Here is a 143,230-nt window from a genome sequence, read left to right as displayed (position 1 = left end):
GCCCATAGGGAAATCTTCTGGGATCCTGATGAGTATGACCACTGCGGGTTCCAGGTAAAATATGTTTCCAGGAGTTGGGAGCTGACACTTAGGAATGGGGTGCGCTAGGAGGAGAGCAGCCTGAGGGAGTCCACAGGAGGGAGGAAAGCGGGCGGATCCTCTAGGATCCACTAGGCCCCTGGGAATGGGAATGAAAGTGAAGAGAGCCACAACTGTCTGCCACAGAGCTCATGGCGTTGGGACACTGGATGTGGAGAAGGTAGGGAGAAGACATGAAGCTCTTAGCTAACCTGTTATGCTGGCCTATTTGCTTCTCTGGCAGGCTTGGCTGGCGGGTTCCCAGGGAATGCCTGCTGAAGTTGGGGGCTGGGATGAAGCAAAGATCTATTATAAAGGCATGTGCTTTCCCGTTTCAAGGATCCAGAGTAGAAGTGAATCAGCCTACTTCAAATTAAGCAAAACTCCTTCACAGGTGTGTCCTCCCTTTTTGGATTTCAGTTAATTCCAGATATTAGTCAGGTTGACAAGATTAGCCATCACACAGTCCTTCAGTTTCAAAATCTCAGATAGGTTTATTGCCCTTTTACAATTGTGCCCTTTGGGGCTCTGCAGTCAAGAGCACTGGCTGCTCTTCCAGGGGACTCTGGTTTGATTCCCATCCCCCACATGGCTGCTAACAGCCATCTATAACTCCAGTTCCAGGGCATTAGGCACTGCATGCACAGGGCACACAGACACACATGTCAAAACACATGAATACATAAAAAAATAAACCTCAAATTTATAAAATAAAATTGTGTTGGTAGTAGTAGTAGTAGTTTACTGCTGAGGTTTTGGAGATCTGTGTATATTTTAGATGCTTCCCCTGTTTAATGTGTGGTTTGTGATTATATTCTCCTGTTTTGTAGGCTGTCTCTTCTCTCTGTTGACTGTTTTCTTTGATTTCCTGCAGCAGTTTAGCTTTGTTATTGTAATGATTGTTCTGTCTCTTTAAGATGTAAGCCACGCCCACTCCCTCCCTCATCCACTGAGGCAGGCAGGTCTTCCTTCCTGCTTGCTCCCTTAGTCTCTCTTCTCCAGCCCCCTCTTGGAGAGGCAGCTTTGGTCTCTTCTCTCTCTCTCTCTCTCTCTCTCTCTCTCTCTCTCTCTCTCTGCCTCTGTGTTCTTCTCCCCTTCTCCCTTCCCTTTTATAACCACTAAATAAATATCGAACCTCACTCTGCATGGCTTGTCTATCAGTCTGTCTCTCGCCCACTGCCGCCACATGGCTTGCCACTGGGGACCAGCCACCTTCAGAGACCTGCTGTATTGTCTTATGTGCATTCCCTGCATGGGACTGGCTGCTCTCGGGGCCTTGCTGCCTGCCACCAGCCTGTAGTGTTTCTGCCTCCACCAGGGATCCTCAGCGATTTTTGATAATCCATTACAGTTATCCCTTTGCCTCTCTGTTACCATATTTCCTGGAGAGGAGGCTTTTTGCCTTCTCATCATTCTTAGGTGTTATCCATTTAATTAACATTTATGATGTTCAATAAGTATTGATGGGAATAAATTCTTCAGTGAATGAGCAAACAGAGCTTAGTTCTTATGAGCATAAATGTTTACTTGAGCTCACATGAATCTGTTAGGAAAATTTTTAAGAGGGCCTCCCAGCCAACACAAAATAATTCCAATTAGACCAAATCAGTGATGCCCACGTTTAATGAATGCAGCACTCCCGGGTGGTTGGGAATATGGCAGGGGGAAGACAAAGAGGGAGAGACCCTGCAAAACTGGTGTTCCTTTGCAAGCCTAAATAGCCTGTGGGAGTGGTCCTGACCCTCTCTGGGGAAGGGTCAGCGCTTGGTGGGCTTTCCTGGAGGTGGAGTTCAGACCAAGGCAACTCCCAGGGGGAGGGGCCTAAGATAGAGCTTTCTGCTCCATTGGTGCTCCATTGGCACCCCAAGGACGAATGCCAGGGGCTGGGGTGATGCCCCCAACTTAATATTACATTTCAGACTCTTTGGATATAAAGGTGTTAGAGAGCTTTCAATTGAACAGAATCTTTTGATCAAAACATATCTTTGTGAGCTAGGCTTGGTACACACCTGTAGCCATAGCACTTGTGAGAATAAGGCAAAGAGGATTGTGAGGTAGAGGCAGAATTTGGCTATATAATTATAGCGAGTTCCTGTTTATAAAAAAGAAACAAACATCTACTCAGAGTCCCCTGAACTATGTAGTTACTTTGCCATCTCTGTGACTTTGCTCATACAAATTCTGCAGTCTATAGAATACTTCACACTTCTTCCTCTTGATAATCCAGAAATAACACTTTAAGGATAAGACCCACCTCCAGTTTGAGCATTCTCCTAGTGACCAACACTCTCATCCTCTGTGACTTTTAGAGTCTGTACCTAAGCATTTACCTAAAACATGTCTACTGCATGTTTTTTTTGTTTGTTTGTTTTTTCAAGACAGAGTTTCTCTGTGGCTTTGGAGTCTGTCCTGAAACTAGCTCTTGTAGACCAGGCTGGCCTCAAACTCACAGAGATCTGCCTGCCTCTGTCTCCCGAGTGCTGGGATTAAAGGTGTTAAATGTGTGTGCCACCACCGCCCGGCTACTGCATATTTTAATAATAAAACAAGTACTTATTTTTTGTTTTGAGAAAAGGTTCCGAGATGAGGTCCATTTGGCCTTGAGTTCATAGGCTGGGAAGATCTTCCTGTTTCCTGTGCTGGTCTCCTGAAAGGGGGACTACAGACTCAAACCACTGTATCACAGAGAAATCATGTTTCATGTGTCCTTTTCTATCAATTCCTCATTTTATACTACTAGAAGATCTCAATAATAGTAATTTCTACCATTGATTAGATTTTTAACTTTAAAACCATCATTATCACCAGGCAGTGGTGGTGCATGCCTTTAATCCCAGCACTCACTTGGTAGGCAGAGACAGACGGATCTCTGTGAGTTCTAGGCCAGCCTGGTCTAGTTCCAAGACAGGCTCCAAAGCTACTGTCTCAAAAAACCAAAAACCAAACAAACAAAACCCCCCACATAATTATCATCATAAAAAATATAAGGCGGGAAAAGCAAAAAACCCAGGATAGCCAAAACAATCCTGTACAATAAAAGAATTTCTGGAGGCATCACAATCCCTGACTTCAAACTCTGCTGCAGAGCTACAGTACTGAAAACAGCCTGATATTGGCATAAGAACAGACAGGAGGACCAATAAAACAGAATAGAAGACCTGGATATCAATCCACACATCTTTGAACACCTGATCTTTGATAAAGAAGCAAAAAGTATCAAATGGAAAAAAGAAAGCATATTTAACAAGTGGTGCTGGCATAACTGGATAACAACATGTAGAAAAATGAAAATAGACCCATATCAATTACCATGCACAAAACTCAAGTCCAAATGGATCAAAGACCTCAACATAAAGCCAGCCACACTGAACCTTATAGAAGAGAAAGTGGGAAGTACACTTGAACACATTGGCACAGGGATTCACTTCCTAAATATAACCCCAGCAGCACAGATACTGAGAGAAATAATTAATAAATGGGACCTTCTGAAACTGAAAAGCTTCTGTAAAGCAAAAGACATGATCAACAAGACAAAACGACAGCCTATAGAATGGGAAAAGATCTTCACTAACCCCACATCAGACAGAGGTCTGATCTCCAAAATATACAAAGAACTCAAAAAATTGGACACCAAAAGATCACATAATCCAATAAAAGAAAATGGAATACAGACCTAAACAGAGAACTCTCAACAGAGGAATCTAAAATGGCAGAAAGACACTTAAGGAAATGTTCAACATCCTTAGTCATCAGAGAAATGCAAATCAAAACAACTTTGAGATTCCATCTTACACCTATAAGATGGCCAAGATCAAAAACACTGGTGACAACTTGTGCTGGAAAGGTTGTTGGAAAGGGGAACACTTCTGCATTGCTGGTGGGAATGCAAGCGGGTACAACCCCTTTGGATGTCAGTGTGGCAATTTCTCAGAAAATTAGGAAACAACCTTCCTCAAGACCCAGTAATACCACTTTTGGGTATATATCCAAAGGATGCTCAATTATGCCACAAAGACATGTGCTCAACTATGTTCATAGCAGCTTTGTTTGTCATAGCCAGAACCTGGAAACAACCTAAATGCCCCTCGATCAAAGAATGGATAAGAAAAATGTGATACATTTACACAATGGAGTACTTACTACACAGCAGAAAAAAATAAGTGGTGCAGGAGAATTGTCTGTATTCTGTCAATCATGTTTTAAATAAATGCTGATTGACCAGACAGGAAGTATAGGTGGGAAAACCAGACAGGAAGTAGAGGTGGAGAAAAGAGAACAGGAGTATTCTGGGAAGCAGGAAGCTCCCTCCGCCAGTCCTCCCTAGACCACGGAAGAAGCAGGATGTGACTGTCCTACCCCTCTGAGAAAGGTACTGAGCCCTGTGGCTAACAGAGATAAGAACAATGGGTTAATATAAGTTACAAGAGCTAATAAGAAACCTAAGCTAATCGGCCAATCAGTTTATATTCTTATGGAGACCTTTGTGTGATTTTCTTTGGGGCTTGCCAGCTGTGGGGTGTTGGGTGGGACAGAAATCCCAACAAGCAGGCCCTCATGTTACAAATAACAACAGCTTGAATTTTGCTGGAAAATGGATAGGGCTAGAAAGCATTATTTTGAGTGAGGTAACCCAGACACAGAAAGACAATTATCACATGTACTCACTCATAGGTGGTTTTTAAACATAAAGCAAAGAAAGCCAGCCTACAAACCACAATATCAGAGAACTTAGACAACAATGCAGACACTAAGAGAGACTTACATAGATATAAATACATGGGAAATAGAAAGTAGATAGAAAAAGACAAGATCTCCTGAGTAAATTGGGAGCATGGGGACCTTAGGAGAGGATTGAAGGGGGAAGGGAGAGGCAGGGAGGGGAACAGAGAAAAATGTAGAGCTCAATAAATATCAATAAAAAAAAGAAAAAAAGTAAGGCATTCTTTAAAAACTTGTATTGATTATAATTTGATAAAAAGCTATTAAAATATGAAACCTGAGCCTGGAGAGATGGCTCACAGTTAATTAAGCTCTTGTTAGCTAGGCATAGTGGCACACATCTTTAATCTCTGTACTTGGGAGCTGAATTAGGCAGATCTCTGTGAGTTCCAGGATAGCCTGGTCTACATAGAAATTCCAGTATAGCCAGGACTACTTAGAGAGACCCTGTCAGAAAAAACAACAACAACAACAACAAAGCTATTGTTGCTCTTTCATAGGGCCTAGGTTGGATCCCCAGCACCTACGGGAGAGCTCACAACTGTCGGTAACTAGTTCCAGGGGACCTGCTGCCCTCTTCTGGCACGTGGTGCACAGATTCATGTATACACAAAATACTCGTGTACAGCAAATAAACATTTTTAAAATGAAAGTAGCATCTCCATCAAATTTAATTGTAGACTAATGTTTGTATGTCCCTATATAAGTTTCCCAGTTTAAACAAAGTTGTGTTTGCTGTGGCTGCTTGTTGTTCTATAACGGCTTGCTCTGTTGTCAAAGGCAAATGTCATAGTGCACTCCAGGACACCTGTGTTCACACCATTGGTTCTTTGAAACTATATTTGGATGTTCAAGCTATTAAAAGCTTCATGTACTTAGTGACCTTCCAGGCAGAATTTAGATTGCATATTCCCATTGCTGCTGCCTGTTGCTGAGTGGGAACAGCAGAAAATCCAGGATCCCAACCTCTCTAGGGCTTTTCATCTTGCTTCCTTTCCTTTTCCTAAAGAAGATGAGCCATGAAACCACAGCCCTGATATCCTTGAAGGAGGCAATGAAAAGGTGGCTCTGGGTTCCAGGGAGGGACTAAGCCAGGGGCTGCTCTTGTCAGAAGGGAGTGAAGAATGGATATAGAGATGAGCAAAGAAGACAGACACGCTCATTAGAACTGTGTTTGCCAAAGTGGTCTGACTGATAATGCAGAAAACTCTGGGGGTTGGAGTTTAGTCCGGTAGTAGGATGTTTGTGTGGTTGAAAGGTCCTGGTTTTTAAATCCCCTGCATCTGCATGTGCACGCGCACACGCACGCGCACGCGCGCGCACACACACACACATACACACACACACACACACACACACACGGAATCAAGAAAAAAATCTTTAACATGCTAAAACTCCATTCAGTTCGTGCTAGATTTACAGAAATAAGTGAAATGTGGCTGTTACCCTCAAGGAGCTCATAGCCTATAGGAAGAGTAGAATTGGTTTTTTTTTTGTTTTGTTTTTTGTTGTTGTTTTTAAATACAGTTTCATATAAGTGACCTTATACTGGTGATGTTCCAAAAAGACTAATGGAGGGATCAACCCATTTTGCCTAAGAAAGTGGCTCTTCTCAGAGGGCACTTTAGCTGGGTCAAGGCATCTGAGTGAGTTTATGAGGAAATAAAATAGGGAAGGGATTTTATAGTGAGGAAACTACATTTTGGCCTTATGACAGATTGGAATTACAGATTAGCAACTAGGATGTGTGAGGAGATTCACAGAGGCATTATGCTTGTGGCTGAGGAGATCCATTTGTCCCTAAAGTCAGGCGGTAGAAAATCTACATTTTTAACTGAGTTAATTATCACAATAGGGCTGGAGAGATGGCTCACCAGTTAACTGAGCCAGCAACTCTGGCTGCTCTTCCCAGCAACAACATGATGGCTCACTACACCTAGAGTGGGATCTGATGCCCTCTTCTGGCATAAAGGTGTACATGCAGATAGAGCCCTCATATACAGAAAATAAATCTAAATCACTACAGTATTTTAGAGAAGTGTGTGAAGGATGAATTGGAGACTGGAGCAAGGACCCAGGAAGACTTCCTGTAGTCCTAGGACCTGTGAAAGGTGATGGACTGACTTACTGGGCATAACAAGCAGGAGATGGGTTAGATAGCAGTTGTCTGGGGAGGGGTTGACAATCATTCTTAGATTTCTTTTTTTTTTCTTATTTTTTTTTTTTTTTTTTTGTTTTTCGAGACAGGGTTTCTCTGTGGCTTTGGAGCCTGTCCTGGAACTTGCTCTGTAGACCAAGCTGGTCTCGAACTCACAGAGATCCGCCTGCCTCTGCCTCCCGAGTGCTGGGATTAAAGGCGTGCGCCACCATCGCCCGGCCATTCTGAGATTTCTAGTTGGAACAACTGAGTAAACTGTGAGGCTGTGAGCTGAGCTAGGGAGTTGTCATAGGAAAGATTACACTCAGATTTACATTTTTTATTTAAAAATTATTTTCAGATTTATTTATTTTATGTGTACCCATTTGTGCCTGGTGCCCTCAGAAGTCAGAAGAGGGCATTGGATCCCCTACAACTGGAGGTATGGAGAGCTATCAGCTGTCCACCAGGTGGGGCTGGGAGTTGAATCCAGGTCTTTTATAAGAACAAGCATACTTATTCACTAAGCCATTTCTCCAACCCTTTGTTTTTGTTTTGTTTTTTGAGACAGGGTTTTTTTTTGGTTGTTTATTTGTTTTTGTGTAGCCCTAACTGTTCTGGAACTAGTTCTGTATACCAGGCTGGCCTCAAACTCAGAGATCTACTTGCCTCTGCTTCCCAAGAGCTGTTATTAAAGACATGCGCCACCACCATCTGGCTCTAATATATAATAAATATATTTCTTTTTTATGTGATAGGGCAGGGTTGTACATGTCACAGGCATCCATGCAGAAGTCAGCAAGACTTGAAGGAGTTGGTTCTCTTCTTCCACCATGTGGGGCTAATTAAAGTTAGATCACCAGGCCAGCAGCAAGCACCTTTACCTGCTCAGACATCTGTACATTAGACATTTAGCAGAGTGGTCTGTGTGTCTTTTGGCAGGATATTCCAAAGGATTCCTGCAATTATAAACTGTTCTTGACACGCTAGAGTTCATCTCTAGAGTTCAGGCTAGAAATGCTCTACAGCAGTATAGATTGAAGTCTAAAAGTTAAAGACAGTCAAGTGGCATAGTTGACTTGAAAGCAGAGGCTGCTGCAGAGAAGCCACACTGGCTTCATGCTCCTATTAATACACACATTCCATGCCAACTTTTTTTTTTCGAGGCAGGGTTTCTCTAGCCTTGGTGCCTGTCCTGGAACTAGCTTTTGTAGACCAGACTGGCCTCGAACTCACAGAGATCCACCTACCTCTGCCCCCCGAGTGCTGGGAATAAAGGCGTGTGCCACCACCACCCGGCTCCGTGCCAACTTTTATTTAACTAGGTGTAAATTGGAACCAAAACTGAGAGAAAATTCCTCCATCGTAATTTCTGAAGATGGAGGGGAGAGTTCATAAAGTTAAGCTCAGGACAGTTGACTGTGATGATTCTGTCGAGGGAGAAATGCACATAACAGATAAAAGTGTACATCTGAGAGAAAGTGGCACCTGAAACTCAGTTACTGTTGGGAGAAACTGAGGACCAAGGGAAGATGTTCAAGGACATAATCTGGGGCAGCCACAAAGTGTTGAGGTCACTGGAGAGGCAACTGTCTCCTATCGCTTCCTTCATCAAAGATGATGTGGTGCTTTAGGCCAGCGGGCTGTCCCTCCAGCCCTTCGTGGTTCATCTAGGTACAGTGGCAGTGCTGCCCCTGGTGGTCAGTGCTGCTCCCAACTGCTTCAGTCCCCCTGCGACGGCTCAGCAGCTCATGGTCATCACAGGTGCCAGTGTATGACCTGGACATAAGTTACTCCTTCTCTGGAAGGCCTCTGCTGGCTATTAGGGGGCAGGAATCATATCTCTAAGAAATGGCCACTGATCTCTATGTAGAATTTATACTTTATGCAGTGTAAACTAAAACAAATGTTACGAGATACTGGGAAGGATTTCCCAGAGAGTGGATCTAAGAAGACAGTGGAGGGCTGGACATAGGTCAGTGGTAGAGCTCTTGCCTAGAAAGTGTGAGGCCCTAAGCTCAATCCTCAGAATCACCGTCAACACACACACACACACACACACACACACACACACAGAATTTGAGCTGATCCTTGAGGTAGAAATGGATCTGCAAAGTCAACAGGGTAAGCTACTTTATCATGTTCGTTGATTCTAGCACTATTCATTTAAGTGATAGTCTTTTTCAAATTCAATCTATCTATAAAATGGCAAGACCAGGACTTGTACAGCTCTAACCAAAAAAGGAAAAAAGGGGGTTGGTGACATCGTGGAGCTGGTAAAGGCTCTTGCTGCCCAGGTCTTACCACCCGAGTTCAAGCCCCAAGACCCACATAGTGGAAGGAGAAAATAACTCCTACAGGTTATCCTTTGGCTTCCACCATGCACCCCAACCCCTCCCTCCACACAGAAAATAAAGCCGTCTTTAAAAAGTAACAACTGATAGCTTCACTTACAGTCACGAGAATAATGCTTGTTGATACTGTGTGAAGCATAAAGTATTGCACAAGACATGGAAACAGCTAGATGATCCAGAAGTCAGACAATATGAAGAGCAAGATCAGAGGAGGCCTGGCCAGTGGGAACCCTGTTCACATTTCACTCTGAGTCCCCATCTACATTTGGTAGGGCTGTAAGTAATCTATTAGAGTCTCAGGTTTACCCTGGCCCAGACTTAACTTTGATTCTTTATTCCTGTAGAGTAGACAACAAGCTCCAAGCTCTAGACGCACAGTTCAAAGAACTAGACATTACCAAGGATAAACTGACACAGCAATTTGAACACCATAGCAAGACTTTGGCAAGCCAGGCAGCCCAGGATGAGATATGGACTGCAGTTCTGGCCCTCGGGTGAGCAATAATTGAATCCTGGCTTTTGTGGTTTTGCGAGAGCTCTCAGTGGCCATTCCAAACTGAAGTTCGTGTATTACTCATGCCTGGGTTCCTTCATTCACAAAAGGTTGATCTGAGCACTGTTTTTATGCCCAGCAACACAGTGCCCACCTTGTGAGTCTGTTACCTGCCGGTCTTATTGACAGGAATGAGTGACAGAATTCCCTCACCATGGGAAGCCTGAGAGCCCAGCTCTGCAGTTTGGTGCAGGCTGTATTTCTGAAAGAGATAGCTGGTTTCTTAGTGGGTTTACATTGAGCCAACCTAATCAAATATAACCTACATTTATACACTAAATATTCCATTTAAGGAGCTTTCCACATTTTTCATAGGTTCACCTCAATGGAACTGAATATTTTATACAGCTACATCATTGAAGTCCTTATTTGCTTACACACTCGAGTGCTTCAGAAGCTTCCAGACCTGGTGAGAAGTCTCCCGACCTTAGCCTCTGTCCTTAGAAGAACAGTCAAGAACAAGCGTGTTAGAACCGTGTGGGAGTCAGTCCTGGAGGAGTACGGGCTGCAAGAGAGAGATGTCACAGCGCTCTGTACCTTCTTCATTGCGCACGGCGACAAAGCAGAACACTATGCTGCTAATGTACGACAGATGTACATCAAAGATGTTACATTCATGATCACCAACATGGTAAAGAACCAGGCTCTGCAGGATGGTTTGCTGCGGGCTGTTCAGGTCATTGAGAAGGGGAAAGCAGTGAGGACCCCTGAAAACCAAAGGGCATCCCTGAAAGAGTTGATACCATCAGCCAAAGATTAACCTGTCACCCCTACGGCCCAGCAATTTCACTTTCAGTCATTTGTATCGCAAAAACAAAAACATGAATAATTTAGTGTAGGCTTATTTTATTTATAGCAAAAGTGGGAGGAGCACTAAAGAAATTGTGACAAATTGATACAATGAATATTTTGTGTGTAGTCATATTAAAAAATAAGCAAACTTTTTATAGTGAAATAGAGTCTGGGGCAACAATGTGGACACTAAGAGAGACTTACATAGATATAATCTACATGGGAAGCAGAAAGTATAAAAAGAGAGCTGGAGAGATGGCTCAGCAGTTAACAGCACTGACTGTTCTTCCAGAGGTCCTGAGTTCAATTCCCAGCAACCACATGGTGGCTCACAACCACCTCTAATGAGATCTGGTGTCCTCTTCTGGCCTACAAATAGGATACTATATAAATAAATAAATAAATAAATAAATGTAAAATAAATAAATCCATGTTTGCTCTTTGTTTAAAAATTTAAAAAAAGAAAGTATAAAAAGACAAGATCTTCTGAGTAAATTGGGAGCATGGGGACCTTGAGGAAGGATTGAAGGGGGGGAGAGGCAGGGAGGAGAGAAAAATGTAGAGCTCAATAAATATCAATAAAAAATATTCAATAAAAAAAGAAAAGAAATAGAGTCTGGGGATGTAGCCCAGAGGATATGCCTCATATATAGAGGTCCTGGGCCCAATCCCTGATACCGCAAACATAAATATAAATTTATATGAAATCATCACTCAGATTTGGTGGTGTTTTGTTTAAATATTTAATGTTAAGTATAAAAGGAGCAAAACCAACTATATATAATACATATATATTACCTATAATTTTTAAAAGATACTGTATATTAGTTTAGATATCTACACTTCTGCAGTGATAAGCAAAAAAAAATTTTTTTTGCGGGGGTGAGGGGACTAAAAGGCCAAGAGCCAAAGGGAAATAAATACTTTTCACTGGATAGTGGAACTTGTCCTCCAGACACAGCATGGCATCACTGAAATTGTGATCAGCCACAGAACATGGCCATGAGATCAGGAAAGGAAAGGGCGATGTTGCTGTCCCCTGAGATTCCAGCCCCAGCCACAAGCCCTACACAGTCTTGCTCCGCCTGGTCTTAGGGATGCTGGAGTATCCAGGAGGTGGACAGTTGACTGTTGTCCTTTGATTTTATTCTTTGGTCTTTTCTTCTTGTCTTTGAATCTTTTTTTACTCTTTTGGGGAGCCTGCCATTCAGCTCCCAAATAAATCACACACAGAGGTTTATTGTTACTTCTAAATGCCTGGTCTTAGCTTGGCTGGTTGCTAGCCAGCTTTCCTTAACTTAAATTATTTCATTCACCTTTGCCTCTGGCCCTTTTCCTTTCCTTCTGTAATCTTACTCGGTGGCTGACTGGGTGGCTGGCCCCTAGCATCCTCTTCTCCTGTTCTTTTGTTCCTTCTTCCTCTTCCAGATTCTCCTTCTATTTATCCTCTCTGCCTGCCAACTCCGCCTATCCTTGCTCCTGCCTTACTATTGGCCATTCAGCGCTTTATAAGACCACCAGGTGTTTTAGACAGGCAAAGAATCACAGCCTCACAAAGTTAGACACATGCAGCATAAACAAGAGGAACACATCTTTACACTGTTAAGCAAATGTTCCAGAGCATACACAAATGTTACACGCCTTAAAATAATATTCCCCAACAGTGGACCGTGGTTGGGAGTCTAGAAATGAAGCTTTTGTGGGTCATCCCATGCTGAGGTGGGAGCTGCAGGTGGTATGGCTTGCCTTTGAGTCATCCACGCCACAGTAAGAAATCCCACACTCATGTTCCTGTAAGACTAAAGAACTCACTGGTTCAGCAAATTGAACTTGAATGCAATCTCTTCTTTGGTTTGTCTTTGGTGTCTGGATGAGGTAGATATGTTTCTCTAGCAAGAGTCAGACTGTTCATTTTGAACATTTTGAATTTTGAATACCTAGTAAAATGCAATTAGTCAATCATAAACGTAGCATGACTCAGTGGAGAGATGACTCAGCAGCTAAGAGTTCCATTCCCAGCACCTGTATCAGGTGTCTGACAGCCACTGCTCCAGGACAGACTATAAGTGGTTTTTCTTTGGACTGGTAGCTACCAAATAATAACATGGAGATTTTTTTTATTAATTACGAAAGCTTGGCCTTAACTTACTCTTGTTTCCAATGGGCTCTTAAAATTTATTTTTTTTATTTTTTTATTTTTGGCTCTTAAAATTTAAATGAGCTCATTTATATTCATCTTTCACATTAAATTAACCATGTGGTTCCTTACCTGTTCCTCAGTGCCATAAGTCTCCTACTTCCTCCAGTTCTCACTGGAGAATCGCCCACACCTCAGATTCTTTCCCAGAGTTCCTATCTCTCCCTGGAAATCCCGCCTATCCTCTCCTGCCTAGCTACCCGTCATTCAGCTCTGTGTTAAACCAATGAGAAGGTGCCTTAGGCAGGAAAAGAAGGGCAGAGACACATCTCCACACAGTGTACAAAAAGCTTGTGGGCCTTAAGTCTTTAGAAAGGAAGGCCGCAGATATCAGGGATCCGTGCCATAGAAGAAAGTGTAAATGTCAGCTTGTCACAGCGCTAAGGATTCTCTGGCCCAAACGTTCAACTTTCTGGTGAGAGCAGCCTTCTTAGAGATTCTCAGGGAAGTTGAACCAGAGTCTGTTAGACCTGGAACTCTCTATGTTGCCCAAATTGGACTCCAACTCTAGATTCCCTTGCTTCTGTCTCTGCCTTTTCTACTTAAATGCTGGGATTACATGACATGTGTGACCATGCCTATCATTGAATACTTTTTTTTTAAAGGGTCTCGCTGGGGCGGTGGTGGTGCACGCCTTTAATCCCAGCACTCGGGAGGCAGAGACAGGTGGATCTTTGTGAGTTCGAGGCTAACCTGGTCTGCAAGAGCTAGTTCCAGGACAGGCTCCAAAGCTAGAGAGAAACAAAACTGGCAAAAAAAAAAAAAGAGTTATAAGAGGATAACTAATAAAAAAAAAATACCGTTTGGAGCTTGTTTAGAGTTTACCTTTCAGCCAGTGACTAACAAAACTTGAACCACCAAAGCCGGGAGGAGCAGCATCTGGCAGGTGGAACGCGACGGCACGCGCAGCCCCGAAAGTCCCGCCCAATTGGGCGGATCCTTGGGCAAGAATTGCTATTTTGGCGGGCAGTTGTGACGTCTGTTGGTCGCGTGTCCCCGCTCCTGCTGCCAGTAAACAGTTTGGCTGGCAGGCCAGCGGGTCTGAGCGGCTGCGTCTCGGGACCGTGGGGCGGCCAGAAGCTGGAGCGCGGGCCCTGGAGGGCTGCCTCCACCGCAACGGCGAGACGGAAGTCCAGCGGCGGCCCGCGCCCGGCTTCCGGGCTGTCCGGGGCGCTCCCGGAGCGGCGGTCTCCCGGCTTCCGGCCCTGGCGGGCCCGGCGGCCTCGCGCAAAAAGGCGGGTCCTCACCTGGTGAGAAGGGGAGCTGGAGCCGACCGGCGGCGGCGCGGGGGGCCGGAACCACGCTCCGGCCCGAGGCCGCCGCGCTCCCCAAGGAACGTTCGTCCATTCCTTTGCTGGACGCAGGGCATAACTGTTCGCGGGGCATCACAGCGCCTGTTTGTTTGCCTCCGGCCCGGGGAAGTTCAGCCCGTCTGGGTTCCAACACACCGCTGTGTGAAAGATTAAAGACCAAACCGCTCTCTGACTTTCTCCATCCGGTGGTGAGCCGAAAGACGCCTCTGATTTCTTTCAGGTGTTGACGTTAAGTAGGCCTCGTTAGCAAAGGAAGATGGCTGCAACCAAAGACGCCATCCCTTCCTTAGCCGAATGTCAATGCGGAATCTGTATGGAAATCCTACTGGAGCCGGTAACCCTTCCATGCAACCACACGCTCTGTAACCCGTGCTTTCAATCGACTGTTGAAAAGGCCAACCTGTGCTGTCCCTTCTGTCGCCGCCGAGTCTCTTCGTGGACTCGGTATCATACCCGAAGAAATTCTCTTGTTAATACAGACCTATGGGAGATTATCCAAAAACACTATGCAAAGGAATGCAAGCTTAGAGTCTCTGGGCAAGAATCAAAGGAAATCGGTGAGTAAGGTCAACAAAGTTATTTTGTTTCTTTCTTTTTTTAATCCCAAAATCGTTTAGAGAGGGAACCGTCATTTCTCTATTTTAAGAAAAGAAGGAAAAGCTGGGCGGTGGTGGTACACGCCTTTAATCCCAGAACTCGGGAGGCAGAGGCAGGTGGATCTCAGAGTTCGAGGCCAGCCTGGTCTACTAGAGCTAGTTCCAGGACAGCTAGGGCTGTGACATAGAGAAACCCTGTCTCGGAAAAGAAAAAGAGGACTATTCAGTCATTTTTCGTTGGCCTCTTCCATTCTTGGGGTGCAAAAGGCTACAAACTGGTCCCTAGTCTTTAAGCACTTTGCCTGTGTTACAAAGCCATTCATATTTTCTTCTGGGCCTTGAATGTGGTCTGTGGTGTACTCGTCTATTGTGTGTTTTTTTAAAAAAAAAAACTAATTACAAAATGTGGCCGAGAATGGCGCACGCCAATAATCCCAGCACTCGGGAGGCAGGGCCAGGCGGATCTCTGAGTCCAAAGCATGCCTGGTTTCCACAGGGAATTCCAGGACAGTGAGGGTTACACAGAGAAACGGTGTCTCAACAACAAAAAAACAAAATTTGCCATGGTATCCATTTTAAGCAACAAATCTTAAAATATAACATATGAGAAAACCCATTTCGTAGAGATGTAGATGCTAATAGTCACCCATTTGAAGTACCTCTTAGAACAGGGTGTGGTCCTGCATTTTCTGTTCCCAGCACTTGGGGAGGCAGAGGCTGGAAGGCACCTCTGAGTTAAAGGTCAGCCTGCTGTGCCTTGTGTGCTCTGGGACTACAAGAGCTTTCTACCTCGACTTAAAAGGAAAAGGTGCTGGTCTTTAACCCCAGCGCTTGGGAGGCAAAGGCTGGTGGGCCTGGAGTTTGAGGTCAGCCTGGTCAACAAGAGCTAGTTCCAGGACAGGCACCAAAGCTACAGAGAAACCCTGTCTCGAAAAATCCAAAACAAACACCGCCACCCCCTCCCCCCCAAATATTCTTCTGTAGCCCAAGCTTCCCTGGAATAGGCTGTGCAGCTGGGGCTGACCTTGTCCTCAGTTTGGGATTACACGTTTCCTGAGTTAGAACTACTTGTTAATGTCTATTGAAAGCGTTTGGAATTTTGATTGGATTGCATTTAAACTTAGCGCTTGGGGACATTGGGATTTTACCAATTATTATAAAGTCCTGTATCCATGAAAGTTATCTTTCCATTTATTTAGATCTTCAGTTTCTTTTGTGGAGACAATCTTAGTAAAACTTTGAGATAAAGGTCTTAGGGAGTTCCAGGCCAGCCGGGACTACATAGAAATATCCTCTTTCTAAACAACAAAGGCAAAAGTCACAGTATACAGTGGAGAAACTATAGAGCTGGCAGTATACCACGAGCTGAGATGAAGTATGCTAAGTTCTCATTTCTTTAGTCACTGAGATGATCCATTTGAGATATTATAGTGGGATAGACAGGAGAGGAGTAGTCGCCTTCAGAGATGGGAGGGGTAGGGTATATATATTTTGATACTTTGGTCATACACACGCGCGCGCACACACACGATTGCTCGAGGGGAACAGCAGTACGTGTTCTTTACTGAGTTATCTCTCCAACTCTCAGAAATCTCTTCTTAGTCTTAAAAAAAAAGTTTACTTGATCAATAAATAGCCAAGATATCAAGAGAACAAACGACAACCCACAAAATAGAAGCATATATTTGCAAATCATAGATGGTAAGAAATAAAGCAAGAGGGTCACTGTAAATTCTAGGCCAGATCGACCTGTGTTGTGAGACCCTGTTAAAAAATAACTCATCCGGAAAATAACCCACTTGGAAAAAAAACTCATCAGGGAGTCTACATCAGCAGTCCCAGTCTAGCCAGGACTAGTGAGATCTGTCTCAAAAAGCTTAAGGAATCCAATGAAAAGCGGCAAAGTGGTCGGGTAAGGTGGCTCATTTCTTTATACATTCCAGGACAGCCTGAGTTATAGTGAGATTGTCTCAAAGAAAAGAAAGGAGGTGGACAAAGAATTTAGATATTACTCCATTAATGATATTCATGTTACCAGCTTACTAGTCAGACACCTGAATATTGTTAATAGAGTAATTAATGTTCCATAACATTAGTCGTTAGGGAAGTACAAATCAAAACCACAAGAGATAAAGGTGATACTACAATTTCATGCTCATTTGGATGACTTGTGGAAAAGAAATCATAGAGGGTCAGCAAGAATCCCTAGATAAAAAGATGTCTGAAGGGAAGGAGACCTGCCTATCCTGGAGCACCCAAAGGAAGAGAACAGTCCAGGGAAGGGAAGCAAGATGATGGGTAAGGTACAGGACCCATAAAAAGAGCAAGAGATGGAAGAACTGAATCAAAACATAAGAGGATATTGCCAGAAACAGCTAACTTATTAAACTGCAACGTTTTATTGTAATTAGATTTTAAGCTGCCCTTTTTTTCTTTTGGTTTTTCAAGACAGAGTTTCTATGTGTAGCCCTGGCTGTCGTGGAACTTACTCTGTAGTCTAGGCTGGCCTCAAACTCAGAGATATGCCTGCCTCTGCCTTCCAAGTGCTGAATTTATCCTTTTGTTATCCAAATGAAAGTTTTTTTTATAGAAAGTTCTGTTTTCAGATATTTTCAAATTTCAGATGGTTTCAAATATGAAAAGGAAGGTTCATCTTAATTGTATTTGTAATATGAGAATGTATTAGTACAAACTTGTAAAACATATAGCATATAAGAATTAGAAAAAAGTAGAAGTGCCCAAGTGTCATCGAGGGACGTATAAACTAAATGTGTGTATGTATATGTACATACATACAACAGAATATACATACTGTTCACGCATTAGAAGGAATTGTTAAAGTTTTAACGTAGTATGAAGACTGTTCCCAGTTGTCCTTATTGAGGTGATTGTATCAAGAGAGTACTAACTTCATCAATGGGCCAGTCCACTGATAATTCATACCAAATGGGAGGAGGTGAGGCCTGTCTGGAGGAAATACACTATTCCCTGGGGAATGGCTTTGAAAGGTGTATATTGTTCCTGGTTCCTTCTGTTTCTTTGCTTCTTAGCAGCTGTCTCGGTAAGCAGCTCTCCCTTACCAAGCCTTTTCACCATGTTTCTAGCTTTTACAGGGCATAAAACCATGGGTGCAAACCTTTGTATGAGCCAAGATCAACTTCCTCTCTGATTGTTTATGAGGCATTTTGTCATAGCAGTAGTGGCTACAGGAACAAAATTAGTGGGTTTTAGATTGGAGTTAGAGACATGGTTTTTTCTTTTTTTTCTGCACAGTTTATCAGTAAGTACACGATGCTAGTTTTTTTTCATATATCATTCTGATTCCCTAATAGTGGCAGACTTCTCAACTGTATCTCTTGAAATTAATGTAACTATGAAATGACAACTTATGACTGATTGTCCAACAAATTTTCAAGCAAAGCAAGCAAAGGATTCCTATTTATCACTCTGTGTAGCATGAATTCTAATTGTTCTTAATAATAAAAACCCGGAGTGAGATATAGAGGTTAATGTTGACGATCAGAGAAACAGCAGCCAACCACTAGAGAGTTCTTTTACTTCTACCAATGCTTAGATCAAAGGGACTATCCTGTCTCTACGAATCTTCAGACTGACTACTGTCTCTATGAAACCTCAGATTGCATGCTCAGACTGAATCCCTCAGACTGCTATCTCCCTAGTGCTAGTCTTAAAAGTGTGAGCCTTCACCACTTGACTGTTTCTCTTTTAGACTGATTTAATCTCTCAGCTGGCCTTGAACTCAGATTGACCTGCCTCTGCCTCCCAAGTGCTGAGATCAAAGGTGTGTGCTACCACAGCCTGGCTTCTTCTATGACTGACTAGTGTGGCTTGCTAGGCACTCTGATCTTCAGGCAAGCTTTATTTGTTAAAGCACAAACAAAATATCACCACACTGTTGCCTGCATTGGTTTCTACAAAATGGAAATTCGGATATTCTAAGGATGGGTTTTCTCTTCTGTAGCATTCTTTGTTCTAAGAAGTCTGTGTGACTTCTGACTCTTCGTTAATGCCCCTCCAAACACTTTATCTTTTTTAATTTACATGTGTTAAGTTACGTGAGAAGGCTCAGCTGGGCCTGGTGGTTTGTGGCTCATGCTTCTAATTAAAACAGGAATCTGAGGCACAAGGATCACAAGTTGGAAGCTTGAAATTGTCTCAGTTTTTAAAGATTATTTTCCCTCTTCCTTAATCTCTTAATATAATATTAGAGTACTATTAGGATTTTTTTCCTCCTGCTACTCTGTTACTGGTTTTTTATGACTCAGGGCCTGGTACATGCCAGATGTGGACTCTGCTATTGAACCACATCTCTAGCTCTCTGCCTTTTACAGGTATTTTGGTTTGGTTTCAAGACAGGATTTCTTTGTGTACCAGCTCTAGCTGTCCTGGAACTCATTTTATAGGACAGACTGGCCTTGAACTCAGAAATCTGCCTGCCTCTGTCTCCCCTGAGTGCTGGAATTAAAGGTGTGCACCACCACCCTCCCCCTGGCTTTTTAGAGTTATTTTTATGGAGTGTGTGTGTGTGTGTGTGTGTGTGTGTGTGTGTGTGTGTAAGCGCGTGCACGCTAGCATGCACACGCCTCACAAAGTTGGTCATAAAGTTCTGTTGCCCTAATACTGTTTTCCTCCCCATGTGAAACAGTTGATGACTGCCAGCCAGTTCGTCTGTTGAGTAAACCTGGGGAGCTGAGACGAGAGTATGAAGAGGAGATAAGCAAGGTGGGTATGAAATAGCTTAGTTTTTGATTTTTTATTTTGTTGAAAATGTCTTTGTTATACTTTCAATCTCAGAAATCTCAAGATTTATATATAGTATGTTTATATAACTATCATATACTAAAATACTAGTGCTTTTTGTTTTTAGATAGGATCTTGCTGTGTAGATATTAGGTACTTACTATATATGTAGTTAGTGATGCCTAAGCATTTAAGTATAAAAATTTCCTTGATTTCCTTGGAGTTTTTACCTTTTAAAGGATGGTAAAGTGGTAGATTGTGGTTTAGTGAGGGACGCAAGTTTGTATACAGGGGTGACTGAAGCACACGGTGGGTAAAGGTTCAGCTTCCAGTGCAGCATGTGAGCTTCGCTAGTGTGATACTAGGAGGGCGCTTATGTTTTTGAGAGAAGGTCTTGCTCTGTATCTCTGTCTGTCCTACAGACTGTCTGTCTCTGTGGAACCTAGGCTGCCCTCTAACTGGTGATCCACTTGCCGTAAGCCTCCTCAGTGCTGATAGTATAGGTGACTAGCTACATTGGAGTTAGTAATTGGCTTTCTCCACAAAGAAAATAACTGATTCCTGTGTCCTGGTATTTCCTTTAGGAGCTTGAATTATTACTAACTCAGAAATAAGACTTGACAGGCCACGTGCTGGAAATAAAATACACCAGTTCAAATTTGTACTTGTGGGACGGCCTGCTGTTGTGGAAGCAAGCCTAGTGCTTCTTTTTGTTAAAGGCCAATTTCCTGATTTTCAAGATAGAGTGTCACTGAGGGCTGCTTTTCTAACCTAAAGTCTGTGTTGGTAACACAGCTAAATATGAAATTGGGCTGTGTGTTTAGCTCAGCACCAATGTACTACAGAGGGGCACACTGTGAGCATCCTAAAAGGGGTCTCTCTTTTTTTTTTTTTTGGCCAGTGATGGGGAGGGAATGAAACTTCAGAAGCAAACAAGCTCTAATGTGGTATCAGCTTTATTATGAAATAAGGCTGATCTAACAAGTAAAGAGCTATTGGCTTACAGGAAGCTCAGTTCTGTGCAGATGACAAGTTTGTTATTCATGGAGGCAGCGTCTAAAACATGGATGAATGGGAAGAGGATTCACAGTGAGTTTAGTTGGGGTCAAAAGCTGTTGTGGTAAGCATTCATTTTGAACTAGCTGCAGCAGCTGCTTCTAACTGTTAATAGAATTGGAACATTTTACTCACCCAATATGACTTCCAGAAAGACTTTTTGTTTAATTAGGAGAAGGAAGGAATTGCAGAGGGGATCTCACCATCTAACCCAGCTAGCTGGCCTTGAATTTCCAGCAGTTCACCTGCCTCAGCCTCTCAAGTGCTAAGATTATAGGTGTGTATTACCACACCCAGCTAAAGTCAAATGTTTGGGGTTTTTCTTTTTCCTTTTTTTTTGTTTTTTTGTTTTTTGAGACAGGGTTTCTTGGTATAACAGTCCTGACTGTTCAGGAACTCACTTTGTAGACTAGGCTGGCCTCGAACTCACTGAGATCCACTTTCCTCTGCCTCCCAGTGCTGGAACTAAAGGCGTACACCCCCACCACCTGGCGAGTCTTGACTTTTTTATTATACATGTGTGCCCATGCATGTAGAGTCCAGAAATTGACTTCTGGTATCTTTTCTGACGGTTCTCAACTTAGTTTTTTGAACTGGAGTCTCACGTGGAACCTCAGCTTATCTGGCTAACCTATGAATGAACACCTGGGATTCAGATGGATGCTGACACACTTGCCTTTTATGTGCTGCTGGGACTCCAAACTCAGTTCTTTATGCTTGAATAGCGTGCACTCTAGCACACTGAGCCAGCCATCTCCCCACCACAAAGTCAAGGTTCTGTTAGAAAGATAGTGGGTATGCACAGAGGAGGTGGATGTCCTCTGTCGTTTCTCTGCCCACTCCTTTTAGACAAAATGTATCCTGAACCTGAGATTTGCCTTTCTCCACCTCTCCCTCTGCCCAACTAATCAGCTTGTTTGGAAGTCAACAAGCCCCAGTGATCCTCCTGTTTCCACACACAAATAATATTGATAAATAAATAATAAATGCCAAACATGGTAGTGAATGTCTTTAGTCCAGCACTCAGGAGGAGGCAGAGGCAGATGGATCTCTGTGAGTTTGAGGCCAGCCTGGTCTACAGAGTGAGTTCCAGAACAGCAAGGACTACACAGAGAAACCCTTTGTTTAAAAAAAAAAGCATTTATTCCTACTGCATGTACTAGCTTTTTGGATGGAAACCTTGTTCAGCCTAGATGTAGTAGGAAGGGCCTTGGACCCTCTGCAAAGCAATGTGCCTTACTTACCCTGAGGATTGGATGGGCCGGGGATGGGAGGGAATAGGAGGGGAGGGAGTGGGAACTTGGATTGTTACGTATAATGAAAAAGATAGTCTGCTTTCTTTTTTAAAAAATAAATAAATAACAAAAAAAGGCAATAACAGCAGCTAGGTCTAGGGTATTCCTCTCTTGGCTCTCCTTCTGTTTTCAGAAATTCTCTCTCTTTAGTAAATCTGTCTGCTGTGCTAAAGAGAGCAGCAGTTAGGTCTGCCTTAGCATGTTACTTTCCATGAGCTGAGGAAACATTGAGTGTCTGTGTGGTACTGTGGGGGAAACTTGTGAGAACTGAGGGCAAGAGATTTGAGTCTTTGGCCAAACCTTTATTGGACTGGCTGGGGTGGGCTTCCTGAGGTAGGACCTTGAACTGCTGTTTGCCTGTGGAGATTTGAAATTTTTGCTTTCGTTTTTTTACATTTGTTGTGAAATGAGTGTGTTAAAAAATTTCAGAAAGAGCCGGGCAGTGGTGGCGCACGCCTTTAATCCCAGCACTCGGGAGGCAGAGGCAGGCGAATCTCTGTGAGTTCGAGACCAGCCTGGTCTACAAGAGCTAGTTCCAGGACAGGCTCCAAAACCACAGAGAAACCCTGTCTCGAAAAACCACAAAAAAAAAAATTCAGAAAGAATGTCTTTTATTATTATTTTTAATCTTTTTATTTTATGCATGTGGGTGTTTTGTCTGCATGTATGTCTCTGCAGGGTATATATGCAGTACCTGTGGAGACCAGAAGGGGGTATCGGATCCCTCTGGGACTGGAGTTATAGCCAGTTTTGAGCTGTTGTGTGGGTGCTGGGGATTGAACTCAGATCCTTTGGAAAGGCAGCCAGTGCTCTTAACCACTGAGCCATTTCTCCAATGTTCAAGAATGTCCTATTATTTTTAAGGTGGAGGCTGAACGACAAGCCAGCAAGGAAGAAGAAAACAAAGCCAGTGAGGAATACATACAGAAATTGTTGGCGGAAGAAGAGGAGGAAGAAAAAAGACAGACAGAAAGAAGGAGGAGTGAGATGGAAGAACAGCTGAAAGGGGATGAAGAGCTGGCAAGGAGGCTCAGCATCAGTATTGTAAGTTTTGACAGATGCCCACATTGCTTTGAAGCCTCACAACAATTTAAGTTTTTTTTTTTTTAAATAATATCTTTGTTCTATTTAAGGAGAAAAAATGTATTTTATTTTTAAAGATTGGAGGGGAGTTATATGTCATATGTGTTTGGATGTCCCCAGAGGCCAGAAGAGGACATCATCTCCTCTAGAGCTGGGGATTCTGGGCAGTGCGTGCTGACATGGGTGCTAGGAAGTGACGGGGTCCTCTAGAAGAGCAGTGAGTGGCTTTAACTTCTGAGTCAGCTCCCTAACCCCAAGACAAAACAAAAAAATTAATAGCAAACAAACTTTTATGACTAATACATTTTTGTGTATTGTTACTTAATTACTTCAGTTGGGGACATATTTATTAGTGGTACAGATCAAATCCCATACCTTGGGTATGCTAAACAAGTAAGCTATACCCTCAGCCTGATTTTATTTTGACATTTAATTTATTTAATGTATGGGCACTACCTGAGTGGCGGTCAAAGGACAACTTACAAGAGTTAGTCCTCTCCTTCCTCTGTGTGAGTTCTGGGGGTCAATCTCAGGTATCCAGACATTGTAGCAAGTACATTTACTTCTGATCCATCGCACTGGTCCTCCTAGCCTAATTCTTAAATAATATATTGAACCTGGATTTCCTTATCTTACTGTGACACTGTTTATAAAAAATAATGAAAGACAAGGTGGTAAAACATACATACACTAAAACCTAAGGGTTCCTGAACCTAGTGGCGTAGGTTGAAGCCAATCTATAGCACTGAGTTATATATACCTTGAGCCCACCTAGGCTTCTTTTAAAATATAAACTCTTAGGGGCTAGACTGATGTTTCAGCATTAACAGTACTGACTGCTCTTTCAGAGGACTTTGGTTTGATCCCCAGTACCTTACATACATGTACACAGACAAAACACCATACATGAAGAAATCAATAATAAAGTATTTTAAAAATAAGGTACAAGTTCTCATACCTACTCTAAGCCAAACTGACTTGGATTCTCTGGGATTGAGCCATGTTGAGTACTGTCTCCAGTGAGACCTAGGGTATCTGAAATACTGAGGTTACAAAACCCCTGAGTTAACTCCCCTACTTTTGAAAAATATCTGAGAATACATTTCACCAAAATGAAGTATACCTAGAATTTTTCTTTTTTTTTAAAATATTTATTTATTTATTATGTATACAATATTCTGTCTGTGTGTATGCCTGCAGGCCAGAAGAGGGCACCAGACCTCATTACAGATGGTTGTGAGCCACCATGTGGTTGCTGGGAATTGAACTCAGGACCTTTGGAAGAGCAGGCAATGCTCTTAACCTCTGAGCCATCTCTCCAGCCCCCTCTTTTCTTTTTTTTTTTCATTAATCTTACCATTAAGGTAAAATGGCACAGCTTTGTATATAACCCAAACGTATCCTCCTGTGTACTTATGTGTATTACGTCTATGTATTTGATGAGCGTGTGTGTGTGTGTGTGTGTGTATGTGTGTATGTGTGTATGTATATAAATATAAATATATAAATATATATACACACACACACATGTACCACAGCATCTTATGCGGAGGTCAGTGGACAGCTTGTGGAGTTGGTTCTGTTTCTGTCATAAGGGTCCTCAGATGGAACTCAGGTTGTCAGGCTTAGCATGAACACCTTAGCCACTAAACCATCTTGCCTCCTCCCATGGACTTTAAATCATGTCTTTTCATCTGTAATACGATGTAAATGCTATGTGAATTCCTATTGCAAAATAAAGTCTAGGTAAGGAGAGTGAAGTATGTACATGCTCAGTATTCTTCAAAGAACTTAAAAAATTCGGTTTTTGAAAAATGTTAAGAATTTTGAGTTTGTAGAATTCAAAGCTTTTTTTCATAAAGTTCTCCTTAATAATGCCTTTGTATGTTTTTCTTATGACTGAAGAACAATAACTACAAGAAAGATATTTTGACTTCTCCTTCGAGTTCCAGAAAATCAGATGCAGTCACAAACAAGTCACAAAAGAAAAATACAAACAAGCAAAAAAATTTTGGAGATATTCAAAAGTAAGTAAATATGATTGCCATTTATCCCTTGATAGCTACTGTATGCCTTTGGGTTTTGTTCATAGTGACCACCAATTCATCAAGTTTTGTTAATGAGCTTTTGTTTTTTTAAAGATTTTTTTTTTATGTGTCTGAGTGTTTTGCCTGCATGTATGTAAATGCATTGAATGTGTACCTGATGTCCTAGGATGCCAGAAGAGGGCATTGGATCCAAGGATCTGGAACTGGAGTTGTGGATGGGTATGAGCCACAGTTACGGGCCACATTGGGAACTGATCTAAGATTGTAGGTGGAGTTTTCCTGTCCCCACAGCCGTCGGAGACTTAATATTAATTGCAAATGTTTAGCTAGTAGCTCAGGCTTATTACTAACTAGCTCTCACAATTTAAATTAAGGTATTTCTATTAATCTATGTGCCGCCCTGAAGCTCGTGGTTTTATCTGTCCTCCAGCATGTCTTGCTTCCTCTCCGTCTCTTGTGACTCCTCTGACTCCAGTATTTTCTCTGCCTATCAGTCAATCAGCTCTTTATCAATAATGAAAACAACACATTTTCACAATGTACAGGATTATTCCACAGCACTGGGTCTCCATCAGGCATGTAGTAAGTTCAAGGTCAGCCTGGTCTACAAAGCTAGTTTCAGGACAGCTAGGGCTGTTACACAGAGAAACCCTGTTTCGATGTCCATTGTGTGCCATGAGGAAGGAGAGACACTTATGAGTTCAAAATTCTTTAATAAATCACCATATAAGCGGGACACTGATGGATCAGGACTACAAGACAAGGACTCGGCCTTGTTTCTCCTGGCAGCCCCACGCAGAAGCGGTGGTGGGGTCTATAAGTGCTAAACCATAAACACACCTGTGCCAAGTTACAGATACAGTTTTACCAGTCAGGAGCCAAAGATTGGAATCTGTCCTTGTATGCTCCATCACTGGCAACCAACACAGAATAGAAGCCTTTCCTTTGTTCTTTTTGTTGTTAAAAACAGCCATAATATCGTGCCACAAGGATGTGTGCTCAACTATGTTCATAGCAGCTTTTTTTTTTGTCATAGCCAGAACCTGGAATCAACCTAAATGCCCCTCAACCAAAGAATGAATAAGGAAATGTGGTACATTTACGCAATGGAGTACTACACAGCAGAAAAAAATAACAACAGCTTGAATTTTGCAGGAAAATGGATGGAGCTAGAAAACATTATTTTGAATGAGGTAACCCAGACACAGAAAGACAATTATCACATGTACTCACTCATAGGTGGTTTTTAAACATAAAGCAAAGAAAACCAGCCTACAAACCACAATCCCAGAGAACTTAGACAACAATGCAGATACTAAGAGAGACTTACATAGATATAATCTACATGGGAAGTAGAAAGTAGAAAAAGACAAGATCTCCTGAGTAAATTAGGAGCATGGGGACCTTGGGGGAGGGTTGAAGAGGGCAGGGGAGCAGGGAAAAACGTGGAGCTTGATAAAAATCAATTAAAAAAAAGAGAGAGAAATTAGGGGCATAGCAGATTGTTCCTGTTCCCTTTGAGGAGATTTTTTTTTTTTTTTGAGACAGGGTTTTTTGTGTAGCTCCAGCTGATCTGGAACTCACTCTGTAGATCAAGCTGGGCTCAGATTGAGAGATCTGCCTGCCTCTCCCTCCTGAGTGCTGAGATTAAAGCTGTGTACCACCACACCTGGCAAGAAATCTTCTTTTAATGTAAAAGATGAGGACTGGCAAGACAGCTCAATGGATAAAAGTACTTGGAGAATGAGCCTGGCGATCTGTAGATCCCTGGAAGCCATGTAAAGATGGAGAGAGAACCGACTGCACACAGTTGTCCTTGGTGCACACACACAGTGGCAAGCATGTGCTAACAGAAACTTCAAACCCATCGTACACACACAGTATGTAAGAGATAAGAAACTGAAGTCTAGTTTAAGGAGATATGAAGAAGAGGCTCCATAGGGAGGGAACTTTATAAAACCAGACACCACCACCCCCTTCCGCCAAACAGTATGTATATGTGTTTTAAGCTTTTTTGGAGGAATTGCATGTATTTCACACACACCCTTTTTTTTTTTTCTTTTTTGAGACAAGTTCCTCTTGTATAGCCCTGGAACTTGCTCTGTCAGGCTCAGGCTGGCCTTGAGCTCACAGAGATCTGCCTGCCACTGCTTCCCAAATGTTGGGATTGAAGACCTGTACCACCATGTATATTTATATACACATGTATATTTTAAATTGCACCAATCTTCAGTATTTCCTATGGAATTTCTGCATGTCAGAATAACCCTCTGAATTACGATATAAAATATTTACACAAATTCCAGGCATGTTGGCACATGCCCTTATTTCCCACATTTTAAAGACAGAGACAGGTGGAGTTCTGAATTCAAGGCTGGTCTATATAAGGATCTCCAGGATAACCAAGGTTGTATGTATATTATGTGACCCAGTCTCAATAAAAAAGAAGACCTCCCTCCAAACATTCTCATGTATTTCTCCTTGCTTCCTTTGAATTCATGGCCTCTTTTTTCATTAATTGTATTAATTAATTAAATGTTTCATTAATATGTATTTATTTATATACATATACCTAAATCTAACCTGCTCAGTCTGTATGTTACTTGTATGCATGTTTTCAGGGCTGACCAGTTGGTACTAGGTAACCAGTTATTGGTCTCTTCCCTGGTAAAAACTATTTTTCCCATTCTTGGCATTCCTTGGTTGCTTGTATAGTTCTTCGTTTAGATTGAGGTCTTGTGTGCTTTCCCCCACCTACTTTGGCATGTCAAAATTATGAAATTATAATCTGAAAAATAAAAGAAAAAATAGTGGACATACACACAGAAAAAAAATTTGTGATCACTCTAGGTCTTTCCAGTGATAATCCTTTCCTGTTGCTATGATTCATATGGTTCTTACATGTTTATGTTTCTATTCGTCCATAAACCCCCCCTACCCCCAGAAAGGGTTTCTCTGTGTAGCCCTGGCTATCTCTAGAACAGACTGCCCTTGAATTCAGAGGTCTGCCTGCTTCTGCTTCCTGAACACTGGGATTAAAAGAATGCGCCACCACTGCCCAGCTGTAAGCTGTTTCTTTTTTTGTTTTTGTTTTTAGAAACAGGGTTTCTCTGTAGCGTTGGAATCTGTCCTGGAACTCTCTGTGTAGACCAGGCTGACCTCGAACTCACTGAGATCTGCCTGTCTCTGCCTCCCAAGTGCTGGAATTAAAAGCATGTATCACCACTCCCAGCCTAAAATGATACTTTCATTAATTTTGAGAAACTTTGTGGTCTCTATTATTTGATCCTGTCAGCCTTTTAAGTTCTATCCAAGAATGATGAGATAAATAATATGACCTTTTCTTCCTATTCTATTTTTACACTAAAATACTGTACTGAACTCCCCACCCACACCCCCACACCCCATGTTCACCCTCTGCATTGCTAGGCAGGAAGCAGGAACCTCCAGTTGCTCGCCAGGCACTCTGACTGTCCTGGAGTACTCACGGTTTCAGGTTGTGTCTTAAAGTTGACCTGAGACCTGGAGATGTAATCTGCTCCAGTAAATTAAATATCCAGCAAACATGCCACCTTTAGGCATAAGTGGTTCAGTGTACCTTTAGCATTGAATTTTTTCAAAGCATTCAAGTTTTAGTAAACTTAACTTTTTTTTTTTTTAAAGATATTTGTCACCTAAATTGAAGTCTGGGTCTGCAGCTGTACATGAGGAGGATAAAAGCTGCATGTCTAAGGTATGTTGGTGACCGTTGATTCCTGCTGTGGGTTACTAGAACCTGTGCTGTCTTCAGCTCACTTTTTCTTCAATGAGCCAGGAACAGATACTTTTGCCTTTGTTATCAGAGAGGCTCTGCCATTGCTGTCAGTGGATGCCTTCAAGACAGAGATTTTTTTGTGTGCCCCTGGCTGTCCTGGAATGTGCTCTGTAGATCAGGCTGGCCTCAAACTCACAAGGGATCCACGTGCCTCTGCGTCTTGAGAGCTGGGATTAAATGTATACACCACCATACCCAACTCATATTATTTATTATTTTTTTTATGTGCGTTGTGTTTCATCTGTGTGAGGGTATAGGATCTCCTGGAATTATGTATACAATATTCTGTCTGTATGCCTGAAGGCCGGAAGAGGGCTCCAGACCTCTTTACAGATGGTTGTGAGCTGCCATGTGGGGACTGGAAATTGAACCCAGGTCCTCTGAAAAATAATTCAGTGCTCTTAATTACTAAGCCTCATATAAATGTTTTGCTTGTATGTGTGTGTGTACAACATGTGAATGTCTAGTGCCCAAGAAGGTCATAAGAGAGCATTGCTCTGGAACTGGAATTACAGGTGATTGAAAGCTGCCACATAGGTGCTAGGAATCAAATCTGAGTCCTCTGCAAGAGCAACAAGTGCTCTGACCAACTCTCCAGCTGAGCTCTGTTTCTAAATATAGGCAGCGGCTGGAATTGGCTCTGGGCAAGGGTTTCTAATCTCTGGTAACGTGACAGCATTTACACAGCTGAAAAGAGCACCTCTGCACCCGTTTAGCTAGAAGACTTTAAGGTGGACAGCAGTACGCTTTAGAAGGGCTGTGTTGAAGGAGATCCTAAGCACTGGTCTAAAAAGTAACACCAGGGGGCTCAGTGGTTAAGAGCATTGCCTGCTCTTCCAAAGGTCCTGAGTTCAATTCCCAGCAACCACATGGTGGCTCACAACCATCTGTAAAGAGGTCTGGTGCCCTCTTCCGGCCTTCAGGCACACAGACAGAATATTGTATACATAATAAATAATAAATAAATAAATAGTAACACCAAACAAGAATGTGGCATGCAAACGCCACGTCAAAGTGCCTTGTGGGCAGGATGGTGGGACCTGTAATCCTTTCACATAGGATGCTGGAGGCTGTGGCCGAATGACTGCGAATTTAACCACATAGCAAGTTTCATGCCACTCTGGACTATATAGTATATAGTAAGACTCTGTTTCCAGAAAAGTCAGTTATTCCTGGGAACATCCCTAGTGTACAGCTCTCAGGGGTCTTGGAAGGAATAAACCTAGTCAGAGTTATAAATCACTTCAGGCTTTGGCTTTTTTTTTTAATGTGTGTATTTTGTCGGGTGGTGGTGGTGCACACCTTTCATCCACTCAGGAGGCAGAGGCAGGCGGATCTGAGTCCGAGGCCAGCCTGGTCTACAGGGCAAGTTCCAGGACAGCTAGGGATACACAGTAAAAAAAACTCAGCCTCAAAAAACCAAAATAAATAATTTTTAAAGGAATTGATGGTATGTTTTGCCTCCAAGTATGTCTGTGTCCGTGGTGCCTATGGAGGCCAGAAGAGGGCGACAGATCCCCTGAAACTGGAGTTAAAGATGGCTGTGAATTCTCATGTGGATATTGGAAGTTGAATTTGTCCTCTGGCTGTGCAGCCAATGTTCTTAACCACTGAATCATCTCTCCAGCATTGCAAATTAAGTTCTTTACCTAAGGGCTAAGTAAAAAGAAAGTGTATATTGTGAATCTCAAATTTAGTGTTTCTTTTCATGTTTAACGTAGACAACAAACCTCAGTGCTAGTAATAGTACTTACCTTGAACTACTGATCTTTTTGCTTGCACCTCGTATGTGTTGGAGTTTTGAGTGTGTACCATATCTTGGTGTTATGTGGTACTAGGGCTTGAATCCAGAACTTCTAAGCAAGCATTTTGCCAATTGAACTACACCCCCAACTCTTGCACATTTGTTTTTTGCTTTGGGTTGGTTTGTTTGTTTTTAGGCAAGGTCTTAATTCTGGCTGTCCTAGAACTCACTATGTAGATCTGGCTGGCCTTGAACTCACAGAGATAGATAAACCTGTTTGTGTCTCCCGCTTGCTGAGATTAAAGGTGTTCAACACTACTCCCAGCTCACACTTTTGTTTTTGTTTTTTTGGTGGTTTGGTTTGATTTGGTTTGGTTTGGTTTGGTTTTTCGAGACAGGCTTTCTCTGTAGCTTTGGAGCTTGCCCTGGAACTAGCTCTTATAGACCAGGCTGGCCTCAAACTCACAGAGATCCGCTGCCTCTGCCTCCTGAGTACTGAGATTAAAGGCGTACGCCACCACCGCCCCCGCCCCCTCACACTTTTGTTTTTTAAGTATTGTAATAATCTTGTTACAGTTCCCCTTGTAAGGCCATGTACCTCAAGTTTTGCATTTAAAGGTACTCTTTGGCCAGGTGGTGGTGGCACATGTCTTTAATCCCAGTACTTGGGATGCAGAAGCAGGCAGGTTTCTTTGAGTTTGAGGCCAGCCTGGTCTACATAGTGAGTTCTGGGACAGCCAGAGCTGTTACATGGAGAAACCCTGCCTCGAAAAACAAACAAAAAAGCCACAAACAACTTTCTGGCTGTCAGTAGAAGAGCACTAGCCCAGAATGTGGCAAGGTCTTAGGTTTGGTCCCCAGCAACACCAAAAACAAAAATCCTTTGCAGTACAATGCCATATACCTGTAGTCCTAGCATTTGGAAGGCTAAAGTGGCAGAATCTCTTTTCCACAGTTTCAGATCAGATCAGTAAGTTGTCAGACCCTATCTCAAAAAGATTTCCTCAGAAGAGATCCACATAGTCACTTCGTTAAAATACCGAAGAAGGACTGGAGCGATGGCTCAGTTAAGTTTCCTCAGTGTTCTTCCAGAGGACCCAAATTTGGTTCCTAACATTTACTTTAACTGACTAACTCCAGCTCCAGGGGATTCAGTGCCTTCTCTGGACATTTGCACTCATGTTCATATAGCCCCTGACACACACGTGAACACTTAAGAAAGATAGAAAGATGAAAGAGGCCGAGTCCCTATGCCAGCTATTGGTCATATGCTGAGTATAGTTGTGGAGCTTATTGTAGGTTTTCATGGGAGTGAAATGAATTGTCCTAGCTGGGCGATGGTGGTGCACCCCTTTAATCCCAGCACTCAGAGCTCTGCGAGTTTGGGGCCAGCCTGGTCTACAATAGCTAGTTCCAGGACAGGCTGCAAAGCTACGTATTGAAACCCTGTCTCGAAAAACCAAAAAAGGAATGAAAAGAACAAGAGAAGAAATGGGGAAGGAAAGGTGGGAGGAGGGGGAGCAAAGGTGACAAGAACATACCTTATTAGTAACATGTGATAGTGTTCACCTATGGTATCAATGTAGGAGGTTTATATAGTACGGTCTCCCTTTATGTAATCAGTAATTTTATTTTCTGCAGGAAATTGACAGTAGTGACATGAAGAGCCCTGGGCGGCAAGACACAGAAATTGAAAAAGATGATATGCCAACACTTTCTCCGCAGGTTTACCTAGAAACTCAAGAACAAGGTTTGGGGTCTTTAGTAGAGTCACCTGTGCCATGGATGTGTGCCAGGGATGTCGAACAGTGCCTTGAAGGAGCAGCTGAAACACTATCAACCAATCCTGATGATATATGTGTTGTAAATCATGAGGAAACTAAAGCCAAAGTGTCCTGCTCTAACGAAGCTACAGTTAAGCCTTGTGGTAAAGTAGAAAATGAGGAGTGCTCTGTGTCAGGTATGACCCAGTTAGCTGATGGTAACGGAGTTCCAGAAAGTAGAGTGTGTCATCTAGTGGTTGGAAAAGAGATTTCCGAAGGAGAAAACCAGGAATCTGTGTTTGAAGCAGTCATAGATCCATGCTTTTCTGCAAAAAGAAGGAAAGTATTCCTCAAATCCTCAGATCAAGAAGAAACAGAAGTGAATTTTACACAAAAACTGCTAGATTTGGAGCGTATGCTTTTTGAGAGACACAAGCAAGAAGAAGAGGACCGATTGTTAGCATTGCAGCTTCAGAAGGAGGTGGATAAAGAGCAAGTGGTGCTCAACCGGCAGAAAGGCTCCCCCAATCAGTACCAGCTGCGCACATCTTCACCCCCAGACCGGCTGCTGCACAGACAGAGGAAGAACTCCAAAGATAGGAACTCCGTCAAGCAGACTGATGCAGAGCATTCAAAATCTCAGAGGAGCACAAAAGATGAGTATAGGCAACCCTTCAAAAGCACATGGAAGGATTCAGTTAATGGAAGAAAGATGCCACATTCAGCTAAAGATGATTGTAGTAATGTATCTAAACGCACTTATTCCCAACAGCCTAGTAATTCACAGAGAAGTATTCTTCAGATGTTTCAGAGATGAACCAAGCAAAGCATGGGTAAAGAGAGTATTCTGTAATCTAGTAAAGCTGTATTGTAAAACTAGCACTTTTCCATCATAAGATCTTGAGAGGTGTGTCATCAATTTCTGCTAAGCAAGCACACTTACTCTTGTTTTAAGGTGTGGTTACAAGGAAGAATTTACAAATACGTTTCTGCAAAAATCAGTGATAAGGAAAGGTCCTTACGAATTGTTTCTGTTATTAATATGTTATTAATAACTGCTATGCTCTGACTGCAACAGTCTTTACAGGTATAAGAATGCCTAGGCTAGGACATCTTCAGGTGCCATTTCCTTTCCAAAACTCTTTCGGCCTTTCTTTTGTTATGAAGGGGTGAGGAGCCTAACACTAAAGTAGTTCATTCCCGTACCTGCTTTAATCTGAGCGTTCTAGCGTTTCCTGTGATTTAGGGTGGATCAGGATCTACACCAACTCGTTGACAAAAAGTCTGCTCGGTTGCTAACACAAAAGGGTTGCAGAGTGGGATGGGGCCGAGTGGTGGGTTGGCAGTTAGGGTCACTGGAACTGTAGCGGGACCTGGGTCCAGAATGGGCAGAACATTCTCCTTCATCCCTGTGACAGAAATACTTTGGGTCTACAGCTTTTCACACCATGGTATCTTGGCAAATATTGGGATATTTTTACTGATCTAGAGAAAGGAATTTACTACAGGAAAAGTGTACCATAGGCTTCTGTTGGATACCCTGCGTTACCACCCTCAATGCTTACTGGCTCAGACTTTGTGTTTGTGTGCAAGGTAAATCCAAAGGGAACTGTCTTTATCTTGTGAAATTTGAACTTTTACTGTTACCTTTCCTTTCGTTAAGACAAATAACTTTTCAGCAGACCATAGTTCCACTAGCATTTCTTCTGGGTCCTGGCGTCCACTGTTAACACAGTGAACTCACTGTCCTGCCGCAGTGTTTGACTTGATCCACATTTTTGTCATTTGAGTTTTTCTTCCAAGTTTTAAGATTGTTTTTATGTTTATCTTGGTATTTTTTTTTTAACTTAATGCTTTACGTGTTGGAACTCTAAATTTAAAGTTATCACATGGAATCTTTGTGGAATAGTTCATGACCAAAGGGACGAAGAAAAACAGGTCACAGAGTGCTATGGTTAGAATTTATACATTCCCCACCTGCTGCTCTGTGGGGAAGTTGTCTTGACTGAAGTTGGTTTTTAGATTTGTAGTTTTTCCTTTAACCTTTCTGTTGTTCCTGTTTATGCCTTTGTGTTAGAAAGTATTACATTTTTTATTGGTCATTAGTAAACTGTTTTTTCCTCATGTGGAAAACATTCAGTTTTATCAGAGTATTAACACTGTGCGGATGCTGAAAATCAAAAAATTAAAAAGAGGCCAGGCGTGGTGGTATATGCCTAACTAATCCCAGTACTTGGGAGGCAGAGGCAGGGACATCTCTGTGAGTTCTAAAAATAAATATAATTAATTAAAAGAATGATTAATGAAAAATTGACTCATGTTTATTTTACTACACTGTAGTAAAAAAAAGAATGGCTACAAACCAGGTGGTACATGCCAGCCCTATTGAGGCTAAGGTATGAGGATTTTTATTTGGTGGCTGAGCTGGGCTGCATATAAGACCCTGTTTGTGGTGCTAGAGGGGAAACCCACAGCCTCACGCATGCTAGGTAAGCATTCTCTCACTGAGCTACATTCCTAGCCCAAGTGAAACTCTGTATCAAAAGCCAAAACAAAAGTTGGCTACATAAAAATTAGAAGTTACACATTATAGCAAAACTACCATAAAACTTCAGAACATAGTTGCTGGGCATTGTGGTGCATGCCTTTAATCTGAGCACTTGAGACAGGCAGGCAGATCTCAGTTCGAGGCCAAGCTGGCCTGCATTGTTTCAGGACATCCAGAGCTACATACAAAAACAAAATTTTACATCCATTTATTGGGCAGGTAGGAAGCTGTGTGCTGCAGCATGCTTGTGGAAAGGAAGAGGGCAGCTTGGTTCTTAACATGTAGTTCTTAACATTGGACTACCAAGCCATCTTGTCCTACAAGGCATTTTTAATAAAGATTAATTTATGCAGGAGAATTAAGAGAAAAGGCACAAGCCAGGTGGCGGCGCACACCTTTAATCCTGGCACTGGAGGTCTAGGCAGGCAGATCTCTGAGTTCAAGGCCAGCCTGGTCTACAAGAGCTAGTTCCAGGACAGCTAGGACTGTAACAGAAACCCAAAAGAGAGAGAGAGGAAAGGCACAACAGAGAGTTTCTCAAAAATGCTTCTTTTGAATACTTTGGAATTCTGAATCATGTTGAAAATAACTAGTCAAAGTAACATTAAATGTTTTTAAAATACTCCATATTATTTAGAAAGCTCAGCTTGTACTACTCCATCTGGCCACTTTTTGCTATGTTTAGCTTTTTAATTTTTTATTAGAACATGCATAATGGGTATAAAATGTATGCCATTCTCATACATGAAGGGGGTGTACATTGATCCTGTTCATAGACCCTGCTACCCTCTTAACCATGAAGAATAATCTGGCCTTCCTTGAGCTTTTGGGATCCTCATGTTTCTGCCTTTTTAGCATTTATGTAGCACCACAAACTACCACAAACCACTAGTTATAAAAATTTTAAATTAGGAATTATTTTCAGCAAGGAAGAATGGAACATTGAAGTTTTTGGATTCTTTTGTTTTGATATGTCTTTAAATCATTTGAAACAAAGTTTTGACTTTCCAGATCTGATAGTGACAGACCTGCTGCCCTGGTGTGAACAAAGAACTGGATCAAAGGTGCGCACACCTTTAATCCCAGCACTCAGGAGGCAGGTGGATCCCTGTGTGTTCCAGGCCAGCCTCACTTACAAGAGCTAGTTCCAGGACAGCTAGGACTGTTACAAGGGAAACCCTGTCTCGAAAAACAAAATAAAACAAAACAAAAAAGCAGAGGCTGGAGAGATGGCTTTGCAGTTGGGAGCACTGGTTGCTCTTCCAGAGGTCCCAGGTTCAATTCCCAGTACCCACATGTTGGCATACAACTATCTGTAATTCTTCTGGTTTTCTTGGGCACCACCCACATGTGATGCACAGAGACACATGCAGGCAAAATACCTACATATGCAAAAGAGGTAAAAGAAAGTGAGCCCACAAGGACTGTTTCAACAGTGGGTTTTCAATTTGGAGATTGGCTGGCTGGGTAATCTTGGAGTGACAGTGTGTTACAGCTCTTAGGGGAAAGGTATCTTGGCATTCTGGAGCCAAGGACTATCATAAAGTCACACTGCACAACTGAAGAACGTCCCCCTCTGCCTCCCCAGAGCAGAGGTTCCCTCCCGGACCCCCGGAGTAGGCACAAACCACAAACACCTGTTTTTACAGAGAGATGCTTTATTAAGCGGGGGTGAGGGTGGGGGATTGGCTGCTTTCTGATTCAGAAAACAACAAATGACCTTACAGGCCTAAATTTTAAGAAAGAAGGGGGGGGGGTGTCTGTGTTAGAATGGGCTAGGACAGCCCGGCAGTGGTGGCGCACGCCTTTAATCCCAGCACTCGGGAGGCAAAGGCAGGCGGATCTCTGGGAGTTCGAGGCCAGCCTGGTCTACAAGAACTAGTTCCGGGACGAGCACCAAAGCTACAGAGAAACCCTGTCTGGGGGGGGGGGGAGGAGAATGGGCTAGGACACTGGTATATTTTGATTGGGTATGTTAATTAGGGGAACCAAAGGGGATAGCTGGAGCTCAGGAGGAAGTGGCCATATAAGGGAATAGACCTGATGGCTGGCTTTTAACAATGCGGAGGAATTGGGGGAGAAGGGCGAGAAAGACCTGCTAGAGCCACGTGCTCAAGTGGGCCAAGTGGGCCGGTGTCCCTTCAATAACAAACCTTACACAAAAGAACTATCGGGAGAGACACAAGAGGGTGGCTGCCTCTGCTAAGGCGAGGAGCAGCAGGAGACTGAGCAGGAGACAGGCTTGGGGGGTGGGGTTCGGTTTTGTGGGGCTTGGGTAAGGATTGATGTGATTTCAAGTCCTGGACTTGTGGTGAGCCCAGGGATTGGTGAGTTTGAGGGGTTGATGGATTTTTTTTTCGTTCAGGAATTGGTGGGTTTCAAACCCTGGAAGTGAGCTCAGACTTTTAACCATACAGGAGAACACTGAAGCAATCCAAGCAGAGGAGCCCAGGGTGTGGGAGAGAATGCACCTTGCAGATCTCTGAGAAGGAAGAACGTCCCAACAGTTGCTTGTATCTTCGAAATAGTTCCATCAGTTTACTCCTAGAAGAGCTGGAGGGCTTGGGAGGCTGCAGTCAGGCTGGCGCTACGGTGACAATGAGAGCGCAAACAAACCGCAAGGAGCTGGAGCCGGCCCTGCTCAGCCACAGCTGTAACTCCAACGCCAGTTCTGGGGAATCCACCGCCCTCTGCTGGTCTCCACAGACACTGCATACATAGTGCGCATCCAGGCAAAACACCCATACACATAAACATTAATAAAATATAAATAACACCCTTTTCTTTGGGTGGGAGGCAAAACAGGGTCTCATCTAGGCTGGTTCGGAACTTGTTATGTAGCTGAAGACGATCTTAAACTAATTTTCCTCAATATCTCCAATTCTGGGATTACAGCTGTGTGCCACCACACCTGGATTCTGTTTTGTTTTTTTACTCTTTTGGCTTTTGAGGGGGGCCGCCACTCAGTTCCCAGATAAATCACACATGGAGTCTTATAAGAGTCCTGCCTTAGCTTGGCTTGTAGCTAGGCAGCTTTTCTTAAAATATTCTGTCTACCTCTTACCTCTGGGCTTTTTCCTTTTCTTACTTTTGTATATCTTACTTTCACTCTTACTCCGTGACTTGCTGTGTGGCCGGGTGGCCGGGTGGCTGTGTGGCCGGGTGGCCGGGTGGCTGTGTGGCCGGGTGGCCGGGTGGCTGTGTGGCCGGGTGACTGTGTGGCCGGGTGGCCGTGTGGCCGGGTGGCCGGGTGGCCGTGTGGCCGGGTGGCTGTGTGGCCGGGTGGCTGTGTAGCCGGGTGGCCGGGTGGCTGTGTGGCCGGGTGGCTGTGTGGCTGGGTGGCTGTGTAGCCGGGTGGCCGGGTGGCTGTGTAGCCGGGTGGCTGTGTGGCTGGGTAGCTGTGTAGCCGGGTGGCCGGGTGGCTGTGTGGCTGGGTGGCTGTGTGGCTGGGTGACTGTGTAGCCGGGTGGCCGGGTGGCTGTGTAGACACTATGGTTGCCGAGACTTTAATAAATCGTCATGTAAGAGGTCACTGATAGATCAGGGCTTCAGGACAAGGCCTCGGGTGCTTTGTTTCTCCTGACAACCCCGGGCAGGAGCAGAAGCAGTGTTTATAAGCACAAAAATCACAAACATTTGTTCCAAGTTACAGTCACAATTTTCACCAATCAGGATTTAGAGAATAGAGGTTTCCTCAAATGGCCCATTATTGTCAACTGGCATACAATGCAAGCTTTTCAGCCCAACCAATCAGACTCATTTGTTCCTTCTGCTGTTAGGAACAGCCACAATGTTTCTAGAGAACTAAAGATGCACAACTACTATTTGTATGGTTTAAGGGGGAGGTGGGTCAGCTACTAGAAGGTTCCCAGCTCCCCTAGGGCTTGGGAACTTGAGCTTTTATTTCACCCTGCAGGTAATGGACTTTAAAGCCAAAATGACAGTACTTAGGCTGATGTGGGAGGGTCTTCTGTCTATGTGTTACTTTCATTGGTTAATAAAGAAACTACTTTGGCCCTTTGATAGGACAGCAGCTTAGATAGGCTTGCTGGGCTGGATGAAAAGCAGCCTGCTTGCCTCCTTCTACATTAGGCCAAGGTGCGTTTGCCTGCTCCTTTCACAGATTTATTTGATCAAAGCAACTCCCAGGTGAGTTCTCCAGTCTCAGAGATTGAGGCTGGAGATGCCACACTCCTGAACTAAAAAGCAAGGAGATTTTATAGGTTGTAGGTGAGGGGTGATGACAGGTTTGTCACAAGCTGGGTTTGTGTCCAAGTATGGTCAAAAGCTGAGTGCTTAGGTAGGGACTTGGATGACTGGCAATTTCAGGGGGGATAAACTGCCATAGCCACCAAGAATGGGGAACTGGGCTTTTTGGTGCCTTTCCTTTGTTGGGAGACTGAGTGGGCAGGGTTCAGAGAGAGAGAGACCGGAATGGGCTTTTCAGATCACGAAGCCAATCTGGAGGCTCTGACCAAACAATTGTTTTACAATCCTATCTTTGTTTCAAAAGTTATTATAACCACCTGCTGCTTATGACTACCTTGCTATGACCACCTTATTATGTTCTGCTTATATAACCCTGCTGATTTGCCTACCAAATCCCCCGTTTGGAAACTCCCTACCCCTGAGTTAAAAGCCCTTGTCTTCTCCATGACCAGTGCTGATCTCTCTCTCTTTTTTTTTTTTTTTTTTTTGGTTTTTCGAGACAGGGTTTCTCTGTGGCTTTGGATCCTGTCCTGGAACTAGCTCTGTAGACCAGGCTGGCCTCGAACTCACAGAGATCCGCCTGCCTCTGCCTCCCGAGTGTTGGGATTAAAGGCGTGCGCCACCATCGCCTGGCAGTGCTGATCTCTTTGAACCCCAATTTTACGAAAAGTCCATGTACGTGGATTTTAAAAGACTTGCTTTAATTAGTGCTTGCTGGGATTAATTTGGCTCTGATGATCTGGGTTGGCAGTCTTTGGAATTAACACTGGGTGAGAAGGGCTGGGACGCGTCACAGTACTGAGGGAGACTTGTCCCTGGTTCCTGTGGGACCTGACACAAACAAGCAACAAACATCTGTAAGCTCCCATCCTGACAAGATGGGGCAAGATGTGTGGGGAGGTGAGACGCATCCACACTCTTCCACGAGAGAAAACTTCAGTAAGGATCAATTAAAAACAGTGCGTGTCTTTAATCCCAGCACTTGGGAGACAGGGGCAGGTGGGTCTCTGTGAGTTCAAGGACAGACTGACCTACAGATGGAGTTTGAGGACACCCAAGGCTACACAGAGAAACCCTATTTCCAGAAACTATAAAGCAAACCCACCCCCCAAAAAGAGTACTTGTTCCTGCAAAACAACCTAGGTTCACTTCACAGTGCCCAGATGGAGGTTCACAGCCACAGGAAATCCTCCGTGAAGCCAGGCACACATGAGAAACACACACACGACAAGGCAAAATAATCATACATAAATAAAAGTCTTTTCTAAAAAAGTTAAATGACAACAAATCACACACACAAAGGATCAATTGGAGAAAAGAGAACCTGGAAGGATCCACAGAAGGCCTGAGTGTTCGGGTTGACCATGCCGAGCGCTGCTGAGTCTGAAGAGTGAGGGGTGTGCCCCACTCCATACATAAGCTGTTGCCTAAGCCTATCATTGACAATTTAACTTAGCCCTTACAAGTCCCTCAAGCCTGTGCAATTCCTCCTCACAAGGGTGCCAAGAATTCCTCTTTGAAATTGCCTCCTTATAAAATTAAGCCCTTAGACATAATCATTACATTCCCGTGCTGCTAGCAGGATACACCCTAGAAATAACAGAGTTGGGGCTCTTGGCTAAAATCAGATTTATCTCTTGAAAGGAGGGCACATGAGCAATTTGGAATGAGGCATAATGAAAGAACTCTCCAGAGTAAACCTGAATTACAAAAAAAAAAAAAAAGGCTAGATGAGGAGTAACAATTAGCAAGAGGCCCTGGCATCAGACAGCTTAGAAGCAGACAGCTTGCTCCCCACCATCAGTGAGTGCTTTAGCAGACTTTGTCTTCGTACATCTAAAAATTACAGGACCTAGAGCCAGGTATGGTGGTGCATAGAGCCAGGTGTGCTGGTGCATAGAGCCAGGTGTGTAGGTGAATAGAGCCAGGTGTGCAGGTGAATAGAGCCAGGTGTGCAGGTGAATAGAGCCAGATGTACTGGTGCATAGAGCCAGGTGTGCAGGTGAATAGAGCCAGGTGTGTAGGTGAATAGAGCCAGGTGCGCAGGTGAATAGAGCCAGATGTGCTGGTGCATAGAGCCAGGTGTGCTGGTGCATGCCTTAGTCCAGCTACTCAGGAGACTGAGGATGGTCCCATGGGTTCAAGGTCAGCCTAGCTAAGAGGGAAATCCCAGCTCAAAAAGACAAAGGAAAAACATTTATTTAATTGATTTTTTAAAAATAACTTAACTTTTAAACTTGTTTGGAGATGGGGTATGGGGAGATATTAATACAGAGTCATATTGAAATATCAAATAGCTGGACGGTGGTGGCACACACCTTTAATCCCAGCACTCGGGAGGCAGAGGCAGGTGGATCTCTGTGAGTTCGAGGCCAGCCTGGTCTGCAGAGTGAGATCCAAGACTGCCAGTGCTACACAGAGAAAACTTGTCTTGAAAAAAACGAAAGAAAGAAAAGAAATATAATAAGAGTTAATCAAATATTATAAAACTTGTGTTTAGGACAAGGAATTCAAACCTTTTTTTCCTTACCACTTTGTAAAACTTTTATACACAAATCTCTACACACACAGAGAGAGACACATACACATATACATGCTTAGTAAAACATTTGTTTACACAAAGGCCCGGCTGAATTCCAGGAATTCTACAACCTGGAGTGGTGCCCCTTTTCTCCTTGGAATGGTGGCCCCTTTTTCCTTCCTTCAATTCCTGTTTGCCAATTCTTTTGGGTTGGTTTTTTTTGGGGGGGGGGGGGTTGGGGTTTTCTGTTGTTGTTGGTTTTTTTTTTTTTTTTTTTGAGACAGGGTTTCTCAGTGGCTTTGGAGCCTGTCCTGGAACTAGCTCTGTAGACCAGGCTGGTCTCGAACTTTTTTTTTTTTTTTAGGATTTTTTTTTCTATTTATTTATTTATTTGTTTATTATGTATACAATATTCTGTCTGTATGCCTGAAGGCCAGAAGAGGGCACCAGACCTCTTTACAGATGGTTGTGAGCCACCATGTGGTTGCTGGGAATTGAACTCAGGACCTTTGGAAGAGCAGGCAATGCTCTTAACCTCTGAGCCATCTCTCCAGCCCTGTTGTTGTTTTTTCAAGACAAGGTTTCTCTGTAGCTTTGGTGCCTGTCCTGGAACTAGCTCTTGTAGACCAGGCTGGCCTCAAACTCACAGAGATCCACCTGCCTCTGCCTCCTGAGTGCTGGGATTAAAAGCGTGCACCACCACCTGGCTGCAGGTGTGGTCTTGTTGGAAGAGTGTGTCCTTGTGGAGGCAGGCTTTGAGGTTTCTTTTTCTCAAACTTTCCTTAGTGTGAATGTCAGCTGACTTCCTGTTGCCCGCAAGATGTAAGAAAAGACACTCAACTATCTCTCCAGCATCATGCCTGCCTGAGTGTTGCCATGCTCCCCACCATGATGGACTAAACCTCTCAACTGTAAGCAGCCCCTCAATTAAATGTTTTCTTTAAAAGAGTTGCCATGAGCATAGTCTCCTCACAGCAATAGTAAGCCCTAAGACTGTCTTGTCCAGGTACTTCAGTTGGAGTGGTGTCTCTTTCTTTGTAACCCCAAACTTTTTTTTTTTTTTTTGGTTTTTCAAGACAGGAACTAGCTCTGTAGACCAGGCTGGTCTCGAACTCACAGAGATCCGCCTGCCTCTGTCTCCCGAGTGCTGGGATTAAAGGCGTGCGCCACCATCGCCCGGCCCCAAACTCATTTCTAACACTTGGAATTTACCATCCTCCTCAGAGCTACAGGAATGTATTAGCAACACTCAGCAATGCTAGTGTAGATATAGTTTTAAATTTTATTTTATATTATTGGAAAGGGAGGCGTTTTTGCTATGGCATACATGTAGAGGTCAGAGGATGGCTCTGTAGGACTGGTACTCTTTCCACTTTGTGATGTGACTGGCCTATAGTTGGGCAGGAAGATTTTGGGTGGGAAAGTCAGACTAGGAGGACGCTGGGAAGTAGAAGGAGGAGGAGAAGGAGAAGAAGAAAAGGAGGAGGAGGCAGAAGAGAAGAATGGCAGAGTCTGAGGACTCTCGAGCCAGATGCAGAGGAAGCAGGATGTGTAGAAAGTGAGGTAACGAGCCATGTGATCGCACTTAGATAAGAAATATGGGTTAATTTAAGTTGTAAGAGCTAGTTAGTAATAAGCCTAAGCTATTGGCTGAGCATTTGTAATTAAGTCTCTGTCTGGTTATTTGGAAGCTGGCCAGAGACACTGCACAAAATACACAGGACACTGCACAAAATACACAAGACACTGAACAATACACACAAGACACTGCACAGTATATACGAGACACACACAATATACACAGGGCACTGCACAATACACAGAAGACACTGCACAATATACACAAGACACTGAACAATACACACAAGACACGGCACAACATACACAAGACACTGCACAATATATATGAGACACACACACATATACACAGGACACTGTACAAAATACACAGGACACTGCACAAAATACACAAGACTGCACAATATACACAAGACACGGCACAATATATACGAGACACACACAGTATACACAAGACACTGCACAAAATACAAAAATACACACAAGACACTGAACAATACACACAAGACACTGCACAGTATATACGAGACACACACAAAATACACAGGACACTGCACAATATACACAAGACACTGCACAATATACACAAGACACTGCACAATATACACAAGACACTGCACAATATACATAAGACACTGCACAATATACACAAGACATGGCACAATATATACGAGACACACACATATACACAGGACACTGCACAAAATACACAAGACACTGCACAATATACACAAGACACTGCACAATATACACAAGACACCACACAGTATACATGAGAAACTATAATACACATGAGACACTCTACAAGGTCATTTAATTTCAAAACCACAAAGAGATTGCGGTGAATCTGTGTTGGTGCTGGGGATAAACCCAGGACCTTATTCAGCTAACACTGAGCTACCTAAAAAGTTAGTTTTTCTTTCAATGTTATGTACCATTTGTATTTCTTTTTCTGTTTGAGTTCTTTCTTTTGTAATATTGGTCTTTTTTTTCCCCTCAATTTCCAGAGAATTCTTTATACACTTGGAAAATTGACTTTGTCTCTGTAGTGAGTTACAAAAAATTTCCCCAGGAGAATAAGACTCCCTCCGCTCCTAGGAAAACATTGATTTTTCAATCTATATCCATGGTAACAAGTAACACCAGAACAGGTTTTAAACCTAGCTAATCAATCAGTGTCAGCTTGGTTCATTGAATACACCTCTGAAAACTGAATGAAAATGAGGACATGACCGCTCCAAGGTATGGCTGAGGAGAAGGATTTCACTGTAGATCTGAGGAGAGTACAGCTGGAGGCGTCTGGAAGAGTGTGGACTTAACAGGGCCGTGAGAGGAGGGGAGGGGAAGAGGAGACAGAGAGAGAAGGAGGGCAAAGAGAGAAGCAAGAGAGCACATGGCTGAAATAGCAGGTTTATATAGGAATGCGAAGCTGGGGGGAGGGAAGGAACGCCCCTGGGCTGGAGAGTTGGGGGTGGGGTAGAAGCGCTGGGAGAAGCCACTGGTACTGAGTGAGCCTAGAAGCAGGCACTTTGGTCTGCAGAGGCACCACAGCTAGCCCTTTGTCCTGGGCTTCTTTGGGACCTGATAAAAACCAATCCCTAACAGGCTCTTTTGTTTGTTTAGTTTGTTGTGGTGCTATTGTTGTTGTTTTGAGACAGGGTTTCCCTGTGAAACTCTGGTTGTCCTGGAACTTGCTGTAGACCAGGCTGTTCTGGAACTCAGGGAGATCCACCTGCCTCTGCTTCCCGAGTAGTAGGATTAAAGACACGTGCTGCGGCCTCCATCACCGGCCCTAACAGACTCCTGCTTTGAAAGTCAGCTCACCTTTGGTGGTCCTCACCAGAAGAAGCCTTCTGAAGCTGACTGCAACCTACTCCTGCTTCACAGTCAAACAGACTAGCCCATGCCGCGCAGCCTAACACCGAGTCCCCACCACCTTGTCTATCGCCAGCTTGCTTTGTGTCTAACCACCATTCTATCTCTCTTGCATAAATGGTAAACTCAGATTTAGGGTCATAATTCCCCCCCCCCTTTTTTTTCTTTAGCTTTGGAGCCTGTCCTGGAACTAGCTCTTGTAGATCAGGCTGGCCTCGAACTCACAGAGATTCACCTGCCTCTGCCTTCCAAGTGCTGGGATTAAAGGCGTGCGTCACCACCGTCTGACTAATTTTCACATTTTTTTGTCTCTCATTCTTACACCAATTTTTTTGTTTCACTTTGAGGAGACTGTATGTCTATTATAGTGATTGTTTTAATATAAATAATTTTATTTATTTATTTTGAGTTTTTTGAGACAGGGTTTCTCTGTAGCTTAGGAACCTGTCCTGGAACTAGCTCTTGTAGACCAGGCTGGCCTCAAACTCACAGAAATCTGGCTGCCTCTGCCTCCCAAATGCTGGAATTAAAGGCGTGCACCACCAACGCAAGGCTAAATAATTTATTTTTATTTTATGTGCATTGGTGTGTACATCTGAGGGTGTCGGTTCCCTTGAAACTGGAATTACAGATAGTTGCAAACTGCCGTGTGGGTGCTGGAATAGAACCTGGGTCCTCTGGAATAGCTGACAGTGCTCTTAACTGCTGAGCCATCTCTCCAGCCACCCAAAGACTTAGTTTTTATTATTTTGGTTTTTTTGGGAGCAGGGAGCAACTGAGGCCAGCCTGGTAGCATAGAGTTCTAGGTGGACCTACTGCATAGTACGAGTTTGAACTGGTACACCTTTGCAATCTGCTAGGAAAAAGTGGTGGCTGTTGTCCTGGCTGTTGTTTGTATAGTTTTGTTTCGTTACTTGCCAACTTGGCGCAAGTTAGAGTTATTTAAGAGAGAGCTACCACAATTGAGAAAATGCTTCCACTAGATTGGCTCGTGGGGCATTTTCTTAAGGATTGATGTGGGAGGGGCCAGCCCTTTGTGGATAATGCTACCCCTGGGCAGGTGGTCCTGGATGGTACAAGAAAGCAGGCTGAAGAACCCATGAGGACCACACCATTAAGTGGTTCTTCCATGGCTTCTGCTTCAGTTCCTGCCTCCAGGTTCCTGCCTGGACTTCCCTAGATAATGGATTACAAACAGCGAGATGAAATCAACTGTTTCCTCCCCAAGTTGCATGCTAAGGCATACATACACCTGCTTCTACACATAAATAAATACATGTAAAAAAATTAAATGTAAACTTTAAATAAAGGCAAGTGGACGATCTCTGTGAGTTCTAGGCTAGCTTGGTCTACATAGTAAGTTTCAGGACAACCAGAGCTACATAGTGCGATCCTAACCTCCCCATAAAAATAATCTTTAGGGCCAGGCGATGGTGGTGCACGCCTTTAATCCCAGCACTTGGGAGGCAGAGGCAGGCGGATCTCTGTGAGTTTGGGACCAACCTGATCTACAGAGCTAGTTCCAGGACAGGCTCCAAAGCCACAGAGAAACCCTGTCTTGAAAAACCAAAATAAATAAATAAAAATAAAAACAATAATCTTTAGGGTAAGGCAGACATATCTCTTACTACCATAGTAGTCTCCACAGGAAGTAGATTACAAGTCACCAGTAGTTGTTTAAAACTACAGATGCCCAACAGTCAACTCTATATATACTTTTTTCTATACACACATACTTATGATAAAACTTAATGAATTATGCACAGTAAAAACTTAGCAATAATAACATACTACACTATAATAAAACATGTAAACGTGGTCTCAAAAGTTTGCTTTGTTCACTTATTTTAGAAACAGAATTTTTCTTTGTGACTTGGCTTGGCCCGGACCATGTTGGTAGCTCAGACTGTCTTAAAAAAAAATTATTTATTTATTATGTATATAGTGTTCTATATGCAAGTATGCCTACGGGCCAGAAGAGGGCACCAGATCTTATTGCAGATGGTTGTCAGCAACCATGTGGTTGCCAGGAATTGAACTCAAGACCTCTGAGCAATCTCTCCAGTCCTCAGATTGAAGAATCCTCCTGCTTCAGACTCCCAGGTGCTGGGATTAGAAGCATGTGCCCTCCTCAGTGCAAACTATCTCTTTGCAGCAGGAATCTCACTCCTTGTTACAATGTACCATGGCTGGGTGATGAGATGGAACAACAAAAATAACATAGCATTGGACTACTGCTGACCTCTGGAAAAGGTGTCAGGAGCATTGTCTGATGTGATGTATCAATGGCTGGATGTCAGACTATAGCTGGATGCGGGAAACTGCGGGTAAATGGAGGCTGCCATGAATTCTGGCAAAAAATGAGCCATTCCTAAACCAACAAGCTTTTCCTCTCTTATCCCCGCCAGGCGTGTTGACCAGGCTAGTCTCAAATGTCTGGGCTTCTGATCAATTCTACTGCCTCAGCCTCCCAAGTAGCTGAGACTACTACTATGTACCATTGAGCCAGGAACTCACAACTATTAATATATATCAACATAGCCGGGCGGTGGTGGCACACGCCTTTAATCCCAGCACTAGGGAGGCAGAGGCAGGTGGATCTCTGTGAGTTCGAGGCCAGCCTGGTCTACAAGAGCTAGTTCCATAATCCCAGCACTCGGGAGGCAGAGGCAGGCGGATCTCTGTGAGTTCGAGACCAGCCTGGTCTACAGAGCTAGTTCCAGGACAGGCTCCAAAGCCACAGAGAAACCCTGTCTCGAAAAACCAAAAAAAAAAAAAAAAAAAAAAAAGAGCTAGTTCCAGGACAGGAACCAAAAGCTACGGAGAAACCCTGTCTCGGAAATCCAAATATATGTGTGTGTGTGTGTGTGTGTGTGTGTGTGTGTGTGTGTGTGTGTATGTATGTATATGTATATGCATATATATGTGTGTGTATATATATATGTGGAGAGGAAACTCGAGAATCCCCAAAGAGCCTGTTTTATTGGTACCATTTTACCTCTGGTATACAACTAAGGCCCTGAAAGGTGCCTATTTTGTGTAAGAAGAAAGATGGCAGATGACATGCGTGGATAGTAGGTTCTGTTCTTCTCATCTCTAAAGCCCATCAGAGGAGCAGGCAGTACAGTGGCAGGACAGTTCCCCGAGGAGCAATGGGGACAGAGCTGCTACCACAGCAGGAACAGATATCCACAGGGGTGAACAAAGGTTCTCCTTAGGCTTACCCAAGACTCCAAGGAGCCAGAGGAATGTATTTGTTATTTACCATCATGTAGCAATTACTCTAAGACTGCGATGTAGCTGGGCCCGGCTTGAGTCATAAGCAGAAATGGAGACCCTAGGATGTTGGTCTTTAAGAGTGAGGAACATCTCTCTAGGAAAGCCACAGGCAATGAGTGGAGATAGTGGCTGTGGTTGGCAAGGCAACAGATGCAAGGCTGCCAAAGGCCATCAGCACTCGCATGATGACACTCATGCCCACACTTTGGCTGGGAGCTAGAGGGTTGGATGTGCAGTGTGCTGGGTTCAGTCCTGCTGTGGTCCAGTTCTGACCTCTTGATCTCCCATTCCTCCCTTTACATACTGTACACTTGTATGTTGTGGTTGTGTGAATTGCTTCCTTTTTTTCTTCTTCCTTCTTCTCTTCATCCTACCTCTTTTCAGCAGGCCAGGTTGACCTTGAACCCATCATGTAGCAATTACTCTAAGACTGCAATGTAGCTGGGCCCAGCTTGGGTCATAAGCGGAAATGGAGACCCTAGGATGTTGGTCTTTCTCACTGTGTGTGCTGCCTGAAACTTTCTTCTTGATATTTCAGGGGCTCAGAGCTAAGATTTTGCCTCGCATCTGAGAAAAGTCTTTGAAGTTAAACTTTTGGATTGTGCTAGGGCTGCTGGGACTCTTGGTCTAAATGCATTTTATATTAAGAGATGGTATGGTGGCCTAAATGAGCACGGCCCCTATAGTCCTATATATTTGAATGCCTGTAACCTTTATCCAGGTTTCACCATGACGAAAATGAGGGACTTCTCAAAAATGAACAACCTTCCTTGTAATTATGTCCTCTGACATAATCATAGTGAATGAGAAAAATGCAGAAATCTAGTGAGACTGCTAAGAATATTTTACCTTGCCCTTTCCCACTTTTTTCTGTCTTTAAAGTCATGCAATAGATGCTCATTGTGATAGCTGGAGCCACAAAGGCTGTCTTGCAAAAATGTACAAAAGGCTAAGAGATCAGTTCTTACTTCACTGAACAAGCCCACCTCCTTTAGGGGTGCTGGTTCCTGAGGAGATCCAAGTATGGAAACAACCATCTAATCAAGTGGCTGATAGCAAGCCTGATCCCAGCTGGAGTCCACGTGGGCTAAGCTCTGCTTGGTACCGCGGCCAAAGCTCAAGAAACTTTCTGTCGTGACCCTCAAACAGAAGGCCTGTCTTTCAGTGGAGATTCAGATCCCAACCAGGTCAGATAGTGGTGTCATCAGTACCCACACTTAGAAAAGTTGTGGTACTTACTGACTTCACTCCTAACCCACTGAAAGAGAACTTGCTCAAACAAGAAACAGCCATCCCTGACATTAGTGCCTGGGGTCTCATCTGTCCCCAGAGTCCCACAAAACCATTCTACCTCCCTCACAACTCATCTCTTCTGTCCGTGGCTTCTGGAGGTTGTAGGGATAAGTCCCGCCCCTTGGGGGGGCGTGTTCGCCTCGGGCTAATGTTTGCCTATAAATTTGGCGAGTGCTCCCAGCTGTCCCTTCTGCTTTCCTGGTCTCTGCTGGAACTGTGGTTCTGTAAGTCTATTTCGGCATTAAAGCTGTATATATATATATTTTTTTACAATCTGTCTGCATTCGTTTACGCCGTTACAGGAGGTGGAAACCGGCTTAGAAAAAGAGGACATTTAATTGTTTACTCTGGAGCCACTTTCTTTCCTATTCTTCCCTTTTCCCTTCCCTCATCCTTCCCTCTCATCCCATGTCCCTCAGTGATGAGCAGCAATATAGAAGTATAGGCCGAAGAAGACGTTTGAAGAAGAAGAGGGCTACCATGATTGGAGCTAATGGAATCTTTAACGCAGTATCGCCTTACCACAAAGCAGCTGCAGCTTCTGCAAAGCTATTCTGTTGGGAGAGTCATTTGGCTAAAGACCAAAACTCACAGCCCTCTTGCAATGGTCTCCATAGGCTGGGATTACAAACATGTCACTATGCACAACACAGACTTTTTTGCTTGCTTGTTTTTTTAAAAAAATCTGTTTTTGTTTTTGATTTTTCAAGACAGGGTTTCTCTGTGTACCTTAGCTGTTCTTGGCTGTCCTAGAACTTGCTCTGTAGACCAGGCTGGCCTCGAACTCGCAGAGATCCACCTGCCTCTGCCTCCTAAGTGCTAGGTCTACAAAGTGAGTGCATGACATCCAAGGATACACAGAGAAACCCTGTTTTAAACTCCCCCCCCAAAAGAAACCAACAAAACTTTATCTTAATAAAGGCTTTTGCCAGGGGTGTGCCTAAGCCTCCGGAGCACCTGGGATCATGACTTGCACCACCATGTCAGCCTAAAAGGTCCTAATTTTGGTAATGTTTTTAGTAATGTAATTACGTTTCATCGCTTGGTTAAGATGAAGACTGCCAATTAGCCTTTCCTAACTGAAGTTTAAAAATCATAAGAAACTTTTCTGTCTTCTTTAAAATAAATTTGAAGACTTTGTTTGATGTGTTTGACTATTTTGCCTGTATGTATTTTTGTGTATAACAAGTGTGGCTGGTACCATCAGAGGTCAGAAGACAGCATTGGAGCCCCTGGGACTGGAGTTATGGATGCTTCTGCCTACCATGTGGGTACTGGGAAATAAAACAGGTCCTCTGCAAGGGCAGCATGTACTCTTAAGTGCTGAGTCATATCTCTGGCCCTGCATTTTCTGGCTTCTTATAAAATCAAACATAAGTTCACTATATAGATCAGTAATCCCACATCTCCCTATTTTCCTCCAGAGCAATAAGACTTGTGTTCATACAGACACTTGTATGTGTAGCTTTAATTATAATTCTTGAAAGAATAACATACAGTTGGGGCTAGAAGAGCATTGCAATGTACGAATATACACCACAGTAAAGTAAGGTGTATTCAAAAAGGGTGAGACAAGGAGAATTTTATTTTTGAATCAGGGTCTTGGTATATAACTTCAGGTTGACATGGAACTAGTAATCATCCTCCCTCAGCTTCCTGGGATTTCACTTTTGTGCCACCATGCTTGCAACAAGAGGAATATATAAATATGAAATACAAAGGATTACATGAAATATTCTGAGACTATAATCGCTGGCTACAAGTGTCTATTGCATGATGGCTTCAGTCTGAGATTAAACAGACAGGTGCTGGGCAAAGGTCCCCGCTGGGGAATCAGTTGAAGGTATAATGACCTTTGTGTAAGGGTGTGCTTCAGAAGTCTCTGAATAGCTGCTCTCCACCTATGCAAACAGGATTCCTTCCCTCCTCATAACCTCTCAGTTTTGTTTATTCCTTATGAAGAAAGGCTTGACAAAGTGACTTTATTTTAATTCTGACAACTTTCACTATATATATGTGTGTATATATATATATACATACATATATATATATATGTATATATATATATATATTTGTGGTTTTTTTTTTTGAGACAGGGTTTCTTCGTATCACAGCCCAGCCCTAGCTGGAGAGATGGCTCAGCCTTTAAAGGCTAGGTTCACAACCAAAAACACAATCCCATTTTATTGTTGAATTTTCTTTTATGCTAGCCCCACGTTGGAATGTCGAAACTCTTTTGTCTCTTTTGGGGGCCCACCACCCAGCTTCCAAATAAATCACATATGGAGTTTTGTTCTTTCTTATAAATGCCCAGCTTGGGCTGGAGAGATGGCTCGGAGGTTAAGACCACTGGCTGCTCTTCCAGAGGTTCAATTCTCAGCAACCACATGGTGGTTCAAAACCATCTATAATAGGATATGGTATCCTCTTCTGACCTGCAGGGATAAATGCAGACAGAACACTGTATACATAATAAAATAATAAATACATAAATCTTAAAAAATAAAAATAAATGCCCAGCTTTAGCTTGCCCTGTTTCTAACCAGTTTTTCTTATCTTAAATTATCCCATCTACCTTTTGCCTCTGGGATTCTTCCTTTTCTTACTTCTGTATATTTTACTTCCACTCTTATTCCATGGCTGGCTGGGTGGCTGGGTGGTTGGCCCCTTCTTTTTCTAGATCCTTGATATCTCTTGCTCGTGTCCCCAGATTTCTCTTTCTATTTATTCTCTCTGCCTGACAGCCCCGCCTACCCTTTCTCCTTTCTAGTTATTGGCTGTTCAGCTCTCTATTAGACCATCAGGTGTTTTAGACAGGCAAAGAAACACAGTTTCACAGAGGTAAACAAATGCAACATGAAAGAATGCAACACATCTTTGCATCATTAAAACAAATGTTCTACCCCAGAAACAAATGTAACACCTCTTAAAATAATATTCCACGACACCATTTTAAACATTTTTAACCTTTATTTTTATTTTGTATGTGTATAAGTGTTTTGCCTCTACCTATTTCTGCGCACCACCTGTATTCAGTGCCCGAGGAGGCCAGGTATTGGATCCCTTGGATTGGATCCCAGTCGGTATTACAGACTGCTGTGAGATTCCACATGGGTGCTGGGAACTGAACCTGGGTCTTCTAAAAGAGCAACTAGTGCTCTTAACCGCACAATATCAATTTTTAAATTTCATACCGAGAGGTAGGAGTTTCTAGGGGTTATTTTCCTGGTATTAAAGAACCTGTTAAACTGTTACTCAGAAGGATTCTAGGTAAAAGGAGAACCGGAATAAAGGGAAGTGGAGGAGCATTTCATCGTGTTCACAGGGAAGTTTTATGAATGGAGAAGAGTCTGTTTGTTGCCTAATTAACATCAATTCCTCCTCCTCCTCTCTCTTTCTCAAGTCCCACATTCTGGTGCTTGAGAGCACCTTCCTCCACACAACCATATGCTAGCTATACTAACCAGCTATGTTTCTCTCCCACCCCGGCAGAGGGACAGGCTTAGGATAGGAACTGTAACTCAGTTCAAACCAATGGATTTTGAAGGAAAGTCTCCAAAGAGACTTCTAGAAAATTGTCCCTTTCTTAGTAGGTGAGATGGCGCTTTTTCCTCTGCCTGAGGTGCTGCTGTGTGGAGTCCCTGCCTTTTCAGCCAGGGACAACACTCCTGCAGACAAGGGCGTGCCTGCAGATCTAGAGAGAGGTGGAGCTGAAGTCCAGTGCACTGATAGGAACTCTCCCTCACTTTCCCTGCTGTTGGAGCCTTCTGAGTTGGGTTTTCCAGCTAGGACGCATACCACCCTAAATAGCCGAATTCCTTAACTGAATGTTTACTCCACATTTTTCTTTTTTTGAAAGTGCTGGGATCAAATCAAATTCACAAGGGTCTTGTGAATGCTTCTCTTCCACCGAGTCCTAATATTTGTTTCTGATGGTGGTAACACTGGGCTTAGCTAAAAGTCTGGCCAAGGGGACTGAACCCAGGTTAGCTGGCTTGGCCACATGCCTTTATACTGAGTGATCTCCCTGGCCCTGGTAACAGAAATCTTTTTTATTTCTGGACTTTCTTTTTGTATTTGCTGTATTCCATCCCCCAATCTTTTTTAGCTTATTCCTGTCTAGGTTCAAAGCCCAACTTTCTTCTCTTTTTCCCTTCTTCTCTGCCTGCCTTTCCTATACCTTTTTTCCTTTGAGACAGAGTCTCACTATGTAGCCTTGGCTGGCCTGGAGCTCACTCCGTAGACCAGGCCTGTCTGCCTGCCTCTGCCAGGTTTTTTTTTTTTTTAATTTATTTATTTATTATGTATACAATATTCTGTCTGTATGCCTGAAGGCCAGAAGAGGGCACCAGACCTCATTACAGATGGTTGTGAGCCACCATGTGGTTGCTGGGAATTGAACTCAGGACCTTTGGAAGAGCAGGCAATGCTCTTAACCACTGAGCCATCTCTCCAGCCCCCCTCTGCCAGGTTTTAAAGGGATCTTTCTCCTTGTTGATTTAGACTTTTTCTCTCTTTCTCTCTTCTGAGACAGGGTTTCTCTGTGTAGCCTTGGTTGTCCTGGAACCCACTCTCTAGACCAGGCTGTCCTCAAACTCAGAGATCCCCCTACTGCGTGGCTTTGATCTGAACTTTCGGATCTATAACTTTAGGACCACCCAATTACATCGTGTACCCCCCCCACACTTTTTAAAAATAATTTCTCTTTTTTTATTTTGTATGTATCTGACCTGCATGGAATACCACATGCCCAAGAAGACTGCCAGATCTCCTGGGACTGGAGTTACAGACAGTTGTGAGCTGCACTGCAGTTGCTGGGAACTAAATCTGGGTCCTCTGAAAAACAGTAAGTGCTCTTAACAGTTGAGTCGTCTTTCCACCCTTCAACTCTTTTTGGGGGGTGGGGGACTGAGACAGGGTTTCTCTGTGTAGCTCTGGCTGTCCTGGATCTTGCTCAATAGAATAGGTTAGCCACCAACTCACAGAGATCTGCCTGCCTCTGTCTCCCAGGTGCTGAATAGAAGATAGTCTAAATGACTGAAATAATAAGTATTTAGAATCATGCAAGTTACATACTACTATCTTTTTAAAAAAATTATTCATTTATTTATTTATTATGTATACAATATTCTTTCTGCGTGTATACCTGCAGGCCAGAAGAGGGCAACAGACCTCATTACAGATGGTTGTGAGCCACCATGTGGTTGCCGGGAATTGAACTCAGGACCATTGGAAGAGCAGGCAATGCTCTTAACCACTGAGCCATCTCTCCAGCCCTACATACTATTATCTTATATAAAAGTAAAAGATGAAAACCAAGCTAGAAATCTCTCTCATCATTGCTTCTTTCTTTTTTAGTTGCAAGCATTAATGTTTTCAGGGTCATTCTCCAGTGTTTTTCCCCCCTCCCCCCTCTCTTTCTCTCTCTCTCTGTGTGTGTGTGTGTGTGTGTGTGTGTATAGTTTGTTTGTTATTTCCGAGACAGGGTTTCTCTGTTGCTTTGGTGCCTGTCCTGGAACTAGCTCTTGTTGACCTCGAACTCACAGAGATCTGCTTGCCTCTGCCTCCCAAGTGCTGGGATTAAAGGCGTGCACCACCCGGCTATATTTTACTTATTGTATCTACATATATATCTATTGTAGGGAAAAGGGGCCAGCCAAAGAAACCCACCCTGTCCCTGAAACCAGAGCCAGTGAAGGAAACACACCTGGGCTCCGAGACCCAAGTCAGTGAAAGAAATACTTTAGCCCTGAACCCAGAACCAAAGAAATACACCCTGTCCTTGAAACCAGTGCCAAAGAAACACACTTTGGCCCTAGAATCAGAGTCAGTGAAATAAATATACCCTTGCCCTGAAATTAGAGCCAACAGTTAAAAAGGCCAGTGAAAGGAACACAGTTTGGCTCTAAAACCAGAGCCAAATCTGCCCCTGACCAACTAAGCAGAAAATCAACCAATCCCTGTGCATGCAATCTAGCCAATCTGAGCTTAAGGGACTGAAGTCTGACCAATTCCCACCCTGAAAATCCTCTCCCTGGATAAACTTGGCCCCTAAGAAGCCCTTTATAAGCCCTGCACCTGTTCAGTAGGCTGCTGCCCTTTTCCCGCCACTCTCCTGGATTCTTTCCTCCCTATAAATCTCTTAAATGAGGTTTGGATGAAGGCCTTCTTTCGCTGGAATGGAGCAGAGGAGAGAAATGACTTCACAGGAGCCAGAGCCGAGCAAGGCTGTAACAGTGTCGCTGGGGAAACCTTCCCGACTAGCAGAGCACAGTTGTTAACAGCTTGGGGGACTATAGCCAAATTGTAACAGCTTCGCTGGGGAAGCCCTCTCCTGTCGGAGCAGAGTTGTTACATTGGGGAAACCTTTCCCTAGAAACTGCTACACTTACTGTGACCCTGACAGCCGGAATACGCTTCCATCTGAGCTGCAGCACCTAGCATTCCTTAGCTCCTGTCAGGATCCCTTCCCACCCGAACGGCAATGCTTACACCTATCTTTGTTAAAGAAAGGAAAGAAAAAAAAAAAAAGAAAGAAAAAGACACCTCATTTTATATCTGAAGAAAATAAGACTGACTTCGAGAGGAGACATACTGAGACATTTGTTGAAGAAAAACAGAATAACCATTTATTAAATTATGGACTAGTTCATTTTTTTTTACTAAGTTTTAAATTTACACTTAAAATTTAAGAAACACAGATTTATTTTATTTTATTGAGCTATACATTTTTCTTTGCTCCCTTCCTTTTCTCTCCCCTCCCCTTCAACTCTCTCCCATGGTTCCCATGCTCCCAATTTACTCAGGAGATCTTGTAAGAAACCCTCATCTTCCAAAACCAAACAAAATACCTACTATATGTGAAGCCCTGCGTATTGCATGAAGGTTTTGGTATTTCAGTTCTGAAGTTTCTTTCAGACACTAGGCTTCACACACGGTATTTAGGTGGATACCTTCGGAGCTGGAGGAAGCCATCAAAGGTTTCAAAGGACTAGGAGAGCCTAGCAAGGAAGCAACGCGGGAGTCACACCACCACAGTTGTTCGCGCGGCGGCTGGCGGAGATCACGCCTGCGCGAGCCGCCCGCAAGCGGGAGGGGGCGGAGCTTTGGGCCTGCCAGGGCGCCTGCGCGCAGCACGCAACGGTGTGGGGGAGGGACGGCCGTGTGTGTGTCTGTGTTGTTGTTCCGCGGCGGCGGCGGCGGCGGTAAGATGGCTGCCCACGGGGGCTCCGCGGCGTCGTCGGCGCTGAAGGGGTTAATTCAGCAGTTCATGGCCATCACCGGTAAGGGACGCGGCTACCGGAAGGTGAAGCGTTGGGGGACCGAGAGGCTGTCGGGGCTGGCCCCCGGCTTCCCCTCACCTTCATGCCTTCCTCCCTCGGGCTTTCCCCTGAGCTCCTGTCCTCTCTCCTGAGGAACAGGCGAGGACAGCGTCCGGGGTCTGCGGTTCAGGCGGGAGGCAGCTTCCCCCCCGCGCGCGGCCCGGGATCCCTCGATTCGATCTCCGCTCAGTTCCCAGACAGGCCCCCACGCCCCCTGCCAGCCCGGAGCAGGGGATGGGCCGAGCTCGCGGTCCCCGCCATCAGGGACCTGCGGGCGGGAGGAGTAGGGGGCCGCACCCGGGCCACCGCCCTCTTCCTCCTTCATCCCCTTCTCGGGGTGCCGTGCGGCCCTCGGACAAGGGGGTGCAATGGGTCCCCTCACGCCGTCCTCTCCTCCCGGCCAGGTCATCGTCCCTCCGCCCCTGCCTGCCCTTCCCCTCGCTGGGCCCCCCGGAGCCTTGGCGGTGGCCCTGGCGTGCGAGGGCCTTCTCGCTTTAACGGCGAGGCCGGTGGGTTCCGCCGCGCCTCTACACATCCCGGGGGACTTGCCGCCAGGAACTAGGGGTGCGGAGGAGTTAGGGACGGAGGGTTTAGGATAGGGATGAGGGGTACCCCTAAGCTTAATGGGGGGGAGGCCTAGCGTAATCCTGGGTAGCCTTTCCCACATCCTCATAATAAAATCAAAGATCGAGACGATGGCGCCCGAGCCTTTGCTGGTAAAATAGGGATGGCGGCAGAAACTTCTGGCCGAGAAATCTGCTTCTGGATGTCAGTATCCGCGAAACCTTAGGCCTAGGTTTTTCTTTTCTTTCGGACCCCGACGAAGGACAGACGCAGGTTTTCTTAGCCCCGAGGAAAGGATCTAAGCCATTCTATGAATGCGCCGTGTCTTGTTTCTCTCTGAGGGTGCTCAACTTTTTTTGCATGAGTTATTAGAGGGCGGAGCAAATGATGAAGTTCTCTGTGGAGTGATTTGAGAGAGGAGTACTCCATGTGCCCGAGTGTGATTTTGCTGTTCTAGTTTGTCATTTTGAAAAGAGGTCAGAAAGTTAGTTCCCGCTCTCAGCAGGGCTAGCTTTTCTTTGGTAATAATGTGTTAGATGTGGAGTTTTTTTTTCTACTTTGTGTTCTTGAATTTGACGTGTCAGATCGGTAAAGCATGGTATTTTAACCAATACACGTTGTTTGCAGTTTTATAATTGAAGCTACTTATATGTTTTGCTCTGCAACGATAATTAGATGGTTGATGCATTGTTTTTTTGTCTCGTCGCATGAAATATGTCAAAGTTAGTAAAATAAGATTTGTAATAAAATTGAGGTGAAAAGGTAAAACTGAAAATATTGTTAAGTTTTGTGGTCAGATTATTGTACTTATAATATGTGGATTTCCCAGTGTCTAACCAAACCAACATTATGGAAAGAAATAGGTCTGTATACAAGTTAATACTGCTGCATTGTTTGCATAGAAAAATGTAGTGAGTCTCATAGAGAAAACCAACAAGTCAAAAAACAAAGAAAAAGTGAAGATAAATTAGCAATCAAAAAATAAGGATAAAGCCTGGCGGTGGTGGTGCTTGCCTTTAATCCCAGCACTCGGGAGGCAGAGGCAGGCGGATCTCTGCAAGTTCGAGGCCAGCCTGGTCTACAAGAGCTAGTTCTGGGACAGGCACCAAAGCTACAGAGAAACCCTGTCTCGGAAAAAAAAAACAACAAAAAAACATTTGAAATATTGATGTGCGTAGTATTTGGCTTTGTGGTTAATTTCCATTCCTGTTTTCTGTATATTTCTCTTGAATTGATGTTTAACTGTATTTGAGAGCATTATGTAAGGAAATGTTACTGTGATCTAGATATTAAAGAAAAACCCTTGGAACTTTAGTAACTGTTTCAAAAGATGGTAATGAAGTTTCAGGCACCAGGCATGGTGTTCCATGTCTTTAATCTTGGCACTTGGAAACTGAGGCAGGTGGGTCTGAGTGCCAGGCCCGCCATGGTTACAGGGTGACACTTAGTGTCAAAGCCAAAAAGAAAACCAATCAAACAACTAATGTGAGAACATAGGAGGAGATAGAGATTTCCCAGAAGAATTTTCTGTCTGAACTCGGAAGACATTTATGACAGGAAAAATGTGTGCAAGGGTTTGGAGATGAAAGGGTGGGCATACAGTGAGAGAAGAGACAATAGGGCTAGGGAGTTGGTGAGAGATGCACTGAGGGCAGCTGAAAGAGCCTTCCTTATAGCCATTTTAGAGATTCTTGGCTTTATTGTGTGTTTGGGTTTTTTGTTTGTTGGTTTGGTTTGGTTTGGTTTTTCGAGACAGGGTTTCTCTGTACTTTGGAGCCTGTCCTGAACTAGCTCTTTTAGACCAGGCTGGCCTTGAACTCATAGAGATCCACCTGCCTCTGCCTCCCGAGTGCTGGGATTAAAGGCGTGCGCCACCACCGCCCAGTCGGGGTTTGGTTTTTTTTTTTTAAAGAAAGAGTTTTTTAGCTACAAAGGAGAAGAGATTCTTCAGGCACCTATTGGGTTAATTAATGCAAGAAATTCTGCAGCAAGGAAGCAGAGAAAAGTAAACTTCACAAGATAAAGAAATCTGAGAAATCAGAATGTGGTTTAAGATTTGGTTTGGACCTCAAGATGTATAACAGTACTGTTCAGGAAGGTATGAGATTGTAGAAGAGGTTTGGGAAGAGGATAGGTTCAGTTTTCGTTAAGTAGGGGCTGTCATTAGGTATTTCAAATGGGGCTGTTTAGTAAGTCAGTGAATATTTGGGGATATAAAGAAGACAGATCGCCATATTGGTGGTTGATAGTGATATAAATAAAACAAGAATGACTTTAATTTTTCGAGACAGGATATTTCTGTGTAGTTTTGGAATCTGTCTTGGAACTAGCGCTGCAAACCAGGCTGGCCTCAAACTCACAGAGGTCTGCTTGCCTCTGTCTCCCAAGTGCTGGAAATAAAGGTGTGGGCCACAACCCACCGACAAGAATGACTTTTAAAGGAGAGCAGAGTGTGAGGAAATGTAGGCTCTAGGGCATAAAGCTGAAGCAAAAACCCCCGGGGAAACTATAGAGTAAGTACAGAGAAGACTAAACCAGAGTTGTAGTTATAAAGTTAGCAGCATCAGATAAGCACTGCAGGAAAACAACAATCATGGGGTTGTACTGGAAATGGGTTGCATGCCTATAATCCAGCATTCTGAAGAGCTGAAGTAGGAAGATTGCTGCTAGCTTGTAGCCACTTGGGGCTCAGCACCACACCATCCAGGATTATGTAGTGAGACTTTGGCTCAAATAGAACAAACAAACAGAGGTTGGGAGATAGCTCATTTGTGAAAACCCATGAGGAACTGAGTTTCATCCTCATAATCTAGGACCTAGGTAAAAAAGTGGGCATGCTTGTTATCTCAGGGATGGGGAGACAGACAGGCAGATCTTTTTGTTGTTGTTGTTTTTGTTTTGTTTTGTTTGGTTTTTCGAGACAGGGTTTCTCTGTGGTTTTTGGAGCCTGTCCTAGAACTAGCTCTTGTAGACCAGGCTGGTCTCAAACTCACAGAGATCCGCCTGCCTCTGCCTCCCGAGTGCTGGGATTAAAGGCGTGCGCCACCACTGCCCAGCCGAGGCTTTTTTAAAACATGATCAGATGAAGAACTTGGAAAAAATAGAACTACTTAATAAAGGATTAAATGAGCCATCTTGCTGGCCTATTCCGTACGTTTTTGTAAATGCATAAATTTTGTAACTGATCCATCAAGATGCAGGACAAACTGGGTATGGTGTTGTGCACTCACCTACTAGTAGTGTCCTAACTACTGTCAAACCTCAAGGTAGGAGGATTGGTTGAGGGCAAGAGTTCAAAACCAGCCTACACAATAAAGTAAGATTTTTTTTTTTTAAAAAAAAATGGCTCAATGGATAAAAACACTTGCCACCAACCTTGATCACCTGAGTTTGATCCAAGGACCCATATGGTAGAAGGAGACCTGACTTCCTCTGTCCTCTGACTTCCACATGCGTGGGCATGAACACACACTTATTTGTGTGCATGTATGCGTGTCCGTAGAGATCAGAGATGCATATTGGATGGGTCTCTTGGAACTGGACTACAAATGGTTGTGAACGCCGTGTGGGTGCTGGGATTTGAACCTAGGTCCTCGGGAAGAGCAACCAGGGCTTGTAACCACTAAGCCATCTCTTCATTCCCCAAAAATAAGATTCTTAAGAAGAAAGGAAAATTGCAGAATAGTTCCTTTGCTCCCTTGTAGTTGCTTCTATACTTGTAGCCTAATTTGTTTTAATTTTTTGTTTTCCAGAATGTCGTAAATGGAATTATGTTATTGAAGTCTTTAGAGTATGGCTTCTTAGTGCATTACATTTGAAATTCATTCACATTTTGTAATATCAGTGGTTAAGAGCACTGACTGTTCTTCGAGAGGTCCTAAGTTCAATTCCCAGCAACTACAAGGTGGCTCACAACCACTTGTAATAAGATCTGGTATCTTCTGGCCTGCAGGGATACGTGCAGACAGAACAGTGTATACATAATAAGTAAATAAATCTTAAAAAGAAAAAAGAGGGGATATACTCGATTCCTTGAGAAAATTTACAAATAAAGCTTCTAAAAGCACTGCAGAAGCACAATGCATATTTTGGTCTTGGTCTTATTTATTCCTTTCCTCCTTGCTGTGCTAGAGTACCTGACAAAAGCCACTAAAAAGGAGGGTCTGTTTTTGGCTCATAATCTGATGGTATAGTCTATTGGGACTAGTACAAATTAGAGATGGATCCTCAGTACTCGCTTTTCTAATTTATTTAGTCCAGGACCCCAGCCCTGGGATGGTACTACCTACATTTAGGCTATGTTTTCCTCCTCAGTTAACTTCTCTGGAGATGCCATCAAAGATACCTAGAGGTGTGTCTCCTAGGCGATTCTGAATCCAATCAAATTAGCAATGAAGATTAACTATCACACTTTACACAAATTCCTACAGGTTTACTTAGTAGATCATATAATACATGAATAAATATAAGATGCTGCCAAATTGTTTCCCAAAAGCTACCATGCCATTTTGCATTCCCCTAAGCAGTTCAGGAGAGTTCCAGTTCTCTGCATTCTTGTCAGCACTTGTTATTTGAGACTTTGTTTAAAGCCTTTTTTGTAAGTATGTAATAAGAGTAATACAGTTGTGGGTTTAATTTGCATTTCCCTAGTGATTGTTGTTATAGATATTTTTACATACCATTCATAAACCTCTCATGCCCCAACTTTTGTTGGATTCAGAAGACAATGCTTTGTCAGATAGCAAAAGCTCTCTTAGCCATTATTTGTACACTGGGTATCTCTGGTCAGGGTAATTGCAGAACAGGGAAGAGAGGTTAGGATCTCATTCTTTAAGTTCCCATGGAGTTACCTTCTATTACTGGAGTTCTGCTCCTTGGTGCAGTGAAGGATTAACTTTTTCTTTTCCCTATACTTACTAAGTGCAGTTTTAGTGCATACTTTTTTTTTTAACAATAGCAAAAAAATCCACTTTTATTTATTTACCTTTTATTAGTTCAAAACTGGGAGGGGTACAGCATTACAGATTATTTGTCCAGTGGCCTTTGCAAGAAGGTTGCTTCAGAGTTTGGTGAGAACCATGCCCCTGGTTCACAGGCCTGACTTACCTTTCCCCAGGTTACTCTGGTTTTGTTTGGTTTGCCTCCAGAATTCTTAATATTGTGTTTTTGCTTTATTTGCATAAGTGCATCTCTTGCTCAAGTAGAAGTCAATTTCATCTCGGGCATAAACACCTTCAAGAATAGCTATGTGAGCCGGGCAGTGGTGGCGCACGCCTTTAATCCCAGCACTCTGGAGGCAGAGACAGGCGGATCTCTGGGAGTTCGAGGCCAGCCTGGTCTACAAGAGCTAGTTCCGGGACAGGCACCAAAGCTACAGAGAAACCCTGTCTCGAAAAACCAAATATATGTATATAAATAGCTATGTGCCCTCTTTGGTTCCCAAGATTTATAGCCAACAAAAATGGCCTTGGACCACAGCCTTCTAGATATATTTTCCTTTTAGAAGTCATGTTCCCAGCAGACCTCCACAGGCATAAGATGGCAGAAAGAGCTGGTATATACATTTAAAAAAATGTTTTAACCAGTATCGTGATGTTATCTATAATCTAGAACTTGGGAGTCTAGCTAGCCTGGACTACATAATGAGATCTCATCTTAAAACAAAACAATGAACAAAAGCTTTGTACCGAAGTTGAAATGCTTCAGGATTGAACACTGGTGAGGGTAAGGTTTAAATTGTTAAGATTCAGTTTCTCACAGCCATCACCCACTTTCATTTTCACTGATTATCTGTCTGTCTTTTTTTTTTTTTTAAACTTTTGCTGGGGTGAACTTGGAACCAAAAAATAACCTCTCTAGGCTGGTGATGGTTTCTCTGTTCAGCCCTGTCTGTCCTGGAACTCACTCTATAGACCAGGCTGGCCTTGAACTCACAGAGATCTACCTGCCTCTATCTCCAGAGTGCTGGGAGCTGGGACTAAAGCGCCGTGGTTTTGTTTTTGTTTTTAAGACAAGGTTTCACTGTTATAGCCCAGGCTCACCTCAAATTCTGTCTTCTTTCCTTTGCATCCTGAAAGCTGGGATTAAAGATGTGAGCAACCGTGTCCTATAGTTTTCTTCAATATTGATAGATTGTTACACTTTGGTTCCTCAGTGGTAATTAAGTCCTTTATTAGCACTAAAAGTAACACAGCAAATTGTCATAAGAACTATTCATTTGGAATAATCCTTGATTCTACCAGCTGTGGTAGAGACATGAACTAGACTACATGATAGATTTGGAGATGTTTCCTCATAGATGGAGAAACGGTGTAAAAAACTAAGAGACAGCAAGCATCAAGGAAATCACTTATCAAAAACTATGCCCCCCCCCAGACAAGGTTAAGTCATGCCCTGTTTTGTTATTAGCAACCTTAAACATTGGAAGGATTAGGGGATAAATAAGAAAAAGGTATATGTGGTGGCAAGCTTTAGGATATAATTTGTACCCTAGATTATAGACTCCTGAGTGAAATTAGGCTATTTTGCTGCTATTTATAATACTAGGATCTCAATAAGTTTATTGATGTTTTAAATCTTCAAGTTTATTTTATTAGTCTCATTGGAAAGCATGATTTTTGTTGTAAATAATAAGAGTGAATTTTTACAGCTGATTCACCAAAAATTATTATTAGGTCTTGAAACTGAAGACTTCACTAAGTTTGTTTCACTACCCTTATATCACATAGCTCCTCATCATTCCCTCCATTCTTTCCATCCACTCCATCCCCTTTCAGTTAATCCTTCCTCCTTCCTACTTTCTTATTTGAGGAGGAGCCTTCTATTGGGATTTGATGTATGAATTTCTAGTGGCGCTGAACTGTTGGATCTATTACAAAAGACTTAACTAACTGCTTTCCTTTGGTTAACAAACTACTACAAATATTTCAGAAGTATAAATTGGTTAAACATACCTTAATTTTTATAGTTCTTTTTTGTTTGTTTTTTATTTTCTAGACAATTTCTCTTTGTAGCCTTGACTGTCCTGGAACTCATTATACCATGCTAACCTTGAACTCACGGAGATCTACCTGCCTCTGCCTCTTGAGTGCTGGGATTAAAAGCAGGTGCCACCACTTGTTCATTTCAGTGGTTCATTTCTGTTATTGATAAGTTGTATACCATTTATGATTATTCTTTTGCCTGGCTTTATTTTTATAATTCTTGAGGCTAAAAGCCTGAAATGGAGGTGTGTGTAGGTTTTAGGGGCATTTTTTTCAGTCTATCATAACAGCCCAGCATCTTTCCATGGATGATAGTATACTACCTCTTACTTATGACTACTACAAAAATGGACTTCTGTTATATGTGAGAAGGGGGCTGCGTTCCGGTACCTGGCTTACTTATGCCCAAAATAACCACACGGAGATCTGTATTAATTAAATTGCTGCCTAGCCCATTAGCTCTAGCCTCTTATTGGCTAACTCTCACATTTTGATTCAACTCATTTCTAATAATCTGTATGTCACCATGTGACTGGTTTACCGGGAAAGAGACAGCATGTCTGACCTGGCAGCTTCATGGTGGGTGGCTCTCTGACTCTGCCTCCTTTCTCCCAGCATTCTGTTCTGTCTACTCCGCCTATCTAAGCTGCTGTCCTATCAGAAGGCCAAGGCAGTCTCTTTATTTAACCAATGAAAGCAACACATAGAACGAAGACCCTCCTACACCAGACTTCTGTTAACTAAAAACTTGGAGTATTTCTAGATGTTTGTTTGATATGGTGGCTCTTACCTGTGATCCTAGTGTTCCCCCAGCAACTGGGACCCTTAATTATCTTTCAGAGGTCTTCTGTTTCTAAAAGGACATACTAACAAAGAAGGACTGATGTACTAGAAGGGATGGCTATGATGGTTTTTTTTTTAAGTAAAGTGCCTTCTTCCTCCTCCTCTTCCTCTTCTCTACTCTTGTTTTGAAATGGGGTTTCACCTTGTAGCCCATGCTGCAGTCTTCCTGCCTCAGCCTCCCAAGGGGCTGTATTATAAGTGTGCATCTGGCGGGGCAGTGGTGGTACACGCCTTTAATCCCAGCACGGCTTTAATCCCAGCACTTGGGAGGCAGAGGTAGTTGGATCTCTGAGTTCGAGGCCAGCCTGGTCTACAAGAGCTAGTTCCAGGACAGGCTCCAAAGCTACAGAAAAACCCTGTCACAAACAAACAAACAAACAAAAAAGTGTGCATCATACCTCCTCCTCACTTTTTAATAGTTTAACCAACTCAATGCACACTACCTTTTTCAGTCTTGGTTTTGTTTTGTTTTTTGAGACCTCCCCACATGGTCCTGGTTGATCTGGAATGAGCTGACTGGCCTTGAACTCAAAGAGATGGACTTGCCTTAAAGGCATGGCCACCATGCCCAGCATTCTTGTTTGTTTGTTTGTTTCTTTCTTTCTTTCTTTTTCGTTTTTCAGGACAGTGTTTCTCTGTATAGCCCTAGCTGTCTTGGAATGAGCTCTGTAGACCAGGCTGGCCTTGAACTCACAACAGGATCTGCCTCTGTTTCCGGAGTGCTGGGATTAAAGGCGTGCCCAGCTTCCTGTTATTTTCTAAATGAGTATATAACATAAGGGAAGTACACATTCATAGTATCAGATAAGAGAAAGAAAACTGAGACCCAATTTGGCCTGTATACTATATGACCAAATGGTTCTCCTTAAGTGGTATATATAAATATATACATTGTATACTCTGTATGTTATTCATTGGTCATTTACATATAGCTTTAGCGCCATGCAACCTGGATGTTACATTTAGTAACACCCAGCTGTTTGCTGGTTAAGAACTGAGCTGGGCTGGAGAGACAGACCTGTCTACAAAGTGGCAATGCTAGTGCTGAGGAGATAGATGGAGCAGGAGAAGCCTTTGGTTTTGCTCACCCTCCTGTCCTTTGCTGGAGGTCAAATGTAGGACTTCATACATGCCAGGCCAGTATTCTGCCACTGACCCCATGCCCTTATGTGCATTTTCTTTTCCTTTTCTTTAATTTTAGATATATTTATTTTACTTTTTATATTTATTATTTATTATATATGCAATATTCTGTCTGTGTGTATGCCTGCAGGCCAGAAGAGGGCACCAGACCTCATTATAGATGGTGGTAAGCCACCATGTAGTTGCTGGGAATTGAACTCAGGACCTTTGGAAGAGCAGGCAATGCTCTTAACCACTAAGCCATCTCTCCAGCCCTAATTATTTTACTTTTATTTGTATTAGTGTTTACCTGAATGTACTACTCTGCACTACACACATGCTTGGTACCTACCTGTGGAGGTCAGAAGAGAGCATTAGAGCCCCTGGGACTAGAGTTAGCCATGGTTGTGAGCCACATTGTGGGTATGGGGAACTGAACCCAGGTCATCTACAAGAGCAACAAGTGCTCTTAACCAGCCATCTCTCCAGCTACTCACGTGCATTTTCTTAATCACTTAGCTCATGACATTGGTAATATTTCCATCTTATAACAGAGAACTAAATCTTAGAGAAATTAGTAAGTTACCTAATCGTACAATGAGTGGATGACATGTCTAGGATTTAGAACTAAGTTTATCTGAGGATCCTTTTGCCTACATGATGAAAGGAATAAGCAGAATGTTTTCTCATTTGACTATAGAGGCTAGGCATACAGTTTTTTTTAAAATAGATTCTAACTTTTTTATTGTTCTTTATTGTTTGTTTGTTTTGAGACAGGGTTTCTCTGTGTATTCATGGCTGTCCTGGAACTCGCCATGGATACCAGACTGGCCTCGAACTCATAGATTTCACCTGTCTACCTCTGCCTCCCAAGTGCTGGGATTAAATGTATCTCTACATCCGCAGGCACTTCAGTTTCTTTTTGGTTTGTTGCCAGGGCTTAGGTTTTTTACACTGGTTAAATTCCATCCCCTTTAAAAACTTTTTATCCTAGATTTATTTTATGTGCATGAGTGTTTTGCCTGCTTGCATGCATGTGTATGTGCTATACATGTGTGCCTGGTGCTTTTGGAGGTCTGAAGAAGACACCTGATCTCCTGGAACTGGAGTTCCACAGATGGTTGAGAACTGCCGTGTGGATACAGGGCCTCTGCAAATATTCCTAACCACTGAGCTATCTCTAGCTTCTGGTGACTCCTTTTAGTTTGATGTTTTTTTTTTTTAACCAGGCCCTAGGTACACAGGTATGTAAAGTAATATACATAAAACATTTATTGCTAATAAATCAAATTTATGTAGTGAGACATAAATTGTGTAAATCCAGGCTGACTTTGAATCTTACATATAACAGAGTATGTCCTTCTTTTTTTTTTATATTTATTTATTTATTATGTCTACAACATTCTCTCTACATGTATGCCTGTAGGCCAGAAGAGGGCACCAGACCCCATTACAGATGGTTGTGAGCCACTATGTGGTTGCCGGGAATTGAACTCAGGACCTTTGGAAGAGCAGGCAATGCTCTTAACCGCTGAGCCATCTCTCCAGCCCCCAGAGTATGTCCTTGAATTTCTGATCCTCCTGGTCCAACCTTCCAGTGCTGAGATTTGTGTCACTCTCTTAGTTATTTTCCCATTGCTATGATGAGATATCATGACCAAAGCAACTTACTTAAAAAAATAAAAAAAAAAGGAAAATATTTATTGGGACTTGCATTTTCATAGGGTTAGTGTAGTTCATAATTATCAGGGTGCCAAGCTTGGGGGCAAGCAGGCAGGCAGACAGCTTTGGTACTAGAGCAGAAGCTAAGTTGAGCTCACGCATCTTGAGACAACTGGGAAACAGCTAACTGGGTATATTGTGGGCTTTTGAAACCTCAAAGCTTATCCCAAACATTTTTATCCAATTGGAGATCAAACATTCAAATATCTGAGCCAATAGGAGCTATTCTCATTCAAACCATCACAGTTACCATGCCCAATTTTATGTGGTGCCAGGTATCAAATTCAGGGCTTAGTGCCTGCTAGGAAAGTACTCCTATGTCCTCAGCACAAAAATTTTAATTTAATTATTTATCATTACTATTGAGATTGTGTAACCCTGACTGACCTAGAATTTACTATGTGGACCAGGCTAGTCTTGAACTCACTGTTGAGATTAAAGGTGTACAACAATTCTTTGGTATACGTATAATTTTTCTATTTAATAAATACTATAACAAATTTGCATAGTAATATGCTTACTTTTTACATATAGAACTCTTGGATGAATATTTGATACTATAGGATATAAACCATCTTCAGTGCTTTTCAGAGTTGGTCAATATTTTGATTTTTGTAATCAATGCTGACAGTGCTGCTGCACAAATATATCCTGATGGCAGAAGTGTGTATAGTGGCACTTTAGAAATTGCTGGAAGTTCTGCCAGGTAGTAGTGGACAACCAGGATTGTTACACAGAGAAACCCTGTCCCGTGGCGGGCGGGGGGGGGGGGGGGCGGAGTAAAGAAAATTGTTGGATATTTTATCATAATTTCAAGCCAAAGTTTTTGGGGATAGGCAGTAGGCAGTCCAAAGTGTTAACAGTTTGCAAGAGGATTGGCTTAACAACTTTCTCGTTTTGCTTTTTTTATTTGTTTTTTTTTTTTTTTTTTTTTTGAGACAAGGTATTACTGTCTAGCTCCGGCTTGCCTCAATTTATAATCCTACATTTGCCTTCCAAGTGTTAGGATTATAGGTTATACCACCATGCCTTGCTTATATTATCTCATTTTATTCACATTTATTTAGTCTTCGGAGTTCTGGAGGAGGAGCGTGGTGAGAAGATGGCAGTAAAAATTTGTATGCGGTAGTTTTGTCACTTGAACTTCTCTCTTTTCTTTTTCTTCTCTTTTTTGTTCTCTTCCTTTTTGAAGTGGAATTGCATTCTGTAATGCAGGTTAGCCTTAATCCTTCTTTAGCCTCCTTGATAACATCTGTCTTATACACAGCTCATGAGAGACTGATTTTTCTCAAAAAGAAAATGGAAGAGAATCACAAGTTATTTTGCTGTGTAAAAAGTATATCAAGGATACTGGTGAGATGACTTACCGCTAATACTGATGATCTGAGCTCAATCCCTGTGACTCACTTGGAGAGAACTGACGCCTGCAAGTTTGTGACACGCACACACCTCACACAAATCAAGATAAGTTTTAAAATGTGAAAAATAGAGTTGGCATAAATAAATACAAAGTTCAAAAAAGCATATCTGTTTTTCCTTGGGAACCCCACTCTCAGGTATTATTTCTCACTTTTTATTAATCTACATTCACTCTTGTTTAAATCTCTTTTTTTGTTTGTTTTTTTTTTTTTTGTTTTGTTTTGTTTTGTTTTTCGAGACAGGGTTTCTCTGTGGCTTTGGAGCCTGTCCTGGAACTAGCTCTGTAGACCAGGCTGGTCTCGAACTCACAGAGATCCGCCTGCCTCTGCCTCCCGAGTGCTGGGATTAAAGGCGTGCGCCACCATCGCCCGGCTTTGTTTAAATGTCTTTAAAAAGAAGCATGACCAAGAGCAGTGTTCTTGAGACACGTCTGTAGTAGGACTCAGCTTAGAGAGTCTCAGAAAGCTTCTCAAATTTACCAGCCTGCTGTTTCCAAGGCTTTCCTGATCTTGTAGAAATATTTGTTTTCCAGATTATTATGAAGGATATTACAAAGGTTAGATGTATAGAGTAAGTTATGGGAGAACATGGAACTTCTACACTCCCTTTGTGGATGTGCCACCCTTTAAGAACCTCACATTTGGTTCTTTTGTTTTGTTTTGTTTTTCGAAACCGGGTTTCTCTGTAGCTTTTGGTTCCTGTCCTGGAACTAGCTCTTGTAGACCAGGCTGGCCTCGAACTCACAGAGATCCGCTTGCCTCTGCCTCCCGAGTGCCGGGATTAAAGGCATGCACTACCACCACCCGGCTATCACATTTGGGTCTTGAGAAGCTCCCTGAAGTCTGTCATTTCTGGTTTTTATGGAGATTTCATTGCATATGTATGAGTGATTAGCTTTTAATATTTCTATCATTACTTAATCTGCCTTGGTTTCAGGTGATCAGTTTTCATCTTGAAAGCTGCCATGAGCTTTCAGCCATCAGTCAACCCTAATTGCATTCCTTAAAATGACATTTTGAGGATTCCAAGGATTTTTGAAATTATATGCTAGGAAATAGGACCGACGACCATTGTATTTCATGTCATACCACATGAAAGATAATTTTATATTTATCTTGTTTTCTCTTCCCTCATAAAAGGTGTTTGTTTTTCAATTAAAATTAACTTCAATAAAAATTAATTTCCTCTTTCTTCCTTTTTGGTTTTTCAAGACAGGGTTTCTTTGTGCAACCTTGGATGGTCTGGAACAACTAGCTCTGTAGATCTGACTGACCTCAAACTCACAGAGATCTGCCTGTCTCCTGATCTCCTGATTGCTGGGATTAAAGGTGTGCACCACCGCCCGGCACAATGATGTTCCTTTAGGGCCCTGTTGTAGTAATTAAGTAAAAAATGTGAAGAACTTGAACTAATTAAAACCTTTGAGGTAGTAGTAACTGAAGTTATAGAGAAAGGCCAGGAATAGTACACACCTTTAATGATAGCACTTAGGAGGCAGGAGGCTCTCTGTGAATTTGAGGCTAGCCTGTTTTACATAATGGGTTCTAAACGCATCAGGGCTACATAGTGAGACTCTGTCTTTAAAACACACACACACACACACAGGCACACACGCACAGTATGGGTGCACACATAAAAGCCAAGTGTGGTACACACCTTTAATATCAAAGACTAAGACAGGGATCTCTGAATATGTGTTCAACCTGACCTACACAGTGAGTTTCAAGCTATCCAAGGCTACATAATGAGAGACTGTTTCAAAAATGTGTGTGTGTGGGGGTATGTGGTTAGTAGTTGGTATAGTAATTATAGCAGTAGTAGTTGTAGTAGTTGTTGTTGTAATAGTAGAGAATGAAAGCATTAGAGGTAGAGGTAATACTTCCATTTTTCATCATTTGACTAATGTACAATGTTATGAATAATTCCTCTTCATAGGAAAAAATGCTGAATAAAATGTGTGATATTGGAAACTGGATTGATGGCATATCAATTAAGAACATTTTTTGTTTGTTTGTTTTTTGTTTTTTGAGATAGGTTTTCTCTGTGGCTTTGGAGCCTGTCCTGGAACTAGCTCTGTAGACCAGGCTGGTCTCGAACTCACAGAGATCTGCCTCTGCCTTCCGAGTGCTAGGATTAAAGGCGTGCACCACCACCGCCTGGCAATTAAGAACATTTAACTGTACTTCCAGAATACCTGGGTTTGTTCCCAGCATCTACATGTTGACTTACTACTGTCTAACTCCAGTTTTAGAGGATGGTTAAAGCCTTCTTCTGACCATTTTGTGCACAAGGCACGCATATGGTGCATATACACATATGCAATCAAAACATTCATACATATAAAAAATTTTTTAAAAAATCTTTAATGATCCATCACTGTACTGTCAAAAACTAAAAATGAAATTACATTGGGAATGCAGATGTTAGCTAGCTTTTTGTTGCTTTTGTTTTTCAAGACAAAGTTTCTTTGTGTAGTCTTAGCTGTCTTGGAACTCACTCTGTAGACCAAGCTGGCCTCTAGCTCACAGAGATCCACCTGCCTTTGCCTTCGAGTGCTTGTATTATAAAATTGTGTACCACCAGTGTCTGGCACAGATGTTAGCTAGCTTTCCTAAAAATCTTTCATCCTGTGGAATCTGCTCAAATTTTTCGTTTGCTTGTTTTTTAAACTTATTTTTATAGTATAATGGAGCCTGAGAAACAAAGTCCAGTTTTTAAAGGACTCCAAAAGAACTTCTGTTCATTCAAGAAAGTTGACATTTTGCTATCAGTCTTGGCAAGGGGTCTCACATATGGAGAAGGATGTCTAACAAGGCCTGTTGCAGTTATATTTCCCATGTGGTCTTGGAAAACTTTCTAGCCAACTATCAGCTCTTTGGTTTTTCAAGACAGGGTTTTTCTGTAGCTTTGGAGACTGTCTTGGAACTCACTCTGTAGACCAGGCTGGCCTCGAACTCATAGAGATCCCTCAGTGATTAAAAGCTCTTGCTCTGCAGTCTTAAGGACCAGAGTTTTAATCTCACCACCATATAACAAGCTGGGCTCCCTGCAAATGCCGTGGACTCCAGCTTTAGGAAGTTGGAAGACACTACATAATGGCAATGGCCTCTGTGCTTTTAGATGTGTGCAACTGCACACACATACATGCACTTAAGCAGATACACACATTCAAATAAGTGACTAAAAGAATAAAAATTACAAAGCTAGAGAGGTGGCTTAGCAGTTAAGAGCACAAACTGTTCTTGCAGAGGATTTAAGCACAAACACTGACTCAAAACTACCAACTTGAAGGAATCTGATACCCTCTCTGGATTCATGTGCACATACCCACCTCCTCATACACACACGTGGAAGTGTTTGCTTATTTTGTTCTATTTTCTTTTTTTTTGATTTTTCGAGACAGGGTTTCTCTGTAGCTTTTGGTTCCTGTCCTGGAACTAGCTCTTGTAGACCAGGCTGGCCTCGAACTCACAGAGATCCGCCTGCCTCTGTCTCCCGAGTGCTGGGATTAAAGGCGTGCGCCACCACCGCCCGGCATTTTTGTTCTATTTTTAAATAAAATTCGGGAGTCAGATATTGATCAGAGATTCGGCCTGTGACCACCTCTCTCCCCTTCTCCGATTCAAAAGGACCCCACAAATCTTTCCAAGCCCCTCATTACTGCTTCCTTGTATGTATCTGTATCTTGGGTCTTCCAAAACCTCTATGGTTAATTCTGCTCAAATCACTAACTTTGTCTCTTGGTTCAAGTTTAACTTTATTGGCAGTCTCAGAGTGTCAGAGCAAACAAATATCTTTCAACAATATATACACAATGAAAATTTTAAAATAACACAGAAAAATTGGATAATGAATGAGATCCAGGAAAAAATAAGATAGTGATCCCTAGAGATTGCAGAAAGTTTATAGTGTAGTAACATGTTTCATATTAATAGAGATAATTGAAATTAAAGGTTGAAGTAGGAATGTGAATTGAGGCTTTCTTTTTTTTTTTTCTTTTTTTCTTTTTTTTCTTTTGGTTTTTCGAGACAGGGTTTCTCTGTGGCTTTGGAGCCTGTCCTGGAACTAGCTCTTGTAGACCAGGCTGGTCTCGAACTCACAGAGATCCACCTGCCTCTGCCTCCCGAGTGCTGGGATTAAAGGCGTGCGCCACCACTGCCCAGCCGAGGCTTTTTTAAAACATGATCAGATGAAGAACTTGGAAAAAATAGAACTACTTAATAAAGGATTAAATGATAAATCAGTTGATATACCTAAAGAGAAAATATGTGAACTAGAAGATAGCAGTGAAGATACCACCAAGTCAAAATGAGCTGCCATGCGCCTGTAATTCCAAGACTGGGGGACTGAGGAAGGAGGAGGCCAGCCTGGGTTACAGAGCCAAACTCTATCTCAGAAGGAATAAACAATAAGATACTGCTGAGAAAGCAGCATGAAGATATAAAGAAGCAGCTTTTAAAAAAATAGATGGTTCGGGGTCGTGGTGACACACGCCTTTAATCTCAGCACTCAGGAGGCAGAAGCAAGCAGATTTCTGTGAGGCCAATCTGGTGTACAAAAGGAGTTCCAGGACAGGCAGGGCAAACACAGAAACCCTGTTTTGGAAAAAAAAAAAAAAAGGAATGAAAGAAAAAAGAAAAGAAATCCAGTTAATCCCAAGAAATAAATAAGATTAGCTTTAACAAGTCACAGTGGAAACGGCAGCCCAGTGACAGAAACCTTAAAAGTTCTAGAACCAACAAACTGCTATAAAAATAATTTTCATTAATCTGACAACTGATTTCCCAGCTATAGCAACAGAAAGCAGAGGACATTGGAATTCTGCCTTGTATACTGAGACAAAACATCTGTCAGCCTGAAATGGCATACTCAGTAAAATGCTTTCACAATAGACATTTTGAGACAAAAATCTTAGTGCATTTGCTACCAACAGAACAAGATTCCAAGGGATATAATTCAGATAAAGAAAACTTAACTCAAATAGAAAGCTCAAGGTGATTTGCAGTGGCCGTATAATATTTAAATCAAATACATATTACGGTTCACATTGTACTAGTATAGAATGCTTTATGTTTCAAAATTTGCTTCATTAACTGAATCTGAACGAACATATTTCTGGACATGTGTTGCATGTAATATTTCATGTTGATTTGATTCAAGAAGTTTGTACAACTGAGTCAAAAAAGGAATTTCTAGTACATGTAAAATTATTTTTTAAGAAGACTTTACCAATTTACATTTTACTCAACAGATTGTGCTGGCTTTATTTACAAATGATTGTTTGGACCAGTTTTAAATAGCAAAGGTTGACATTTCTTACCAGATATTTATATCTTGACAAAAAACGGTCTCTGTTTGCTTCTCTTGGTTTGACATTAAAAATCTTCTGGGGCCAGGCCTTGGTGACACTTGCCTTTAATCCTTTAATCTCAGCATTTGGGAGGCAGGGGGAGGTGGAGCTCTGTGAGTTCAAGGTCAACTTTGTCCACAGAGTGAGTTCCAGGACAGGCTCCAAAGCAACAGAGAAACCCTGTCTCCAAAAAAAAAAAAAGTGTTAAAAGTGTTCTGAGTGGGCTGGAGAGATGGCTCAGTGGTTAAGAGCACTGCCTGCTCTTCCAAAGGTCCTGAGTTCAATTCCCAGCAACCACATGGTGGCTCACAACCATCTGTAATGAGGTCTGGTGCCCTCTTCTGTCATGCAGGGATACATACATAATAAATTAATAAATCTTAAAAAAAAAAACAAGTCATTGTAAAAAAAAAAAAGTGTTCTGAGTTTGAGCCATAGCCTAGCCCCTCCTCAAAAAATTTTTGAGTAGATGAGAAAATGTTAGTTGAGTTGCATTCTTTCTAACAATATTTCTAACTTTCTAGAATGTAGTCTTTAATTTTTCTTTATTCCATTTTATTATTAACAAATAATACACTTATCTTGATTTTTTTGTTTGTTTGTTTTTGGTTTTGATTTTTGAAACGGGGTTTTACAGTATAGCCCTAGGCTGGTCTTAAACTCACAGACCTGTCTCTGAGTCCCCAGTGTTTGTATGTGCTACTACACTAGTCAATTCAGCCATTTAAAGAAATTGCAAGTAGAGCTGAGGAGATGCAAGCATGAGGATTTGAATTCAAATCCCCAAACCCTATGTAAAGCCAGTCACCGTAGCACACATCTGTAACCCCAGTGTTTCTACAGTGAGAAGAGACACTAGAGAATCTCCTGAAAGCTTGTTAGGTCGCTAGCCTGTGTATGTAGTGGCAGGTAAGATACTCTTTCTCTGACAAGACAGAAGCAAGGAACAGTACCAGATATTGTCCTTTGACCTCCATGCATGTGCCATGGTACACCCACATGCAAATACATGTATACGCATACGCACACGCATAATATACAAACAAATGACAAATAGCCAGCCAAGCGTAGTAGTGGCTATTCTTGTAAGACTAGTATTTGAGGCTGAGGTGGAGGATTTCTGAGTTGAGCTATAGTATGAGACCTGTCTTAAACAGAAAACTACACATACTTGAAAAAGAAAAGAAATGCCATTTTTTTGTTCTTGTTTGTACTCTTGTCTTACTGCTGTGGTACTGTTATGTTGTTTTCTAACTCTGGTATTTATTCTAGCCAGCCAACAGGACAGAGTGAATAAATGTGTTTTGTACAAGTCATTTTAAAGGGGGAAGACAGTTAATCTTTTTGGGGATTCCATGTTTTAACATGAGCTGGAATGTAAGATGTCATTTTTTAACTTTTTTTCTGTTCATTTGCTTTTTCAGGTGCAAGTGAAAGTGTAGGAAAACACATGCTTGAAGCTTGTAACAACAACCTGGAGATGGCCGTCACTATGTTTTTGGATGGTGGAGGAATTGCTGAGGAGCCCAGTACCAGTTCAGCAAGTGTCTCTGCAGTCAGACCACACACAGAGTATGAATTTATTATTTATTGTAGCAGTTACTCTTTGCCTAAATTAACTAGTTGCATTTTTATCAAAGTTAGGTAAAGTTTTGAAAAACATTTAAGGTTGAAAGCCTCTGAAATATGTGTAAATTTTTGTGTTTACTATACCTTAAATTCTCTAGAGCATGCCATCTTGTCTCTTCATTTATTTATTTATATATATATTTATTTTTATCTTGTCTCTTTAATCCTCATTTTTAGTCTTCAAACGAATGTGTGGGTTAAAGGTGGGCAGGCGGGCAGGCTACGACTGCTTGATTATATTTGGTCTGAAATTGGGGTTTATGTACTCCACAGCCACCAGCTATACAGCAAAAAGAATTTGTTGGCTTAGGATTTTGCTCAGTTGATAAAGTGTTGCCTAACATCCTAGAAATTCTGGGTTTAAGCCTCAACACTGGATAAACCAGACTTGGTGACACATGCTCGTAGTCCTAGCACTTAGGAAGTGGAGACAGGAGCAATCTTTAGCTATGTAGCAAGTTTGAAGTCATTTTGGTTTTTGTTCTTTTTAAAGAACGTTATAGTTTGGTATTATTATTATTTTCTGTCTCAGGAAACTAGAGCATGGCTGTTTTTTCCTAAGCTATACCACAGTTAAAAAGCAGGTATCTTTTTCTTTCAGAGGACCTAGGTTCAATTCCCAGCATCCACATGGTAGCTCAAAACTGTAATTTCAGTTCCAGGGGCTCTGACACTCACACAGACATGCATGCAGACAAAACACCAATGCACATAAAATAAAAGTAAATACATCATTTTAAAAAATCCTTCATTCTTTTTTTGTTTGTTTGTTTGAGACAGGTGGTTTTTTTGTTTGTTTGTTTGTTTTTTAGTGTAGCCTTGGCTGTCCTGGAACTTGCTCTGTAGACCAGTCTGACCTCAAATTCATAGAGGTCTACCTGCTTGCCTCTGCCTCCTAAATGCTGGGATTAAAGGTGTGTGGCATCACTGCCCAGTTCAGTTCTTTATTCTTTAGTTACCTGCCTAATCACTAATGCATCCCCACTGTATATAAAACTGTATATGTTTGATTTTTTTTCTAGCCTTTTATATTTGATTAGTAAGAGTTTACAATAAATACCTAACTTTTGAGCAAAATTTCATCAGTCTTTGGAAAGTATTAGGCCCGAACCTTGTTGGGACTACTCTAGGCACATGTCTCTGCTCTCAGATGGCCATTGAGTTTTTTCTTTGTTTTGAGATACCATTGCTGTGTAGCCTAGGCTGGCCTTGAATTCATATCTTCCTGTGTATTAGGATTCCAGGTTTGCCCACAATTCCTGACTAAGCATTAGCTTTAACAACAACAACCAAAAACAAAACAAAAAACGTTAAAAGGGGCAAGGCTTAGTAGCCTGTGCTTTTAGTTCCATCACTCAGGAGGCAGAGGCTGGAATGGTCTACATAGTCCCTGCCCTGAAAAACAGAACCAAACCAGAAAAACCCTTAATTTAAAAGTCCCTAAGTAAGACTTTAATACTCTTAGTCTTTTGTAATTCTGATAATTTATAATATGAGAAACAAAGGAGTCATTTTAAGTACAACAGGCAAAGGGCCAGGCTTTTATTTTTATGAAATCAGATATAATTTAAGAACCAGGTCATATACAAGTATAATTGTTCCTTTGTTGAGTTAGTTTCAGATTAATGGAATATTGTTTTTACATGCATTATGAACTTTAAAGATCATTAATAGCTCACAAAGTTTTTGCTTGTTTTTTGTTTTCTGTTGACATTTGTCTTAAGTGTGATCCCATTCCCTAACATGGCTCAGAGTTTTAATAGAAATCAATATTGAGCCAGATGATATGTTATGCACCTTTATTACAGCCCACTGGAGGCAGACAAGTGGATCTCTGAATTCTTAGATTATTCTTGCCTGCATAACACATTCCAGGCTAGCCTGCTCCAGTAAACAAACAAACAAACATTTTAAAAATTAGTTGATAGAAACGTCAATAGTAGATATTTGCAGTTGATGTGTGTGTGTGTGTGTGTGTGTGTGTGTGTGTGTGTGTGTGTGTGTGTTTGACTATACCTGAAATAGTAGTTTTTGTTTTGAGACCAGGTTTTTTTCTGGCTGACCTGGAACTCACTATGTAGACTAGGCTGACCTCACACTCAGAGATCTGTCTGCATCTACTTCTGGGTGATGGGATTAAAGGTGCTCCACTATGACTGGCAGTTTGGCTTTTATTTTTGTTTTAGTGCCTTTGACAGCATTGTGTGCATGTGCCTGTGTTGAAAGATGTGTTGAAACTCAGGGCCTCACCATTGCTGGGCAAGTACTCTGCCATTGAGTTAAATCCTAGCCCTATAGCATTTATTTTTACCTTTTTGAGGTAGCGTTTCATTGCTTTGTCTAACCTAGTCTCAAACTCCTTAGCTCCAGAGATTCTTTTGACTCAGCCTTTTAAGTAACAAATATTTCTCATAAATGAGTATCTTTTCCTATTTAGTTGTATCATGATTTGGTTAACTTCTGTGCTAACTGATGAACTCCTAATTCCGTAACTAGAATTTCTCTTCCAAATCACCTTCTGTTTTTCCACTCAATGTAGTTAACGTTGCCAAACATCTTCAGATGTACAGTAATTGAGTCTTTATAGGTATTTTTTTTAAAAGATGTTCGTGTTCATACCTATGTGTGTATTAGTGCCCCTGGAGGCCAGTAGATAGTGTATGATTTCTTAGAACTAGAGTTACAGGTTTTTGTGAATGATAGGATCAAAACTCATGATTGAGCATGCAACAAGCCCCCTTAACTACTGAGCCATCTCTCCATCCTCAGGACTATTAATTTATTTGAGATATTTCATTGGAGTGCAGTTAAGTAGTAAATTGTCTTAGACTGAGGCATTTTTACACATACCATGTGAAGTACAGTATACCAATTTAAAAAAATTTACTTGTATAAAAGATGTTTTTTAAAGCTTGGCATGATAGTGCTCACACCTGTAATCCTAACACTCGGGAGGTGGGGACAGGAATATAAAAAGTCCTAGGGCAGTGATGGCTACATAACAAGTTCAAGGCCAGCTTGGGTTACATGATACCCTATTTCTGATGTGGAATGTCTTCCTCTATATGTGTTGCGTTTATTGGTTAATGAATGAAGCTGCTTTGGCCTATAGCAGGGCGGAATATAGCCAGGCTGGAAGAGATATAGGAAGAGTAGGCGGAGTCAGGGAGACGCCATGTAGCTGTCCAAGAAGTAAGAGGTAACAAACCATGCGCCTTGTGGTATGATACAAAATAAAAGAAATGGGTTAATTTAAGATATAAGAGCTAGCAAGAAATATGCCTGAATTGTTGGCCAAACAGTATTGTAATTAATATAGTTTCTCTGTGATTATTCAGGTCTGGGCGGCCAGGAAACACAAGAAAAGTCTCCAGTTACATATTTCAAAAAATATTTTTATTGTTAATGCTTTTAAAAGTTCTTAAGGGGTCCTTCCTTACTCACCTTCACCATCTCCTTACTCTCCCTGAAATGGAGTCTTCCTTTGTTGTCCCTGGCTGGACTCTTGGACTCACATGACTACCTACTTCAGCCTTCAAAGTAGTAGTACTATAGACATGGGTCACCAAAACCAGCAAAGTATTTACTAAACTTCCTTCTACAGATAGATAGTTCCTTCAGGTTATTGAAATTCTGCATATGAGCAGTGACCTATGTCCAGTAGGAAAGAGCAGCTGGGTGTGGTGGCACATTCCTATAACCCCAACACATGGCACTGAACCACCAATGGTTAATCCCAGCACTTGGAATGTTGAGACAGGAGAATCTCAAGTTTGAGGCCAGCCTGAGTTATGTAGTAAAACTTAAAAACAAAAAGTAGGAAAGAATATTGGACATAATCTTGTATTATTCTTTCATCATTTTTCTTATTATAGATTTGTCTAACTGGTGGTTTTTTAATTACAGAGTATTAGTGTTCACTGACAAATTAATATTCATAGTTTTTTTTCTTTAAATATAAAGTATGTCTTTGAACTCCAAGTGTTGGATTTCAAAATTCCAACTGTTAGATATTGAAAAACTAGGTCCTTGTTAGAGTTGATGGCACATGTTTGTAATTTCCACAGCCTTTGAGGTATTTTGTTTTTCTTTTTTCTTTTTTCTTTTTTTTTTTTTGGTTTTTTTCGAGACAGGGTTTCTCTGTGTAGCTTTGGAGCCTGTCCTGGAACTAGCTCTGTAGACCAGGCTGGTCTCGAACTCACAGAGACCCACCTGCCTCTGCCTCCCGAGTGCTGGGATTAAAGGCGTGCGCCACCATCGCCCGGCTTGTTTTTCTTTTTTGAGTCAGGGTCTTATGTAGGTCAGACTGGCTTCAAACTCATCTGTCTTTACCTCCTTAGTTTTAGGATTAAAGGCATTAATCAACATGCCCAGTGCAACCCTAGCTCAGTTATGAGAATTGAAGTTTGAAGCCAGCCTAGTTAGAACCTGGCTCAGAAATGGGCTCCAAAAAAGTGTGTGTATGGTGGGCAAGGGGTTTTGCAGAACATGAGAACACATGGTAGAAATCATTAGGTCTAATTTAAACTGATCTCCGTATGTTTATTATTATTTGTCTCCCCCATGTATGTGTTTGGGTATGTGGGTTGCCATATGACTTATGAGAAGGTCAGAGGACAGCTTTGAGGCAGTTAGTTCTCTCCTTCCAAATGTTGTTCTAGGGATCCCATAAGTTGGTCAGGCCTTGGTGACAAGAGCCTTTATCTAGTGAGTCATTTTGCTTGTTTATATGCATAAAATTCTTAAAATTAACTGTTATTTTCTATGACATTTAAGCCTAAAAATATTAAACACTTTTAATAATTGGTTATAACTTCAAATAAACTGATTTTAAAGGTAACATGCTATTTATTTTTATCTTTTGGTTTTTTGAGACAGGGTCTCTTTGCATATCTTTCACTGTCCTGGAACTCACTCTGTAGACCAAGCTTGCCTTGAACTTACAGAGATCCACCTGTCTCTGCCTCTCAAGTGCTGGGACTAAAAGCATGTGACACCATGCCCAGATTCTATTGATTTTATTGAGCTCTACATTTTTCTCTGCTTTCCTCCCTGCTTCTCCCCTCCACTTTAACCCTCTCCCAAGGTCCCCACGCTCCCAATTTACTCAGGAGATTTTGTCTTTTTTTACTTCTCGTGTAGATTAGATCCTTGTATGTCTCTCTCAGGGTCCTCATTGCTGTCTAGGTTCTCTGGGATTGTAATTTGTAGGCTGGTTTTCTTTGCTTTATGTTTAAAAACCACTTATGAGTGAGTACATATGAGAACTGTCTTTCTATATCTGGGTTACCTCATTCAAAATGATGTTTTCTAGCTCCATCCATTTGCCTGCAAATTTCAAGATAACATTTTTTTCTGCTGTGTAGTACACCATTGTGTAAATGTACCACATTTTCCTTATCCATTCTTTGGTCGAGGGGCATTTAGGTTGTTTCCAGGTTCTCGCTATGAACATAGTTGAGCACATGTCCTTGTGGCACAGTTGAGCTTCCTTTAGATATATACCCAAAAGTGGTATTACTGGGTCTTGAGGAAGACTGTTTCCTAATTTTATGAGAAATCGCCACACTGATATCCAAAGGGGCTGTACCAGCTTGCATTCCCACAAGCAATGCAGAAGTGTTCCCTTTACCCCACATCCTCTCCAGTATAAGTTGTCATCAGTATGTTTGATCTTGGGCCATTCTTACAGGTGTAAAATGGAATCTCAGAATTTTGATTTGCATTTCTCTGATGACTAAGCTCTGAAGATCAAGCTGGCCTTGAACTTACAGAGATCCATCTTTCTGTGCCTCTCAAGTACTTGGACTAAAAGCACGGGACACCATGCCCAGCCCAGATCCTATTTATTTTATTATTTAGACTTTTTTATTTATTTTATGTATACGGATTTATACATGTATGTCTCTTGTATGTATGTCTGTGTGCCATGTGCATGCCTGGTGACATGGAGGCCACAAGAGGGTTTTGGATCCCTTGGGAATGGAGTTACATGAGCCGCCATATCAATGCTGGAAATCATACCTGCCATCCCCTGGAAGAACGGCCAATGCTCTTAACCACTGAGTTATCAGCCCTAGTATAAACCACTTATCAAAATGATTTCTTCCTAGAAGAAAAATAAAGTTTATAAAAACGAATATTTTTTAACTGAGTTATTAGTGAGTAATTATATTGAGTCTATGAAGATAAACTTTGAAAGGAATGTTTTTTGTTTTTTCTTTTAATTTATTCCCAGTGTTGGGGATCAAATACAGGACAGGCATATGTTCTACTGCTGAGCTCTATCTCTTGCTGAGAGTAGACTTTAATTTAATTAATTTATTTAAATTTTTAAAAATATTTATTTATTTATGTATACAATATTCTGTGTGTGTATGCCTGCTGGCCAGAAGAGGGCACCAGACCCCATTACAGATGGTTGTGAGCCACCATGTGGTTGCTGGGAATTGAACTCAGGACCTTTGGAAGAGCAGGCAATGCTCTTAACCTCTGAGCCATCTCTCCAGCCTAATTTATTTAAATTTTATTAAGATATTTATCTCTCTGTATGTATGTGTATGAATATGCACATCTTGGCATGTGTGGAGATTAGAGTACAAATTTTGAAAATCTACTTTCTCCTTCTACCTTGTGTATTGGAATCCAATTCAGCTCAGCAGACATGAGGGCAGACATGAGGGCGGGCATGTTTACCCATTGAGCCATCTCCCTAGCTCCAGAATCACCTTTTATAGGATGTGTAATTATTGGTGCTGGAGAGATGGTTTGATGGTAGGAGCACTGCTGCTTTTCTAGAGGACTAAAATCTGAACTCCAGTCCCAGGGCATGCATTCACAAGGTGTGAAGACATTGAGGCAAGCATTCATACACATAGAAAATGAAATTTTGCTGGATGTTGGTGGTGGCACATGCCAGCATTCAGGAAGCAGAGGCTGGCAGATGTCTTAAGTTCAAAGCCACCCTGGTCTATAGAGCTAATTCCAGGACAACCTAGGCTATTACACAGTGAAACCCTGTCTTGAACAAAAGCCAAAAAGAAAAAAAATCTCAAAGTAAGAGTTTGTATTTTATTACATGTTTATTATACATTGTTATATATTTGCTTATATATTTTATATAGAAGATTCCTCTTCTGTATAATAGGATCTGTTGAGTAAATACTTAGAAGATTGTAACTATGGTAGCTTCTTCCTTCATAATATAAAAAAATTTAGTGCCGATTTGTTGAAGCTTACTTTAATATATTCTTTTCTTTTTAATTATTATGTGATGTAGCATTAATTATATTGATTCTAGTAAGCCTGTATTTTTCCAGTCATTTTTACTTGACTTTTTTTTTCCTTTTTGATAAATTCCTTGTCCCTAAGAATTTTGGGGGGCTGGGTGCTGGAGATGCAGTTCCACAGTTAAGAACCTGTAACTCTGGTTACAGAGGAATCTGTCACCTATGGCCTATGTGGGCTCTACATTCACATGCACATACTCCCACATACATAATTAAACTAAAAATAAAATCTTTAAAAAAAAAGATTTCAGGGAGGATTGGAGGTTGCGGATTTAACTCATTGGTAGACAAATTGCCACACAAGTACCAGGGCCTGGGTTCAGATCTTAGTTGGGGGTGGGGTGAGGCAGAAAGGCCAAAATAATAACTGCAGCCTGGATGTAGCCTGGAACAAGCTTTAATCCCAGCACCTGGGAGGCAAAGGCAGTGGATCTCTGAGTTCCATGCCAGACAGGGCTGCATAGGGAAACCTTGTTAGGTTGAGATGGACAGATTGCTCAGTGGTTATGAGCATATACTGCTCTTTTTTTTAAATTAATTAATTTATTTATTAAAGATTTCTGCCTCCTCCCCGCCACCGCCTCCCATTTCCCTCCCCCGATCAAGTCCCCCTCCGTCATCAGCTCATATACTGCTCTTGCGGAGGGCTCAAGTTCCCTTTCTAGCATCCATGTTGGTCAGCTTGCAACCACCTATAATTGCAGCTCAGGGGAATCTGAGGTCTCAACTATGTATATATCTCCCTTATCCCCTATAATTAAGTAATAGTAATCTTATTTTTGGTTTTGGTTTTTATTTTTTTCGAGACAGGGTTTCTCTGTAGCTTTGGAGCCTGTCCTGGAACTAGCTCTTGTAGACCAGGCTGGGCTTGAACTCACAGAGATCTGCTCTGCCTCCTGAGTGCTGGGATTAAAGGTGTGCGCTACCACCTCCCAGCTAAATAATAGTAATCTTAAAAGTAACTGTCTAAGGGACCTGAGATGGAAAGAGATCTTTTTTTCTTTTTACTTTCTTCTTTGTAAACTATTTTAGCTTTCTGTGGTAGATATTTTATTCTAGTTAATCTCTGTCTAGAAATCATTTACAACTTCTTTTTCTAATTACTGTAGTTTCTTAAAAAATCATGTTTGTTTCGCTTGTTAATTTGAATACATTTGCAATTTAGAATGAAAATAGGTATCACAAAAACAGTTTTTATTTTGATATATTTGCACTTTTATTTTTAACAGAGAAGAAGTTCGTGCCCCAATTCCTCAAAAGCAAGAAATATTGGTGGAACCAGAACCTTTGTTTGGTGGTAAGTTTACTTTATTTGCTTAATTTTATTTATTTATTTATTTATTTTGGTTTTTCTAGACAGGGTTTCTCTATGGTTTTGGAGCCTGTCCTGGAACTAGCTCTTGTAGATCAGGCTGGTCTCGAACTCACAGAGATCCGAGTGCTGGGATTAAAGGCGTGCGCCACCACCGCCTGGCTTTATTTGATTTTGTTATTGTCTAGGATTTTATTTTTTTTTTTAAAGATTTATTTATTTAATTAATTTATTTATTTTGTTTACACCATTCTGTCTGCATGAGTGCCTACAGGCCAGAAGAGGGCACCAGATTTCTTTACAGATGGTTGTGAGCCACCATGTGGTTGCCGGGAATTGAACTCAGGTCCTCTGGAAGAACAATCAGTGTTCTTAACCTCTGAGCCATCTCTCCAGCCCCTTGTCTAGGATTTTAATAAACAAACTGAAGATATGAGGGCTTACTCAGAGATTATTTTGTCATTTATAGAATCAGTTCTTATCTTATATTTCTGTACTCTTCCCCAGGTAAGCTGCATTCCTTGACAGAGAATAATAACAGCAAGGAGAAAATTTACCAAAAAGAATTACTATCTTGTATTGTAAGGGAGGGTGTAACTATAGCCTTAGCTGGTCTGGATCTCAGAGACTGCCTGCTCTGTGCTCTACATTCCAAATTCCAGGGTTAAACTTTTGTGCATGCCTGCCCCCACCCCAACATGCACTCCCTTTGGAATTGCTGCATGTCGTGGAAACCAGTGTCATTATATTAAAAAGAATCTTTAATTTTATGTTGTGTCTTCTTCTAAATGTACATATTACTGATAGCTCAATATACATTTGACTTACTGCTTTTTATTGTTTTGTATCCCTTGCCTGCTCTCATTTTAATGTCTCCAAATACTGCTCTTGTTTTGGATAAAGGAGAAAATTAGTCTTTATTCCATGTCAAAAAGAAAATAAATGTTAAAAAAAATTGGGTGAATTCAGAACACACTAAAGTATGGGGTATTTAATACATTTTATAGAACAGTAATAGTCTCTAATGAGTACCTGCTTCCTTTTACGAGGCAAATATTTTTAGGTATTACTTAAAAAATAGAAGATGAATCTTATTGTGGTAGGGTAAACATGGTGAAATGTATATTGTATTGAGAACACTAGTATAGAGAAATGGTTTGAAACATGAAAATAAGGTACCTGTTTGAAGTTTTGTAGAAAACTAGGATAGGGGAAACAGATTTTTTTTTTTTTTCGAGACAGGGTTACTCTGTAGCTTTAGGGCCTGTCCTGAAACTAGCTCTTGTAGACCAGGTTGGCCTCGAAAAGAAATAATTTTTAAAAATTTGATTTATTTACGTATTTGAGACAGGGTCTCCTGTGTGTCCTTGGTTAGTCTGGAGCTTGTTATACTCTTGAACTCACAGAGATCCTCTTGCCTCTGTCTCCTGAGTGCTGGGATTAAAGATGTGTGCCACTATACCAGGCAAGAAGGGGTGTTCTTTTTTTTTGTTTTTGTTTTTTGAGACAGGGTTTCTCTGTGGCTTTGGAGCCTGTCCTGGAACTAGCTCTTGTAGACCAGGCTGGTCTCGAACTCACAGAGATCTGCCTGCCTCTGCCTCCTGAGTGCTGGGATTAAAGGCGTGCGCCACCACTTCCTGGCCTGCATTAATTTTTTTTTAAAGGATTAAAAAGTTATCCACATGCTGGGCTCCAAGGTTAAGAACACTGACTATTCTTCCAGAGGTCCTGAGTTCAATTCTCAGCAACCACAGGTCTGTTCACAACCATCTATAATAAGATCCGGTGCCCTTTTCTGGCCTGTAGGGATACATACAGGCAGAATGCTGTATACATAATTAACAAATAATTTTTTTAAAGTCATCTATTAAGTGTCAATACTTCCCCTTCCTAAGCAGAGCACTTGCCTAGTATGTGTGAGGCATTAGGTTTAATCCCTAGCATTACAAAAATTCCATCTGTATTGAACGTAGACTTTTTTCTTGTCAGTATTCCCTAAACAAGAGAACAATCATTTAGAAAGCATTTACATTATATTAGGTATAGTAAGTAATCTAGAGATGGTGTAAATTATAAAGTACATTGAAGGATGTGCCCATGTGTGCATGTGCGTGTATTTGAAGGCCAGAGGTTGTGATCATCCTCAGTTGCTCTTCTACCTTATTCATTGAGGCAGGGTTTCTGAGTCAAACCCTGGGCACTCTGATATGGTTGGTTTCCCTGTCCAGCTTGTGCTGGGGAATCCCATCTTTGCATTGTGTTGTGTGACAAAACTTTTCCTGGGAGAGACAACACACACATCAACTCACATCAGATAGGGATCCCATTACAGACCAAGTATCAATACCATCAAAGTCCAGCTTGTTGAGCTGAATTTAATTGGGGTTACTCACAAAGACATCTGCATCACCAAAGCCCGCCTAGCATGGGTAACAGTTCACAAAAGCTGGGAATCTGGAACATACTGTACAGGTTGGAGAGCGTCCTTTCCAAGCACCTCTTCCAAGGCAGCTCAGCTAGTTTCTGCTTCTTCCAGGCAGTTGGTCTGATCCAAGAGTCTTCTTTGTAGCTTAGCTTTTATTGCTAACTTTTTCAAGAAGTGGCCTAATGAATCTGGTAAGTTTCAGGGACTTCCTGAAGCTGTCTTGAGATACTTACTTTCCTGCAGGATGGACTGTTTTAATCTCTGAGGAAATTTATACATTTTCCAAGGATGGGATTACAGGTGGGTTGTTGTTTTAGGGTTTCTATTGCTGTGAAGAGAAACCATGACCACAGCAATTCTTATAAAGAAAACATTTAATTGGGGCTGGCTTACAGTTCAGAGATTTAGTCATTATTGTCATGGCATTAAGCATGGTGGTATGAAGGCAGATATGGTGGTAGAGAGGTAGCTGAGAATTCTACATCTTGTGCAGGCATCAGGAAGTGGTTTGCCTCATTGGGTGTGACTTGGACATATAAGACCTCAGAGTTTGCCTCCACAGTGACACACTTCCTCCAACAAGACCACACCTCCTAATAGTGCCATTCATTTAGGGGCCATTTTCTTTCAAACCACTACAGTTTCTGAGCCCACTGTGCATTTTGCCTCGGTCCTGGGGATCTAGACTTAACCACTCAAGTCTGCATAGTAAGTGCTTTTGCTGGTAAGATGTCATCCTTTCCTGGATATTCACCTACAGGTTGTGCATACTGAGTGATAGCGATGTTTTAGACAGCTTCATGTTATAGTAATAAGATGTTTGAGTTAGTTGTCTTGAAAAGAGAGCACTATTTTAGTTTACTTTTGGAGGTTTTAGTTAGTTAGTCCCTTTGCTTGTGGCAAGGCAGTATACATCATAGTGAACACATGGTAGAAGTTACTCAGTTCTTGGCAGCTGAGAAACAGAAAAGGTAATAAAAGAGACCAGGGTCTCATGCTCCCATCAAGGGCACAGCCCAAAGTGACCAAAGCTTCTCTGTTAGGTTCCACTTCTCAAAGGTTCACATAGTGCTCATAGTGCTGTGGTGGGAACCAAGCCATTATCACAAAGGCCTTTGAGATGACACCCAAATCATAGGAAAAAGGATTTCCTTCAAAGCTGTTGGATAGAGATACTGTATCCTCAATACAAAACAAGTAAAAGAAAGAGTCAAAGTCTGTGAGACTGCCTGCAAGTCAGAACAACAAATTTTATTGAGACAGAATATAGAGTTGATTAGATTTTAGCTTGTACAACCCATTTTAAAAAGATCTATTATTTTATTATTCATTTATTCGCTTCATTCATTTATTCCTTACTCTGTGAACCATGCTGGTCTTGAACTCAGAGATCCACCTATCTCTATCTCTTGAGTGCTAGAATTAAAGGTGTGCACTCACTGCCCAGCTCAAGATTTATTTTTTTTAATTTTTAGTTTTTATATGTGTGTGCGCACATATAAAACACATACGTGTCAGTGCAGTTACCCATGGAGGCCAGGAGAGAAAATGGGATATCCTGGAGCTGGCATTACAGGCTGTGTGTGTGTGTGCGCGTGCGTGCATGCTATCTGAAGCTGGCATTACAGGTAGAAGTGTGTGTCCATGCCTGTCCACGGAGGCCAGAAGAGGTCATTAGATTCCCTGGATCTGGAGTTAGAAGTAGATGTGCACCAGTTGATTGGGTGCTAGTAACTAAACTCAGACCCTTTGGAAGAGTAGTACATTCTTAACTGTTTAACCAACTCTCACAACCCCAGTTTAGCACAAATCTTTAAGGAATCACTGCTGCTTAATTTTTGGTGTGGTATCAAAAAATATTCATGTTTATCTAAAATGATATTATTTCTTTACTACTCTATTTCTTTGTGGGGCTAGATTTTAATATTCTTATACTTGAATTTAAATAAAGCAATAGATTTAAAAAATTTTTTAAAAATCGTTATTACATATACAGTGTTCTGCTTGCATGTATACTTGCCGGCCAGAAGAGGGCACTAGATCTCATTACAGATGGTTGTGAGCCACGATGTGGTTGCTGGGAATTGAACTCAGGACCTCTGGAAGAGCAGCCAGTGCTCTTAACCTCTGAGCCATCTCTCCAGCCCAAAGCAATAGATTTTAAATTATGCAGATGATATGAAAGTTCCAGTTTTTCTCTTAAGCTAGATATTATCAGAGATTTATGAAAATATGAAACAGTATTGTTCTTCTTACTATATTGGTTTTATCTGGTAGTCCTTTTATTCCACTAGGGCTGTCCTGGGTGTGTGGATTTCTGTTAGCTTTTTGTAGCTTAGTCTTTTTGGCCTTAATGAATAACATTCCTACTGAGTAAACAGAAAGATGATTACAGACAGAGGAATGGTGCTTGCTTATGGTAGCTAGTTTGCAAGAATGAGAGGGCACTTGGAGAAAAGGTCCCAGGGCAAGAGGTGTTGTAGCTGTAAGAGAGGCTCTTAGTGAAGGTATGCTAAATGGGGAGGGAGCAAATAGCAGTGATGAGCCCAAAAAATAATAGGAGGTGGGTAGAGGGCTAGTGATATAAAGTAGTAGTAAAAGCCCCAAGGTGGCCTGGTGCCTCACAAAGGGATGAAAGAGAGGAGGAATATGCTGGCCTGTTAGCTGGTTGCTCTTGGTGGATTAGAATAGAATATTCCCCTATTACACTGGTATTCTGTGTCCCGTTGTATAACACACTTGCTTTGTCAAGTGTTAGGGTTATAATCTGTCAGAAAGATTGTATAAAAGGGTTGTGCATCAATGACCTGAGTCCCATCTCTGGAACCCCTGGTTGAAGGAGAGGACCAACTCCTGAAAGTTGTCCTCTGATCTGTACACATGGGCTGTGGCAAGCACACACATTACAAAATAAAATTTTAAAAATCCTATCACTTACCTAGTTTTCAGAAGACATTGTTTGGGGGGCCAGGTATGGTAGTACATGACTGTAATTCTAGCACTTAGAAGGTTGAGGTAGTAGTAGATTTTGCGCTCCAAGCTATCCTGGGCTAGATACAAGGGCTGTCTTTTAAAAAACCAAAGCAACAACAAAGGCACTTAACCTAAAGAACTCCTGCTACAAACATACGTTTTATTTTTTTAAATTTATTTGCTATGTATACACAACATTCTGTCTCCATGTATGCCTGCAGGCCAGAAGAGGGCGCCAGATCTCATTACAGATGGTTGTGAGCCACCATTTGGTTGCTGGGAATTGAACTCAGGACCTCTGGAAGAGCAGGCAGTGCTCTTAACCACTGAGCCATATCTCCAGCCCCCAAACATACGTTTTAAATAGATACTATTAATTAAAAATAGTTCGAAGATTATAAAGAATCACAATTCTTCAGTTTTTTTGTTTTGTTTTGTTTTTTTCATTTTTCGAGACAGGGTTTCTCCGTAGTTTTAAAAAAGAGCAGAATGAAAAAGATTAGGTTTAAATTTTTTAAAATTTGGGCTAACTATTTAAAAATTTAATACTGACTATTTTAGAAAGTCTCTTCCTGAAGGTAATTGTGATTCTTTTGTTTTTGAGACAGTCTTATGTAGTCCAGTCTTGAACTTATTTTGTAGCCCTTTATGACCTTCAACCTCCTATTTCTACTAAGATTCCAGGCATGTAGCACTATTTCTGGCATTATAATTATGATAATTTAATATAAATATTGGTGGTCATGTGTGCTTATATGAATGACATTTAAACATGCGCTTGTGTAGCCAGCTCAGGTTGGTTTTGAACTCAGCTCATGTAGTCAAAGATGACTTTAAATTTCTGCTATGATTACCGGCATATATCACCACTCCAGGACTATGAGGTACGCAGGATTGAAGCCAGGGCTTCATGCATGCTGGGCAAGTACTACCAACTCTAAATTTTGGTTTTGGTTTTTAAAATTTTAATTTGTGGGGTGTGGGTGGGTGTGCATGTGCATACGTACATACTCGCGTGCGCGCACAGTCACACACACAAACCACCAGAAAAGGAAATTGGATCCCCTGGAGCTAGAGTTAGAGATAGTTGTGAGCTAACCCATGTGGGTACTTCTTGGGAACTGAACAAAGCAGCAGTTGCTTTTAACTGCTTAGCTATCTATTTTGTAATTTTAATTGCTTTTCTTTTAACTGAGTGATTCCTTTTGGTTTGTCAAGACAGAGTTTTTCTGTGTAGCCCTGGCTGTCCTGGAACTAACTCTGTAGACCAGGCTGGCCTTGAACTTACAGAGATCTGCCTACCTCCACATCCAAAGTGCTGGGATTAAAGGTGTTTGCCACACCTTTAATGTATACCACAGCCTGGCATACACACACACACACACACACACACACACACACACACACTCACACACACACGTCAATTTAAAGTGTTACACTGAAAGAATTTATTTAACATATTCATTTTCAGTTGGCCGTGTTGTACATGCCTTTAAATCCCAGCTCTCAGGCAGACTGATCTGGTGGTCAACCTGGTCTACATAATGAGGTCTAGGTCAGCCACAGCTCTGTTGATGTTGTTTTGCTTTTTGAGACAGAGCCTATCGCCCAAAACAACATCAACAGAGCTCCAAGAGTATGATATGTATGGGTAATAAAGTTTGAAAACATTTTTCTAAAAAAAAAAAGAAAGTAACATTTCAATTAATACATTCTAAATTTTATATAAAATATATAAAAATTGAATATAGGTTCTCTAAAAGTATAGAAGAACTTTGTCCTGTGTAATCATGGGAACACTTCAGAAATTTTCAGTGTATTTTTTTTTTTTTTGGTGTTTATGATTCTACATGTGCATCCACTAAGACAGAATTCTTAAATCTTGGGGCTTAGGATTTATATAAGGGCTAGGGCTGGAGGTAGGAAGAGCACTTGCCTTCTTTCCCTCCCAAGACATGATCTCACTGTGTAGCTCTAGATCAATCTGGCTTTGAACTCACAGAAATGTGCCTGTTTCTGCCTTAGAAATACTGGGATCAAAGGTATGTGACACCCTCTCTACAAAGAGAAGAATTTGCAGCCAGGCAGTGGTGGCTCATACTATTTAATCCCAGCACTCAAAAGGCAGGTGTATCTCTGAGTTCAAGGCCAACATGGTCCACAGAGCAAGTTCCAGGACAGCCAGGGCTAAGAGAAAAGCCCTGTCTCAAACACACACACACACACACACACACACACACACACACACACACACACACACCCTCCTCACACACACACGGACTTGACTTGCATTGCGCTAGGTCAAAGAATGATTAGTCCTTTAAACTGTGTTAAAAGATTTTTTTATTTAATTTTTTTATTGATATTTATTGAGCCCTACATTTTTCTCTGCTCCTCTCCCTGTGTCTCCCCCCCCCCCCTTCAGTCCTCCTCCAAGGTCCCCATGCTCCCAATTTACTCAGGAGATCTTGTCTTTTTCTACTCTCCACTTCACTCTTAGTGTCCGCACTGTTGTCTAAGTTCTCTGGGATTGTGGTTTGTTAGGCTGGCTTTCTTTGCTTTATGTTTAAAAACCACTTATGAGTGATAATTGTCTTTCTGTGTCTGGGTTACCTCACTCAGTATGATGTTTTCTAGCTCCATCCATTTTCCTGCAAAATTCAAGCTGTTGTTATTTTTTTCTGCTGTGTAGTACTCCAGTGTGTAAATGTACCACATTTTCCTTATCCATTCTTCGGTCCAGGGGCATTTAGGTTGTTTCCAGGTTCTGGCTATGACAAACAAAGCTGCTATGAACATAGTTGAGCACCTGTCCTTGTGGCATGATTGAGCATCCTTTGGATATATACCCAAAAGTGGTATTACTGGGTCTTGAGGAAAATTGTTTCCCAATTTTCTGAGAAATCACCACACTGACATCCAAAGGGGTTGTACCAGCTTGCATTCCCACAAGCAATGCAGAAGTGTTCCCTTTTCCCCACAGCCTCTCCAGCATAAGTTGTCATTATGTTTTTGATCTTGGCCATTCTTTTTTTTTTTTTTAAGATTTTATTTATTTATTTATTATGTATGCCTGCAGGCCAGAAGAGGGCACCAGATCTCATTACAGATGGTTGTGAGCCACCATGTGGTTTCTGGGAATTGAACTCAGGTCCTCTGGAAGAACAGTCAATGCTCTTAACCACTGAGCCATCTCTCCAGCCCGATCTTAGCCATTCTTACAGGTGTAAGATGGAATCTCAGAGTTGTTTTGATTTGCATTTCTTTGATGACTAAGGATGTTGAACATTTCTTTAAGTGTCTTTCATCCATTTTAGATTACTCTGTTGAGAGTTCTCTGTTTAGGTCTGTACTTCATTTTCTTTTATTGGATTACGTGATCTTTTGGTGTTCAATTTCTTGAATTCTTTGTATATTTTGGAGATCAGACCTCTGTCTGATGTGGGGTTAGTGAAGATCTTTTCCCATTCTGTAGACTGTCGTTTTGTCTTGTTGACCGTGTCCTTTGCTTTACAGAAACCTTTCAGTTTCAGGAGGTCCCATTTACTAATTGTTTCTCTCAGTGTCTATGCTGCTGGGGTTATATTTAGGAAGTAGTTCACTGTGCCAATGCGTTCACGTGTACTTCCCTCTTTCTCTTCTATGAGGTTCAGTGTGGCTGGCTTTATGTTGAGGTCTTTGATCCATTTGGACTTGAGTTTTGTGCATGGTGATTGATATGGGTCTATTTTCATTTTTCTGCATGTGGATATCCAGTTATTCCAGCACCACTTGTTAAATATGCTTTCTTTTTTCCATGTGATATTTTTTGCTTCTTTATCAAAGATCAGGTGTTTGAAGATGTGTGGGATTGATATCTAGGTCTTCTATTCAGTTCCATTGGTCCTCCTGTCTGTTCTTATGCCAGTACCAGACTGTTTTCAGTACTGTAGCTCTGTAGTAGAGTTTGAAGTCAGGGATTGTGATGCCTCCAGAAGTTCTTTTGTTGTACAGGATTGTTTTGGCTATTCTGGGTTTTTTGCTTTTCCAAATGAAGTTCTTTTGAGGTTTTTGAGAAATTTTGGGATTTTGATGGGCATTGTGTTGAATCTGTAGATTGCTTTTGGTAAGATTGCCATTTTTACTATGTTATTTCTGCCTACCCAAGAGCATGGGAGATCTTTCCACTTTTAATTTTTCTTCAAAGATTCAAAGTTCTTGTCATACAAATCTTCCACTTGTTTAGTTAGAATTACTCCAAGATATTTTATGCTATTTGTGGCTATTGTGAAGGGTGTTGATTCTCTGATTTCTTCCCCAGTCCTTTTATCATCTGTGTACAGGAGGGCTACTGATTTTTTTGGTTTTTCGAGATAGGGTTTCATCTGTACCTTTGGAGCATGTCCTTGCACTAGCTCTTGTATACCAGGCTAGCCTCGAACTCACAGAGATCTGCCTATCTCTGCCTCCCAAGTGCTAGGATTAAAGGCTCACGCCCCTACCACCCGGCTCCCTTTCTTTTTTCTTTTCTTTTCTTTTCTTTTTCTTTCTTTCTTTTTTTTTGGTATTTTGAGACAGGGTTTCTCTGTAGCTTTGGTGCCTGTCCTGGAACTAGCTCTTGTAGACCAGGCTGGCCTCGAACTCCCAGAGATCTGCCTGCCTCTGCCTCCCGAGTGCTGGGATTAAAGGCATGCGCCACCACTGCCCGGCTTCCGGCTCCCTTTTTATTTTCTTTTTGGTTTTGTTTTTCAAGGCAGGTTTCACTGTGTAACTGTGGCTGTCCTGAAATTTAGTAATTTATTTTTTATTTTTGTGCGCCTTGGTGTTCTTGCTTTAATCTATGCTTGTGTGAGGGTGTCAGTTTCCCTGGAACTGGAGTCACAGACAGTTACGAACTGCCATGTGGGTGCTGGGAATTGAACTCAGATTCTCTGGAAGCGCTGCCTGTGCTCTTAATTGCTGAGCCATCTCTCCGGCTCTATTTTTTTTCCTCACTTTTAGGCATTATTAAAAATATGAACGTTTTAAAATACATATGGGGCTGTAGAGACGACTCAGTGGTTAAAAACATTGACTGATTCTTTTGAAAGGACAGAGGTTCAGTTTCCAGGACTCAGAACTCATGTAGAGGCTCATAACTGTCTATAACTCTAGCTTCAGGGCATCTGATACTCTCTCCTGGCCATATGCTACACAAACTTACATTGTAGGGAAAGATTACATACACACAAAATAAAACAAGAATGCTTATATAAAGAATATATTTAGAATATTATTCAAAATTAATGTTTTAATTTTTTTTTTACCAATTCTGTTTTTCTTCTACAGCCCCTAAAAGACGAAGGCCTGCACGTTCAATATTTGATGGTTTCCGAGATTTTCAAACTGAAACTAGTAGGTATTTGTGAACTAGTCTCTCAGCTCCATCTTCCATTCCACTTCCTTTCTGTTACAATGAAAAGAATGTTTAGTATTTGTCTTCATTACTTTGAGGATTCCCCATGTTTAAAAAGTGAAATAATAGCAACATCAAAATATTGGGTAAAGATACTGGCTAGTTTGATCTCCAGGATCCACATGATGAAAAGGGAGAAACTGACTCCTGCAAGTTGTACTTTGACTCCGCATATGTACCATGACATACATACATGTACATGTATATACATACACTATCCTAGTTAGGGTTACTGTTGCTATAATGAAACACTATGACCATACACAACTTAGGGAGGTGTCAAAGACCAGCATCAACAAAACTTGTATGGTCCAGGGTAACAACATGGTTAGAATTATTAAGTAAAAAAGAAACAGAGATGTAAGAGAAATAAGAGAGAAACATAAGGGGAGGGAGGAGGCAACAGACTTCATTAACATGATATAAGGAATAGACTTGAATTCTCTGACCTTTGGTCCAGATGGAATGGCTCCACCTCTACACTCAAAATACTAATTTAACCACACCCTGGGTCAGAATCTCTCATTTGTAGCCACACTTGTTGTCAACAACTTTGAGAGAGCAAAAATAAACTCAAAGTCTCTGACCTCCAGTCATGGTGGAGCAGGATCACAACTGTGGTTCCCCACAGGGAGAAAAGGGTTTACTTGGCTCATACTTCATGTCAGGACAGGAACTCAAACAGGGAAGGAACTTGGAGGAAGGAGCTGATGCAGAGGCCATGGAAAGGTGCTGCTTGATCCCCATGGCTTGCTTAGCCTGCTTTCTTGTAGAACCAAGGACCACCAGCCTAGGGGTGGTACCACCCACGATTAGTTGGGCCCTCCCCCATCAATCACTAATTAAGAAAATGTACTACAGCAGTGTTTCTCAACATGTGGGTCACAATCGCTTGGGGAAGGGGTATCCTGCATATCAGATATTTGCATTATAGCTAGTAATAATAGCAAATACGGTTATGAAGTAGCAATGAAAATAATTTTATGGCTTGGGGGTCACCACAACATGAGGAACTGTCTTAAAGGGTTATAGCGTTAGGAAAGCTGAGGACCATTGCCCTACAGGCTTGCCTATAGCCAGTCTAATGTTACAGAGTCATTTTCTTGAGTCTCCTTCCTCTTTGACGACTCTAGCTTGTCAAGTTGACATAAAACTAGTCAGCACAGTTCATGCCTTTCTGTGGTACAGCTCAGAAGTGTCTCAGAAGTATACTTTCAAGAGTCTAAAGAAAGGACAAATTTGTTCGTTTATTTGTTGGGGGTGGTGTGTAGGCCATGATATGTGTGTGTTCTCTAACAAGAGAATAGTTTATTGGAGTTAATTCCTACCACATGGGCCCTGGGGATTGAACTCAGGCCATCGGGTTTGGCAGCAAGTATCCTGACTTTCTGAACCATCTAGCTGGCCCAGGACAGTTGTTTTTTAGATAATACATGACAAATGCTTGGTCTGTATCTGGTGTTGTATCTGTGCCCTTTTAAGGTAAGGATAGGTCCAGTAACTTTGTAAAAAGTTGAAAGAAAAGGCTTAAGTTATCAAAGGAATCTGTGCTTTTTTAGTAGATGGGGACAGCTCTACTGCTCTACCTCTACTGCAAGCTTACAGACTGGGAGCTAGCTGCAATCGATGGGTTAGGGTCATTATCAAACTAGAAAAATGATTCTGAAAGCTTTCTTCTGTGTTATGAATATGTGAAAGCGTTTACTTTGATGAGGGTGTGTGTGTGTGTGTGTGTGTGTGTGTGTGTGTGTGTGCGTGTGTGTGTGTATGTATTATTTTGCTGGCGACAAACAGGGCCTTGAATATTCTAGGCAAGCAAACATTCTACCCCTCAGGTGTATCCTCATCTCAAGGTGAATTCGGTTTTGTTTTAAATGTTGCTGGGCACTAAATGGGGGCCTGTGTGTACTAGATAAGTACTGAGCTAGATCTCCAGCTCAGCTGCCTTTCCTTCTTACTGTGAAACAGACAATTTCTTACTAGGTTGTTCAGATTGGACTTGAACTCACTCTGTGGTTCAGGTTTTTTGTTTTTTGAGATGGGGTTTCTCTGTGTAACAACTTTGACTATCCTGGAACTTAATTTGTAGAACAGGCTAGCCTTGAACTCACAAGAAATCTGCCTCTGCCCCCTGAGTGCTGGGGTTCAAGCCAGGTGCTGCCACACCTGACTGAACTTCTTGTGTTAGCCTAAGTCTGCACCACCAGGCCTGGCCCAACAGGACTATTTGTAACTAATTTAATTTTCTACTTTTATCCTTAGGCTAGGGAACAACACAAACTCCTGGAATATTTTTTTGCCCCTCTTTGTATTTTTTTTTTAAGTCATTTGCTTTTTGAAACTAAGCATACTGTTCAGTAATTCTTTCAGTCAATATAAGGTCTTTTGTTTATTATGGAATTTAACACTTTCATTTTATGACTAATTAAAACTTTTCCCATCTTTCTGTATTGCAGTTAGGCAAGAACAGGAATTAAGAAATGGAGGAGCAATAGATAAGAAACTCACCACCCTTGCAGATCTGTTCCGGCCCCCAATTGACTTGATGCACAAAGGCAGCTTTGAAACAGTAAGTTTTTGGAGATTGTATACTAACCCTATGAACTGGTTTACAATTTTAGTTTGTCTTTTTTTTTTTCCCCCTCTTTCCTCTTTCTTGAGACAGGGTCTTACCATGTAACCTGGCCATAGTATATTGACCATGCTGGCCTCAAAATCAGAGATGGGTCTGCCTCTACCTCCTCTGTGCCACCATGCCTTTTAAATTCAATTTTATTTTTTTCAGTATATAGAGAATTGGTATCCTATTTATGCATAATATACTTAAGGGTTGCACTGGGTTATATTTTTACTGGCAGTAAATGACTAACATTTTTAACAACAGTGTATGAGGTTGAATATTGTGAGAGCCTTTGATTAGCCTTGTGTGGCATCATTGTAGAACCTCTAACACTTTGAAAGCTTCTTTTTATAAACTTAGTTTTGTAAATGTATGTATCTTTTACTGTTGCTAAGTATGTAGTATAATGTTTATTAACCATTTATAAATTGTTTGTGTTTCTCTTTTGCCTATATTGTAGTCTCCCCCTTATCTTCAGTTTTGATTAGGTTTAACTTACCTGAAATCTCAAAATATTAAATGGAAAGTTCCAGACATAAAAGTTGCTATGGTATTTTGTTGTTGTTGTTTGTTTTTGAGACAGGTTTTCTCTGTTTTCTTTGGAGCCTGTCCTGGAACTCACTCTGTAGACCAGGCTGGCCTTGAACTCACAGAGATCACCTGCCTCTACCTCTTGGGTTGAGCGCTAGGATTAAAGGCGTGCACCACCTGGACAAAAATTGGTATGTTTTAAGTTAGGCACTCTTCTAAGTAGTGTGATGAAATCTTGCCATCTACTCAGGACAATGTATCTATATAATATCTGTTACCTACCTGTTTATCATTTGGTTAGCTGATCTGGGCTAATATAAATTGACCAACTTGCTGGGGTGGTAGTAGTGCATGCCTAGCACTAGGGAAGCCAAGGCAGGAGTATCTCTAAGTTCAAGGCTAGCCTCATCTTCAGATTGAGTTCTAGGACACCTGTGGCTACCCAGAGAAGAAACCCTGTCTTGGAAAAACAAAAACAAAAAAAAGTTGCTCAACTTCATTTTATTTATTTGGGTTTTTTTGGAGGGGTGGTTTGTTTATTGTTTGGTTTTGGTGTTTGGAGCCCAGGCTGGCCTTGAACTCACAGAGAGTCTGCTTGCCTCTGCCTCCCAAGCAACTGGGATTAAAGGCATAGTTCTTTCATTTTTGAGGCAGGGTCTCACTAAGTAGCTCTTAGACCAGACTGGCCTCGAATTCAGAGAGCCACCTGGTTATGAGATTAAAGGTGTGCACCATCACACCCAACTCAGTTTGTAATATCTTTTTTGTTTGTTTGGTTGGTTTGGTTGTTTTTTTGTTTTGTTTTGTTTGTTTTTGTTTTGTTTGTTTTTTATTTGGTTTGGTTTTTTTGAGACAGAGTTTCACTGTAGCTTTGGAGTCTGTCCTGGAACAAACTCTTGTAGATCAGGCTGGCCTCAAACTCACAGATATCTGCCTGCCTCTGCCTCCTGAGTACTGAGATTCAAGGTATGTGCCACCATTGCCCAGCTTCAGTTTGTAATAACTTAATGCTTGTGTTTAAATAACTTATTTTCCGTAATTGTAACCCAAAACTTAACTAGTGATGTTGGCAATTGGGTATATCATAGACAAACTGTAAAGTGTTTTCTATAGTTAGAAAGGTGATAATTCTTGGTTTATAGTAAAAATAAATTATTCATGAAATTGTGAAGAACGGACTTCTTCAAAAGAATTTTGAACTACTTTTCCTGTCATATTTGACATTGTAAAAGTCTGGTCTCCATGTGGCAGTGCTTAGTTATAATGGATAATACATTAAATTTGTGTATATTTTTGTTATTTGTGGTTTCATGATGATGGAAGTCACAAAATATCCCACATCAGTTCAGAATTATGAATAATGAAAGGGTTATTTATTTAAGGGAAAACTTACAGATCACTGTCCTAGATAACAGTTCTCTGCATGAACAAAAACAGAGTCTAGCAGCCAGATGCAAGAGAGCGGGGTACATACTTTACAGCTGCTTTTACAGTATAAGAGACCATGCCCAGGTGGGCTGGTATCTTAAAGGCTATTGGCTGAAGGAGCAGAATGTGCTCCCACAGCAGTTTCAGGTAAGTATTGGGGATATTAGAAATATATCTGTATCCAATTACAAAATATATTCTTTCCCCAGTTCTTCCTAGCTTTATCTTTTCTAAACCCAAAGGAAAATTTCCTGGGGCAATTTACTTGATTGTCTGCTAACTTTTAACCAAAGCTAGGGGAATATGTTCCCTTCTCACCACAGTGATAATGACTGTCATTGAGAAGACAGCAGTAGGAACTGGAGAGATGGCTTAGCACTTAAGAGCATTAGGATCCAGTTCAGTTTCCAGCACCCAGATGGTGACTTACAACTGCAGTTCTAGGGTATCCAGTACCCTCTTCTGGTCTCCACAGATAGCAAGCATGTACATAAACTCATAAACATGCATTCAAACATATAAAATTAAAAAAACCTTTAAAAACAAACAGACAAGTAAATAAAGCAAAACCATCACATTTTCAAGATATTTAGTATTTCCAGAGAGGATTTGCTGGCTGGTAAGACTGTTGAATGTAGGGTTCCAACAGTTAGGTCAAAGCCAGTATTTCCCTTTCTCTAAAGGAGCAGAATCAAGACTATTGTGCATAGTATTACAGAAAAAAAATAAAAATAAGGGATTTACTAGGTTGACTTAATGATATTCACTGGTAGTTCCAACAGTGACTGTTTGTATACTTGAGCTGCTCAATCCAAAAAGTAGATTGCTTCAGCCATTCTGTCTGGTGTTGAAGGCCTAGAAACTCCCTGGAGAGCTGAAGTTTGATGACAATGGCCACATGTGTACACTGAGAAAGAAAGGGTCTTACAGAGATGTACACACTTATTTCCTCCAATTTTCATTCATTCAGTGGCTGGTGCCAGCCAACTTCTGGGTGGGCCTTTCTTCTCAGTCCTAAAGGTCTGTGTTCTCTAAAGTGCAATTCCACTAGTTCTGATTTCTCCTAATTCACTCAACTTGATACCTGTCGCAAGGATTATGTATATGCAAAATAATAAAGTATAAATGAAAAAAAACCTCTGTCATTTAAAGATTTATTATTTATATGTATATGTATGCATATATATGCATTGCATGACGTTGTCCCCTGAGACCAGAAGAGGGCATCAGATCCTCTGGAGATGTGACCCATTGGGGATAGGTGCTGGGAACCAAACTCCATTCCTCTGTAAGAGTGTCAAGTACTTTTATATTCTGGCCCATATTGCCAGCCTCTAGATAATCATTTTATTTATTAATTATTTGATATTTTATTTTTTCTTTCTTATTTTGGCAACAGAGTTTGAGACAGGATCTCTCTCTATAGCCCTTGCTGTCCTGGAGCTCTGAACTTAGAACTCCACCTGCCTCTGCCTACCCTGTGCTGCTACCCAGTTTACAACAAAGTGTGAACCACCCACACCCTGTTAGAATTCATTACAGTGTATTTTAATCATATTCATTCCCTAATCCCCTAACTCCTCCCAGCTTCACATTTCCCGCCTAAAACCACCAAGACCAATTTGTGCTACCCTTACACAGAATGGTCCAGGGGAGCATGGAACATCCACTGGAGCATGGTCACTCTATCAGGAATGACGCTCCTAAAATTGGCTTTTTCTGCCCTGGCTCTCTTGTAACTGTCTCTGTAGACCAGATTAACCTCAAACTCAGAGATCCTCCTGCCTCTGCCGCGCAAGTGCTGGGATTAAAGGTGTGTGCCACCACTGCTTGGCTAGAGACTTTTTTTTTTAAATCAATGTTTAACTTTACTTTTACAGGCCAAAGAGTGTGGCCAGATGCAGAATAAATGGCTGATGATAAACATTCAAAATGTACAAGACTTTGCATGCCAGTGCCTCAACCGTGATGTGTGGAGCAATGAAGCTGTGAAGAATATTATCCGGGAACATTTTATTTTCTGGCAGGTGAGAAGGACAGTTAATTAAAAATTTGGTAATATTTTTGTAGTGTGGGATGTTGTTGAGGAGGAATGGTGTTACAAACTAGGAAAAGTGAATTTATTTATGACATAAGTTACCTGTGATGGTTAAATATGTGATGCTCATGCTTCAGGAGCATCTGACAGTCGGTCTACAGCTGTATAGTTCAGTAGAGAAACCTTAAATACCATCTGAAAAGGTTCAGAGGAAACAGGTGAAATCAACATTGATATTCCATAAATCAATAGATTTTATATATATATAAAACACATTAACATTTTAATGTCAGGATCTGTGGGTGTTAAATTCTCAAGATATAGTATGTAATTCATGCTTAGTGCATGGAATTAGTCAATTTCAACTATTTAATATCCATACAAGACAAATGGCCATGGGAAAAACATTTTAGAACTTTGGAAAAACATTAAAACTTGTGTTTTAGCTTGAGTTTGCTACTCTTTTACTGTGCGTTCTTATCTTAATATTCCTCCGTGTTCAGATGTAATATCTTTTCGTGTAAATTATCTAGTTAAGTTAAACTAGGTAGCTTACCTCTAACTTTACTTTTGTTTCACTTTTCTTGTTTGTTTGGAGTTTTTTGTTTGTTTGGCTTACTGCTGGGGATTCAACCTGGGTCCTCCTGCAAGCTAGGCAAGTGTTCCACCATTAAGATAATCTCCATCCTCCTTTTCAGTTCTTTAGTTGTTTTTTTTTTTTTTCCAGATGTGGTTTCTCTGTATAGTCCTGGCTGTCCTGGAACTCACTCTGTAGACCAGGTTTACCTTGAACTCAGAGATCAAGCTGCCTTTGCCTCCTAAGTGCTGGGATTAAAGGTGTGTGCCACTAGGGTCCACTCCTTTTGAGCTTTTGAAACCACTCCAAGTAGCCCTTTAACTTGTGATCCTCTGACCTCAGTCACCTGAGTAGCTGGGGATTATAGCCTAGATAGACCCAGTTTCAATTTCTAGTTTTTAAAAAGTTACAGAAAATAACAAAGTAAACATAATATTTTCCTTTTCTAAGATATATTACTATTGATGCTGTTAATTTACCTGTTTGTATTTTACAGTCTGATAAATCCAGTGGGATTTCTGGTTATTTTTTAACTATTGTGATTATAAGTTTGCGTGTGTATACTGGATGGCTGTGTGGTGTGGAGGATTGAGGATAACTTTTGGAAATTGGTTGTCTCCTTCCGTTATAGGTTCTGGGGATCAAACTCAGGTGGTCAGACTTGTGCTGCAACACTTTGACCTGATGAGTCATCTTGCTGGCCTCTGAGATTGTTGCTTTTTGAGTTTTTGGTTTGGTTTGGTTTGGTTTTTGTTTTTTTCAAGACGGGATTTCTCTGTGTTACCCTGACTGTCCTGGAACTCACTCTGTAGACCAGGCTGGCTTTGAACTTGCAGAGATCCACCTGCTTCCGCCTCTCGGAGTGCTGCTGAGATTAAAAGTGTGTGCCACAACTGCCTAGCTCTGTGATTGTTTTTAATGATAGAATTTCTTTTATTTTATTCAAATATTGAACATCTCTGCCTAATAAAATGTTGGGTTTTCAAATTTATAATCTTAATATATTGTGATTTATTAAAATACGTTTTCTATGCCAGGCATAGTGACGAATGCCTTTCTCTGTAAATTCAAGGACAACCTGGTCTACATAGTAAACTCCAGGACAGCCAGAGCTATATAGTGAGATCCTGTCTCCAAAATAAACCAAACCAAACAAACAGAAAACTCATAGATGGACAAATACTTGAAAAGAAAAAAATAGCACCTCTTTTGAAGTGAGGAAGGAGGAGGAATAGGTTTGTTGTTCATAATGAGTTTTTAGAAGGGACCGGGAGTAAGTCCATACCTGATCTTACTTCCCTTTTCACATGGGAATGAAAACAAAGCATGTTTTTCAAAGGCTTATTTGGGGAGTCCATTGCTGTTAGTGGGTAACACTGCTTTTTATATTACTGACTTAACAGGTTTATCATGACAGTGAGGAAGGTCAGAGATACATACAGTTTTATAAATTAGGGGATTTCCCCTATGTTTCCATCTTGGACCCACGGACAGGTAAGTTACATCCAATTACAGCCTTTAAACTATCATTTGTTTTTCACATACGTAAATAGTTGATTAATATTTGATTGGGTCTGGCTTTAGCAATGTAACAGTTAAGGAAAGTTTTTCTTTTTATTACATAATTATGTAAACATCCTTGAATGTGTGTATTTTGGGAATCTATTTCTGGCAACTTGAAGGGAAACAGTATTTTGTGTTTATACAGTTCTGCTCTTTTTTCAGGAAAACTGATAGGATTATCTCTTTATAAGGGTCTCCCTAGGTTTTTCTATTATAATAAAATCTTAAGATTTTAAGTTTTGGTTGTTTTCCTCTAGAGCACTAGAGGGTGAACTGGTTTCATTATTATATTTTATTTAAATTTTTCTTTGTTTGAATTTCTTCCTAAATTGCTGTAAGTGGTGCCAGCAAATAAGATAATTTTCCTGTCATGATTGATTCTATCAGTGAGTTATAATTGATGTTATAGGTAGGTTATGATGATACTCTGTGACTTCAGCAACTGAAGGATGGGGATATGAATTTGTAACAAATGTTCACTATTCATGTGGCAATTATTTAATGAGTATGGTTAGAAGAATTATTGATTTTATATTTGCATGTCTTCATTTTTTTTGTTTTTAAATTTTTAGGTCAGAAGCTAGTAGAGTGGCACCAATTAGATGTGTCTTCTTTCTTGGACCAAGTAACAGGGTTTCTGGGTGAACATGGGCAACTGGATGGACTTTCTAGCAGTCCCCCCAAAAAATGTGCCCGATCAGTAAGTATAAGTGACAGACGACTGAATATACCTGTATGTCAGCATTTTATGTGAAACATTTGATTTAAAATGGTACTTTTAATAACATAAGTAGTGACCAGTTAGTGTTTCTGACTGTACTACTTAGATACTTCTTACTTTTTTGATAGTTTTCTGCAGAAGAATTTCATCTACTCAGTGAAGTCATAATACATGTATATAACCCCCTACATATATAAATAATTAAAGAATAAAAATGAGACCTAAAAAGAAAAGAAAGGAACAATTTAAGTATTATTACTGGTGAGATAGCTTTGGGTCCTGGGTTTCCCTGCCTCTCCCAGAGTTTATTTTTACACTTAATCTCTGTAATAGTTATTATGCAGACATCTCTGCTAATTGACATTATGATTAGTTTCAAGTAAAAGTGCTTCAAAGGTAAGGCAGTCTTACTTTGGTTCTAATTTTGATGGCAATGAGAATAAAATTGTGTATCTTTAGAAGTCTATAGGGTATAGTGATAAAAGAAATAGCCCATATCTAAAGTGAGTACCTAAATTGAATAAATGAAATTTTCCTCTTTACTTTGGGCGTTTCACATTTCTTTACAAATTTAGAACCAACCTGTTATTTAATACAAGAAAACTTACTATAATTTTAATTGGAATACACTAGTTCTATGGACATCTAATAATTGAATCTTCAGGTCTGGTAGTATGGAAAATATCTCCCTATTTTTGTGTCTTTAATTTCTCCCAGCAGTATTTTCTTGTTGTTGTTGGGTTTTGTTTTTTTTTTTTTGTATTGACCTTAGAGTATAACCTCAATAACAAATTTATTAATTTGAATTGCTGTTATGACACATGTTGCTGTTGACTGATATGTATGCATGCATATATGTTTGTATATGTATATAGAGTTTCATATTTTTATTCATTTACTTATTTTTGTGACCCAAGCTTACTCATAGAAGCTTGGGTGAGAAATCATTTACAGGAGCATGGACACCTTACCAGTGGCTACACTCCTAAAGAAAATGCCCTTTCCATTCCCAGCAAACATTAACTGTTTATTTTAGGGAGAGGTTGTGCCTTTGTAAGTTCTTTCCATGCCAGGGTGTTGATGGGTCCATCTTGTGCAGGATTTATACAGGTGATCACAGCCACTGCACTCAGGAATTCAATTTTGTCACGCCCAGAAAATATCCCTCCACCCATCCTTCACATCTTACATTCTCTCTGCCTTCTCTTCCATGACATTTCCTGAATTGTGGAGAGGCTGCTATGAATGCTATAGTTCCATTCAACATTTATTCTCCACACTTTAACCCCTTATGTGTCTTTGCAGTTACCATTGTCCACTGCAGAAAGAAGTTTCTGTAACTGTAGCAACAGCAGCACTAATCTGACTGTTGAAATCTCTTAGTGCTCCTTCCTGGCTCCTGGAGACTTGTCTCACCACTAGAAGTTCCTCTGTCTGGTTATATAACTCCTTTTAAAATCTGTATTTGTGTGATGTGTATGTGTATGTCCTTGTGTATGTGAGTGTGTGTGTGTGTGTGTGTGTGTGTGTGTGTGTGTAATCGTTCCTTGCCCTCCTTATTCACTGAGGCAGGGTCTCAGTTGAACCCAAGATTCATAAATATGGCTAATCTGGTTAGACAGTTTGCTATGAGAGCCCCTGTCTCCGCCTACTGAATGTTAGAATTATAGCCAGACTGCTACACCCACCGAGCATTTATAGGGGTTCTGGAGATCTGAGCAATAGTCCTCCCACTTTTGAAGCAAGCTCTTTAACCACTGATTGCCTCTCTAGTCCATATGTTTATTAAGATGTACTTTAGGAAGTTACTGAGGTTTCCTCCTTTTTGTGGACCAGATTATGATCTTGTCCAATGGGCTCAGATTTCCTTGAATTCCTGATACTTATGCCTCCATCTCCTGTCTGTATTCCTTTTGTTCTTAGTTTGCAGGGCATCACATGTCTGATCCCAGCACCCAAGAGCCTGAATCAGGAGGACTATTGCAAGTTTAGGGACAATCAGAACTATATATTGAATTCTATTCTATAGAGTGAGACCTGTCTCAAAACAAGTCATAGACTAAAACAAGCAAATAAATACTATAGAGCAAGTAGTACATGGACTTTCTTAATCAGACCTTTTTTTTATTTAAAAAATTCTTTATGTATAAATGTTTTGCCTGTATGTGTGTATTTGTCCTACATGTGTGCACTGTCCTTAAAGGCCACAAGAGTGATGGATCCCCTGGAACTGAAGTTACAAATGGTTGAGAACCATGATGTGGGTCTTAGGAACTAAACCCTTGTTCTCTGCAAGAGCAGAGGGTGGGGTTGGAAAGATAGAGTATAATGAGGTTTTCAAGAGACCAGCTCTTAAGAATCCTTCTCAGGATTCAATTAAAGACACCACAATAAGCAAAAGGAGCTAGGATCTAAGGGTTAAGAAAACTACTCACAAGACATTTTTTTCTATCCATGTTTCTTTCTTTCTTTCTTCCTTTATTTATTTATTTAGGGGGGGGTTTCGAGACAGGGTTTCTCTATAGCTTTGGAGCCTGACCTGAACTAGCTCTTGTAGACCAGGATGGTCTCGAACTCCCAGAGATCCACCTGCCTCTGCCTCCCAAGTGCTGGGATTAAAGGCGTGTGCCACCACCGCCCAGCTCTTCTTTCTTATTCTTTAACCCACTTGTTAAAAACATTCCCAGTAATATAACCAGCAGTTACCCAGCCCTAGCAGGTTTTCAGGACTGGAATTCTTTTGCCCCATAAAAATCAGAAAGGAGTTTTCACACACAGACGTCCATCTGTGGCTGTCAGCTCAGGGTGGGAGTGGCTTAGTGTACGTCTGGTGAACTCCTTAATGGAGAAAGTTAAGAAATTAATTAAATCATCAGGGAATTCTAGAGGGGAAAGCTAGTATGCTACACTACATTTTTAGGTGGTTAAAGGTTTATTTTCAATAAAATTATGAATAGAACACAGATTGTTTATTAAATCAGCATGCCCCCCTTTTTTTTCTCCCAGCATGCATAGAGGATATTGTGTAACCAGGTAACCCATGTAAACAGGAGGAAGCTAATGGTTTCTGATCTGATTAGCATATTCATAAGACACTATAATTTCTATGGATCTAGGTCTGGCATTTACACTTATTGGTCTAAGTGGTAGAAGCAAAGAGGAGACCCTGGCCTCTATATTATCAGTTCCAGGGTATGCTGTTATCAGCCATTCTTATCACAGATGTTCAGGGTCTGTGGTGCCAATGGGAAGGAAGTTTTTCTCTGGGTTACAGTTGATTATCTTTTCTGCTATAAAACACAAGCAGTAGCCGGGCGATGGTGGCGCATGCCTTTAATCTCAGCACTCCGGGAGGCAGAGGCAGGCGGATCTCTGTGAGTTCGAGACCAGCCTGGTCTACAGAGCTAGTTCCAGGATAGGCTCCAAAGCCACAGAGAAACCCTGTCTCGAAAAACCAAAAAAAAAAAAAAAAGAAAAGAAAACACAAGCAGTAAGTTTCCTGAACTAAAATCATCAGTAAGCTGAGGTTAAGGTGTAAGGAGTTAGGAATCTTTTAAGTGGGATATAACCAGGGCATGCTTATTCTATCTGTCTGAGCAACTGTGAATCAACAGCTTTGGACAAGTAGTAATTCTGTGTCCTTGGATATCTGTGAATGTCTTAAATGGAATGCTCTTACCTGGACCATAAACACTGGCAAAATGCCTGTAGATAAAGATAATTGCAGGAAGGCAGCTCTCTGCGTTTACCTAGGAGAGAGGAACAAAGGCCTGGCAGTGTGAAACTCACATGTAGCTAGGGGAATGCGATCAGTGAGCCCCAAAAGCATAGGAAATAGTTCTGAACTGTGGAAATTAATTCATAAATTTGTAACAGAGGGGAGTCAGCTACAACAAACATCTACAGCAAGAAACAGCCACTTTATTCACAAAGCAATAATGGAGAAATGTAGTAATAAGGGCACCGGGGCTGCGTCCCCAACACCCCAGCCGCCTGCTCAGCTAGCTTATGCCCGAAATAACAACACACAAACTGTATTCATTTAAACACTGCTTGGCCCTTTAGCTCTAGCCCTTACTGGCTAATTCTGATATCCCAATCAACCCATCTCTAATAATCTGTGAGCACCGGTCTTACCGGGAAAGATTCAGCATGTCTGACCTGGGGGCTTGCTCCATCGCGTCTGCTTCAGAGAGCAGAGCTATCACGTCTACCCGGGAGAGAGGAGCATGGCGTCTCTCTGAGGCGTTTGCTCCGGAGAGGAGAGCTGTGGAGTCTGAGCTCACTTCCTCTTCCTCCCAGCGTTCTGTTCTGTTTACTCCTCCCACCTATCTTCTAACCAATGAGGGCCAAGCAGTTTCTTTTTATTTAACCAATGACCTTCCTCCATCAGAGAAAAGCCTTGCCTTTTGGTTTAAAACCTTCACCAAAAGCCCCTGGCTCTTGATGAGACGCTATTGAAAAGATGGCTGAGTATTACTGTCAGATGTTGCTGATTGTAGTGGGAATAGTGGGAGCATATACTATTCTTCCAGAGGAACTGAGTTCAGGTCCAGGTACCCACCCACATCAGGTGGCTCATAGTCAGCTCCAGGTCTGATGTGTGTGGGCACCTACACTCGTGCGAACACATACATACACACACATAATAAAATAATAAAAATAAAATTCTAAAAAGAATAGTGGGTTCTTTTAATATGAACCAACTCTCTGACCCCCGATGTTTTTGTTTATCACCATAATTTGGGTTCTGTAAGTAAGGAATCCCAGGGAAGAGTGAGTATTGGATAGGAACAATAGGAACCTGGTGCTATCTGCTGTCTCCCTGCTGTACAGTGTTACTGCAAATTTAGTTACTTAAGCTGGTGCTGTCCCATAAATAAGTCTACCTGCTTTATATGGATGATAAATTAGACTTAATTTTATTTTTATTCATTTATTTTTTAGGAAAGGTTTCTCATTATGTAGTTCTGCCAGTCCAAGAACTCACTCTGTAGACCAGGCTGTACTTGAACTCACATAGATTCACCTGCCTTTGTCTCCAAGTGCTGGGATTAAAGGTGTCCCCATTATGTCTGGCGTAATTTATAAAAAATTATTATGTGGCAGTAGGAAAAGGATTGAGAGTTCCAAGATCATCCTGAGCCACATAGTCTGTTTTGAGCCGATCTGGACTATAGAAGACTCTTTAAAAAAAAAAATCATAATACTAGGCTGGAGAGATGGCTCCATGAAGAAGAGCACTTGCTCTTCTAGAAAACCCTGGTTCAGATTCCTGTACCCCCACCAGACAGCTCACAACCACCTGTAGCCCCAGTTCCAAGGATCCAGTGCCTTCTAGACTCTGTAGGTACCAGGCATGTACATGGTATTCATGCATAAATTAGCTCCATTCAGGTGGTTCATATTTTGTGACTTAAAAATGAAATCTGTGTGGGCAGTGGACATATGCCTTTAATCTTAGCTCTTGGGAGGCTGAGGCTGGTCAATCTCTGAACTCTTGAGTTTGAGGCTAGCCTGGTCCGCATAGTGAGTTCTAGGACAGCCAGAGCTACACAGAAAAACCCTGTCTTGAACCCCCAACCCCCAAGAAAAAGATAAAATTCGGTGGTATTCAAAACTTGTAACAAGAGAATATTAGAAATTTGCAATTCTATGGCTGTTAGATGGCTCATTGGGTTAAGACACCTTCTTCCCACCTTGATGACCTGAGTAATCTCTAGAATCCTTGTGGTGCAAGGAGAAAACAGATTTCTGCCAGTTGGTTCTCTGACTTAAATGTGTACACACTAGCTGCATAGCTGTACACATACATAGAGGTATAAATAAATAATTTATATAAATAATATAAATAAAGGGAATATGCATTTCTCATTATCATAATGAAAATCTTTATTACTAAGCTTTCAAGAATTTAATCTGTCCATATATACCCCGAATATGTTTTCCCTTAGATGATTTTTTTTTTTTTTGAGAAATGATCTCACTGTATGCTGCATGCTGGAAGTCAAACTTGCAAACTTCCTACCTTAGCCTCCCAAGTGTTAAATCCTGGGAGGATTGGTATGGCAGACCACCATGTCATATCTTGGTAATGATATTTTCTTGTTTTGAATGCTAAGAATCATTGTATTTAATGATAAGCAAAGGAGACATTTTCTGATGTTTAGTCATCTTATTAAAGAATAGTAGTTTGGCTTTATATTTAAAACTTGAGTTCAGGGGCTGGAGAGATAGCTCAGCGGTTAAGAGCACTGGCTGCTCTTCCAGGGGTCCTGAGTTCAGTTTCCAGCATCCATATGATGACTCACAACCATCTGCCATGAGATCTGGCGCTCTCATCTGGCTTGCAGGCATACAAGCAGACAAGTACACTGTATATATAATAAATAAATCTTTAAATAAATAAATAAAGTTATTTTTCTAAACAAAAGAATTATAACCTATTTTCTTGGCTTTGTTCATTTTGATGCCAAAAATGCCTGGGCTTAAAACATTAGTGTACTTATTTGTGTTTCAAACAGTGTCTCATTTTGTAGCACAGGCTAGCCTCAGACTTTGAGCAATCCCCTTCATGAATGCTGGCATTATAGGTATGTGCCATCATATCCAGTTTAATGATAGTCTTTTACTTTTGCCTTTAAAGTAGCCATTCCAGTTTTACTTTCTAATAAAAGTCCTTTGGCCTCACATTGTACAAGAGACAGATTCTGCTTCGGCAGAAAATTATGGTGATGTGTTGACTGTATGTTTTTTATATCCTGTTTGAGTGGTTTTTGGTTTAACTGTTATTCTTTCCACCTGTGTTTTGGCACACCTCGTAGGAGAGCCTCATAGATGCCAGTGAAGACAGCCAGCTGGAAGCCGCCATCAGAGCCTCTCTGCAGGAGACACATTTCGACTCAGCACAGGCAAAGCAGGATAACCGCTCAGATGAAGAATCTGAATCGGAACTTTTTTCTGGCAGTGAGGAATTCATATCAGTTTGTGGCTCTGATGAGGAAGAGGAGGTAGAGAATCTTGCTAAGTCCAGAAAGTCTCCTCATAAAGATTTGGGGCATAGAAAAGAAGAGAACAGAAGGCCACTGATGGAGCCCCCAGCCAGAACTGAGCCTGGCACAGCCACAAACCATCAAGGGTTGCCAGCCATGGACCCTGAGCTCTTGGAGATGTCACCCGAAAAGTCAGATGGAATAGTGGAGGGGATAGATGTCAATGGTGGGTTACTTGCTAAACATAAGTGTACTAAATAACTTGTTTTAGTTAATCTCCGATATTAAACGCCTATCTATGTGTGTATAACTCTTCCTTAGGACCAAAAGCACAGCTAATGCTACGGTACCCAGATGGAAAAAGGGAGCAGATCACTCTTCCAGAGCAAGCTAAACTGCTGGTGAGTTTATCTCACTGAAACATTTGCTTGAAGCAAAGAAACTGATTGTTCGTGGTGCTAGGGATTAAACCCATAACTTAATGCATGCTAAGCAGACCCTTATCCTAGAGACCACAGAAAATTGAAGTCAAGCTCAACTCTCTGATGTAGATGTAGGGTATCTCATATCTAAATCAAAACTTCATTGTCAAGAATCTAAGGTTTTTTTGGGAGAGGGTTTGTTGTAAGATTTCTCTTAAAGATTTATTTATTTATTATGTATACAACATTCTGCCTCCATGTATGCCCACACACCAGAAGAGGGCACTAGATCTCATTACAGATGATTGTGATCCACCATGTGGTTGCTGGGAATTGAACTCGGGACCTCTGGAAGAACAGTCAATGCTCTTAACCACTGAGCCATCTCTCCAGCCCTGATTTTTTTTTTACATGATTTTTTGTTTTTGTTTTGGTGCAGGGTCTCACTATATAGCCCTGAGTAGCCTTGAGCTCAGAGGAGATTTGCCTACCTCAGTTTCCCAAATGCTAGAATTAAGGCTGTGGTGGTATTTGAGGTGGGGGTCTCACTTCACAGCCCAGGCTAGCCTGGAACTTAAAATAGTCTTTCTGCTTAGCCTTCCAAGTGTTTCAATTATAAATATGAGCTGCTGTTTCATAATTTATAGAATTTTTTTGTTGTTGTTGTGGTTTTTCGAGACAGGGTTTCTCTGTGGTTTTGGAGCCTGTCCTGGAACTAGCTCTTGTAGACCAGGCTGGTCAATTTATAGAATTTTTAATTAGTTTATTTTCTTCTCATTTTTTTTAAGCAAGTCACAGGCCAACCAAGGCTTTTCAGTTCTGTGTTTGTGTGGGTGAACACTGACTTCTAGAAAAGAAGTAGTGGTTTTATGTGAAGACTATAGTGGGGATCTTGGGTTTCTTAGTAGCGTCTGTTACTACAAAGTAGTTAGGAACCAAGGTTCTTTGGTATCTTCTGTGATCTGTCATACTTTTTTCTTGTGAGTCTCTATTTTATTCCATTCCCCTTTTTGTATACCTGTAAGTTTTGTTTACGCCTTGGTTTGCACATGACAGCACATGCCGGGGAGCTTCTAAACACCTAAGTGCTAGATGAGAAATTTGGTCTTACTTGCATAACCTGTGGGTGGTCCCCATTCCTAGCCTGTCACTATGCCTGGCGTTAGTCACTGTTCTCATTTCTACAACAAAATACCTGACAGAAACAACTTAAGGCAGGCCAGGCGGTGGTGGCGCACACCTTTAATCTCAGCACTCTGGAGGCAGAGGCAGCGGATCTCTGTGAGTTCGAGGCCAGCTTGGTCTATAAGAGCTAGTTCCAGGACAGGCACCAAAACTATACAAAGAAACCCTGTCTCAAAAAAACTTAAAAAACAGGAACAGTTTAAGGAAGGAAGGGTCTCTTCTGGCTCATGGTTTCCAAGAAATTTCATCCCAGCAAAACAGGATATGCATGACAGTGAGAGCATGGCAGAGACTCCCTCTCTAGTGATGGGAGCTGGAGACTTGTTCATGTGGCTGTGGATCAGGAAGTAGAGGACTACACCAGAGCCAGAGGGGTGGATAGGACCTTCGAGGCCTGCCTGTGGGTGACCTTCTCTGCCAGCCAGGCCCCACATCCTAAAAGCTCAGAACATGTGCCTTTGGGGACATTGGAATTGTAACCAGAAAGTTGAAGAATGACAAATGGTAGTTGCAGGCCCATGCCAGAATGCTATTACTATCTAAATGGGACAGAGGTGAGAGGAGAGCCTCCTAGTTCTCTCAGAAAACTGTGGTATAGACATATTAAATGAAAAATTCCAGAATCGATTCATAAGTTTTAAATTACATTTTATTCTGAATACCACAATGAAACCTACCATCCCACTCCATCACCTGTGATATGAACCATTCCCTTTATCCAGGATAGTCAGGCGGTGTATGTATAGGCCTGAGGCAATAACCATCTTAGTAATAATAAATATTATAGTTACCACAGGGTTTCTGGCCAGGTAACTTCAAAAACTTGTAGAACTTATATTTAAAAAAATAAATAAACATTTTCGATGGGTATGGTGGTGTACACCTTTAAACCCAACACTTAGGAGGCAGAGGCAGGTGGATCTTTTAGTTTTAGGCCAGCCTTGTCTACAGAGTGACTTCCAGGATGGTCAGGGATACACAGAGAAATCCTGTCTTGGGGATATTCAAACATACTTACGTACTTACTTGGGGACATACATACATACATACTTGCTTTAAACCTATGTATGTATTTTTGTAGCTGTTAGTTACTGATGGCCCCAAAGGTTAAAATAGGTAATTCTAGCATATATAAAATGTGTATATGTATGTATGTATAAAAATTTATATGTATAGTGTTTTATTAATAGTTGTTGTCAATATACTGAGGTTTGTACTATCTATGTCAATTAGATATCTACCAGGGGTCATGGTGTTATGTTTCCTAGGGACAAGGGTCACTGCTGTGTAGCCCACCCTTTTGAGAATTTTAGTTGCAAAACTGCGTAGAAAACTAGACCATACGCAAAGGGAAAAGATGACTAGAAAAGACTGAGCATGTTTATCTGATAAGAAAGCATTTGTAGAGAAGGAAGTGTTGATATTGTAACAGACAGTTGTATGGGTATGGTCATGACTGATCGTATATAGATTAAAAGGACATATTCCCTGATGGAGGAAGAAAAACAGTGCTATCTTTTATAAATATTGACTGGGTTTATTTACTGAGAAGTTAGCAATGGCTCTTTTTATATCACATAGTTATATTCATAAGTTACTGGATATGGATTTATCTTACTTATCCAAAGAGTTTTGTTGAACTTTTTTCCCCCTGGCTTCAAGCCACCAGAACACAGACACCACCAACACCCTTTATCTTCAGCTCTTCTGCTGAAAAATTTGGTGTTCACGATGACAAGCTACTTAGGGAGCTTTTCCTTCCCTAGAACTTTGTAGTAGCCCTAAATGAAGAGAAAAAAATACTCTTTTTTTTTCTTCTTCTGAGACAAACTTTCTCTGTGTAGCTCTAACTGTCCTGCATCTTGTAGACCAGACTGTCCTTGAACTCAGAGAGATCTGCCTGCCTTTGCCTCCCAAGTGCTGGGATTAAAAGTGTGTGCCACCCCACTCATCTGAGAAAAAATACCCTTAAGGCTGGAGAGATGGCTCAGCCGTTAAAGGCTAGGCTCACAACCAAAAATATAAAAAATACCCTTAATACACTATAACAGACACTCAACACCTCCAAATCAGCTAGAATTTGTTCCTCTTTTTGAGACAGTCTCACTATGTAACCTTGACTGCCCTGGAACTCAAATGTAGATCAACATGACCTCATAGAGATCCACCAATACATTTTTATAATGCTGCATTAGCATGCCTTGCCATGTGTGGCCTCAGGTAAGACATGTTTCTGATCTTGTCACTAACAGGGACACCCAAGACCCCTACCCATGAATTAAGACCAGCAGATTCTCTTCGAGAACTCTAGCACACAGGACAAAGCATTGTTGGCCTTCTATAAATAAACTTTGATTATTTGAATAACTTACTTTCACCTAATGTGATAAAAATAGAGTATTCTTATAAATTAGTCAGCATGGTGTTATTTCCAGCTAACAGTTTTGTTTTACTCTTGTTTTTCATAGGCTTTGGTGAAGCACGTCCAATCTAAAGGATATCCAAATGAACGTTTTGAACTTCTTACCAATTTCCCTCGGAGGAAGCTCTCTCATCTGGACTATGACATTACCTTACAAGAGGCAGGCCTCTGTCCTCAAGAGACTGTCTTTGTACAGGAAAGAAATTAACACCATGACCTGACCTCTCTCAGCTTACCCCTTCTTCCCTTTTCCTGTGAGATACCATGTCCCTAAGTATGCATTTTGGCTCATAGGACTATAGAGCCAAAGCTGGACAAGCAAGTCACCTGCCTTTCCTTTATTTCTTTCTGTCACCTGCAATTAGTGTCTCTTCTGCTTCTCTTTCTCCTCTTTTCCTCTGTGATTTTCTTCTTTTTCTCACATGTGACCAAATGAAAATGTAAAGATAAGGATAAGATCTCTCCCAGTACTGGCAGCAGAAATGTGTGTTATAATTGGTCTCTTTTGTGGCACCTTTTTGGTATCTAGTGATGTTAACCATAGACTCCTATGACAAAGAATGGCTACAATCAGAATTTAAAAACAACCCCATTTTTGGTAGGTAAAAGAAATTGTTCTTCATATAAGAAGATCTCTTAATGAGCTATCCAGGCTTTTGTTTATGTGGGAGGCGATCCCCTTATACTATTGCTCATCATATTTAAAGTTTCCCTCCAAGATTCCCATCTTCCAGTTACAAGAGTTATTTCCATGATGTGTGTTATTGGCAGAATGAGTGCTTAGTGTATTGTGTAGCCAGGGTGGCTTTCAGTGTCCTAGCCTGAGGCAGTTTTCTTTATTATTGCTCCATTAGTTATATTCCTCTTTCCAGTCCTGGGATGAACCTTTAGTGAGCATCTTGTGTCTGGGCTAGGTAGGAAGGTGCTTGCTGTTTTTGCCTGCACAGCCAATTAGTTCCTTTGTTTTCATTGTCTGAGTCTGTAGTGTTCTGTAGGAAGGCAGGTGTTCAATAATCATGTAGTACAATGGCTTATAATTGTAAACACTATGGTTATTGATTGTCCTATGTGCTTAAGGCATACTTAGGTATATCCCGGGGTTGGGGGGGTGGGCAGGGTGGGGGAACCTGCAGCTGAGAGTTGCTAGTGATGTTCTTTTGGTTAGAAATAGTGATTTTGTTTACCCCCAATTGGAAATACTCTAAAGTGCTCTGGTAACTAAATTCCTCATGTTCTTTTATTCTATAAAATTTTAAAACTGAAAGTCTCTGATAGGAAGACCTTAAAACCCAGTTCATGAGACAACAGTTAGTAAGAAGGACATTACCAGTAACCGTCAGATGTGAGTCTTTTTCTGCCAACAAGTCAACATTCAAGTTGTATTTGGTGAAAGCTTTTTTTCAGTATTATTTAGAAGAGGCCACCTGAGTTTATATAGTACTATATTATCATCAGCTTTACTCTATGCTCAGTTCTTTCTTGAGCTTTTAGAAAGAGTGCTCCAGCAGAACAGTAGTGATTGGTGGGAAAATAAAACTTGAAACCGCTTATAAAACCATTTCTATAGGATTGACCTGTCTTGTCAATCGGAGATTTCGATTGATTCTTGTACTTGAGGAACATAAATTGTGATTGCTCAGAGACCTTTGGGTTCCTGTGTCCGTGCAGGTTGCTCTCTTGGTAACTAGGGGTTAAAAAGATAAGCTAAGGGATGTGGTATGTTTCTAGTGTGCGATGGTAGAATATGGTTGTTAATGGTTGGATTTTGAGGGACCTCCCTAAAGAATGGGTTATGTATCTCCTCAAGGAAATCATGGGAAATTCTGTTATTTTTCAGTGAGTCCTTTTGAATTAATGTTCTTACATTTTTTTCTAAGTCTGTGTAAGTGCTTATGTATAAGTATATAATTGTATAAATATTTATAAATATATTTATATAATTACAATTTCATTTATACTTTTGAGTCAAAGTTCTCTCTTTAGATTGGTGACTGAATAATACCACTTTGGTGTTTTTATAGCGCTTAAGGCTTAACCAACAGTTTGGATTTCTTGAGCAAGCATGTTAATTCCTCAGTTGTAGCTTTGAACTTGAATAAAAACTGACTGAGGAATGGAGCTGTATACTCTCAAATGTACAAAACTAATAGTCAAGGTAAGCAGCCTAAAGCCTCCGGGAGCCCCAGGGTAAAAGTGAGAGCATTCTCAGCTTTGCTATGCTGGCACCATCTCCACTTCTAGCACAAGCCCAGCTAAAGCCCAAACCAGTCAAGAGTTGTCCCTTCGAGGACTCGGCTTCGTTCTCTTGTCCTGTCTGTTTGGTTCTCTGTAGAGTAACCTCTCTTGAGAACCTGAGGCAGGATGTTCAGAGTGAGAGGGTGTATGCAGGTCTTTTTTTTTTTTTTTTAAATATACTTAGCATTGGCAAATCCATTTATGAGAAATTAAGATGACTGAGTATATATGTGTGTTAAGAGACAAGGCACTACACATATATCAAGCTTAGTCAGGATGATGAGCTGTGGGGGACTTTACTCATTTTGACCAGGATTGGCCCATGGGAGGAAGAGTTATAGATATACATGAGAAAAATAAATGGTAATATTGCCTTGCTCAAGTATTTATGTAAGAAGTTTGTCTTTGTTCTTCTGCATGTTGTTTTTCTTTCAAGGGGGAGCTTTTACTGGACAGTCAAATGAAGTCTGTGTTAAACATAGTGATTCCCTATAGGTAGTAGACATAGCTCAGAAGTTTTTAAAGTAAGGAGGAAAGGGACAAGATAAACTTGAGAGTGACATAAAACTTGTGAAAGAAATGCTGTCTGAACTTGAGCACAGTACCGGCTGAGGGCAGAGCAGGACTGCTTGTGAGTAGCTAGCGTGTGCTGTGTGTGCTGTGTGTGTTTCCTCCTTCAGTCTTCATGCAATCCCTACACAGTATATTCTACTCATTTATAAATGAGGAAGAAAACTGGAATTCATACAGCTTGTTCAACATGTCGTTACTGGTAAGGGCCACATTAAAATTAGAGCCCAGGGTCTGTTCTCTCACCCTTGTGTGGTATGTTATCCCATGTCAGTTGGAGTCCCTTTATTATAATATTATAACAATAAGGTCATCTTATTTTTCGGCTTTGTCAGCTAAAGGTTTTTGTTTCCTTAAAGCTGGAAGGGATAGTTGGGGTCAAGATTGTGGGATTTGTACTATCCCTATAAAATCTTAATTATGCCATTTTTAACAGATAGTTATCCATTGTTTTTTAAAAATAATTCAGTAAGGAAAATAACTGCAGCATTATTTGCCAAGAATAGATGGAAACCATAGAAAGATTTTTTTTTAAAAAAAAAGAAGATACAATTATCTTTTCTGATAGATTATTCATGATAGGTTATTGAACAACCTTTGTTTTTATATCTTTTTGTTTTGTCCTGCATACAACTCTACTGTATTAGCACCCTATTGAGTCTGTAGTCTACATCGGAAATATTTTGAAAGCTAAGATCTCTTTGAACTGTTTCATCCAATTAAGGAATCATCTGTATACATGGATAACAGCAGGAAGGTGAGTGTTATCCCTTTCAGGGTTGAACTGTGATAATAGGAACTCAGGAGGGAAGGATAGTGTAGGTTTAATTAGGGGTGTTCTCCCAGGTGCTGTGGCTTATTCTTGACTCTGCCTCTTTAAAATACTAGATTTGAAGCATTAAGTTTATCCGTAAGTAATGACCTTTGTCCAAGTAATAAAGAATTTTAAACTCCAGTACTAGCAATTCTTTAATTAGCAGGAATCTCACTTGAACACTAGAGAAAAATACCAGAGGGCTCCTGAAAAATTAAGGCAGGATTTCTCTTCTTGGGTACAATTCATGGTGTTTGATCTTGGTGGGCTTAGTACACTTGGGTAACAACTTTGCTTCTCGTTATCTTGGCAATACTTTCCTTCTCTGACTGTAGAATTTGAAAAACAGAATCGGACTAGATTAGTTCTGTCTTTTCAAGTCAGAGGACTTTAGATGTTTTTAAGTTTTGATATGAGTGGAGAAGGATAGGGTTAACTACTAGTAGAATTAATCTCATGGAGGAACTGTGCCTGGAATCATAACCCTTACAGATAAAAATATCCCCAAAGTATTATACATCCGGTCTCTCCCTTTATTTTATCATTCTCAGACTAATTAAAGTGTTAAAACTGTACTTGTTAATCAGTTCCTTTCATTTTTTTCCTGTGTCCAAGTATCTTTTACCCAATCTCTTATAGACCTCACTGTGATGAAATCACAGAGTACAGTATACAAATCTAGTGATCTTGAAACAGCCAGTTACTTTTTAAAAGCTTAATGCTGTAAGCCTACTGAGTTTTAAGAATGACTGAAATGTGAATGTGAAGCAGGTGTCCCCAGCACTGGAACTGAATTTGTGTGCTTTAAGCTAGACTGGCTCAGCAGTTGTGTAAGTTGGGAAATTCACACTTGGTTTGGGCAGATGTAACCTTTTCCATTTTCCATTAAGCTGATGTTTAAAATAGTTCTTGTCCTGTAGAGGGGATCTTTGTAGTGTCACACCATTTAGAGATCATTTGTTTACTTCCTTAATAGTAAATTATGGAGTACAAATTTATGAGTAATGCCTTGTGTAAAACTAAAACTTGAAAAGTAATGAGGATAGGAAGAATCAGCCTCTCGGGCTCACACTTTTCCAGCAGCTTCAGCCTTAATGAATAGGCTGCTGCTTTCAGTCTCTACCACCTGAGTAACCACTGTCCTTGAGCAGATACCTAAAGGCCATTGGGCGGTGAATGAATATTCAACATTATTGGTTTGCCTTACTTGATATTTCAGTTGTTTACTGTGAAACTCAGAATCCCTAGTTCACATTTTAGAATGGGGCGGGAATGTTCTTTAGACCTCAAAATAACCAAAGAGTACCATTCTAATATATTGATTTCTCCTGTAATACAAAGATTTAGTATTTCAGTGATGATTATTTGTATTTTAGACTCGCCTTCGTGTTAGTCCCGGTAATGAGACAGCTTAGAATTAAGAGGCATTTGGTTTGTTTATTTTTAAGAGTAGAGATTATTATAGCCTTGGTTAGTTTCTCCATTAAAGAACTTGGGTGCCTAGGTTATTGGATATGATGAATCCCTAAAGTGAAACTACCTTTTAATCTTTCTTCTCCATTCTCTTTTTTGTCTTATTTTGTTTTGTTTTCAAACATTTATGTAGTTCAGGCTAACCTCCCCCTCACCCAGGACACAGTTTCTGTAAGTAGTCTTGGCTGTCTGGATCAGGCTGGCCTCTAAGTAACTGTGTAGTTGAACATGACCTTGAACCTCTGGGTCCTCCTTGGATTACAGTTAGCCACCATGCCTGTTTTTCACCTAATTTCTCCAAAAATTAGTCGTAGTATTTAATACGCTTGGCTGTGTTTTTTAAAGTTGTATTTCTAAGCTTTAATATATAGTATCTCTCTCTCTCTCTCTCTCTCTTTCTCTCTCTCGACAGGGTTTCTCTAGCCTTGGAGCCTTTCCTGGAACTCACAACTCTCTAGACCAGGCTGGCCTCGAACTCACAGAAATCCGCCTGCCTCTGCCTCCCGAGTGCTGGGATTAAAGGCGTGTGCCACCACCACCCGGCTTCTCATTTTTTATAAATTAATATAGAAGGGAATATATTGAGGCAAATATGCTTTTTACAGCTTCTTTCTTCCTAAGGAGAATTCACATTCCAAGTAAGAGGATGGCTGACTCTATAATAAGCCCCCCAAGGCACTTTGTTTATTTATAGATTTTTGGTTGCCCTACCTAAACCTCACCATTCTCTTAAACATTTTGGTTTTTAAAGACACAACTGCTAAACCAGTACTTAGTTTAAAGCACACTCAAGGTTGGCCTTGAGCTCTTCTGGGGTTATAAGTACAAGCCAATACACCTGGCTTAACCTGATTAATTTTGGCTGTTTTTAATATGGCCCTGACATCATATAACCCCAAAATAAACTTGGGTTCTCCATATGCACTGATTACTTGATTAAACATAGTGAAGAAGTTTACAGAAATTTGCTTGTGGGGCTGGAGAGATGAGCAGTTGTTCTTGCAGAAGTCCTGGGTTCGAGTCCCAGAAATCACATAGCAGCCTACAACTGGTAAGTCCAATTCTAGGGGATCCAACTCTTCTGAATCAGAAGCTGAGGCAGGAGGATTGGTAGTTCCATGTCAGTGTGGAGTTATATTCCAAGATCTTGACTCAAAAATAAAATTCTCCTTGCCTCATCCTTTATTGAATATACCTGTACTTTACTGTGGCATGTATTTGTACGTCACAATGCTCTTCTAGCTCCAACTAAATGCAGTCTTTCAAAAATTATAATTAAAACTACTACAGTACCACAAATAGTGACTGTATGAACACAGGTCTTACTGCTCTGGAGGAAAATAGTGAGATGTGGAATTACCAGTTTATATAGTGAGTTTATGTTTGATTTTATAAGAAGCCAGAAATTACAGAGCCAGAGATATGACTCAGCACTTAAGAGTACATGCTGCCCTTGCAGAGGACCTGGGTTTATTATTTCCCTATACCCACGTGGTAGGCCACAACCATCCATAACTCCAGTCCCAGGGAATCTGATGCCCTTGTCTAACCTCTGAGGCCACTAGGTATGCATGTGGTACACAAATATACATTTAGGCAAAACAGTCATACACACAAAGTAAATAAAAATAAAAAAATTTGTTTTAGAGAACCAGTAATAGTAATTTGCCTCAGAACAACCACATTAGAAGTACGGGAAGTTACATCATTGCATTTAATTCTTTGGCAGTTATCAGCAGACCTTTATTGTATAATGGTACTGCTACTAGCAATTAAATTGCTCTAAGGTTTTATATGCCTTATAAGGTCACTTAGGTTTTCCAGTGGGAAGAAGAGCCCAGCTAAACTGGGTCAATAGGTAATGCCTAATCACCTGTCTCCAAGAGAGAGAAAGTTACGAGCTGGTGTGTATTCAGGATCCTGGTTGGATTCCGAAGCATTACCAAGAACAGTTTTTAATCTAGGATAGCAAGAGTCAGCTATTGATTATTAAAAATTGGGAACTATTTTAAGTGAGAAATTCTGGCCTGAAATTTTTCCTTTCTCAGAATCCTTTTAATTTTATTCATGGGCTCGTTTGGGAATCTTAACTGATAGGAACCATTCACTCTTGTGCTGATTTCTTTCTTGTGTCAAGATTGCTGATGTTACAGTGTGTGTCCCCAGGATGAATTTCAAGCTAATGACAGAATACCTATATTCAGTTGGATACCATGTTTTCAACAAAATGAGTTTATGGTGTGCTTTTCTCACAATTTTTTTTACCAATAAAATGTCAAATACTAAATGATGTGATTCAAAATGCAAATAGGCTTATGAAGCTAATCATATACTTCTATCTGTATTGTTGTGCTGCCTCCAAAGAGCTCCCAGCTTTACCAGCTAATTAGAGAAAGTAGCCTGTGACCCCCACTTTTCATTCATGACAAGCCTATGATGGGAGCTGTTTATCTTGCTTTGGCAGACTTGCACCTTATTTTGTAGGTCTACCTCTCCAGTTCATAAAGGCTATTCATAGCCCCTGGCAAGCAGACAGGACAGCTATGAGATAACCTCCACCCTTGGATGTGGAGAGATGAGCGCTGTTCGATACTGACATCATATGTAGACTTTGGGGTGCTCTAAGTGTTGACATGAATATTGGACATAAGTTTTTCACTCCTGAGAATTCTTTTTTTCCAAACAATTTTTCTTTTGGTTATTAACAAATTCTAAGGATCTAGACCCCCCCCCCCCCTTTCTCCTTAACTGTTAAGAAAGTCCTTTTTCTAGTAAGTGTTGTTTTGTGGAAACTTTCAGAGTATTTGTGATCTTTGCATGTTTTGTAAGAGTTCAGTTTGAACAATGCATTTAGAATCATCTGGGATGCCCAGTTCTGGCACGTCTTCGCTATTTGTGTTTTTAAACATGTCTCTCATGTCTTTTTCCAAACCTCGCTTCCTTTCTTATCAAGAGGTAATTGAAGTCAATTTGGGGTATTTACTTTACAAGTGTTTTTCTAGCAGTTCTTAACACAGTGTTTGGATATTTCCTGGGCTGTTTGTGTGCTCAGTTTGCCCTGGACAAAGCGGTGGTCTTACTGAGATTTGAATTCTTATACAGGTTCTAAATTTAATCTATAGTTCAGCTTGTTGCTGAATCCAAGAAAATAGTGAACAGAGCTAGCTCCTGTGATGTGTTTCTGACCAGTGCTTCCTACTATGGGTGTTTAGTTTTCAGGTTTCTGGGCATTAATTCCACAGTACTAGGAGATCATTTATTGTTAGAATGCTTCCTCAAGTTGGAATGAAGGCTTTGAGACCAGTGAAAAGGGGAAATTGCACCATCCACTGAAGTTTTTGTCAAGATATTCGTGTGATTGTAAAGTGCTGGGGGAAGCCTGAAATCAAAAGGTCACAGAGGCAGGAGCTGTAACTCCTGGCTGAGACGCACTGGGCTCCACTTGCTCTGAACGTAGGGCATGTTAGACACTTGGCTGTGACATATCCGTGGACACACATAGGCTATAGGCAAATGCTTTCTGAAGTCAGGATTTCTCTGTTGATGATTTCCTGGCTTGGGCTGTACCAAATTGTGAATATTCGATGTGTTGTACCCAGTTGCTTTATATTAATATTGCAACTTAAGTTGGGATGGGTGGGTGGTGCAGCAGGGTGGGGAAGGGAGGGGAATGGAATGAAGAAGTCTTTTGAAGACGTCAGCTCACTGTGCTGAGAGAGGGACCAAACTCAAGGAAACCTCTTATCTATAAATTTAACTGCTGCATTTTTTTTATAAATACATGTAAATGTCCTGTTGTAATATTTGATCTTGGAAATAAAAACAAAAACTTTTCAGTATTAGTTTTTGGTGTCATTGTTTTTGCAGTTTGATCTGAGATGATGAGAAAAACGAAATGAACTGTTTCTGACAGGTGGGCACCTTGCTGAATGCATGAGACATGATTGACAAGAGCAAACTTTCTCCGTGTGCTAGCCTCTTCACAGACACAGAGTGGGAAACTGGACCTAAGAGTCAAGCTAGAGGGAGAGGTGAACTGGAGTTAGAGTCAAGAAACACCAGTATAGGTGGAGCTCAGTGCTGAGAGTGAACGAGATTCCCTGGAGGGGAAATGAAGGTCCAAAGCCTAAGGATCACCCTGCAAAGAGACTGCCCATGAGGTACAGCTAGAGTGGAGGGAGAGATGACAGGAAGGATGTCCATCTACCTCTAGTGTGGTGGGGTTGAGTAAAGGGGTCAGTGAGGTGTTCACTAGAGTGAAACCAAAAGCAGTTAAAGTGTGCTGGGAATGAAGCCGAGCTTGGGTGGGCTCAAGTTTTCAGTATTTTTATACCGAGGAAGGAAAACACCCAAGTGACCAGTGGCCTCTCTTTCAGCCTCTTGAAACTTCCTTTTTTTCCTCCCTCCAATTAAAGGAATGTGCTCTATTCTGTCAGCTATCAGCGGGGGAGGGGGAGGATTAGTCACTCTGAAGAAGACTGGAAAACAGCTGGCTTGCTGGGCCTGTCTTTTCCTCTTTCCCTTCCTTCGAATCCTGTTGTCTTAACTTCCCCTTCTCCTGTCTCAGACCCTACCTCAGTACCCTGAGAACGGAACTTCTGTCTGTCTTGTTTATTCCCAGGCCTCCAGCCTGACAAGCCTTCTATGGCATTAACCTTCCCACCCCAACCCTATTCATAATCTGATGTGCAAATGCTCTGGCTAAATGAGGTCTAGACCACGCCAAAGTCTGAGGCTCACACATCTGTGAAAGGATGATGACCAGCTCTCTGTTGCTTCCCAAAGCTGAGCTGGATGAGGAAACTAACCTAATTCTGGCCTTTGTTTGTTGCAAGTATGTATATAGTTTGTTTATAAAAATTTGAAAGTTGGGGCTGGAGAGATGGCTCAGAGGTTAAGAGCATCGCCTGCTCTTCCAAAGGTCCTGAGTTCAATTCCCAGCAACCACATAGTGGCTCACAACCATCTGTAATGGGGTCTGGTGCCCTCTTCAGGCCTGCAGGCGTACACACAGACAGAATATTGCATACATAATAAATAAATAAATAAATAAAAAAGAAAAATAAGAAAAATAAAAATTTGAAAGTTGCATTTATTTTGTGGGTGTGAAAGTGTCACAGCACTTGTGTGGGGGTCAGAGGACAATTTGCAGGAATCAATTCTCTTCCACCATGTGGGCCTCAGAGATCTTTAGCCTTGAAAGCAAGTACCTTTGCCCGTTGAGCCCTCTTGACAGCCTGCAGCATTAGTTTCTTTACTGTGTTGTTTGTTAGCTGTCACAAATTGACCCAAGGAGCAGTGCCCCAGCTGCCATTCCAAGCTCCCCACTCAACCCTGCTCTTCACGTCTTAAAGCTAGTTATAGCCCTTTCCCTTGTTCTACAGGTCATGCTTTGTTACTGCTCACAAGCCAGGCAGTGGGCACACACCTTTAATCCCAGCACTTGGGAGGTGAAAGCAGGTACGTGTTTGTGAGTTCGAGGCCAGCTTGGTCTACACAGAGAAACACTGTCTTGGGGGGGGGGGGATGTTCTCATTCTTGCCAGAATGGTTATACTCAGCCTGGTATCTCTTGAATTTCAAATTTCTGGGAAGATGGGGAATTATCTTAAGCTCTAAATTATTGCTCCTTATAATGAAATGGAGACTAAGCTGTACTTGGTTTTGGAGTGGTCGCTTCCCTGTGCTGCCCAGGCTGATAGTCTCTTGTTTACCAGAGACTGCAGGCACATACTATTATACCCAACTTAGGTTCTGTTTAATGAAAATTTCTACAGGCATGTACAAGTTTGCATATATAAACATACCTACATAATGCATATGGAGACCACCTTAATCCCAATACAAAGGAGAATAAGGCAGGAAGTTGCCTGACTTCACAACCACCAGGAAAACATACTGAGTACCAGGGCAACGAAAAGAAAAGCCCAGATGGTATACAGTTTAAAAGACTTAGTTGGAAGTTGATGGGAACATAAAGATCCTTGTGCTCATAGGTTGGCACTAGGGGACTCAAGAATGTTAAACACGGAAAATTGTCTCCTCAACAGGAAAGACATCCAAAACCCTGGGAATGGAGCTAGTTAATAGCCTGGTGATCTATGCTATCTGTTCAAACAGACCATACCAAACTCCCACAACCAGGACTGGAGGTGGCTAATATCCCAGATGCTCTCTATACTATCTGTATGATGGAGACCACACCAGATTCTCATGGATCATTACTCTGCTGACCCTGGTGTTTGTAGAGACCCCCACGGGGTGGTGGCGCACACCTTATATTCCAGCACTAGGGTAGCAGAAGCAGGAAGATCTATGTGAGTTTGAGGCCAGCCTAGTCTACAAGATAAGCTCTAGGATAGCCAGATCTATACAGTGAGACTCTGTCTCAAAACAAAACTAATTAAATAAATAAATACAATAATAAAAAACTTAAACTAGGGCGGGAGAGAAGGCTCAACAGTCAAAAGCACTCCCTGTTCTTCTCCAGGGTTTGGTTCCCAGCATTCATAACAGGCAGCTCACAACCACCTGTAACCCCAGTTCCAGAGGGGTTTGGCCTCCTCTTCTGGCCTCCGCAGGTACTGCGTGCCTGTGATGCACATACTCAGATCCATACACATAGGGGTTTTCTTAATCATTTTGTTTCATCAACAGAAGTAAGGTCTGACCAGAGACTGTGTGTTACTTTATTTGGCGCATTCATTAGTAAAATGAATCTTGAACTTCTAACATGCTGGGTTCAGTGTATGCAGATCAAGTAAGATACAGCCTTCACCCTGTAGAACAGTAGTTCTGAACCTTCCTAATGCTGCAACCCTTTAATACCTCGTGTTGTGATGACCCCCGACCATAAAATTATTTCTGTTGCTACCTCACAACTAACTTTGCTACTGCTATGAATCATAATGTAAATATCTGCATTTTTCATGCAATCTTTGTGAAAAGGTTGTGTGAGCCCAAAAGGGTCGTGTGCGACCCCCCCCCAGTTGAAAACCACTGTTCTAGGACCAGTTGCATGACCTAAAGTTGCCAGAAAACATTGCACAAGGCCATTGAGTGATTAAAATGTCTGTGGTTGGGCCTAAGGAGGTGGTTCAAACAGTTAAGAGCACTGGCCGATCTTCCAGAGGGCCTGGGTTTGATTGATGGTGCCTACACGGTAGCTCACGACCATCTATAACTCCAGTGTCAGGGGATCCCATGTCCTCTAGCTTCCACAGGTACCGGGCACACACAGATGCGCATGCAGACAAAACTCCCATACACATTACATAATAATTATAAAAGAGATTTCTATGTCCCTCCCCTTCCTGAATTTGTGAATTTATTTCTATTTTCTAAAAATTCTTAAGCTGGTCACTATGACCAAGAGCCAAATACAGTGCATTCTGCCTCCTGTAATTATCTCTGCTAAGTATGAGAAAGAAAATTAAGGGGAAATAGTACTTGGGTAGTTTCTAGAAAAAAATAAAAGACACAATAATTCTTGGATATTAGTTGTCATCTTTGCCGTAAATATGGCACGAAGTTATTTTAAACTCTTTGCTTTATTTTTGCTTTTGAGACAGGGCTCCTGTTTCCACTTCACTATTAGGATCACAGGGAGTATCCACATCTGGCGGGGGAGGGGGCTTGACTAGGACCTTATCTAGGACAGGTCTGCAGCTCCCCTAGCAGTACAGCAGACCACATTTGTTGTGACTGTGATACTAAGCGTGGTGCCTGGTGCTTGAACAGGAAAGGAAGAAGAACGGCCCTGTGAGGCCAAGCAAGTGGGGAGAGAAGGAAAAAGGGTAGGTTGTGCTCATTGCTGCGCCCACGGAGTCCAGATTCTACAAGCAAGGATGATACAGCAGGACGGTGGGTGCAATGGGTGTGGGGGCGGGGCACTGGTGGTGGTAGAGGCTGAGGTAGCTCTCCCAGCTGCGTCCAGTGACGCTTTAAAACCATTGTGCTCATGAGGTCACGCCCTCGTTTCCTTCCTTGGGATCACATGAAAATGAGCAGGGAGTGGGTCATGAGCATAGGGCTCGCCTATGTGACAAAATGATCCTTCAGCGGCAGCCAGTGGGCAGCTGTGGGCACACTCCCCACTCACGCACGAATGCCCAGGTGACCTCTCTCTATATATACAGACCCTTCCTGACCCTGCCTCCTAGGAGTCCTGGCTGGGACTGCAGGAGACAAGGCCCATTTTGAACAGAGCGCCCTCCACTTTCTTGTTCTCCCATCCTGACTTTTGTCTTCAGACACAGGTAAGTCTAGATGAAAGGGTCCGATGAAATGGTGTCCAAGAACGGCAGGGGGGGCAGGGCGTAGCAGCGAAGAGCACCAATCTTACAATACAGACCACGTCCTTCTCCTTGCTTTTTGCCTGTTCCGCCTAGCTTTATAGTCCCCAAGGAAAGGGACTGTGTTTTTCCACGTTTGTCTCCCTAGGCTCTAGCACAGTACCAGGCAAAGACGGCTTGGTTGATGGGAAGGGAAAAGTGGAAGAAACAGACACAGACAGAATTTGTACTCTCGCTCTGAGACAATGGTCCCTGTGCCCAGACGGTGGCTGATGTTTGATTGGCTCATCCCGCCTTCACATCAGGTTTGAACACGGGCCTCCTCTACAGCCTAATTTTGAGATTTGACCTATGGGGCATGAACGTGCATGCCTGAGACCCCAGCGCTTGGGAGGTCAGGGCAGGAAACTAATCGGGACTAAGCCAACCTGGGCTACAAGAGACCCTGTCAAAAGAAACAAACTCAAATTTGACCTGATCTTGCCTGTCTCTACTCACATGGAACCGAGCCCACCTCTCTACTAATCTTCTGACTCAAGTATTTGGAAGGATTTCTCAGAATATTGTGATTTCTAAGGGAAAGGTCATGGAGAGGAAATGAAAGTCAAACCACGGCTCAGCCCCCTTTCTCTTTAGATAGAATAGGACCTCCCTGTTCTTGCTGCAGTGTCCGAGGTGCAGGCCAGCCAAGGGCTATTAGTGACTAAGCAAGGCTGGCACCCTCAGGGGCAGACTCTTGGGTTAATTCCACTTCGGAGACCCCTGTTCCCTGTTTTCACCTAAACTCTTACGTTGCAAGCTGAGCATGCCCAGAGACATTTCTGTCCATTGCTTCTACATATGTGCACCCTCCAAAATATGTCTAGATTTCTATTTTAGGTTATGACTTAAGCTTCCTCAGAATGATCTAACCAAGTGTTCATACATTCATAGCATGCATGTGTGCTTCTGCATACTATGCAGAGGCCGCATTTGCTGTTCTGGACTGTACATGTAATAACACGTCTTCCTTCACGCTCTCACGTCTTATGTGCTGAATATGGCTTGGCATTCACTAAGGTACTGGGAGCCCACTGTGTTCAGTTAGAGGGGTTCTCTGAATTCCACTCACCCAAAAAACCACACTCAGGTTTGTAGTTTTTCCTCTAATTTGTCTAAATTTGTTTTTTTTAATTTAGGCTAGCCTCCAATATACTATGTAGTCAAGGCTAGTCTTGAAATCCAGATCTCTTGCTTCCAACAAGGAGCTGGGTTAATGGGTACACACCATCATGCCTGACTTCAAGAATTTTTCATTTGTTGGTTATCTGAAATTCAAGTTCAATATTAACCGAGAGTCTTTGTTTGGTTGGCTTGAGAGTTTTTGAGACATGGTCTCTTGTAGCCACAGCTGACCTCAAACTCACTTTGTGGAGGACAACCTTGAACCTCTATTTCCCAAGTCTGAGGTTCTAGGTGTATGCTACCATGTCTGGCTCAGGCTCGATAATTTTCAACCCTTTCCTGAAGAAACAGGGAAATTTGGTTTTGATCATTGGGGGTCTCAATACACTTCACTTACGGGTGATCATGAGCAGGTGCTAAAGGGCCAGGTCCAAAATGCAGTCCTTACAGGCCATGACAAAATCCGTCCTCTGAGGAACAGTGGGTGAATGTCGAAAGCAGAGCACTGCCCTTAAATAGCAAGATAGTCTGAGGAGGGAAGACTGCCTAAGTCACAAGATAATGTGGAACTGAGTACAAGGGAAAAACAAAAACAAAGCAAACCCCAGCATGGTGGGAAGAAGTGATTTCCTTTTCGCTCTCTTTTTTTTGTTTGTTTGTTTTTTGTTTTTGTTTTTTTCAAGACAGGATTTTTCTATAGCTTTGGAGCTTGTCCTGGAACTAGGCTCTTGTAGACCAGGCTGGCCTCAAACTCACAGAGATCTGCCTACCTCTACCTTCCAAGTGCTGGGATTAAAGGCGTGCGCCACCACCGCCTGGCAGGAAGGAGTGTTTTCTAGAGGACCTTGCCTCTGGACACCAGTCACATCCCGACAGGAACTGGGAGGCTGAATCTGGTGCAAGGAGGTAGGCTTCAAAAGGAGGCCTCCATCTTCTTTCCTAGCTCCTCACCACTTCCTCCCCTTCAGGTCCCTGGTATCCTGCTGTGAGCCTCAACCATTATACAGTAAAGGCACAGCTGACAGATCACTAGACAAGCTTAGGGGGGAGTAAGGAACCCGATTTTCAGCGCTTAAGGAACATCTGTCTTTGGAATAGTCACTGTCAATTCTGTAGAACTCTGTGAAGCCATGGCTCTTCTCCCTTCCATAATGGGATTCGCCCTGAAATATCCCAGCAATGTATAAACCAATCGATGAGATAACTGCTTGCTGTATGAGCAACTGGATGACTTTCTCCACACCATGGGGCCCTGATATATATAAATATTTTATTCTATGTCCTTGCTACACTCACCTATTATTAACCTAAAATTAGTTCAAGTAATTTTCAATAGATTGCTTTACATATATAGCCAGATTATCTTTGAATAATGTTACTTCCTGTTCATGGCTTTTTTTTTTTCTTATTTCACTGGACAAGCGATAAGAACACCACTGAAGGTCAGGTGTGGGGATACATGCCTTTCTTTGATCCTGGCATTTGGGAAGTAGAGGCAGATATATCTCTCGGAGTTTGAGAATTTGGTCTATATACTGAGTTCGAGAACAGCCAAGGGTACACAGTGAGACCCCAACTCAAAAAGACAAATAACATCATCAAAGAATACCGCTGACTTTAAGTATGGAGAATGGGCATCTTGATGGCCCCTTTAAAAGCTTTATTGGATAGAAACAGTCTACTGAGATAACCCAGTAAGTAGGTAAAGGTGCTTGCCAACAAGCCTTACAAGTTGAGTCCAATCCCTGGGACCCACATGATGGAAGGAGAGAACAGACTCTTGAAAGTTGTCCTCTGGGCTGGGCGGTAGTGGTGCACACCTTTAATCCCAGCATTAGGGAGGCAGAGGCAGGTGGATGTCTGTGATTATGCAGTTAGTCTGGTCTACAGGGTGTTCCAGGATAGTCAGAACTACACAGAGAAACCTTGTCTTGAAAAACAAAAAAGAAAAAAAGAAAGAAAATTATCCTTTGGGCCAGAAGGATGGCTCAGTGGTTAAGAGCACTGGCTATTCTTTCAGAGGTTCAAGTCCCAGCACCCACATAGTGGCTCCAAACCATCTATAACTGTCGTCTTAGAGGGTCGGTCGGCCTCTTCTGGTGTGCAGACAGATGTACATACAGACAAAACATCCATATACATAAAATAGGTAAATCATAAAAGAAAGAAAATTGTTATATTTTTCTCTGACTTACATGTGATGTGTCACACGAATGCCCCTACACACACATACATATGCACACGCGTGTGCGAGCACACACATACACACACACACACACACACACTGAAGAAAATGTAAAAATTTTAAAAAATGAGAAATAATCTCTGGCTATAATAGGGCACACACAAAATGGACTGTGGAAATACGTGTGGTTGAAGCTTGTCAGAAAATGGAGGCTATAACTCCAATTATTATGGAAGACTTAGCAAGGCAGTGTGTTTGAAAAGTGTCTCAGCTGTCCTCAACATGACCTCTTCTCAGAAGCCGTCTCCATCCGTGTCCTGTTGGGTACTCCCCACCCTGGCTCTGTTGTGACTGTCTCCCATTGTCCCAGGATGTTGTCCTTTCCCCGTGTGGTGGCCTGCTCACGGACCTGCTCCCGCTTCCTTGGGCTGAGCCTCGGAACTGCATCACTGTTTGCCGCCGGAGCCAACATCGCACTCCTCTTTCCTAACTGGGATACGACCTACCTGACGAGGGGCCTCATTGGCAAGCATGCCATGCTGGGCGCTGGGATCTGGGGAGGAGGATTCATGGTAGGCGAAGGGTTTCAGGGATGGAACTGGGAGGTGGTGGTGGTTCCAACAAATTGGTATTGGGTCCATAAACAGCACAAGGAATAGGGGGCTTATCATGGGTTGTTGGGTTTTAGCTCAGAAGCATGAAGGCTAGATGGATGTCAGCATCAACAGAGTCAAAACAGGCTAAGTTCAACCTGGGCCCTAAGTTCATTTCAACAGCTGTGTGTGGCAGCTAGAAATGCAAATCCCCTGGTCTCTTCTTTCAGATTCATTTATTTTATGTGCATGGGTGTTTTGACTGTACATATGTAAGCATGTGGACCATGTGGGTGCCGGAACCTTCAGAGGCCAGAAGGGGCTGTTCCATTCCCTGAAACAGGAGTAACAGGTTGTAAGCTTCCGTGTGTGCTGGGAACCAAACCTGAGCCGTCCGACAGAGCGGCCAGTGCTTTTAACCACTGAGCCATCTCTCCAGGCCCACGTAGTCTCCTCCTAATACACTCCTCTGCTTTCCAGGTACTCGTGGCAGCAACTCTCATCTCCCTGACGGGCTCCTTCAGCGACAGTGCACCCTGTCGGCACGTAAGCACCAAGCCCCACCCTTTAGCACGGCTCTCTCTCTCGTTCTCTGCTCTAGAGGAAGAGGGCTCAGCTTTAGTTTTCAGACTTGAAGTCAGCGCCTAGCTATGTCCTTTAACAACTCCAACCTCTTGGCAAGTGACTTAATTTTTCCAGACTCATCTGTAAGAAGGGAGGTGGTCACTACGAGGTGGGGGCGCACACCTTTAATCCCAGCCAGCACTCAAGCAGATCTCAGTGTGAGTTCCAGGACAGGCTCCAAAGTCTACACAGAAAAACCTTCTCTTGAAAAACCAAAAGAAAAAAAAAAAGTTAGAAAGAAGAGGTGGTCAAGGCAAAGAACCACAGATATCTGCACAAATGTGATAAGCTGTTTATTCTCTCATACTAAAATAATATGAATAGGGAGCTGGAGAGATGGCTCAGAGGTTAAGAGCACTGATTGTTCTTCCAGAGGTCCTGGGTTCAATTCCCAGCAACCACATGGTGGCTCACAACCATCTGTAATGAAATCTGGTGCCCTCTTCTGGTCTGCTGGCATACATGCAGACAGAACACTGTAAACAAAATAAGTAAATAAAATAATATGAATAGAATTTAAGTATACTATAAACTTCCTGGCTATTTTTTTTATGTATTTACTTAGTTATTTCCGGTTTTCTTTTATTTTTATTTGTATTATTTGATTTCGTGTGTGTATGGTGTTTTGACTGCTTGTATGTTTGTGTGCCACATGTGTGCCTGGTGTCTGTGGAGGCCAGAAGAGGGTGCCAGACCCCCTGGAACAGAGTTACACTGGGTCTGGAGCAGTCAGGCGGGTGTTGTGAACAAAACCCGGGTCCTCTGAAGAACAGGCAGTGCTCTCCGCCACGAGACATCTTTCTCCAACTCCTGTCTGGGCTTTCTTGAGACAGATTTTTGCTGTGTAACTTGGAGCTATCTTTGAACTTGTCATCCTCCTGCCTCATCTCCCCAGTGCTTGGCGGTTGAACATTTTCTTAGAGGCCTGGGATGTAGCTCAGGGATGGAGCATTTGCCTGGTGTGCACGAGGTACTGGAGTGAATTCTCAGCACTAAGACAGCCAACCAAAGAACCCAAACAGACCACATACATGTACCCCTCCACACGCCTCCACACACACTCAGACACGTGTTCGCACGTGTGCTCGCGTGCACAGAGACCTTTTTCTTACCATTAGAAATAATCCAGCCACCAATTTATAATCTAATTCTTCTACTCCACAAATAATGACAAGCCCAGAATAAGTTTGTACGTTATTAATTACCACTGCCTTGGTATAGACTTTCAAACACCCCAAGCTGGCTATGGTGGCTCACCCCTTTTAACACCAACTTTTGAAAGATGGAGACAGGAGGATCACGAGTTCAAGGTCATCCTAGGCCACATAGTTGTGCTCAGCCTGGATTCCATGTATGTGTGTGTACACATCTATGCATGTCATACAGAAATATGCATATATATTGTTCTAGTTTGCTTTCTGGTTCTGTGGTAAACACCATGAGCAAAACAACTTAGGAAGGAATGGGTTTATTTCCTCTCACACCTTCCAGGTCACAATCCACCACTGGGGGAGATCAGGGCAGAAGCTCAAGGCAGGCACGTGGACGCAGGAACTGAAGAAGAGCCCGTAGAAGTGCTGCTTATGGGCTTGTTTCCAGGCTAATGGTCAGCTACCTTTCTAATACCTCTCGGGACCACCTGCCCAGGGATGGCGCCACCCACATTGGGCTGGGCCCATGGCCTCGGTCATCAATCAAGAAAATTCTATACAGACATGCCTAAAGGCCAAACCGAGGGAGGCGAACCCTCAGTTGGCGGTCCTTTCTCCCGGGTTGTCGTAGTTTGTGTCCAGCTGACAGAAGTACCCAGCACATACGTATTTAGTGTGAATGGGCGCCCCATTACTGTCACTCCACACGAGACCCGCTCTGGTTCCCACAGCCACACGCACACTGGGAAGCCCTCCAACTGCGTTCCATGCTAAAACATTACCTACAAACACATAGGTGCTTTGTTTACTACTCTCTGTTCTCTTTGGCCTGAGCGAGTGGCTTTTACTCCACCCTGAAACAGGGTTTCTCTGCCTAGCTCTGGGCAGTCCTTGAACTCACTCCGCAGACCAGACTGACCTCTGCCTGCCTGCCTCTGCCTTCCAAGTGCTGGGATTAAAAGTGTGTGCCACCACTGCCTGGCTAAGCGAGTGACTCTTGGGTGAGCATCAGACTTTCTAAAGCATTTGCTAAAACCCAAATTGCTTTGCCTTACCTGTGATTTCTAACCCAGGACATCTGGGATGGGTTGAAGAGAGTCCACATTCAACTAAGCATTCCCAGGTGATTGTGTTGACACTCCGTAAGGAGAACCATGGCCTTTGGCTTCTGATAAACTAACAGAATTTGCATCTTCTACCAACCAAGCCAACTTCTCTGCTTCCTTCTTGCCTTTTTCTTTTTTTTTTTTGCTTGATTTGAAAGAGATCAAGAGTGGGAATTTGGTGGCTTTAATGATAGGTTGTCAGTAGAGAGGAAAAGTGGGCATGTGAAAACCACTTTGCTAGTCCAGAGCTCGGAGACTGCAGTAGACTAGCAAGGGGGTCTCAACCTGCTGGAGGGGCCAAAGACTCTGTGCAGGGAGGAGATGGAGATCCGTGTGTCTGTCTGTCAGTTTCTTCTGGGCTTTTCCCAGGGACAGACACCCTTGGACACGTTCTAAATGAATCTGTGGAGAATGCCTGCCACCTGAGAAGCTAGACTTGACCGTGTCACCTCACCAGTCCCGTGACCACAGTTCCGTGTAAGCTGTGTCTCCTGTCTCCTCTACAGATGCTCATTGCTCTGTTGTCAAGCAGCCTGACTCTGCTGGGGGCCTTGGTTTGCTTTGTCACTTCTGGAGTAGCCTTGCAAGATGGTCCCTTTTGTATGTTCGACACCTCGTCCTTCAATCAGACACAAGCTTGGAAATTTGGCTATCCCTTCAAAGATCTTCCCAACAGGTAACAGTCACCCTTACAAGCACAGTCCTGTGACCTGGGGTTAGGGGAGCCCCAACCCTGTGTTTTTCTATTGGAGTTTCTTAATTGGCTATTTTTGTTTATTCTCTGGGCTAGGAATTATTTGTATGACAGTTCACTCTGGACCTCCGTCTGCCTGGAGCCCTCTAAGGCTGTGGTTTGGCACGTGGCCTTCTTCTCCACCCTCGTGTGTATCAGCCTCCTCCAGCTTCTCCTGGTGGCCATCCATGTCATCAATAGCATCCTTGGGCTGTTCTGCAGCTTCTGTGAGAAGAGCTAGGTAACAGAAGTCCTCTCCTGAACTGGTGTTCTCACTGCAAGCTTCCTCCAACCCTTTCTGCAAGAACAGGGTGGGAATCCCCGTTAGGCCCTCCTGTCAGCTGCCAGCACCTTCCTGCACATAGGGGGAATGATAGGATAAAATGAAAGTCACGCTGCATACTTTGAAGATGACACTGTAATAGAAAGAGCAATGAAGTCATTGCTGGTGTATAGGGAGGGATTTTTAATCCGTAAGATAATTTCATTTCAGCCTCTTGACAACCCCATGAAAGTTGGCCACATGTTAGGACAGAGAAGCTGAGACTCCCAAAGGGGGCTCTCCAATCTCAAACACACAGCTAGGTGACCCCCCAAATTCTAAAATCAGGTTTACTATTGTAATAGACATAACTGCATTTCCTCCAAAGCTTAGACAGAAACCCTTAGCACCAATGTGACTGTATTAGAAACAGGGCCTTCCTTATATGTAATCAAGGATACATGTGGTGATAAACGTGAGGGCCTGATCCAGTAGGATTGACATCCTTACAAGACAGGCAAGAGGCTGGGCATGGTGGGGCACACCTGTGGGCTCTAAGCTGGAGTCAGGAGGATCATCACTTCTAGACCAGCCTGGGCAACATATTGAGATCCTGTTTCAAACAAACAAAAAAAGACTCAGGAAGATGAGGCAGGAGGATGGGCAGTTCTGGGCAAATTAGAGAGACCCTGTCTCAAAATAATAGGGCCAAGGATGTAGCTTACTGTTACAACATAAGCAGAATTCTGGGATCAGTCTCCAATACCGGAAAAGGACAGAAGGAGTGAAGGGAGAGGGGGAGGAAGGGAGGGGAATAAATACTCCATGAGAGAAAGTTGCAGATCCCCATGCTTATTAAGCCAATGAAGAGTATTGAGAGTATACTGGGCATTTTCTTAGCAGGCAGTGCCTCAGAAAAACTCTTGGGAGAGAAGGGAGGATAAGGTCCTTAAGATCTAAAGGCTGCAGTCATATCCCACCAGATGCAGGCTCAGGGCTGGTTTTTAAACAATAATGGACCCTTTTCCAGAAGGGAGGGAGGAGGCCTTTGATCTGACAAACATCATCCAGGTGTCAATTCTCAGAGAAACTATTCCATTGTATCTGCCCCTTTCCCAGCAGGGAAGAAGGAACCTTTGACCTATAAAACACCTCGAGAGCATCCTTTATCAGAAGGAAGAAGAACCCTTTTTTTAAGGAAAGATGAGGCTCCAGAGAGGAGGTGTGGGCTTAGGGTAAGCTGGCCTTTCCTAAACCTTTCCAAGGAGGGACCCATGAAGTGGCTCATGGGTAAAGATGCTTGCTGCTAAGCCCGAAGACCTGAGGCTTAATCTCCAGAACCCACGTGGTGGAAAGAAAGAACAGACTCTTGTAAATTGTCCTACCTCTACACACACGCGCGTGCATGCGCACACACCATGGCACATGCACAACTCCAATTCCTATATATACATAAATAAATGTAATTTTTAATTTAAAATTTGTCTTATTTTACTCATATACATGGATGTTTTGCCTGTATGTATGTCTGTGTACTTTCATACAAGAAGAAAGCCTCTTCTTGCAGGCCAGAAGAGGGGCTGAGATTCCTTGAGATTGGACTTACTGATAGTTGTAAGCTACCATAAGGGTGCTAGGAATTAAAACCTAGGCTCTCTGGAAGAGTAGGTTGTGTTCTTAATCACTGATCCATCTCTCCAGGCCCACCCCAATTTTTTTAAAGGTTGAGAAGAAGGAAGATGGTGTTTGTACACGTGAGGACAAAGAAAAGGCCACATAAGGACGGAACAAGGAGTTACCCATCTGCAACCCGAAGAAACACGCCTCCCTAGAAATCAAATCTGATGTTACCTTGATTTCCAATTTCTAGCTTACTGAACTGTGAGGAAAATATTGTCATTGCAGTTCATGCTTATAATACCGTCACTCAGGAACCTGAGGCAGGAGAATCATGAATTCAAGGCCAGTCTTGGCTAAATAGAGAGACCTTGTTTCAACCAGAGACCCACCTGCCTCTGCCTCCCGAGTGCTGGGATTAAAGGCCTGAGCCTGTGAAAACTGGGATTTGCCTTCTAGATACACTAAACTGATTATGCCTAACAGATAATGACCACCCCTGATCCTCAAACGCTTCAGAGGTCTGAGAATATGGCATTTTAAAAAAAGGCTTCTCATGGTAGAGACATGCCAACTCCTGGCAGCATCCTATATGGATGGCCACAGAAGAACTTCCATTTGGAGCTTGCTTTAAATGTAGCAAAGTGGGCTAGAGAGATGGCTCAGAGGTTAAGAGCACTGACTGCTCTTCCAGAGGTCCTGAGTTCAATTCCCAGCAACCCACATGGTGGTTTACAGCCATCTATAATGAGATCTGGCTCCCTCTTCTGGCCTGCAGGCATACATGGAGGCTGAACACTGTGTACATAATAAATAAATAAATCTTTAAAATAAATAAATAAATAAATAAATAAATGTAGCAAAGCCAGTCACAGGAAAAATTGCCTTGCATATTAACTGCTGCTAAGACCCTGTCCAGTCTGTGGACAAGCAAGACACTGGGGAATAGATTACCCTGCTTTGTCAAGACAAGCAAGGTAGGCCGGTCTCCCCCAAATTCCTACTCCATAGGAAAGTCTGTCAGATCTTACTTGGCAGTTGAAAATTGATACTACCTTGGAACCTCTGAGAAACTTGGGGTAGCTGTCTAGGTAAATGGAAGGCTGTCTCACTTCTGCTTACTCGGTTAAAATTTATCCTTCTCAGATCTGATGGTGTTTGATGACTGGGTGCTGATAGATTTACCAGTTTAACAGCTCTCCCCTGATCCCCAAGGTTACAACCACCTCAGTAGCTCATTAGTTCATTAGTTAAGTTGCCTGTTCAAATTACAGACAGGCGCTGGGTAGTGGTGGCACACACCTTTAATTCCAGCCTGATCTACAAAGTGAGTTCCAGGATGTTACAAAGAGAAACCCTGTTTCAAAAAAGCAGAAAACAAACAAGCAAAACAACAGCAATGTAACATGAATGGGGCCGGCTTGCTTGTTGGGGTTTCCGTCCTGCCCTGTACCCTGCAGCCGGCAAACCCCAAAGAAAATCACACATATACCTTTTTTTTTTGTTTGTTTTTCAAGACAGGGTTTCTCTGTGGTTTTGGAGCCTGTCCTGGAACTAGCTTTTGTAGACCAGGCTGGTCTCGAACTCACAGAGATCCACCTGCCTCTGCCTCCCGAGTGCTGGGATTAAAGGTGTGCACCACCACCACCTGGCTCACACATATATCTTTTTAAGTTATAAAGCTGATTGGCCCATTAGCTCAGGCTTCTTATTAGCTCTTATCACTTATATTAACCCATTATTCTGATCTATGTTACCCATGTGGCTCAATACCTTTTTTAGACAGGCAGATTACATCCTGCTTCTTCAGTGGTCTGGGCAGGAGTGCCAGGAATGGGCTTCCTCCTTCCCAGAATTCTCTTGTTCTCATCGTCCTGCTTCTACTTCCTGTCTGGTGATCTGCTTATACTTCCTGCCTGGCCAATCAGCGTTTATTTAAAACATGATTGACAGAATACAGACAGTTCTCCCGCACCACAGCAACAACAAAACATCCTTCTCACCTGTACCTAGGCACGCAGTCCTGTCCTCATTTTCATTTAAGTTCCAGGACAGTCAGGGCTACACAGAGAAACCCTGTCTCAAAACCCAAGAAAGGTCTTTATTGTGCATGAGGGACAAACCAGCCAGTGGCATCTGGAAGAGTCCAGACTGACCATGGTCAGCAGAATAGACTGGGCTGTGGGGTGGGGGGAGGAAGAGGAAGAGGAGAGGAGAGGGGGATCAAGAGGACCAAGAAGACCAAGAGAATGCATGGGAACCAAGAGGCTGTGTAGCCAAAATGGCTGTTGTTGTGCTTTCCCGTCGCTTTAAGGGACAAGCCACGCCCACTCCTTTTTTACCTCTGACCTCCGGCCGCCATCTCTCTCTCTGTCTTCTGTTCTCTCCCGGTGTACACATGGGGCTTTGTCTCTCCTCTCCTTTTCTCTCTGTTTCTCTGTCTCTCTCTGTCTCTCTCTCTCTCTCTCTCCCTCTCCCTCTGTCCCTCTCTCCCTCTCTCTCTCAATAAATGCTTTTATGGCTACTTTCTGTGTCCATGGGTCTGCTCACAACCGCCGCGCATTGGGAATTCTGCCTTGTGGCTTCCCGCTGATGGGAACTCTGCCACCACTCGGGTGCCCGACTCTGGAGCCGGCGCCTGGCACCGCTGGGGACCCCCTGGAGCTTGCTGCTGCTCCATGAGCCTGCCGGGCGGGGGGAACCCCCAGATTTTAAGAATAACAGCTGTTGCATAGGGATCAGAACCGGGGGAAGGCAAATTAGGCCCAGAGCCTAGGTTGGAGAGGTTTAGGATGTGGGGCTGGGTGAGAAGTGCTGGGAGGAGCTACAGGTACTGAGTGAGACTTGTCCCATGTTTCTTTGGGGGCTAATAGAACTCCCTGTAAGTATTGCAGCTTGAATGGAAAGGAATTCTGACCATCGGGAGCCAAAGAATGTCACAGTCACTCTAAGAGTGGCAGCTTACAGCTCTGCTCCAGGGAAAGGTTTTCCCAATACAAGTGGACCACTCTGTTCTGGTAGGGGAGGGTTTCCCCAGTGAAGTTATTAACCGCTCTGCTCTGACAAAAAAATCATTAAAGCTGGGCTCCACTCCAAGGAAAATGTCACACACTGCACAATAAACCTCACTCAGGAGGTTTATTGGGAAGGAAAAATGTAGTGGTGGGAGCAGTCGGCTGCGGCCCGGCTCCCAGCTAGCTTTACCCGAAATAATTACACAGAAACTGTATTCTTTTAAATACTGCCTGGCCCATTAGTTCCAGCCTCTTACTGGCTAACTCTCACATCTTGATTAGCCCATTTCTAATAATCTGTGTAGCACCATGAGGTAGTGGTTTACCAGGAAAGATCTTAACCTGCATCTGTCTCAGGTGGGAGAATCATGGCGACTGACTGACTCGGCTTCTTTCTCCCAGCATTCTGTTCTATCTTCTCCACCCACCTAAGGGCTGGCCTATCAAAGGCCAAGGCAGTTTCTTTTCTTTTTTTTTTTTTTGGCAGTTTCTTTATTAACCAATGAAAGTAACACATAGACCCTCCTCCATCAGAAAAATCCAGGAGGGTAGCTGCCTCTAGGGTGAGAAGCAGGAGCAAATTGAACAGGGCACAGAGTTTATATAGGGTTTCTTGGGGAGTGGGACTTCCCTGGGTGGCTTGCAATTGGTGGGTTTTTGTGGCCCAATTCTAGGGCAAGATCAGGGATTGGTGGGATTTTGTGCCCAGGGATCTCAGGGATTAGTGGGATTCTGTGTTCAGGGGATTCTGTGTTCAGGGATTGGTGGGATTCTGTGTTCAGGGGCCTCAGTGGTTGGTGGGATTCTATGCTCAGGGATTGGTGGGATTCTGTAGCCTGACTCTGGGGCAAGCTCAGGGATTGGTGCAATTTCAAGCTCTGGTTCTGGGGTCAAGTCAGGGGCA

The 143,230-nt window shown here is 42.0% G+C and overlaps 4 protein-coding genes and 1 non-coding gene across 9 annotated transcripts; 4 read left to right on the top strand and 1 right to left on the bottom strand.

Annotated features, from left to right (window-relative positions):
* The first annotated feature begins 5,713 nt into the window (after positions 1–5,713).
* On the top strand, positions 5,714–11,195 carry Smco1 (single-pass membrane protein with coiled-coil domains 1). Its single transcript, XM_075955523.1, has 3 exons — positions 5,714–5,859; positions 9,633–9,782; positions 10,157–11,195. Exons 1-3 carry the CDS (start codon positions 5,810–5,812, stop codon positions 10,599–10,601), a joined length of 645 nt encoding a protein of 214 aa, XP_075811638.1. The 5' UTR covers positions 5,714–5,809; the 3' UTR covers positions 10,602–11,195.
* A 2,842-nt stretch (positions 11,196–14,037) lies between these two features.
* Rnf168 (ring finger protein 168) lies at positions 14,038–34,613 on the top strand. 2 transcript variants are annotated; one of them, XM_075966869.1, is made up of 6 exons: positions 14,038–14,700; positions 19,406–19,482; positions 22,716–22,895; positions 24,840–24,961; positions 28,646–28,715; positions 32,182–34,613. In XM_075966869.1, exons 1-6 carry the CDS (start codon positions 14,400–14,402, stop codon positions 33,118–33,120), a joined length of 1,689 nt encoding a protein of 562 aa, XP_075822984.1. In that variant the 5' UTR covers positions 14,038–14,399; the 3' UTR covers positions 33,121–34,613. The 2 variants fall into 2 exon arrangements, with proteins under 2 accessions (XP_075822984.1, XP_075822995.1); XM_075966880.1 differs by having other exon boundaries at positions 14,267–14,700; positions 32,266–33,269.
* A 22,125-nt stretch (positions 34,614–56,738) lies between these two features.
* Positions 56,739–117,064, top strand: Ubxn7 (UBX domain protein 7). Of its 2 annotated transcripts, XM_075966849.1 has the most exons (11): positions 56,739–56,889; positions 76,356–76,503; positions 85,079–85,146; positions 95,867–95,932; positions 98,450–98,562; positions 102,453–102,599; positions 104,591–104,681; positions 105,323–105,450; positions 112,296–112,689; positions 112,785–112,864; positions 116,539–117,064. In XM_075966849.1, exons 1-11 carry the CDS (start codon positions 56,817–56,819, stop codon positions 116,698–116,700), a joined length of 1,470 nt encoding a protein of 489 aa, XP_075822964.1. In that variant the 5' UTR covers positions 56,739–56,816; the 3' UTR covers positions 116,701–117,064. The 2 variants fall into 2 exon arrangements, with proteins under 2 accessions (XP_075822964.1, XP_075822973.1); XM_075966858.1 differs by lacking the exon at positions 95,867–95,932 and having other exon boundaries at positions 56,760–56,889; positions 116,539–116,852.
* Positions 116,296–116,426, bottom strand: LOC142842823 (small nucleolar RNA SNORA3/SNORA45 family). The gene has a single exon (XR_012909484.1). It is a non-coding gene; the product is annotated as a small nucleolar RNA SNORA3/SNORA45 family (small nucleolar RNA).
* A 12,538-nt stretch (positions 117,065–129,602) lies between the features above and the next one.
* Tm4sf19 (transmembrane 4 L six family member 19) lies at positions 129,603–139,110 on the top strand. 3 transcript variants are annotated; one of them, XM_075966835.1, is made up of 6 exons: positions 129,603–129,841; positions 133,597–133,798; positions 134,300–134,365; positions 137,207–137,376; positions 137,491–137,674; positions 138,815–139,110. In XM_075966835.1, exons 2-5 carry the CDS (start codon positions 133,598–133,600, stop codon positions 137,672–137,674), a joined length of 621 nt encoding a protein of 206 aa, XP_075822950.1. In that variant the 5' UTR covers positions 129,603–129,841; position 133,597; the 3' UTR covers positions 138,815–139,110. The 3 variants fall into 3 exon arrangements, with proteins under 3 accessions (XP_075822950.1, XP_075822941.1, XP_075822932.1); XM_075966826.1 differs by having other exon boundaries at positions 133,524–133,798; positions 138,818–139,110; XM_075966817.1 differs by having other exon boundaries at positions 133,524–133,798.
* The last annotated feature ends 4,120 nt before the right edge of the window (positions 139,111–143,230 follow it).

Source organism: Microtus pennsylvanicus, chromosome 1 (genome assembly GCF_037038515.1).
Source record: "Microtus pennsylvanicus isolate mMicPen1 chromosome 1, mMicPen1.hap1, whole genome shotgun sequence".
NCBI lineage: Eukaryota > Metazoa > Chordata > Mammalia > Rodentia > Cricetidae > Microtus > Microtus pennsylvanicus.
The sequence above is the reverse complement of the archived record's forward strand: the minus strand, read 5'-3'. Positions and strand labels throughout refer to the sequence as shown.

What these genes read in the sequence shown, in the direction of transcription:
- Tm4sf19 (XM_075966835.1), top strand. Translation starts at nt 133,598, where the DNA reads ATGTTGTCCTTTCCCCGTGTGGTGGCCTGCTCACGGACCTGCTCCCGC. An exon ending in TCTGGGGAGGAGGATTCATG is followed by an intron (nt 133,799 to 134,299) that starts GTAGGCGAAGGG and finishes TCTGCTTTCCAG; the next exon opens with GTACTCGTGGCAGCAACTCT. An exon ending in TTCAAAGATCTTCCCAACAG is followed by an intron (nt 137,377 to 137,490) that starts GTAACAGTCACC and finishes TCTCTGGGCTAG; the next exon opens with GAATTATTTGTATGACAGTT.
- Rnf168 (XM_075966869.1), top strand. Translation starts at nt 14,400, where the DNA reads ATGGCTGCAACCAAAGACGCCATCCCTTCCTTAGCCGAATGTCAATGC. An exon ending in GCAAGAATCAAAGGAAATCG is followed by an intron (nt 14,701 to 19,405) that starts GTGAGTAAGGTC and finishes CATGTGAAACAG; the next exon opens with TTGATGACTGCCAGCCAGTT. An exon ending in ATGAAGAGGAGATAAGCAAG is followed by an intron (nt 19,483 to 22,715) that starts GTGGGTATGAAA and finishes ATTATTTTTAAG; the next exon opens with GTGGAGGCTGAACGACAAGC.
- Smco1 (XM_075955523.1), top strand. Translation starts at nt 5,810, where the DNA reads ATGAGCCATGAAACCACAGCCCTGATATCCTTGAAGGAGGCAATGAAA. An exon ending in TTGAAGGAGGCAATGAAAAG is followed by an intron (nt 5,860 to 9,632) that starts GTGGCTCTGGGT and finishes TTATTCCTGTAG; the next exon opens with AGTAGACAACAAGCTCCAAG. An exon ending in ACTGCAGTTCTGGCCCTCGG is followed by an intron (nt 9,783 to 10,156) that starts GTGAGCAATAAT and finishes CATTTTTCATAG; the next exon opens with GTTCACCTCAATGGAACTGA.
- Ubxn7 (XM_075966849.1), top strand. Translation starts at nt 56,817, where the DNA reads ATGGCTGCCCACGGGGGCTCCGCGGCGTCGTCGGCGCTGAAGGGGTTA. An exon ending in CATCTTGGACCCACGGACAG is followed by an intron (nt 104,682 to 105,322) that starts GTAAGTTACATC and finishes TTAAATTTTTAG; the next exon opens with GTCAGAAGCTAGTAGAGTGG. An exon ending in CAGAGCAAGCTAAACTGCTG is followed by an intron (nt 112,865 to 116,538) that starts GTGAGTTTATCT and finishes TGTTTTTCATAG; the next exon opens with GCTTTGGTGAAGCACGTCCA.